This window comes from Sus scrofa, chromosome 17 (genome assembly GCF_000003025.6).
Source record: "Sus scrofa isolate TJ Tabasco breed Duroc chromosome 17, Sscrofa11.1, whole genome shotgun sequence".
NCBI lineage: Eukaryota > Metazoa > Chordata > Mammalia > Artiodactyla > Suidae > Sus > Sus scrofa.
Window position 1 is genome coordinate 46,186,597 of NC_010459.5, and position 123,153 is coordinate 46,309,749.

Consider the following 123,153-nt stretch of genomic DNA (forward strand, 5'->3'; position numbering starts at 1 on the left):
AGCAGCAACTCGAGCCATACCAGCCAGATCCTTAACCCACTGAGCCACCAGGGAACTCGGGAGAAGCTTTCACTTTTTATCTCAAGTTCTTTAGCATGTTGGAAGTCTTCAATAGTTTATGCAATACCACTATGTGGAGGTTTGGTTTTTTGTTTGTTTGTTTGTTTTTAAACCAGCTTCAGGTCTGTAGGGGAGGAGGAGCAGCTCAGCTCAGGAAAGGGGCAAGACCTGGGGCTCTGTCCTGATTTGCTTGGTGCTCTTGGGCCAGCGGCTGCCCCTCTCTGGGCGGGAGTGGATACCTGTGTGTTGGTGGAGGTGGAGGGGGGGCAGGCAGGGCTCCTTCAGCACATTAGAGCAGCCAGTTTCTAAGGCACAAGGATGACTAGGAAGTTGTTAACATTATACTGAAAAGGAAGCATCACATCTTGGGCCACAAATCAAGCCTTGGTCCATTTAAGAAAATTGAAGTCATATCAAGCATATTTTCTGACCATAAGCTATGAGATTAGAAATCAATTACAGGAAAAAAAAAAACTGTAAAAAACAAAACACGTGGAGGCTAAACCATATGCTACTAAATCATGAAAAGGCAGCGAAGGAAGTCAGACTCTGAGTTGCCCCCTCAGAGGGGGACACTGGGCAGAGGTTTTTTTTCCTGTCCAGCAGGCCGTGCCCCACCCCTGCCTGGAATTAGAATCCTCCATCTGAGCAGCTGCAGATTAAGCAGGAGAAAGCCTGGGGCAAGCTGAGCCCTGGTTGTTGAGTCTCAGCCAATAAAAAGAGAGAGAGAGTGAGCCAGAAATATGGGGTGATGAGGCTGCCTCAGGAGGAAAGGCGCTGCCCCTCCTGGGATGTGTCTATGACTGGACTAATCACAGAGGCTGGTGGTCCCCATCAGGGGATTTGTGCAAAACAAGCCCTTTCCAGAGTTCCCTGGTGGCTCAGCAGTGTAAGGATCTGGCATTGTCACTGCTGCGGCTCGAGTTGCTGCTGTGGCTTGGGTTCAATCCCTGGACTGTGAACTTCCAGGTGCTACAGACACAGCCAAAAAAAAAAAAAAGCCTTTTTTTTTTTTTTTTTTTATGGTCACATCTGCAGCATAAGGAAGTTTCCCAGCCAGGGGTTGAGTCAGAGCTGCAGCTACCAGCCTACACCACAACCTGCAGTGCCAGATCCTTAATCCACTGCTTAGGGCAGGGATCAAACCCACATCCTCATGGAGACTAGGTTGGGTTCTCACCCGGCTGAGCCGCAGTGGAACACCATGCCCTTTTCATGGTCAGTTCTCCAGGCTCTAAGTGAAAGGGGGCGTGATCTACTGGCAGCCTTGTGGGAGAGTCAGCATTTGCGCTGGACTTGGAGGTGGGGTCGGGGGTCAGGGCAGGCGGGGAGGATTTCAGAGAATGAAATGTGCTATTATGAAAGGGACTTCAGAGCCCCTCCCTGTAAAGGCAGAACACACACCATCATCACCAATTCACAGGAGGCCCCGGGGAGCTGGAGTCACCTGCCCAAGATCACACTACTGAAGTTGTGCTGCAGCTTTTTAGTAAAGGGTCCCCGGGGCAGGGCCAGTGGGTGCAGCCAGCATCGTAATTCAGTTCCTGCGGTTAATTAGTAACAGGAAGGCCCTGTAGTCTGTTCCCAGCCAGCAGGGCTGGGAGGTTGAACTTCAGCTGGCTTGGGAGGCTGAGCGAGTGGGTGACAGGTCGCTCCTGACTGGGAAGGTTGTTTGCAAGTCAGGATTGGGTTGCAGGTCAGAGGGACTCATGCGGAGAATCAGGAAGGCAGAGCTGTGCACAGGGCTGCTCCCTAGGACCTGAGCTGGAACCAGAGCTTTCAGGTGAGAGGCTGTACTGTGAGCAGGACACCTGCCCGCCCGCCTGTGCGTCTGCCAAGCCGAGGAACTAGTCACCTACTAGTTTTTTTTTTAACACCCAAGCAACTTCTTTTTCTTCCTAATTCCCTTTTTTCTCCCTATCTCTGCCCTCCCTTCCTCCCCCACTTCTTTCCCCATTTCCTTCCTTCTCTCTCAATTACCTCTCTGCCTTCACAGCTGCCTGATTTTTTTTCTTCCTTCCTAACTAACCATTTTAATCTTCACTTTCTGCCCACTAACTTGATCCCTTCTTTTTCTCAATTCCCAACGTCTTCCTGAAACTCCAGGCCATGGGCTTTGGCATCAGAGTGGGTTTAAATCCCAGTTCTATCATCTATCACCTGGATGTCTCAGGCAGGTCCCTTCACGTCTCTGAGCTTCTGTTTCCTCCTCCTTAAAACAGGGAGGCTGATCATTCCTGAGCCATGGCTCTGTGGGAACAGGATAAGATCAGCTGGCCCTTGGTGCCCTGGTCCCTGGTGTGTATTGGGTGAGCGCTGGGCAGGCAGGCTTGTAAGTGAGTAAATAGAGTAGAGGGAAGACCCGTGTCATGCCAGAAGTGAGCCCAAGGAAGGGAGCCAAGGGTTTGTGGGGTCGGGCGTGGTCTGGCGAGGCTTCTGGGATTGGCAAGTGAGGGCAGATGGGAATGATCAGCAGAATGTTTCAAGAAGAGGGGGAACTGTATGGACCCCCCCCCCCCGACACACACACACACACTGCATTCAGCAGGTCCGGGGAGATGGCAACTCCACGTAGTGATGGGCTGAGGGATGCAAGCCCAGGCTGGGGCAAGTCAGGGGAGGAACAGGCTTGAAGGCTCACAGAGGAGCTTGGATCCCCCGCTTTGGTCCGAAGCATCTGCCTATAGGTCTGAAGAGTCGGGAGAAAATATCAATATGCAGCCTCTGGCTAGAAAACTAGAGGGTGGTAGTGCAGGAAAGATGCCTTAGGAACTGAGCATTGCTCAGTTGCTGGAGTCACAGCCAAGGTGATGGGAGCAGGTGCTGATCGGCAATGAGCATATCAGAGTTCCCACTAGGACTCAGTACCTGAGTATTATGTGAACAGCAACACCTTGAGAATTTTTTTTTTTTTTTTTTTGGTCTTTTTGCCATTTCTTGGGCCGCTCCCGTGGCATATGGAGGTTCCCAGGCTAGGGGTCGAATCAGAGCTGTAGCTGCTAGCCTACACCAGAGCCACAGCAACGCAGGATCCGAGCCACGTCTGCAACCTACACCACAGCTCACAGCAATGCTGGATCGTTAACCCACTGAGCAAGGGCAGGGATTGAACCCGCAACCTCATGGTTCCTAGTCGGATTCATTATCTACTGCGCCACGACAGGAACTCCAGGACTTTGGATTTTAATCCTAAATGTGATGGGCAGCAGCTAGAGTTTTTGAGCAACAGGGTCACATGATCTGTTTTGTTTCGTTTTGTTGTGTTTGTTTGCTTTTTAGGGCTGGACCTGTGACATATGGAAGGTCCCAGGCTAGGGGTCGAATCAGAGCTGCAGCTGCTGGCTTATACCACAGCCACAGCGACATGGGATCCAAGCACCGTGTCTGCAACCAGCAGCACAGCTCATGGCTGTGGTGGATCCTTAACCCACTGAGCAAGGCCAGGGATTGAACCAGCAACCTCATGGATACTAGCCAGATTCTTAATCCTCTGAGCCGCAACAGGAACTCCCTGATTTCCATTTTTAAAGAGTCACTCTGGCTTTTGGTCAAGAAAGATCGTAGAGGGTCAGTGCCATGAGCTGTGGTGTAGGTCACATACGTGGCTCGGATTCAGTGTTGCTGTGGCTGTGGCGTAGGGCAGCAGCTACAGCATGGATTTGACCCCTAGCCTGAGAACCTCCATATGCTGTGGGTGCAGCTGTAAAAAGGAAAAAAAGAATTCATCCCTGGCTCTGGCACACGGAGGTCACTGGTCCACTCTTTTGGTGGCATGTTGGGATGGCTGCCTCTATGGAATGTGTTCAAGAGATTAAAAGAGAAGGAGTGGGGACTAAGTCCAGACAACTCTTTCAAGGAGTTTAACTGAAAAGGGAACATAGCCATGGGACCATGTCTCAAGAGGGAGGTAATGTCCAGAGCAGGAGCTATTACAGCCGCACATAGAGCCATAGGGTGGGACATTGCGGTTATTTTTGATTTCACTATTGTTTTTCTATTCTAAGCAGTGCGGCTACACGAAGGCCACATTAGGGTCTTATTATTGACAAGAAATGTCCTTGTCCTGGGCACTTATTTTGTCAGCATGCTGTCCTGCTCATCTGTGTGTTGGTTCAACGTTTCTGTTTCCTTGGAAGATGGAAGGCTCTGATACTGGTACTTGGATTTTCTTTGTATGACATGCCCACTTCGGGGCCCGCAGAGATCACCCGAGGCCCCTGGGCTCAGACCCCTCCCTGACCAACTCCCTCAGCCCCGGCCCCTCAGATTCCCCCCACTGTGGGGAATTATAGAGGTCTGGGTGTGACATGTGGTAGCCACACAGAAAGTTCCAGAAGGGCACTGTGTCAGGCCTGCCAACTCCTTCATTCCTCTGAACACCCCACATAACCCCTGGGAGAGTGGAAGGTACCCTGCGAAGACCTAATTATTGCACCAGGCAGCAAGGCCATCTTGCCCAGGGTACAGTCAGGACCCTGCTTCCTGGGTCTTGCAAAGCCAAGCCCACCCCCACCCCCCACCCTGGAGACGGAGGCCAGCAGGGAAAGGCCCAAGGGGCCCAGTGTTCAGCAAAGACCAAGGCCAGACAGAGCGATCCAGACCCCCAGGCTCTGAATCACCTGCAGGTTCTGGGGAAGCAAAATGCCCTTCAGCCCCAAATGGTCTACACCAGGCCTGGTAGGCCCGGGGACATGTCTTCTCACAGACGGGCTTCCTACACATGCGCGCGCACACAAACACACACACACACTCACATACACACACACTCCTGATCTACACCAACATGAACACAGACCCACAACGACCACTGTCCCACACTCACATATTCATGACACTTACATGCAGACTCACACTCATAGACATACACACATGTTAACACGTATAGAGATACACACTGACGTGTCCACACACTACATACACTGAAGCACGTACACACATACACACCTGCAGTGAGAATACACATAGATGCCCAGACACACCAACAAAATTATACAAACGTGGTCACACTGATGCACAAATACCTTGATTACAGGGACACACATACACCAGACAGACAGACATGGACACACATCTTTGCACAAGACACCTGCACACACACACCCCAGCCCCACACACTCTCGCCCGCCTTCTAACAAGCCCCAGCGTCTCCAGGGCTCTCCTGCAGCTGTCACTCACCCCCTGCCATCCACACCCCTCCCTGGGGGAGGCGATGTCCCCGAGGGAACAGAGGTCTTCGGTCCCATCTTAAGCCCTGCTGGCTCCCGCGTGACATCAGCAGCCCCCTCGCTGCCACCCTCCTGCCGGGAGTTCCGAGCTGGGTGCTGGGCCCGGGCTGGCGCCAGGCACAGACACTTCGGCCCTTGTTGGGAGAACAGAGAGGCTCTCTTGTCCACTGCCCATCCTCCGGCTCCAACTGCTCGTTCTCCCAGCGGCGTTCTCCCAGGCTGTGCAGGTACGCGGGGCCGGGGAGGCCAGGGCCTGGCAGAGGGGCGATCAGGGCCAGGCCAGGAGAGGGTGTGGGCTGTCTGTGGGGGCTCGGACACGGGGCACTGGCAGAGGCCAGGCTGCACTCCCTATGGGGTGCTTCTGTGGCTCACTCCCTCGGGGCTCCACAGTGCTGGGCCTCCCAGAACAGCCAGCTTTGCTTCCTCTGTAGTCACTTTCTCAGCTCCCAAAAAGGCCATGGGGTGGTTGCTCCAGGACCCCCTGATAACGATGGGTGGTCTCCACTATAGCTCAGACCCCACAGCAGCCCCCAAGAGCAACTGGGTTCTCAGGCGAGATCTCAGTGGGGCTATGGGTTCCTGGGCACCCTGAGCTGGAGCCCGGACATATCAGCCTCCTCCACCCTGCAGGCTGGGGGCAGGGAGGACGTAGGCTCCTGACTGCATAGACAGCTGGTCAGATTCTCCATGGTTTCATCTCAAATAGACACAAGCTGGTGGGTCTGTCTATGGCTCTGGCCCAAAGTCCCCAGGCCAGTTGCCCTTCCAGGAGCATTAGGCGGAAGTCCTTGGGGCAGAGAGTTAACAGGTAACACAGAGCCCAGCCCAGGGCCGTCCATAGGGATCCAGGGTTGCAACATGCCTGTGTGGGGTCCCGGGGAGACCAGCCTGCCCCTCGCAAGCTGTGGGACCCTAGGCAGGTCTCAGGCTCCCCACATGTGAAATGGGAGGAAGGGTTCAGACTTCATGCTCTGTGAGAGACATCCAAGCTGCCCTGGCCGTCCCCGACCCTTGAACAGAGAGCCTGAGAGGGACTGACCATCCTCCTTCTCTCCCTCCTTAGATGTTTGATTGGAGACACTGGGCCCAGGGGATATCATTTCTCGTCCCATGCAGGGGTTGGCCTCATATAGGGGACGCTCAGGCTATGGCAGGTGCCAGAGGTTGAGGAGGGGTGGAGAGGGCAGCGGTGCCTAATGCCCTAGACAGGTGACACTAATTCCCCGACAATTGTTGTCTCATCCTGCTCCTCCTTGTGCCACCACAGCCCACCTGATCACTGTTACAAGATGGACTCCAGCCCAGCTGGAACCCCAAGTCCACAGGTGAGTGGGTGTCTGTTTCCCCACCCACCACCAGAGGGCGCACTTCCTCCCAAGGCTGAGGAAATCCAGGGAAGTGCGAAGTCAGTGGGGTGGGCTGTCCCACACCAGGGCTGGGGGGCCTACAGGGATCCCTGTGAGCTCACAGACCCCGGGCCAATTGCAGGGTAAAGAGAGAAGAGACCTGGGCCAGGGCTTCAAGAAGTAAATGGGGTGGAAAAATCGTGGGACTGGCGCTGAGGGTGCCTGCGTTCTAATGCAGGTAGGCCTGCCTTAGCTCTTCTCCAGGCCTCAGCTTCCCCACTCTCACATTTGGTACAACAGCCAGTAGCCTCCCAAGGCTGTCGTGAGAAGCAGGTGAGATGGTGGATGGGTGGGTGTGCTGGTAGGTGGGAAGAAAGAAGGAGGGAAGGAAGGAAGGAAGGAAGGGGGAGGGGAGGAAGGCAGGAGGGAGGGAAATAAAGAAAACCTATAGAAATGTGGCAACTGGGTTTGGATTGGGCACAGGGAGTGCATCAAGGAATAGGGACCCTTTGATCTTTTATTATTATTCTTATTATAGGTGGTTTGGGGCCCCTCTGATCTTAATCACCTCTTTCTTTAAATGTCTCTAGCCCCCGAGGGCCAACAGGAATATCAACCTCGGGCCTTCTGCCAACCCAAAGTGAGTTCTGCTCTCTCAAAGAACTTTCCTCCCTGGCTCGCCTCATATAGGGCTCCCCTCCACTTGGGAAGATAATCTGATTTCTGGTCTGAGACCATCAAGACGCTCTGCCATCTGGGCCCAGGACCAAGCCCCCAGCTTTATCCCTCACTAATTCCCCAGCCCCTGCCCATGCTGAGTCCTGGGGCTGGCACATCCCCCCAGCTGTCTTCAGAGTGCCTCACCCTCCTGGCCCTCTCAGTCTTTGGAGGGCAGATTCCTCACCTTCTTGCAGTTGTAGCTGGCTTTCTCCCCACCTCGCCTGTTGTTTACTCAATTGGGAGATCCCCAGGAACAGCGGCCAGTCTTTTTTTTTTTTTTTGTCTTTTCCAGGACTGCACCTGCACCATATGGAGGTTCCCAGGCTAGGGGTCCAATGGAGCTGTAGCCACCGGCCTCCACCAGAACCACAGCAACGCCAGATCCGAGCCGTGTCTGCCACCTACACCACAGCTCATGGCAACGCTGGATCCTTAACCCACTGAGCAAGGCCAGGGATCAAACCTGCAACCTCATGGTTCCTAGTTGGGTTCGTTAACCACTGACCCACGACGGGAACTCCACAGGGGCCAGTCTTAAAGGCCCCTTTTGGCTAGGAGAACATGGCATCCTTTGAAAGCTCCCTGCCTTCTCCAGCTTCAAAGTTGAAAAGAAGCTCTGATTGGAACCAAGGCACCCGGTTTCCCAAGCTTGCAAATGCTGACCCATGTTCCTCCCTCATCCCCCAGTGCCCGGCCCACCGACTTCGACTTCCTCAAAGTCATTGGCAAAGGAAACTATGGAAAGGTGAGTGACCAGTGAACGGGGGAGGCTTGGGTCTCGCCTTCTCTGGCCTCCTCCAGCCCCTGCTGTTCCTTGTATGTGCAAAGAGGGAGCTTACAACCTGCAGAATCATGGGCACAGGGCGGGGCTGGAAGCCCGCATGGCCGTGGAGAAATCCAAAGCCCAGAGGAGTAGGGACCTTGGGCTCTGCATTTGTCCTTCTGCTCAGGTCCTACTGGCCAAGCACAAGTCAGACGGGATGTTCTACGCGGTGAAGGTGCTGCAGAAAAAGTCCATCCTAAAGAAGAAAGAGGTACCAGAGCTTGGACCCAGGCATCTTCTTTCCTGCTTCTCAACCTCCAGCCTTGGGTGGCTTCCAAGATGGGCCAGAGGTGGTCCAGCAGGGGGCGCTGGGTGATTTAGAGGATGCTGATCCTTCTCCGAGAAGGCAGGCTAAGTGACCCATCCAAAGGGCCTGGCCCTCCGCCTTCCCCTAAGGCTTCAGGGCTCAACAGTGGACAAGTCCTCTGCCCTTCTAGGTGCCAGCCTCCCCGTCTGTGCAGTGAGGGGGTCACACTTTAGACTCTCCAAAAGCCCTTCCAGCCACCGGCATCCTGGAATTCTAGATGCTTCTGCTGACTTGAATCTCCTTAACACCTGCTTCATGAGGAGGACAGAGCAGGCCCAGAGAGAGGATCGAATGTCTAATCATTCAGGAGAGGGAATTAATGTTAAGAAGGACATGAAAGGGCAGGTCTTTCCGAAGGAGGTGGCCTTGCAGCTGGCCTTGGACATAGGATTTTTTTTTTTCTTTTTAAGGCCCCACCTGCAGCATGTGGAAGTTCCCAGGCGAGGGGTCAAATCAGAGGTGCAGCTGCCAGCCTACACCACAGCCATGGCAACACCATATCTGAGCCATATCTGTGACCTATGCTGCAGCTTGCAGCAACACCGGATCCATAACCCACTGAAGGAGGCCAGGGATCAAACCCGCATCCTCATGGACACTATGTCAATTTCTTAACCTATGGAGCCACAACGGGAACTCCAAAGACAGGATTGTGATGGTCTGAAAAGAGGGTGTCCAGGCAGGAGACCAGCAACAAAGGCCTGAAGGTGGACAGTGGACAGCTTCTTCCGAGAGATTGTCCTCGGAACTCTTTTGTGCAGTAATCATGTATGCTTTTCTTACCACCCTGGGGTGGGACTCAGGGGATTTGGATCCAGGGTAGGCGCTGTACCCATGTGGACTGGCAGGGGATGTAGTGGACCAGGTAGAGTCCTGAATATGAGGCAGGGGGGCCAAGCCTGGCTCTGAGGGCAAGGAGGAGCCCCAGTGGGTGCTTGAGCAGGGGCAGGAGAAGGTCCTGGGCAGAGCGGCCCTGTGGGCTGTGGTGGCTGTGACACGGCCCATCTGTGTGACTCCGCAGCAGGGCCACATCATGGCCGAGCGCAGCGTGCTGCTGAAGAACGTGCGGCACCCCTTCCTCGTGGGCCTGCGCTACTCCTTCCAGACGCCTGAGAAGCTCTACTTCGTGCTCGACTATGTCAACGGGGGAGAGGTGGGTGGGCCCGCAGGGCGGCTCCCCTGACTCTCTCTCACCGTGCATGCCATTGCCTGTGCCCGACCGTTCCAGGTGTGGGATGATCTCCCCTCATCCTTACAACAGACCCACTTTACAGCTGAAGAAACTGAGGCTCGGGGAGGTAACTCGCTTGCTCAAGGCCACCCAGCCTGTCCCTGGCAGAGCTAGGCTTTGAAAGCAGATCTAACTCTCAGCCGTTATCATTTCCTGACTTCCCCATGCAAAGCTGCCCAGAATCCCTTCAGTGGCCCTGGGAAAGGTCAGTGTTGGAGAGGCTCTGTGGTCAATCCCGATGCTCCCACTTTATACCAGAGGCCACTGTGTGGGGGGTGACCAGTCCTGTGGTAAACAAAGACCTGAGGCCTCCTGGCGACCCAGAAGCACAGTTGAGATAAGCTGGGCTCCCTCCTCTGTCTCTCTGGGCAAAAGGTGACAAAATACAGGGGGCCCTTCTCAGGGACCCCAGATTTAATCTGTGTGACCTCATGCTACTTAACCTAATGCCAAAGGGGAATTTGTATCCTGCATTCCTAAATTCCCTGGTGGAGGTGAAGGGCTTTCTGGGCCAGCAAAATAGACCAAGCAATCGGCCCAGGGCAGATCTAACCTGGGCTCCGTTTGACCATCATAATCATTTTATCACCTGGGCTGGAGGAAAAGCACATCTTTGACCTACCCAGGTTCAAATCAGTTCTGCCGATTATAGTGACGTGACCTTGGGCGAGTCACCTGGCTGCTCTGACTCTCCTAGTTTTCTTTTCCTGGGAAGCTGGCCTCCTACTTGACACCTGCAAGGTAGTCTGGGGGATTAAAGGAGATAAGAGACAGGTCAGGGTTTCCATCCCTGCTAATTCATCTCTCCTGCTAACACTGCCAGCTCTGCGGGGTGGAGGCTGGCATGCCCTTCCCTGTATGAGGACATTGCAGCTTGCGGGGGGGGGGGGAACGACACTTGTCTAGCCACCCCACACCCCTCCCTTAAGGAAATGGAGCTCCCCAGGAATCTGCTCACATGCCTCCCTCCCCCCCTCACCCCTGCCCCCGCCAGCTCTTCTTCCACCTGCAGCGGGAGCGCCGGTTCCTGGAGCCCCGGGCCCGGTTTTACGCTGCCGAGGTGGCCAGTGCCATTGGCTACCTGCACTCCCTCCACATCATTTACAGGTGAGGCCTTCTTGGCCCTTTTGCCCTGACAGCCAGGGGTGGTATAGACCCCTAGATCCTGGTGAGATCCCAATGGGCTTGATCCTTTGTCCGAGGCAGAGGGTCCACCAGCAGGTGGGAGCCTGCTCCTTCCTCGGCTCAAGGGCCCGCCCTCCTTGGGTGCCCCTGTACCTCTCTGGGCGCCTCCATCAACAGTCCTCCTGTAGGACCCCCGTCCCAGCTCTCCTCTCTAAGCGGCTAAGACATTACAGTGCCCTTTTCTCTCATTTTCTGCAGGGACCTGAAGCCAGAGAACATTCTCTTGGACTGCCAGGTTGGTGGGTGTGTGCGTGCGTGTGTGAATGCATATGCATTGCACATGCGTGCATATGAGTAGAGATGCATTCAAATGTGTGCTCGCATGTGTGCCCATGCTCGTATACATGCATGTAAATATACCTTGTATGCTGGAGTCCCTGTTGTAGCTCAGCAGGTTAAGAACTCAACTAGTATCCATGAGGGTTCAATCCCTGGCCTCACTCAGTGGGTTAAAGAATCTGGCATGGAGGAGTTCCCGTTGTGGCTCAGCAGGTAGCAAACCCGACTAGCATCCATGAGGATCCTTAACCCACCGAGCAAGGCCAGGGATCGAACCTGTGTCCTCGTGATGCTAGTCAGATTTGTCTCTGCTGAGGATGGCCTTTTTAAACAAATTTTTTTTGGAGTTCCCATCATGGCGCAGTGGTTAACGAATCCAACTAGTAACCACGAGGTTGCGGGTTCGATCCCTGGCCTTGCTCAGGAGGTTAAGGATCTGGCGTTGCCGTGAACTGTGGCGTAGGTCACAGACATGGCTTGGATCTCATGTTGCTGTGGCTCTGGCGTAGGCCGGTGGCTACAGCTCCAATTCAACCCCTAGCCTGGGAACCTCCATATGCAGCAGGAGCGGCCCAAGAAAAGGCAAAAAGACAAAAAAATATATATATATATATTTTTAATTGAAGTGTAATTGATTTACTGTGTTGATTTCTGCTGTACAGCAAAGTGACTCAGTTATACACATATATTCATTTTAAAAATATTCTTTTCCATTATGGTATATCCCAGGATACTGAATATAGTTCCCTGGGCTATTCAGTAGGACCTTGTCATTGGGGTGGCACTTTAGAAGTGTTCCAAGCTGAGGCAAGAAGCCTGGGTGTCTATGTCCCTGCACTGACAGGCCGTTGGAGAGGGTATAATTTCAGATGAGGGCAATGGCCCAGGAGGGGGGATGGGCAGAACCCCGCAGCATCCATTCACTCTACAACCTCTACCAGCCACCCTTTGCCCCAGCTGCCCCAAGGCGTGGTTGCTTTCGGGGTCCCCAGCCCTCTCCTAAGGAGGCTGCTGCCACCAGGCCCCTCCAGCGAGGACGTTCTGGAGCTGCCGCTGCTGTAGGGTCTGGATGTGAGTCTGTGATGAGCCGGGGGCAGGCAGTGGAATGCCATTCTCCCCACCTGGCTGCCTGTGCTGCTCGTGGCATCCAGGCTTGAAACGCCGAGCCTCCAGCCTGTGCCTGCACTGGGGGCATCAGACCCCAGGGCCGCTGGCCTGGATGTGGCATCTGGGCTTGGCAGTTAGGCCTGGCCATTCCTTTGGCTCAGACCACCCTCCCACCCCAGCCCTCCCTCCTCTCCAGGGACACGTGGTGCTGACAGATTTTGGCCTCTGCAAGGAAGGTGTGGAGCCGGAGGAGACTACATCCACGTTTTGTGGCACCCCCGAGGTAAGCTTCGTCTCCCAGGAAGGGTGCAGCGGGGGGTGGGGGAGGCTGCTGATTAGAGCTAACAGGTCACACCTGAGGGGTTTGTCCCTTCAAGTACATCCCTGAGCTGGCAGGGCACTTGGCCTTGGTTTCCTCATCTGTGTCATGGGAACACCTGCTCCAGGGGCTACTGGGACCCAGCTGGTAAAATTCTGCAGCAGTTCTGTCCAGTAGAAGTAGAAACAGAAATGCAGACCATATCTGCAGTTTTAAAATTTCCAGGGGAGTTCCCATTGTGGCTCGGTGGGTTAAGAACCTAACACAGTGTCCGTGAGGATGCGGGTTCAATCCCCAGCCTTGCTCAGTGGGTTAAGAAAGCAGTGCTGCTGCAAGGTGCATTGTAGGTCATAGATGTGGCTTGGATTCAGTACTGCTGTGGCTGTGGTGTAAGCTGGCAGCTTCAGTTTCGATTTGACCCCTAGCAGCCTGGGAACTTTCATATGCTGCAGGTGCAGCTGCAAAAAATATATATAAAGATAAAAATAAAAATAGTATTTCCAAAGAATCCATGCTGTGGTACAGTGGGTTAAGGATCCAGCATTGCTGTAGCTGTAGTGTAGGTCATAGCTGTGGCTTGAATTTGATTCCTGGCCTGGGAACTTGCTTACACCACAGTGTGGCCATAAAAGAAAAAAAAATAATTTCCAGCATCTACACTTAAAAAGTAAAAAGAGGGAGTTCCTGTTGTGGCACAGCAGGAAGAATCCGCCTAGTATCCAGGAGGATGTAGGTTCGATCCCTGGCCTTGCTCAGTGGGTTAAGGATCTGGCATTGCTGTGAGCTGTGGTGTAGTTTTCAGACAGCCTCGGATCCCTAGTTGCTCTGACTGTGGTGTAGACCAGCGGCTACAGCTCCAGTTTGAACCCTAGCCTGGGAACTTCTATATGCTGTGAGTCAGGCCCTAAAAAGCAAAAAGTAAAAAAAAAAAAAAAAAAAAAAAAAAAAAGGTGAAATCAACTTTAATAATATATTTTATCTAGGGAGTTCCCTTGTGGCACAGTGGGTTAAGGATCCGATGTTGTCACTGCTGTGGCTTGGGTTCGATCTCTGGCCTGGGGACTTCCACATGCTGCGAGTGTAGCCAAAAAGAAAAAAACATACATTTTAAAAAACTTAATCCAATAGATACAAAATAGTATATCAACATACAATCAATACAAAACTGTTGAAATATTCTATTCTTTTTTTTTTTCTAAGTCTTTATAATCTGGTGTGTGTTTTACCCTTACAGTCCCTCTCAGCACAGATCAGCCACATTTCAAATGTTTAGTAGCCACATGTGTCTAGCAGCTACTGTAATAGACGGCACCGGCCTACAGGGTGAAGTCCATGTGTCACAGGAGGTTTGAGATCAAGGTTTGCAAAGGTGAAAACACTGGTCTAGGGAGTTCCTGTTGTGTGGCTCAGGGGTAGCAAACCCGACTAGTATCCATGAGGATGCAGGTTCGATCCCTGGCCTCACTCAGTGGGTTAAGGATCTGGCATTGCCTCAAGCTGTGGTGTAGGTCACAGACATGGCTTGGATCTGGCATTGCTGTGGCTGTGGTGTCAACTGCAGCTCTAATGCAACTTGTAGCTGGGGAACTTCCATGTGCTGCAGGTATGACCCTTAAAAAAAAAAAAAAAAAAGGCAATCCCTCGTGACCTTTTCCTCCAAGTGTCTGGTTTACAAATGCGGAGACTGCAGCCGAGGGTCTTTCAGATAAGTGTGTTTCCCCCTCAACAGTACTTGGCTCCAGAAGTACTTCGGAAAGAGCCTTATGATCGGGCAGTGGATTGGTGGTGCTTGGGGGCGGTTCTCTACGAGATGCTGCACGGCCTGGTGAGTGGGGTATAGCTGGCTCTGGAAAGGACGGGGGAGCGGCTCTCTCCCTTGCGTGGGCTGCTCAGGCTCCTCAGGAACCCAGTGAACCATCTCTCCTCTCCAAGCTGAAAAAGATGATGCCAAAGTGAATGCGTGGATTAGATTTTCTTTTTCACCATATTATTTTCAATAACAGTATTTCTAATAATATTTTTTCCATAATATTTTCTTTTCTTTTTTGCTTTTTAGGGCCACACCTGTGGCATATGGAGGTTCCCAGGCTAGGGGTCCAATGGAGCTGTAGCCACAGGCCTACACCACAGCCACAGCAACATCAGATCTGAGCTGTGTCTGCAACCTACACCACAGCTCATGGCAACGCCGGACCCTTAACCCACTGAGTTCGAACTCGGGGATCGAACCTGCAACTCATGGTTCCTAGTCGGATTTGTTTCTGCTGTGCCACTACGGGAACTCCCAATAATGTTTTCAATAAATAATATTAGTTCAGCCCTTTATAATATACTGCCTCACATTTACCCCTTTGGTGCCTCAAAACAGCCTTTGGAGGCTGGTACTGCAGGACGTGGAGTTATTTTACCAAGGGGGAAACTGAGGCCCAGAAATGTCACAGCGCTGGGAGGTTGTGGAGCCAGGCCCTGGACCAAATCCCAGGCTGCCTGCTCTTCTCATCTGAAAAATCCCAACCTGTCTCAAAGGAATAAAATGATAATGGGAGAACATTAACTCTGCAAAGTGCAAACAAAATTGGTGCATGAGCTGGATTAAGACACATGGGCTTGGGAGTTCCCGTCATGGCGCAGTGGTTAATGAATCCGACTAGGAACCACGAGGTTGCGGGTTCGATCCCTGCCCTTGCTCAGTGGGTTAAGGATCCAGCATTGCCGTGAGCTGTGGTGTAGGTTGCAGACGCGGCTCGGATCCTGTGTTACTGTGGCTCTGGTGTAGGCCGGTGGCTACAGCTCCGAATCGACTCCTAGCCTGGGAACCTCCATATGCCTCGGGAGCAGCCCAAGAAATGGCAAAAAGACCAAAAAAAAAAAAAAAAAAAAAAAAAGGCACATGGGCTTGGAGTTCCCGTCTTGGCTCAGGGGTACCGAACCTGACTGGGATCCATGAGGATGAAGGTTCGATCCCTGGTCTCGCTCACTGGGTTAAGGCTCCAGTGTTACTTCGAGCTGTTGCATAGGTTGCAGATGCAGCTCACTTCCCACGTTACTGTGGCTGTGGTGTAGGCCAGATGCTACAGCTCCAATTCCACCCCTAGCCTGGGAACTTTCATATGCTACAGTGGCGGGCCTAAAAAGACACACACAAAGGAAAGAGAGAGAGAGAGAGACATGGACTAGAGGAGGTGCTTGGGGTGTCCACAAGCTTCACATTGCTGGAGAGAGACTTCTTGGCATTCCCAGCACCTCTTGGCTGTGCCAGACGCCTGGAGCTCTCTGTCTCTCTGCAATCTGCCCCATGAGCCATTGAGCCATTGCCCAAGACTCGGGTCTGGCGGAATCCTTCCAGCTGCCCAGCTTTGTCCCTGAGAACTGTGCCCACTTTAGCGTGGATGATCCTTCTGTCTCTCTCTCTCCGCACTCTCTATAGCCACCCTTCTACAACCAAGATGTGTCGCAGATGTATGAGAACATCCTGCATCAGCCACTACGGATCCCCGGGGGCCGGACCGTGGCCGCCTGTGACCTCCTGCAAGCTCTTCTCCACAAGGACCAGAGGCAGCGGCTGGGCTCCAAAACAGACTTTGTAGGTGACCCGCCAGTGGAGGACTGGGCCCTCGTGGGGCTCTCAGAGGCAGCTCAGAGGCCAGAAGCAGTGACATGCACCCAGCTGTTCCCTAAAACCAGGCTCTGCTAATTCGCTCACTTGGAGATTCTCAGCTGCTTCTGCTTCTTTCTTTCCTTCTGTCAGATGCTTTTATTCAGTACTGAGCACCTACTATGTGTCAGGCATCGAGCTAATTGTTAGGGATTCATTAGACTGGGTCTCTGCCCTTATTAACTTTATCGGAGGAAGGCAGACCAACAAACGTACAATATTACAGAGTGTGACAAGTAGCAGGAAAGGGAGTTCCCATGGTGGTGCAGCAGACACAAATCCCACTAGTATCCATGTGGATTCGGGTTCGATCCCTGGCCTCGCTACGTGGGTCGGGGATCCATGTTGCTGTGAGCTGCAGGTCACAGACTCAGCTCGGATCCTACATTGCTGTGGCTGTGGTGTAGGATGGAAGCTGTACCTCTGATTCCACCCCAAACCTGGGATCTTCCATGTGCCTCCCTAAAAAGGTGCGGCCCTGAAAAAAAAAAAAAAAAGTATCAGGAAAGATAGGAACTATGAGCTGAGACAGACAAATGGGAGGAGGGCCTGACAGCCAAATGAGAGTTGGAGCCCTAAGTAATGTGCGGGGTAGGGGGGTGGTGGGAGCGCCTATGGAGAGGGCTAGTTTTCTTTTCTTTTTTTTTTTTTAGGACCGCACCCTTGGCATATGGACATTCCCAGGCTAGGAGTGGAATGGGGGCTGTAGCCACTGGCCTACGCCACAGCCACAGCAACTCGGGATCCAAGCCGTGTCTGCGACCTACACCACAGCTCATGGCAACGCTGGATCCTTAACCTGCTGAGCAATGCTGAGGATCAAAACCGTGTCCACACGGATCCTGGTTGGGTTCGTTACCACTGAGCCATGATGGGAACTCCAGGCGGGGCTACTTCTGATCAGCACCTTCTTCCTGCAGCTTGAGATAAAGAACCATGTATTCTTCAGCCCCATAAACTGGGATGACTTATACCACAAGAGGCTGACTCCACCCTTCAACCCAAATGTGGTAAGAGGTCATTATGTTCTAGATTCTGATTCCCAGGGCTGGTGGAAGTTTGGAGGGTATCTGGAGGGCCAGGTCTCTTCTACAGATGGGAGAACCAAGGGTCCAAGAGGCAAAATGACTTGCCCAAGGCCATCGTGTAAGTTAGCAGCAGGACTGGGCCTAGAACCCAGAAGGTCTGGCTGCCAGTTCATCTCTGTGTAGCCAGGATGCCACTCCTTTACTTTTAGCACCAATAACCCTCATTCCAGGGCCCTTTACAGTTTGTAAAGGGCTCTGTGTCATGGAGCACATGCAGACAGGGCCTAGCCCTGTACAGATATTTCTCCATGTTTAGCTTTTTTCCTGATAATAAAAATGACATGTGGTCCTTGTACAAAGTGTGTAAAACAGAGATGTTTAAAGCATCAGGGAGGACAATCTTATTATCTCAGCACCCAAGGGAAAGCACTACTGACATTTCTCCTTCAGTCTTTTTTTTTTTTTTTTTTTTTTGCCTTTTCTAGGGCCACTCCTGCGGCATATGGAGGTTTCCAGGCTAGGGGTCGAATCAGAGCTGTAGCCGCCAGCCTACGCCAGAGCCACAGCAACGCTGGATCCTAGCCACATCTGCAACCTACACCACAGCTCACAGTGACCCTGAATCCTTAATCCCCTGAGCAAGGCCAGGGATTGAACCCGCAACCTCACGGTTCCTAGCCAGATTTGTCAACCACTGCGCCACGATGGGAACTCCAAGACTTTTTTTCTTATGTGTTTTTTACACAGGTCACACTTTATAGGTGTCATCTTCCCTTTCTTTTTGCTAAAAATGATGTCATTATTTCCCTAAGTCATATAAGACTTGATAAGTATGATTTCAAGTGCCTATATAATATTTCCACCCTATGTTGGTAACATAATTTATTCAGCTATATTCCTAATGGTGAACTTGAGGTTATTACCACTTTTTCTTTATTGTAATGGACTGATGAATATCATTAAGTGTATATTTTGCCCACGGTTCTGATTCTGGATGGGGAATTACCAAGTCAAAGAGTGTGAATGTATTTTATTATTTTTTCAGTTTATTATTTATTTTTATTTTTTTTTAAATTATTGAGGTATAGTTGGCTTATGGCATTATATTAGTTTCAGGTGTACAATATAGTGATTTGTTATTTTTCATAGATTACTCTATACAAAGTTATTATATAATATTGGTTATATTCCCTGTGCTGTATATTACATCCTTGTAACTTACTTTATACCTAGTGGTTTGCACCCCTTAAGCCCCTTCATCTACTTGCTCCCCCTCCCATCTCTCTTTGTTCTCTGTATCTGTTGTGCACGTCTCTTTAGGGTTTAGCTTCATCCTGCCTTCACTGCGTGTGAGGGAGTATAATCTACTTCTAACCAGCAGCGTCTGGAGGGTTGGTGTGGAGCAGGCAGGGTGCCAGGGGGGTGGAGGAATTGACGGGTGGTTATTGGACCTCATGGAATACAGTGACTAAAGTAAATGCATGGGTAAGTGACAGTTAAGGGCCCCCATGGGGCACTCAGAGGGGAGCCCTGATATCTCCCTCAGGACTGTGGGCGTCTTTGGCAGCTCTGCCCCCCGTGTTCCCTTCTCATCGTTGGCTCATATTCACAGGCAGGCCCTGCTGACCTGAAACACTTTGACCCAGAGTTCACCCAAGAAGCCGTGTCAAAGTCCATTGGCTGCACTCCCGACACGATGGCCAGCAGCTCTGGGGCCTCAAGTGCCTTCCTGGGATTTTCCTACGCGCCGGAGGACGAGGCCATCTTGGATTGTTAGACGAGAAGCACCTGAGAAACCACGGAGCCAGCTGGTATCTGTAAGGAATTACCTTCAGCTGCTAGTCACCGAGACCCAGCGTTACCATAGCTTGAATAAGATCTTTTCTAGGATTTCCCATTGTGGCCCAGCAGGTTAAGGCCCCAATATTGTCTCTATGAGGATGTGGGTTCTGAGCCCTGGCTTCGCTCAACGGTTTAAGGGTCTAGTGTTGCCACAAGCTGCAGTGTAGGTCGCAGATGCAGCTTGGATCCAGCGTTTCCCTGGCTGTGGCTGGGGGTGCAGCTCTGATTTGGCCCCTGGCCTGGGAATTTCCATATGCCGCAGGTGTAGCGGTGAAAAGAGAAAAAAAAAGATTTTTTTCTTTTCCAGTACATAAACGAAGGATGTGTTAGGTGGATGCAGGGCTGGTACAACAGGTCATCAGATACTCAGCGGCTTTCTGTATTTCTGCTCTGCCATCCTTGACAAGTGGGTTCTGCTATTAGGATTATTATACTATCGTAGAGTGATAGTGGAGCTCTAGCCACTGCTTCCGTATCCTGGGCAGGGAAAAAGGAGGAAAGAGCAAAAGATCACCTTTATAGAGCTTCCCCAGAAGCCCCACCGGATGACTCCTGCTTACATCTTATGAGGCATCCACCCTACCTGTAGTGGAGGCCAGGATATATGTCTATTTAGTGGGGCACATTACTCTCCTATAACACAGGGGTTCTGACACGAAGGGAGAAGGGGAAAATGTTGGGTAGGCAACAGGACCCCTGTACCACCAGAGTCTCTTGGTGTTTGGATTTCGATCTCAGTGTGTAAAATGACAGAGATGTCACAAGCCTATAGGGTACCACCCAACACCCTGTTTTCCCATGCTGATGATGTCTTTCTTTGGGTGGGTGGTATCGGACATTTGCTATTAGGTTGGGCCGCCTGGCATCTGAACCCCTTCTTCTCTTCAGGGAATCTCCTACTTAATGGGCTATGATGAGAGGCAGTAACTACCTCCACTTACAGTAGCTGTAAATGCTAGATAGATACCTACCCCCCTCCCCCACCACCAGCCTCCCCTGCAGCCTGGACCAGGCATGTGACCCCAGGATGCACCTGTGGTAGATTTTTGACTCAAGGAAGGAACAGGGAGCTCTCTTTCATGTGGTAGCTGTGGTCACAAAACCCACAAAACAGAGTTCCTGGTGTAGATGTGGCAACAATGCAAATGGTAGCGATTGGTAGTTGCTGGCAGCATCTATTTCCCAATCAGGTCAGTGGTGCACATCGTTCCTGGGAAGCCTTGAGTCTCCTTCTCCAGTATTCTCAATGATTTTGAGAGCTTCTGATCCCGTTAACCACTCCTTTTTTGCTTTACTGGTCAGAGTCAGCTTCAGAACACCTGCCTATGCTGAACCAGCTTCGATGCTAGACGCTTTCAATTCTATTATCAGTTTCCATCCAAACAACCTTAAGGGAGGAACTATTTCTATCTATCCTCTTTTTACCAATGATGAAATAGGATCAGAGAAGTTGTACCCTGCCTGGAGGTCACATAGATAATAAGGGCCAGAGCTGGGATTGGAGCCCTATGACTCCTCTGGGTGTGCCCTTCACCCTGCCTGTTAGGTCCAAGCGATCAACTGTCAAAATCTCTAAGGAGAGCCCAGCCAGGATGGCTGGAACAAGCCAAGTGATGGGAAATGGGGTCTCAAAGAGGAAGCATTCAACTGGATGCTTTGCTCCACCTTGCATGCCCCTGTATACTTGGCACATCTAGGGCCATAGTGAGCCCAGGCCTTGGACAGAGGTGGGGGCTGGTACAGGCCTGGTGAATAGCCACTTCTAAAAGTAATTCTTACTGGAATAAATGAGAGCATATAAAACCTCATGAGTGCAAGACACTCTGCACTTGTCTGATGGATCATGCTGCTTTATTTCAGTGAAAAAATCTTTTTGACAAACCTGTGGTTCATCACCTACTTCTTCAGGATGGTCTTATTAGCTTTTTGGTTTGTGGACATGAAGGAAACTTTTTTTTGCCTTACTTGCAGCATGTAGAAATTCCCAGGCCAGGGATCAAACCCATGCCACAGCAGCAACCTAAGCTGCTACAGTGATGCCAGATCCTTAGCCCACTTCACCACAAGGGAACTCCCAAGGGGAACTTTTTTTTTTTTTTTTTGCTTTTTAGGCCCACACTTATGGCATATGGAAGTTCCCAGGCTAGGGGTCAAATCGGAGTGTAGCCACTGGCCTACACCACAGCCACAGCAACACCAGATCTGAGCTGTGTCTGCAACCTACACAACAGCTCACGGCAACACCAGATCCTTAACTCACTGAGCAAGGCCAGAGATCAAACCCGAACCTCATGGTTCCTAGTTGGTCGGATTCATTTCTTTTTTTTTTTTTTTTTTTTTTGTCGTTGTTGTTATTGTTGCTATTTCTTGGGCTGCTCCCGCAGCATATGGAGGTTCCCAGGCTAGGGGTTGAATCAGAGCTGTAGCCACGGCCTACACCAGAGCCACAGCAATCTGGATCCGAGCCGCGTCTGCAACCTACACCACAGCTCACGGCAACGCCGGATCGTTAACCCACTGAGCAAGGGCATGGACCGAACCCGCAACCTCATGGTTCCTAGTCGGATTTGTTAACCATTGCGCCACGACGGGAACTCTGACAGGGGAACTTTCTTAACACCAGTGTGTGCTGGTGATTTTATAGGCTTTTCTCTTAACTCATTCTTACTCTTTGCCTTACCTTTTTGTCTACCCAGCCCACTGCCCCAGGAATTATGGAAGATGAAGTTAGAAGCCCATGGAAAACACACCAATGACAGTGACATTGACCTACTGGGAATCAAAAACCAGGTCACGAAGAGCTACTGTTACGTTGACCTGTAATTCTGAAACACTCTGATTTGATTTCCACCTTCATAGCGTCTGCCAATAGACAAATGTGGAACGTGGTGAGGGAGAAGCCAAAATTCACCCAACTTTCCAAAGCCAAAAGCAAGAGCGTGTAATTGTCAGAAATGTGATAGTACTGTCAAAAGTATACAACCCACTATGGGCTGTGAAACACATAATTGCTCTATCTGTTCTAGGACTGTAAAATCACAAAATTTTCACCAGGATAGAAAATAAAAATGAAAAATGACGGTATTGATCTGTTGAATATCAGAACAGACACGTTCACACCTGTTTATTAAACACATTTTAAGCTTCATAGGTATTATCTACAAAACTCACAATAAACCAGCATTTAGAAATTAACCTCACTTTACAGATAAGAAATATTCACTCAGAGACAGTAAGCAACTTGCCCAAAGTCAGCCAGCTGGTACAAGACACAAACAGGAACTGAACTTGGTGGCAGCTGATGCTAAGGTGCTTGCTTTTTCTACAGCCTTCAAAAGTGGAAGAGGTGCTCTGGGCAGGCCCTCTTTCCGTCTTCTAGCAAACACTGACTGCAAACTGTACTCACCCAATTTTGCACCAAAAGACAGCATCCTCAGGAAGGGAAATCACAATCACTCTGTTTCCACTTAACTTTGCAGTGACAGTAGGTGTGAAAAGGAAACAGGAGTCTTGTATTTTAAGACCCTAAAACTCCGACTACTCTGTACATGCTGCAGACTGCAACAAACATCAATCACAAAGACTGCTTTTATCGTTTGAGCTAGCCAGGTAGCGGGCTTAGTACACACATCCACGTTCGCTCAGGGCAGGCACTGAGCAGTCCGCTGGGGAGAAGAGTGCCCTATTTGTGGAAACTACTGTCTGGTTTCTCATTTTCACAGCGACTGCAGGGCAACCCATACGTGGCTCTTCCGCATAAGCAGTTCTTTCTGCCCCAACGCCCTTCCCCAATCCTTGCTTTATTGAACCATTCTTCTTTCAGTGGGGGTCCCCGGTCGGCCCAGCTCCCGCCCCTCACAGATCCCTTAAACAGTTTATATTTTTACTTTTTGGTAGGATCTGGCCAGGTGTAACTCCCCGCCTGGGGATGCGCAGAGGGCGGGTTCACTGATTCATCCGAGGCCTGGCATTTTGGCAATGAACAACAGGGGTATTCAAACACAAAGAACCACCTCGTTTTACCTCCCACTCTCCCACTAAACCTGTCCACCATCCTCTCGGTGGGCTTCCCCAGCCTCCCAGGGGACTGAAACCCTCCCATTACGCAAGCGAACTCGAGGCACGCATTCCTGACGCAGGATACGCGCCGCCGCATGGCTGCACCCCGCCTCGCGTATCTCTGCGCCTGCGCTCTTGGGATCAAGGCTGGGTCTCCCGCACTGCTGCGGGAAGCCTTCACTAGTCTTTCTCGGAGTGGAGCGAAATTTGGGCGCTCGGGGCCTGTCGTTTTTATCAGATTTTAATAAGAGTTGATATTAAAGGAGAAAATAAAATGAGCTTATCTTTGGTCTGAAGTTAAACAAGTTCTATTTGGATTTACCCCTCATCCAAAATAATAGTACAGTCCGAGGTTAGCCCCGCCCCCTCTCTCACTGGTCCCTCCCCCTCCTAGGCGAGCTAGGTGTACCGGCTTCTTCAGTTCTGTCGTCATCACGTAGCTCCGGAGGTAGATCCACGCCGCGGTCCCCGCCTACCAAGCGCGCAGCTTCGCCTCCGCTGTTGCTAAGCGGCCTTGGATACCTGGCCGCGGGACGCTGGGTGGTGTCAAGTGGAGATGGTGGTCACTGGGCCTCAGGTAAGCGGAATTTCGACCGTGGTGGACCGGCCCGGGCGTTGGGGAGGCCTAGGAGTTGGCGAGGGCCTTTGGGCCCGTCTTCGGAATTGGGGTCTGCTAGGGTTTAGTAAAAGTGGGGCACAGATAATAGGCCCGGATCCCGGACCTCAGACTGGGCTCACGTTTAGCTCGCCTCTGACTGGGAGATTTTTAGTCATCCTGCTGAAGATGAAAGATCATTGGACAAGAAACCATAACAAAATATCCTAGTCTCATCCCCTTTTTCTAGGAATCCTGCTCTTAGGAATTTGTCCTTCGACAAAAAATAATTAATGGCAGAAGCAGAAATATGTAAATTTCAGTAGTGTCTATGTTGGCAAAAAATGGAAAAGATGCCCTCGAAGGCGGTGATTGAGTTTATTATGGCGTAATTACGCAACCACTAACCTAATCAGAAGGCAGAATACAGTGTTGTATTATACAGTGTGAAAATAAGCATGGGCATGGATGCAACAGAACATGAAAGATAGTTGCAGTGGAACATGGGGGTATTTTTTTTTTTTAACCTGACAAAGTGATTTTAAAGTTCGCCCTGAAGAATAAAAATATGGGAATAACAGTATTAGGAAAATTCTAAAAATTAAGAGTAATAAGAGGCGTTAGCTCTTATCAACACTCCTAAATATTATAATATATATATTATAAAGCTGTAATAATTTAAAAAGTATGGAATGGAGCAGGAACTTATGGCCAAATAGAGTATAAAAAATTAATAGTAAAATTAGGAGTTCCCTTTGTGGCTCAGTGGTTGCCAAAACCGGCTAGTATCCATGAGGATGCAGGTTTGATCCTTGGTCTTGCTCAGTGGGTTAAGGGTCTGGCGTTGCTGTGAGCTGTGGTGTAGGTCGAAGATGTAGCTCAAATTCCTGCATTTCTGTGGCTGTGGCGTAGGCAGATAGCTTCAGCTCTGATTGGACCCCTAGCCTGGGAACTTTCATATGCTGTGAGTGTGGCCTTAAAAAGCAAAAAACAAAAAAACAAAAAAAAAAAAAAAAACCCAAAAAACAAAAAAAATTAATAAAATTCAGTTTATAGGGATTTACTATATAAAGCAATTTTTTTTTTTTTAAATGGTCACACCCGTGGCATATGGAAGTTACAGGGCCAGGGATTGAATCTGAGCTGCCGCTGTGATCTACACTGGATCCTTTAACCCACTGTGCCAGGCCGCTGGGCTGTGGATGAAACCTGCATCTCTGCAGCAACCTGAGCTGCTGTGGTTGCATTCTTAACTCACTGTGCCACAGTAGGAACTCTGGCAGTGTGGTATTTTAAAGATGGATTGGTGTCAGACAGCTTTCTAGTAATTTTAAAAAAAAGAACAATTAACAATGAATTTTAAGCACCAAAATCAATTTTAAATGGACTAAAAATTAAATCTTAAAAATTATTAAATCATGAAATACTAGAAGTAAGCATTGTGGATGTATTTATAGTCATAGCATGGTAAAAACGCTGCTAAATATGTCATGCAATCTAGGAGTTCCAGTCGTGGCTCAGTGGTTAACGAATCCGACAAAGAACCATGAGGTTGCGGGTTCGATCCCTGCCTTGCTCAGTGGGTTGAGGATCCGGCATTGCCGTGAGCTGTAGTGTAGGTGCAGACTCGGCTCAGATCCCGCGTTGCTGTGGCTCTGGCGTAGGCCAGTGGCTACAGCTCTGATACAACCTCTAGCCTGGGAACCTCCATATGCTGCAGGAGCGGCCCAAGAAATGGCAAAAAGACAAAAAGACAAAAAAAAAAAAAAAAGAAAGACAGTTATACAATCCAGAAGTGAGAAAAGAAAATATTAATACTCTTGACTCTATAACGTTTAAAACCTGTGTATGGCCAGCAAAATTCAACCAAAATAACCTCCCCCAAAAGAAGAAAACTACCAATAGCTAAGTTTAAAGACAAATAAACTTATGAAAGTATTTGTTTAAAGATCAATTAGAAAAATATTAAACCTAACAGAAAAATGAGCAGAGTATATGAACAAGAAAATTAGAAGAATACAAGCGGCCAATACACACTGTGGAAGATGACCATCTCACTAATTTCAAAGTGCAAGTTAAAACAATAAGGATTTTTTTGCCTATCTTATTATTTAGCAAGGATGAAAAATTAAAAGTAGATTGGATTGTGTGGAAACAAACATATTAGTGGAAGTAAAACTTAGTACAATTTTTTTGGAGGGCAATTTGGAAATAATTTACTTAGCCATTCAACAGATAAGCCTCTATTCCATAGATATGCACAGTACAGAAAAACATGTCAAAGATGATGTTGTAGTAGTATTTTACCAGCAAAAATTTGGGGGAATAACATGTCATTATATGATGGGTTGCATAAATTATGTTGCATCCATAAAATGGAATACTGTACGGCAGTTTCTAAAAGAGTGGGAGATCCACATAGGGTGACATGGAAAGATGTGAAAGATAACAGGTTGGGTGAAAAGAAGTGCGTTGCAGAGTAGCACATATGGTCCTGTTTTGTAAATAAAACTAAGTTAACATGTATAAAAAGAACTTGGAAAACTATACCCCATGTTTAAGGGTAGTAAACTGAAAAATCAGATTGGAAACATGGTGATGGCAGAACAGGGCCTTGGGAGTGGGCCAGTGGGAAGGCCAAGGTTTGCCTTGATTTTTTGGCAGCAGCTGTGATTATTCATTTTACTCTCAGCCTTTGGAATTGTAGGGAAATTGTAGCTAAGCTGCAGTTCCAACTGTATGCTTTTTTTTGGCTGCCTCCTCAGCATATGAAAGTTCCTGGTCCAAGGATGGAACCCATACCACAGTAGTGACAACGCTGGGTCCTTAACTGCTAGACCACGAGGGAACTCCTGTATGCCTTTTCTTAATGATTTAGAGGAAATAGACGGTTTAGTCTTTTTAGGGTCTTTATTTTGGAGTACTGTTTATTGTTTCCTTTTCCTGATCCTTTTTTCCATAAGGCGATCATGGAGAAAGAGCTCCGGAGCACCATTCTTTTCAATGCATACAAAAAGGAGGTATTTACCACCAGCAATGGCTATAAATCCATGCAGAAAAAACTTCGGGGTAATTGGAAAATTCAGAGGTGAGTGGGTATATCCGTTCTAAGTGATGATAACAGCCTGCTGTTAACACTGAAAAGTCTTTATTTTCTTATGTAAGATAGATTGTTTAGGTGGGAGGAATTCCATTTAAAGATCATTCCGAGGAGTTCCCGTCATGGCGCAGTGGTTAATGAATCCAACTAGGAACCATGAGCTTGCGGGTTCGGTCCCTGCCCTTGCTCAGTGGGTTAACGATCTGGCGTTGCCGTGAGCTGTGGTGTAGGTTGCAGACGCGGCTTGGATCCCGCGTTGCTGTGGCTCTGGCGTGGGCCGGTGGCTACAGCTCTGATACAACCCCTAGCCTGGGAACCTCCATATGCCCCAGGTGCGGCCCAAGAAATAGCAAAAAAAAGACAATAAATAAATAAATAAATAAATAAATAAATAAATAAATAAAATAAAGATCATTCCGAAATAAATTACTATTAAAACATCTCTTTTGAAAATTGGCAGCTAGCATATTATTACATTTTCCTCCAAATCACAAATCAGAGAATTATTCTCATTATACGTATGCAAGTTTTTAAGAGGTTACAGGCTTTCTCCATATTTTAACTTGGGTCAAAACTTCAGTTTAGGGAAAGGAAAAATGAAAGTCTGTGTGTGTGTGTGTGTGTGCTTTTTTTTAATGGGTAAAGATATGTAATCATGTAAGCAAATGGAAGAGCTGATTGAATTAGCATTTGGAGGATTTCTTTATGCCCTAGTGTGGTTTAGTTTGGACACCTTGGCTTTCGGTAGTATTTGAGTGGAAGCCGATGACTCTGTGGCAGGTCTGTTAGAGGGGATTCACTTTGGGAGAGAGACTGGACCAGGTCCCTCTAAATCCCTTCGTCTCTGGGCCTCTGTAGCCTCTGATTCCATAGTCTAGATGCTAAAGTAGCTCATAAATTGGTATAAATAGTGGATCTGACGCTTGCTTTTAAAATCGCATTTCTAGCTTAAAAGATGAAATCACATCTGAGAAGCTAATTGGGGTGAAACTGTGGATTACAGCGGGGCCAAGGGAAAAATTTACTGCAGCTGAGGTAAGAAATATCCATAAGGGGAGTTCCCTTTGTGGCTCAGCAGTTAATGAACCTGACTAGGATCCATGAGGATGTGGGTTCAATTCCTGGCCTCCATCCTGGTTGAGGATCTGGCATTGCCATGAGCTGTGGCGTAGGTCGAAGATGCGGCTCGGATTTGGCATTGCTGTGGCTGTGGCGTAGGCCGGCAGCTGTAGCTCCGATTGGACCCCTACCTGGGAACATCCATATGCTGCGGGTGCAGCCCTGAAAGGACAAAAGACCAAAAAAAAAAAAAAAAAAAGTTAATGTCTTAACTATAATGTAAAGAAATTAAAGGGAGATGATTTATAAAAAGAATGTGTACATTTCAGCTGCAAATATGTGGGCACATATACTCTAGAAGAACATGTATGTCTGTTTTTGTTTGTTAATGCTTCAGCATACATACACTAGAACACTTCTTTTTTGTTTGTTTTTGGTTTTTGGCCACCCTGCAGCATATGGAGTTCCCAGGCCAGGGATCAGATCAGGGCCGCTGTTGCGACCTGCGCTGTAGCTGCAGCAATATCGGATCTTTAACCTTCTGCGCTGGGCTGGGGATCAGGCTTTGGTCCCAGCCCTCTGTTGTGCCACAGCGAGAACTCCTAGAACACTTCTTTTCATTGACGTTTTGAAACAAAGACTAAATATAAGTGTGAGTATATAGACTCACCACAGATGGGTCAGCCTATTGTGTGGAGCCCCGAATCTGTGAAGTTATGTCTCATTTGGGAGGAAAGCCCCAGGGAGATGTTAATTGTGGCACTGTATTTTCTATATTTAGGGAGCTGGGGGAGAAAAGGAAATCCAGGTTGCAAACAAGAGCAAGAGGGCTCTGCTGTAGCAGCGCTGGTCTGAGCCATTGTTTCCAGAGGGGGATGCGTGCAATGAACCACTTCGATGCCAGAAGGAAATTGTGTCTATTATCCATATATTTAGTACCCTTAAAAAATGTCCTTTTGGGAGTGTGTTTTATTTTTTATTTTTATTTTTTGTCTTTTTTGCCATTTCTTGGGCCACTCCTGTGGCATATGGAGGTTCCCAGGCTAGGGGTCGAGTCAGAGCTATAGCCGCTGGCCTACGCCAGAGCCACCGCAACGCAGGATCCGAGCTGAGTCTGCAACCTACACCACAGCTCACGGCAACGCCGGATCCTTAACCTCCTGAGCAAGGGCAGGGATCGAACCCGCAACCTCATGGTTCCTAGTCAGATTCGTTAACCACTGAGCCACGATGGGAACTCCTGGGAGTGTGTTTCATAATTAGCTAAATATATGTATTTTCTATGCTTATGGGAGTGCCCATTCATATTTTTTTCTGATGGAGTGCTTGAAGACAGTTGAGAGACTATGGGTCTATGTTACCTACCCCAGGTGTTCTTGGGCTAAGTCAACAAAATCAGCCCTCGATTTCCTTCCCTCCCCAGCTTTGTGAAAGCCAAAGAGCTTTCCAGAGATAAGCATGCATTTCTCACGTGGTTTGATCAGTCAGTGGTTTGATCAGTCAGTGACTTGAACAGAGATCCTCCTTGCGGTTGGTGTGAAATGACTTCATCCTGATATCCTTGGCTGGCAGTGAAGAAAGGTTGTGACCAACCAGGGGTGTTTTTGCTCACTCTTCACCCCCTTCCCCACCCCCAGGGACATTTCGCAACATCCGGAGACAGTTTTGGCTGTCAGGAGAAGGTAGGAACAGCTAGCATGTATTGGGTCAAGACCAAGGATGCTGATTGGAGGAGACCTGTGACCTTCCTTTAGCTGTAGTTTTCCACTCTTGGTTTGCTGTCCTGATAGTCAACTTGGAAAATGTCATTTCAACTTGAGTGTTTTGCAGCTTTATGCTTAAAGCCAAGTGTGGAGGTCCTATGTAGAGAGTAAGTTTTTTATTGTCTTAAATACATGTACATTTAAGTGCGTGATAGATTTGAAGTGTTTATTTTTCAGCTAGTTAAGGTCTTATTCGTAGTATTTTGGACAGAAGTCTTTGGAGTATATTCATAATTTTTTTTTTCCTTTGTGTAGTTTGAAGTCCTGAAGAAGTACCTTGATGGAGGTGGAGATATTCTTGTGATGCTGGGAGAGGGTGGGGAATCCAGATTTGATACCAATATTAACTTTCTCCTAGAAGAGTATGGAATCATGGTTAATAACGGTAATCATTCTTCTTTTAATAGAGGCAGTAATTTTCTATTTGTTATTTATATTATGGTCCTTTGGCCTGGTTGTACATTGGAAAAAGCCCTGGGCTGTAAGGGTGCATGGTCCAGCATTCCAGCCTCACTTGCAACCTGCATTTTCTAGTTCTAGGAGTCTTCCATTTATAAAATGAGAGATTGGAATATAGTTCCAGGGTTCCTTTCAGGTTAAAATTGGTACATGTCTGTAATATCAAGCTTACCTCTCATCTAAGATGTACTCTCCTCTCTTTTCCCTTTAAAGATGCCGTGGTTAGAAATGTGTATTATAAGTATTTCCATCCTAAAGAAGCCCTGGTTTCCGATGGAGTTTTGAATAGGTAAGCATACTGAAAGCAGAAATGACTTGGCCAGTGGCTCTCCTCTTGCCTGCATGGCTCTTCCCTTCTCTCTTCTCATACATCCTTTTCTCTGGCCCTCTTTCCTTTCTTGCCTTTTTGTTTTATTCTATTATAGTTTATTCTATTACTTCTCATCCATCAATTTATACCTCCCATCCTTTGAAACCTTACTCCACATGACGTTTTTGCCAGTTAGAATGCATGCAGTTGAAAGTGACAGAAAACACTTCAAATGGGATTAACACGAAAGAGACTCCATTGATTCACACGCTTGAAAGCCAGGAAATAGGGCAGACTTTGAATATGGCTTGAAAGATTCATGATGTCATCAGGGCTCCAGTTCCATTTCTCTGTCATTCTCTTGGCTCTACTCTCCTATGTGGGGGCCGAATAGTTTTAACAGTCTCCAAAATTCATGTCCTCGTGCCACACCATTTCTGCAAGAGCGCATGCCTTGGTCCCAGCATGCCCAGCCAGAGCAGATATGAGGTTTGCTCTTTGAGCTGGCTGAGGCCACATGCCCATCACGCACTGGTTGCTGTGGCAGAGGGTAGAGCATGCCCTGATGGCACTGCTGGGTCGTATTCTCCACCCCTGGAGCCTGGGATGAAGTCAGTTTTTTTCTGATCCACTGGATCCTAAAACATAAAGTAGGGACTTTGAGAATGTGGGAAATTAACGCGTGAGGGGGCAACATAAGGGGCCCTCTGAGAGCTTTTCCCTATATTCAAAAAGGTTTATTCCGCACTTGAACTTGCTGTATGTCTAGCACTCTGCTGGGTTTGAAGATGCAGAGCCTAGAACACAGGACTAGGATGTGGGTCTGGTGTGCATATGGACCTTTCCCTCAGGACTCAAGAAGGAGGAACTGATTCTTCTATTTTTATATTAACTTTGGCCAGCTTCCCAAAAGATGTGTAGCTGTGTAGGTGTACCTTTATTTAATTTTTAAGAATTGTATTTTGAATAAATCTACAAAGTCCTTGTATCTAGTTCATACTTAATGAAGGGAGCATGAAATTCCTGCATGTTTTTGTTTACCAGATTTTCATTTTTTTCTTCAAGGGAAATTAGCCGAGCTGCAGGGAAGGCAGTGCCTGGAATCATTGACGAGGAGAGCAGTGGAAACAATGCCCAGTAAGTGTGTTTTCTCAGCCCACCTGAAGGGAATGTATTTGTCATTTGAAGAATTTTCTTTTTCGGAGTTCCCGTCGTGGCTCAGTGGTTAACGAATCCGACTAGGAACCATGAGGTTGCAGGTTCAACCCCTGGCCTTGCTCAGTGGGTTAAGGATCTGGCGTTGCCGTGAGCTGTGGTGTAGGTTGCAGGTGTCACTCGGATCCCGCATTGCTGTGGCTCTGGCGTAGGCCGGTGGCTACAGCTCCGATTGGACCCCTAGCCTGGGAACCTCCATATGCCACAGGAGCGGCTCTAGAAAAGACCAAAAAAAAGAATTTTCTTTTTCAAAATGAAGAGTTTTCTTTCTTTCTTTTTTTTTTTTTTTTGCCATTTCTTGGGCCATTCCCACGGCATACGGAGGTTCTCAGGCTAGGGATCGAATCAGAGCTGTAGCCACTGGCCTATGCCAGAGCCACAGCAACATGGGATCCGAGCTGCATCTGTGACCTACACCACAGCTCACGGCAACGCCGGATCTTTAACCCACTGAGCAAGGGCAGGGACCGAACCCGCAACCTCATGGTTCCTAGTCAGATTCGTTAACCACTGAGCCATGACGGAAACTCCAAGAGTTTTCATTTCTGATTACACAAGTAACTCTCACCAAAAAAACAGTGTCAGCAGTTCAAAAGGAAGAAAATAGAACACCTCCGCTCTCAATCCATGCCCCTCTCCCTAAAGCTAATCCTTCTAAACATATTTAGATTTTCTTCATTTTTTAACAGATAAAAATAGAAAAAAGTGTCTTATCCTTTTAATGACTAGATTAAATTGGATGTATCCTAATCTAACCAATCTCCTATTATTGAACATTTAGGTAGTTTATAATATTTTGCTTTAATAACAGCACCTAACATTTATTGAGCACTTACTATGTCACAGCATGTGTTATTATTTCATTTATTGAGCACTTACTATGTCACAGCATGTGTTATTATTTCATTTAATCCTCACAGCAGTTCATCAGTTGAGATAACAGAGAGGTTGATGCCTAAGCTCACTTGATCTAGCAAGTGTCAGAACTGTTTCAAACCCAGACAGTCTGCTCCAGGGCCTGTATATACTCTTAACTTCTGTTCCATACTGTTATTATAAACAGTTTAATATTTATCATAAATAACAAAGCACAGAGTGAATATCTTTATACGTTCCATTTTTGTACACTTAGCTAATATCTTTGTAGGCCAGATTCTTAGCATTCAGGTTTCTAAATCAGAGATCTTCCAGGTGATGCATTGCCAAATAAAATATATTAGTAAGTCACCCTCCAGGCATTTGTAACATTTGCAGTCCCTACATACATGCTCCCTTCTCTCTTGCCAGTGTGGAATATTCTATTGAAAGTGTTACCACTTTTGGAGTTCCTTGGTGGCCTTGTGGTTAAGATCCAGCATTGTCATTACTGTGGTTCAGGTTCAGTCGACCTCTGTCCCAATCCCTGTCCCGAAAACTTCTGCATGCTGTAGGTGTGGCAAAAAAAAAGAAAGAAAAAAAGAAAAGAAAGTGGTCCCACTTTAACTTGCAGTTCTTTGATTATTACTTAGTGGGTGGCTTTTAAAGTCATTGGCTGATTGTATTTCTTCTGTGAGTCTCCTGTTCACTGCTTTTTGCTTGTTTTTCTATCAGTGGTTTGTCTTTTCTTACTCATTTATAAAACCTCCATGTGTTGCAAATATTTTTCCCAGTTTACCTTTTTACTTTGCAGTATTTTGCCCCATAAAAGTTGAATTTTTTTAATAATTAAAACTTATTACAAAGTTCTAATCAGATCCAATATATATATGTGGAGGGTAGGGGTTGTTAGTTTACAGTAAAAGTGACATTTCAAATTATTAGGGAATGGATGATATAATTTTGGCTAAATTTCCATTTTCATGCCACATCCCAAAATAGATTTCAGATGGATTAGATTTTTTTTTTTTGTCTTTTTGGCTGGCCTCCAGCATGTGGGAGTTACCAGGCCAGGGATTGAACCTATGCCATTGCAGCAACCTAAGCCACTGCAGTGACAAGGCCAGATCCTTAACCTGCTGCACCTCAGGAGAACTCCTTAGATAAATTTTTAAATATTAAAAATGAAACCATAGAAACTATAGGTGAATGTTTTATAATCTTAGAGTAGGAAAGACCTTTCTTAGTATGAAACCAAGTTTATATCCTAAAGGGGGAAAATATATAGTAACATATATCATAAGTTAACTTTTTTTTTCTTTCTTGGCCACACCTATAGCATGTGGAAGTTCCCAGGCCAGGGACTGAACCTGTGCCATAGCAGTGACCAGAGCCACAGCAGTGACAACACTGGGTCCTTAACCTGCTGAGCCACCAGGAAACTCCATAAGTTAACGCATTTGACATTCAAGAATCACAACCTAATTCTTGGTTAATAAATGAAAGAACTGTGGACTTGAAGTTAGAGGGATTTAGAAATTCCTGATTTTTTTTTTTTTTTTTTTCCTTTTTAGGGCCGCACCTGTGGCACATGGAGGTTCCCAGGCTAGGGGTCAAATTGGTGCTATAGCCACTGGCCTACGCCACACAGCCCTAGCAATGTCAGATCTGAGCCTTGTCTGCGACCTACACCACAGCTCATGGCAATGCCGGATCCTCAACCCACTGAGCGAGACAGGGATTGAACTGGCAACCTCATGGTTCCTAGTCAGATTTGTTAACCATTTCACCACGACAGGAACTCACTCCAGAAATTCCTGATTTCTTGCCTTACATGCAGGGTGACCCTAGGCAAAGTCACTCTTACTTCAGTTGCTGTGTCTGTGTAATGGGGACAGTATTAATCTTACAAAGTTGTGGGGAAGCTCTAATGAGGCAGTGCTGTGAAAGTGCTCTATACAGTGCAAGGCATCATTTCTTACTTGCTATTGAATTATTACTTCCTCAGTAGTTGGAGTGAAGGGCAAATGGCTGTTTCTGGGTCATTCAGAAATAGCACATGTCTTGGGAGGCTTTGAGGTGTGGCTAAGCAGTTCTGCTTTGAGCTTTGAAATAGCTTGACTTGTTGGAGCCTCATAGTGTCATTTAGCCTCATTTTTTATCTTGTCCCTTTTACCTTCTCCGTCTCTATTGTAGCTACACTGACTTTGAATTCCTTAAACATGCTAAGCTCCTTCTCACTTTAGGGCCTTTACGTAACTGCTTCCTCTTCCAGGAATACACTCTTCCAAACTTTTCACCCAACTAATCTTTTTTTAAGATTTTTATTTTTTCTATTATAGTTGATTTACAATGTTCTGTCACCCAACTAATCTTACTCATTCACATGTGGTTAAGAAGAGTCCTGTGTTGGTTTGGGGGTGCACGTTTAGCGTTATGCTTAAAGTCTTATCAAAATATCTGTCTGATTAACTTCTTAGTAATAAGAGCAAAAAGAAATAGAGGAATGTAATGATAAAAGCTGACAGTTTTCATCATATAACTCAAGTGTCCACTTTCCTTTCTTTTTTTTTTTTCGGTCTCTTTAGGGCTGTACCTGCAGCATATGGAAGTTCCCAGGGTGGAATTGGAGCTGTAGCTGCTGGCCTACGCCCACAGCCACAGCAACATGGGATCTGAGCCGAATCTGCGGCCTACACCACAGCTCACGGCAGCGCCAGATCCTTAATGCACTGAGCGCAGCCAGGGATCGAACCTGCATCCTCATGGATACTAGTAGGATTCTTAACTTGCTGAGCCACAGTGGGAACTCCTGGTGTCCATTCTTGAGAATCACCTTGCTCGAGTGCATTTGCGGCAAGAGTGAGGAAGGATGTCCCCTGACATCTGCATAACTGTTTCTCCCATTCCCTTTTTCCTCCTCTTTGTCAGTTGCCCATTTCTTTCTGCTCCTGCCCTGGAAACCATGGGCTGCAGCTCCCTCTACTGGGGTGCTGCTGGGGCAGGGGTGCAAAGGGGAGAATGGGGAACATGAGGCAGGTACTTCTCAACCACCATGTGACATGGAAGTCATAGGTATAGTTAAGACTTTGCTGGAGGGACAGGGGAAACTAACCCTGGAAGGAAATAATTTTAAACTTAAGCTAAAAAGAATGGTCTAGGGAGTTCTCATTGTGGCCTAGTAGGCTAAGAATCTGACATAGTCTCCACGAGGTTGGGGGTTCAATCTTTCAATCTCTGGCCTCACTCAGTGGGTTAAGGATCTGGCATTGCCATGAGCTGTGGTGTAGGTCACAGATGTGGCTCAGATCTAGCATAGCTGTGGCTGTGGTGTAGGCTGGCAGCTGCAGCTCCGATTGGACCCCTAGCCTGGGAACTTCCATATGCTGCAGGTGTGGCTATAAAAAGGGGGAAAAAAAAGAATGGTCTAAAAGAAAGGAAAATTAGAATCATATAGGAAACTCTATATAGGTATTCCCTCTGCCTGTCCCCATCCCCACCCCACCCCCAGTTTCTAATTTTATACTTTGGTTTTAAGATTATGGTTTCTTTCCATTCTGAGGACACTTCTTTCAAACAACAGCCTTTATAGAGCTCCATTTTTCTTTCAGTAACACCACAGACCCTCTTGCAGGGGTTGACCTCACCCAGGTCTGCACCCCCCCATCCCCACTCTGCCCAACACCCTTTCCAGGGGTACATTTCCCCAAGTCGTGATTCATTCTAGATACTCGAAGTCTTTGCCAGGATAGTGGGGTGTGGAGGAGGGACTCCACAGCAGGTCTGTGTAGAAGTATCCAGTGTGGGATAGATACATGCTGCTATTCACATACATGTTCCACAGGTAGCATACCCTTCTAATAACAGGCATTTTTTTTTTTTTTTTTTTGTCTTTTTAGGGCCTCACCTGTGGCATATGGAGGTTCCCAGGCTAGGAGGTCTAATCAGAGCTGTAGCTGCCGGCCTACGCCACATCCACAGCCACGCCAGATCTGAGCCGAATCTTTGACCTATACCACAGCTCATGGCAACGCCAGATCCTTAACCCACTGAGCTAGGCCAGGGATCGAACCCGCAACCTCATGGTTCCTAGTTGGGTTCGTTAACCACTGTGCCCTGATGGGAACTCCAAGATTCACATTTCTTAAAATGCTTTATCAAACTTGTAGCTAGATACCATTTGATCCAGCAATCCCACTCCTCCACATCTAGCCAGAAAAAACCATGACTGGAAAAGATACATGTACTCCAGTGTTCATTGCAGCACCATATACAATAGCCAAGACATGGGAACAGCCTAAATGCCCATCAACAGAGCGGTAAAGATGTGGTATATATACATGGTGGAATATTACTCAGCCATTAAAAGGAAAGAAATAATGGCATTTGCAGCAACATAGATGGACCTAGTAATTATCATGCTAAATGAAGTTAGACAGTGAGACAGCAATGCCATATGCTATCACTTACATGTGGAATCTAAAAAAAGGACACAGTGAACTTCTTTGGATAACAGATGCTGACTCACAGACTTTGAAAAACTTACGGTTTCCAAAGAAGACAGGTTGGGAGTCGGGGGATGGGCTGGGGGTGGGATGGAAAGGCTATAAAATTGGGTTGTGATGATCATTGTACAACTGTAAATGTAATAAAATTTACTGAGTTTAAAAACAAAACAAGCTTTTAGCTAGAGTTATACTAATAATTGAGTTAACAGCCAAAGCTTATAAAAAATTTTATGTTTGATCATGAATTACTCAAGAAACACTGAGATTATCTTCAAAAACTTTTTTATTCATTAAAAACCATGAGCATTTCTTTATTTCTTTCAGGGCTCTCACCTTTGTCTATCCTTTTGGTGCCACATTGAATGTCATGAAACCAGCAGTGGCTGTTCTGTCCACAGGCTCTGTCTGTTTCCCACTTAACAGACCCATCCTGGCTTTTTATCACTCGAAGGTACAGTCTTTCTTAGATGTGGGTGGATATGTTTTTTTTTTTGTTACCGAAATGATGAAAACTGATTTTCTGTGTCCGTAGGGGTTTTGTGTATGTTCTCATTGGTCTTCACAACAGTTCTGTAAAGTAGGGTTTCAGTTAACTACATTTTACTGATGGGGAAACAGTAGATTGTCCAGTAGTTGACGGAGTCAAGACCTAAACCTGGGGAGTTCCCTTTATGGCTCAGTGGTTCATGAACCCGACTAGGAACCATGAGGGTGTGGGTTTGATCCCTGGCCTTGCTCAATAGGTTAAGGATCCGGCGTTGCTGTAAGCTGTGGTGTAGGACACAGACGAGGCTTGTATCCTGTGTTGCTGTAGTTGTGGCGTAGGCCAGCAGCTGTAGCTCCGATTCAATCCGTAGCCTGGGTAGCCTGGGAACTTCCATATGCCTCAGTGCAGCCCTAAAAAGCAAAAAAAAAAGACCTAAACCTAACTCTTCTTCTAAATTCACAGCTTTTCCACTGTAGCCTGAGGCTGCCTGTGTTATAACCATCTCTGACAACCTGCTCTCAATGCAGGAGAATCCATGCAGGGAAAGGTTGAGTTAACACACTGCACCACAATGCATAGAATCATGCTGCTGGTATCTTAGTTTAGCCCAGGAAAACATTTCTTTGGAAGACTATTTGCTCAGTTCTCATCCTGGAGAACCCCCAAGTGTGGGAGTGGGTGGCCCCAGAGAACACAGCCCTCCTTGTTATCGCCGCATTTTTTTTTTTTTTTTTTTTTTTTTTGGTCTTTTTCTCAGGCCACACTTGTGGCATATGGAGGTTCCTAGGCTAGGGGTCTAATCAGAGCTGTAGCTGCTGGCCTACACCATAGCCACAGCAATGCTGGATCTGAGCCTCATCTGCGACCTACACCATAGCTCACTGCCACGCTGGATCCTTAACCCACTGAGCGAGGCCAAAGATGGAACCTGAAACCTCATGGTTCCTAGACGAATTCGTTTCTGCTGTGCCACGACGGGAATGCCTCCACTGCCTTTTAATTTGTGTTTGCTGAATTCACCTTCATCTGTCTACCAAGACTTAGAATTCACCAGCTGACCTCTCAATTTTTGTCCAGAGATGTGCATGTCTCTAGCTCTACATGGTCCTTTTTTCTTCGAAGGGCCTAGGTAAGACTTTTCCCTCTCCTACTTAAAAGCTCTGGCATCACTTTATTAGGAAGTAAATAAATGTCTGTGCTGAGTTTGGAAGCTGGTATTTAGACAAAATTCATATAGGTGTCATGATAGTTGGTCTCTCCTAAATAGCTGGAAATAGTGTTTTAAAATTAAAGTGTTATTGGAGTTTCCTGGTGGCGCAGCAGGTTGAAGATCATCATTGTTGCTACTGTGGCTCAGGTCACAAGTGTGGCTTGGGTTGGATCCCTGGCCCCAGAACTTCTGAATGCCATGGGCGTGGCTGAAAAGAGAAAAATTCGCTTGTAAATGGACCCGTTCAGTTCAAACCCGTCTTGCTCAAGGGTCAACTGTGTATTATTAAAGAAAATATAAGTCTGTGAGTAGAGAGGGTTTGAATTTACTTACCTACAGGGTTTCAAGTCACAGCCCAGTTCTTTCTGTAGATACTACCCAAATCACTTACTGTTTTCAGCAACTGACATATTTGTAGTGGTTATGGTATAGTAATGGTATGTTTTCTCTCTGAAGTATTTGCTTTTAGTGTGGGACAAGTCAGAGTTTGTTTTGCAAATATTGTTTTATTTACAGCATTTGTGTGTTTGTATCTCAACATCTCTGGCGTAGGTGTCATTCTTTCCCAGTGCCCTTATAACTGTGCCTGTTCCCTATATGCGATGATGCTAGAAAATTTGATTTCATTTTGTATTTTTAATATTGCACTGTTTTTTTTCTCATTACAAAATAATATATGCTCATGGTAGAAAATTTTTAAAATACAGAGATGGAGGGAAAAAAGAACGCCACCCATTGTACCACTGCGAGGAAGCCCTGGCTGACATTTTGATCATTTTCTCCCACGTTTGCTTGTGCCTCATCTTTGTTTATTTGCCTCACAGGCTTTAAACTCCAGTAGTTGCACAATTGATAGCACACTTTTTTTTGACCTAATATTATGACAGAAGCACTTTCCCATGTTATGGAATACCCTTTCTAATCTTTAACAACTAGAGTGAGTTCCACTATTCTTTTTTTTTTTTTCATTTTTTTAATAATTATAGTTGATTTACAATGTTGTGCCACATTATTCTTAGCTATTTTCTGTGGTTGAACATTTGGATTTATTTATTTATTTATTTTTGTCTTTTTGCTATTTCTTGGGCCGCTCCCACGGCATATGGAGGTTCCCAGGCTAGGGGTCGAATTGGAGCTGTAGCCACCGGCCTACGCCAGAGCCACAGCAACACGGGATCCGAGCCGCGTCTGCAACCTACACCACAGCTCACGGCAACGCTGGATCGTTAACCCACTGAGCAAGGGCAGGGACCGAACCCGCAACCTCATGGTTCCTAGTTGGATTCGTTAACCACTGCGCCACGATGGGAACTCCTGGATTTATTTCTTTTTTTTTTTTTTTTTTTTTTTTGTCTTTTTGTCTTTTTTGTTGTTGTTGTTGCTATTTCTTGGGCCGCTCCCACGGCATATGGAGGTTCCCAGGCTAGGGGTCGGATCGGAGCTGTAGCCACCGGCCTACGCCAGAGCCACAGCAACGCGGGATCCAAGCCACGTCTGCAACCTACACCACAGCTCAGGGCAACGCCGGATCGTTAACCCACTGAGCAAGGGCAGGAATCAAACCCGCAACCTCATGGTTCCTAGTCGGATTCGTTAACCACTGCGCCACGACGGGAACTCCTGGATTTATTTCTAATCTTTTGTGATTATGACTATAAAATTGTACAGAGTTTTTGGTATATTTCAGATTGCTTTGTTGCATATGTTGACGGTTTCAGCAACAATGTATAAAAGAACTTACTTCATTAAAACTTGACCAACACTGTTTGTAGTTATTTTTTCTTGCTTTATTACACTGATAGGAAAAAATACTTTGTTTTGATTTTTTAAAATTACTAATAATAGAATTTTTTTGTCATTAACCAGTCATTACTTTTGTGAATTTTTCATGCTCGTGGCTTAGTTTTCTGTTTGAATCTTAGTTAACATTCCTTTGTTAGTACTCATAAAATGTCTGAAGCTTTATAGATTGTCTTTGGATTTTTCTTTTTTTTTTCCTTTAAGATGATGATTTTCATTTATAATTTGACTAACAATGGGAACATGCTGTTGAACCACTTCACACTGCTTTTTGTTGAAGTCAAATGGAGGGGTATGGAAGTATCTAAACTATGGTAGTTGATATCATAATTGACATTTCTAGACCATTAAAATACTCATGTGTGGAGTTCCTGCTATGGTACAGTGGGTTAAGGATCTGGCATTGTCTGTGGCAGCGAGGGTTCGATGCCCAGCCCAGCCCAGTAGGTTAAGGATCCTGCATTGCTGCAGCTCTGGTGTAGGTTGAAGCTGTGACTCAGATTCAGTCCCTGGCCTGGGAACTTCCATGTGCTGCCAGTGCTGTCAAAAAAAAAAAAAAAAACTCATGTGAATTGGGCTTTCTTAGTATATAAGACTATGTCCACGTGATTCTGATGATAAATGTATGGGAACTAGGATGCGCTTGGTACATTTTGGGATCTGAACATCTGACACTGCTTTGTCATCGACAGGACCAAGGTGGGAAACTAGCTGTGCTTGGCTCATGTCACATGTTCAGTGACCAATATTTGGATAAAGAAGAAAACAGCAAAATCATGGTAAGCTCTTCTCTTTTATCACACTATGAATGATGTGTGTGATTTTCATGTTATTTTAAAAAAATTCTGCTGAGCTCATCTATTAATTTAAAACCAGCTATTCAGAGCCCATCATATGCCAGACACTAAGGTTACAAAGTTGAGTCAGCCATAGTCTCTGCTCTGAAAAAGTTTTTAGGACATCAAGAGAGTGCGTGGGAGACAGAGAATTAAATTCAGAAGGATGTGGTGGGCATATCTAAGCATGCCACCTTGTGGTGGGAGCCACCCTGGGGAAGTGGGGAGGAGTAAGCCCAACCAGGGCCTCACATATAAACCCTAGGAACTTGAACCTTCTCCAGAAAGCCCTGGTAGAGTGTCCAGCAGCCTTGGGCATAGTCAGATCTCTGTTTTGGGGTTTTTTTTTTAATTGAAGTATAGTTAACTTACAATGTTGTGTTAGTTTCAGGTGTACAGCAGTGATGCAGATGTGCATGTGTTTATACACGCACACACATAGTCTTTTTCAGATTCTTTTCCATTATATATTGTTGGGATAGTTCTCTGTGCTGTACGGTAGGACTTGTTGTTTATCTGTTTTCTATATAATAATGTGTATATGCAAATCCCAAACTTCTAATTCATCCCTCCCCAGCTTTCCCCTTTGGTGACCATGGGTTCGTTTTCTTTATCTGTGAGTCTGCTTGCTTTGTAAGTTCATTTGTTTTGCATTTTTAGATTTAAGTGTAAGTGATAGTAAATGATATTTGTCTTTCTCTGACCACTTCACTTAGTTTGATAATCTCTAGGTCCATCCAAATGGCTGCAAATGGCACTATTTCATGTCAGATCTGTGTTTTAGAAAGACCTCTCTTTTAGTCGTGTGGAAGATGGAAGGGAGAGGGCACTCTGGAGCCATTTAGGAGGCTGGCAGAGTCGGCCGGGCAAGAAGGGACAATGACCTGACTGAAGGCAGTGAATGTGTGAGTGGGGGGCGGGGGAGCTGGACAGCACTAGTGGGATTTAGGTGGGGTCCTGACAAGACTGGTCACCGACTGAGCTGGGCAATGAGAGAAAGGCAGTGCAGTTGCTTGTTGGACTAGTGTGAGGGAAGCATGTCCTGTGAAGGATGAAAGTGCGGGCCAGAGCTGGACATTGGCCTCATGTCTGTGACTCACTCACCCCAGGGAGAAGGGCCCACTGGGCTTTTTCATTAACGAGATAAGTTCCTTCAGCTTTAAGGACTATTGTTATATTGAGAGATTAATTTAATGTCTTGTTTTCTGGGAATTCCCTGGTAGCTCAGTGACTAAGGAGCTGGTGTAGTCGCTGTGGCAGCTCAGGTTCCTGCTGTGGCGCAGGTTCAATCCCTGGCCCAGGAACTTTCGCATGCTATGGGTTTGGCTAAAAAAAAAAAAAAAAAAAAAAAAATGAAAAGGGGAAAAAAAAATAGATCTTGTTTCTGGAGTCTGTATGAAGTTCTACTGTCTGTAGACATATTCTGGGGGAATCTGGATATATTCTACTCTTTAAGTGCAGACTGTCATCAGCACAATAAAGAGGATTGTTCTGGGACTATGAACAGATTTTTATAAATTTTGGCTGTGGTTAGAGGTTAGAGGGCCCTAGGATAAATGATAAATTTCCAGTGATAAAAGTGGCGTTAGGGTGATGACAACTTTTATTTTTCATGTAATTTTACCAAGAGAGAAGAATGGCTCCCCTTTTTCAAATCACTGGTGTAGTCTCTTTCCCTTTATCATATTTTCTTCGTTGATTTAATTCTCTAGTCCTGCCCTTAGCTTTCTCAAATAACCCATGTCTAATTCTATGTTGTTGTTGTTGTTTTAAATCCAGGATGTTGTTTTCCAGTGGCTCACGGCAGGAGACATCCAACTAAACCAGATTGATGCTGAGGACCCAGAGGTAGGAAGTTGTGAATCATTAAAAAACTTTGAAATGAAAAATGGGTCCAGCTTCTCAGCACCCCTTCTAACAGTTCCAAAGGAATATCTCTGTCTTACTTTATCTCCCTGGAAGGCAGATGGAAGGAAGTGATGCTTTTTGGCAAGATGGAGGCCATGTTGTAAAAAATAATAAATCAGTAAGTTATATAATTAGTTGTAGAATTCAGTAGGGTGGGCACCTCTCTCTATGTATATAAAATAATTGGAATTTAATATATGTTCTCTGGCACAAACTTTCAGAGTACGTGTCTATAGAGAAATACTTCTTTCAAAAATATGAACGATATGAAAAGAATTTTTTCATAAACAAAGATCATCAGAATTTAAATTTTAAGCTCTAATTTTGTTGCCTTTATGATAATACTTACCAGACGGGAGAGTGGTGAGACCAGTGCTGAGATAGGAGCCAATCACCGCATTTTAGGTCCTGTTCCAGCATGAGCCCTGGGACCTTGAGCAGATTGTTTTTGACCTTTTTTTCTTCACCTTAGTTCTCTAATACCTGTGTCCTCTGTTTCACAGGGTAATTGTGAGGCCTAAATTAATAGGTGTAAATTTACTCATTAAACTATAGGGTGTAAAAAGTGCTATGTATCTGTTGTATCTATCAAGACTTTTTTTTTTTTTTTAACTCTTGTAGTTATTATATACCAGGTACTGTATATCACATACCTCCTCATTGATTGTCTTGTTTGAACCTCACCACAGCCCTGGGAGGTAGATGGTCTTATTTTCATTTTATAAATGAGGAAACTGAAATTCTGCAAGATTGCACTATGCTCAAAGAGCAAGTAGCTGCAGAGCTGAAACCCAAACCCAGGTCTCCTGATTCAGTCTATTCATTCATCAATTACTTTTCTCAAACTCTGAAATGTCAGGAAGATGGTTTCTTGGCTCTGGGTAGCAGGCGATGGGCAAGAAGCAATCAGAAGTGATTGTCCACTGACTACCTTCACTCTCGCTGAGGACAGGCTTGGCTGGGAAACCCAGAGATTGACTTGGGTTAGGAAACAGGAGATCCCTTTGTCTAAAATATTCTCCTGGAGTTCCTGTTGTGGCGCAGTGGAAACGCATCTGACTAGTATCCATGAGGATGCGGGTTCGATCCCTGGCCTTGCTCAGTGGGTTAAGGATCCTGCGTTGCAGAATTCCTGTCGTGGTGCAGCAGAAACGAATCCGACTAGGAACCATGGGGTTTCTGGTTGGATCCCTGGTGGTTTAGGATCAGTGGGTTAAGGATCTGGCGTTGCCGTGAGCTGTGGTGTAGGTCGCAGGCACGGCTTGGATCTGGCCTTGCTGTGGCGTAGGCCAGCAGCAGCAACTCCAATTAGACCCCAAGCCTGGGAACCTCCATATGCCACGGGAGTGGCCCTAAAAAGACAAAAAAAAAAAAAAAGAAAAGGGATCCTGCGTGGTATAGGTTGCAGATGAGGCTTAGATCTGGTGTTGCTGTGGCTGCTGGCAGCTGCAGCTCCGATTAGACCCCTAGCCTAGGAACTTTCATATGCTGTGAGTACTGCCTAGAAAGCAAAAATAAATAAAATATTTCCTACATGGAAACATGAAGTGTGTGGCTCTTTTGCATAAATTCCTCCTGAGAAGTGACGTAAGACCCCAAAACAGAAGAGCTGGGGCGCAGCCAGGAATTCGCTTTGTAGATCTCAGAGGACCCAGCTCTGAGTGGGCGGCGTCTCTGGCAGAGGCCAGTCCTAGTTAGTGTCGAGGGTCAAGGCAAGCAGCACTAAGAGGGGCTGCGTCTGCTCCTGTTCTGTGTGGCCGCCTTGCCCCTGCTAAGTCTCTGTAATCCCTGTCCTCTAGCTGAGGAGACTGAAGTACATTCTTCAAGGTTCCCACTTAGATTAACAGCAGCCAAGCTGTTAGCGCCGACTTCAGGCGGATTCTGGAGCCTGTGCCTTCTCTGTTGCTCTGTTGGTCACTCTCCACCACAAGTGACGCCAGCCTGGTTTAGTAGAAAGCCAGAGGAGGGAGTGTTGTTAAGGCCTTTCTCCAAAACCGGACGGTTTCATACACCTTCCAGATGTGAGACCTGGTGAGAAATGTCCTTTGTATTGTAAGGCCTTGGATTAAATCTTGTTATGTTGGAATGGGATTCGAATCCAGACAACAGCTCAGTTTCACATGGTGGTTGATAAAATGATAGCTCGATAAAGGGCTGGAGGAACTGATATAACGCGTTTTTACCTCACAATCTACCAGGAAGTCATGAGAACCAGCGGTCCTGGGAGTGTTCTTTAATGTTTCTGTCTGGACATCTAAGGCCCTGAGAGTTGTCTGAACCGGGATTTTTGTAGCCTGCTTCTGACAGAGCTGAGAAGCAGCCACAGGACCTTCGGGATTGCTGGGCCCATTACTGATGTCTGTGCCATGTCCCGGGTGTGTGTCTTGCCACAGCCAGTGCCCTTGTTACTGCGCTCACCTCATGCCTTCCTGTTAGAGGCTTGAGGCCTCTACAGCAGCCAGATGTTGCTAGGAAGGGCATTTATTTGTTGATGCTTTGACTTTGTTTCTTGTCCCGCCGTGACGGGAACTCCAATATAATAAAAAAATTTTTAAAAGGAGATAAACAAACTTCTTGTTGCCAGCATACATTTATTTAAATGTAAATTTCTTGCTTGCCTAGGTAATGCATTCACGTAGTTTGGAATTCAAAAGCCCTCACAGTGAACAGTCTTCCTCCTGTCTCTGTCCAGCCACTTGGTTCCCTTCCCCAGTGACAGCCATGTGAGCAGTTTCTTGTATGTTCTTCCAGAGATATTTTATACAGAGATAAGCAAATGTGCAAATGTGCAAATGTGCATGAGTGTGTGTACTTCCCTTCCTCCTTGTTTTACCCAAATGGTGTTATGTACCCTGTCTAGTACCTTCCTTTTTAAAATTACCAGTATGTGAGTCCCCGTTGTGGCACAGCGGGAACAAATCCAGTTAGTATCCGTGAGGATGCTGGTTTGATCTCTGGCCTTGCTCGGTGCATTAAGGGTCTGGCGTTGCTGTGAGCTGTGGTGTAGGTCACAGATGTGGCTTGGATCTGGTGTTGCTGTGGCTGTGGTGTAGACCAGCAGCTGCAGCTCTGATTTGACCGCTTGCCTGGGAACTTCTATATGCCACAGGTGCAGCCTAAAAATTAAAAAAAAAAAAAAATTACCAGTATGTCTTGGAGGTTTTTCCATATTTATTCATGAAGAGCTTTCTTTTGATTTTTTTTTTTTTTTTTTTTTTTGGCGGGGGCATGCCTGTGGTATGTGGAATTCATGGGGCCAGGGAAGGAACCCAACCCAAACTGCTGCAGTGACAATGCTGGATCCTTACCCTGCTAGGCCGTAAGAGAACTCCTGATTGTTTTTTGTTTTGTTTTTTGAAAACTGAATTAACCATCATTTGTACTGTGATATATTTAACCAGTCTCTTATTGACAGACATTTAGGGTTTTCCTGATCTTTTACTGTTACCAACAACACAACACAAGTCATCATTAAGGCTTCTCAGCAGTGTTGCAAGCATGTCCTCAACTAGGTGAGAAGGGCTGGGGTGTAGTGTCCACAGAGGGTCGTCATTGCTGGGTCACAGGCACTTCATGCATAGGACAAGAGAGAAAGCAGAGTGTGCGGCCCAGATGCTGGTAGCTGGACAGAGGTCAGACGTTAAAATGGGAGCTTGTGGACTTTCTTTTACGATTGCTTCCGTTTTCTCACTGAGCTAGAAAAATAAGGTCATCAGCTCAGATTAAGAAAGGGAAAGTCATTTACATGTTCGAAGTGACAGAGGAAGGTATTGCCTAAAAGAAGGGGAGACAGGAATGAACTTGGGACTCTAGCTGATGGCCGAGCTCCAAGATCGTTGATCATGAAATGAAAAGGAGACCAGTCCGCAGGGTTGTGTGGCACGAATCATTGCAGAGCTGGGTTTTGCCAGCGTTGGGGTTTTCCCAGGTGACCTTTGCCCTTCTTTCCACCAAAAGTGGCTTGTTGATGGTTTAGTTGTCAATGATCATGAACAGTAAGGTCTCTTAGCAAGATTTAGACCTGAGACGCTGGAGACCAGACTGAGTAAATTCTTGCCCCTGCTCTGCTGAAGGGAGTCCTCTTGTGGCTTTCAGATTTCCGACTACATGATGGTGCCTGACACGGCCACCCTGTCCGAGCGGCTGCGAGTGTGTCTCCAGGAGGGTGATGAGAACCCGAGGGACTTCACCACCCTCTTCGACCTGTCCATTTACCAGCTGGATACCACTTCCCTCCCCAAGGTCATCAAGTCAGTACCGCGGCTCTCTCTGCTGCTCCACGCTCCATTCCGAGTGATTGGTTTGAAGACACGAGCCCGGGGATGGGAGTGAAGGTCATGGCGAGCATGATGTGCAAACTGTGTCCTGGGATCTGGATGAGGTCGGCCTGATGAGGTCGGTTGAAATAGTTGGGAGATTGGGAGGGGGCTTGATGCCAAGGCAACTGCCAGCAGTTACCAGCCCCTGCTGTGTTCCAGGCTCCCTCTTGGGCATTTAGAGAAACCAGCTTGTTCGGGTTTGCCCAGGACTTTCCTGGTCTTAGCACAGAGAGTCCCATGTCCCAGGAACCCCCTCAGGAAATCAAGAAGGCTAGTCGCCCTCTGAGCACTCCATGTTGTTCTGTCATTTAATGCTTTCAGTAGTCCTCTGAGTTACCTGCCTCATTTCCAGCTGAGTGTAGAGAGGGTTGGACTCTCCCAAGGTGGAGGCAGGGATTTTAGGCCAGGCCTGAGTGACTTTCAGGCCAGTGCTTGACCCCGTTTCATTGCCTGCTTTGTTGTTGTTGGTTTCCATCCCTAATGACAGGGGCAGGGACTGACATTTTTGAGCATCTTTAGCCTGGCCAGCATCTGCATCTGGATAAACCAAAAGCTCAGGGCATGGCTACAGATGATGCTCTCACGTCCTGCCCCTGTATTTACGTTCAGGGTCAACAGGGACTTAGAGAGCTCTGTGCTGAGCACCACACCCAAAGTTCATGGTCTTATGGAGGAGACAGAGAAAAGCTGTGATGCAGGGTTATTGTACTAATGCTAAATGTGAAATAAGACTGGAGGCCATAGGGAGTTCCCGCTGTGGCACAGTGGGTTAAGAATCCAGCTGCAACGGCTTTGCTCACAGCTGTGGCTTGGATTCAGGCCCGGAACTTCCATATGCTGTGGGTGTGGCCATAGAACAAATAAACAAAAAACAATGGAGGCCATGGGCATAATGAGGAAAGAGGATTCAATTTTGACTGGGGTGAGCAGGGAAGGCTTTCTGAAAGAGGGGCTCCAACCAGGCATCAGTTATTTCTCAAACATTTCTTGGTGGCCTGTGTCTGCTTGGCGCTCTGCTGGGTCCTGCAGTTTAAAAGGTGAGGAAAATCCCAGGAGGTGGGTGTATTGGGAGAGAGCTTTCTGCAGGGAGGTGGCTTTATGAGCAAAGATAGGGTGTGTCTAGATAAGGAAGTTTATGCCTTTTTTTTTTTTTTTTTTTGGCTTTTTAGGGCCACACCCATGGCATATGGAAGTTCCCAGGCTAGGGATTGAATTGGAACTGCAGCTGCCAGCCTGCGCCACAGCCATAGCAACACAGGATCCAAGCCAGGTCTGTGACCTATACCACAGCTCACAGCAGCACCAGATCCTTAACCCATTGAGTGAGGCCAGGGATTGAACCCTCAACCTTATGGTTACTAGTCAAGATTTGTTTCCGCTGGCCACCACGGGAACTCCAGAAGTTTATTCCTAATTGCCATTTGAACTGCATTTAGCCCTGACTTCTAACAAGTGTCATGTAAGTTTTTTATGTACATTGCTTTATCATGTAATAATCATATCAGAACACTGAAGCACACACAGCTAGCTTTTGGTGGGGTCTAAATTTGAATCCGGCCAACCTTAACCCTGAATCTGGTACATGTTGGTTACTAGTAGGAGGGAGGTGGTGAGCTGAGGGGAGAAAGAGAAGACTTATGGCGTTTGTTTTATTGTTAAATATACAGTCAGGGAGTTCCCGACGTGGCTTAGTGGTTAACAAACCCAACTACAATCCATGAGGATGCAGCTTGGTGGGTTGAGGATCTGGTGTGGCCATGAGCTGTGGTGTAGGTCGCAGATGTGGCTGGGATCTGGCATTGCTATGGCTGTGGCATTTGTCCAGCAGCTGCAGCTCCGATTGGACTCCTAGCCTGGGAACCTCCATATGCTGCGGGTGCGGCCTTAAAAAGCAAAAAATAAATAAATAAATACACAGTTCTATCGAGGGACAGAAAGCAGAACATTATGGCTAGATGACCAAGGCTAGGACTTGGCAGCAGGGTTCTTTGCAGGAGGGCCTTGCGCTTAGAACTACCTCTGACATCGCTCTGCCTTCTGGGTGGACTGAGTTGCGGTGCTTCTGGCTGGCAGGGATTGGCCAGGTCTGAGTTCTGATTTTGCCTTTGTCACTTCCTAATCACATGACCTTGGGAAGCTACATCATCTCTATACGTTTTCCTTAAGAGTTTACACCCAGTGTTACACCCACTGTTTCCTTTTCCTTAAGAGTTTACACCCACTGTCCAGGATTGTTTTGAGGAGTTAAGGAAATGGGTGCCTAGCACTGGGTTAGGCGCTGTGCATGGCATGTAGCAGATGCTCCAGAAAAGTCCTTTCTCTTCTCTTCATGGAGATCTTCTGCTCATTGCTAGGAAGGGTGCTCTGCTCCCCATGCACCTGGGAAGAGTGGAGGAGGTGACCAGCAATGAGCTCAGCTAACTGCCCTCCCGCAGTCCAAGACCTCTCTCCTATTTGAAAGCACCCGTGCAAAGGCCAGGGGTGAACTCTGTCTATACCCCTTGGCATTTGCTTGTTTAGATGAGTTTTGAAAGGCCACAAATGAGCATTCAGTTTAAATTGGTTGAGTGTATTTTAATTTTCCTAATTCAGAGTTCCTGTTGTGGCTCAGCGGAAACGAATCCGACTAGTATCCATGAGGGTTTGATCCCTGGCCTTGCTCAGTGGGTCAAGGATCCGGTGTTGCCATGAGCTGTGGTGTAGATTGCAGATGCAGCTCAGATCTGGCATTGCTGTGGCTGTGGTGTAGGCTGGCAACTGCAGCTCCAATTTGGCCCCTAGCCTGGGAACTTGCATATGGCACACCTACCTGTGGCCCTGAAGGAAAAAAAAAGGTAATTTTCCTCAATCCCAGAGAAGGTCAGCCAGCTTGCACGATTTGCACCACACAATACATGTGGAGAGGGTGTGGAGAAAAGGGAACCCTGTTACATTATTGGTGGGAATGCAAATTGGTGCAACCACTGTGGAAAACAGTGTGGAGATTCCTCAGAAAACCGAAAGTAGAATTGCCATTTGATCCAGGAATCCCTCTCCTGGGCATCTGTCCAGAGAAAACCATGAATTGAAGAGACACATGTACTCCAGTGTTCATTGCAGCACTCTGTAATATCCAAGACATGCAAACAACCTAAATGTCCATCGACAGAGGAGTGGATCAAGAAGGTATGGTACATATACACATGGAATGTTACTCAGCCATTAAAAGGAAGGAAATAATGGCATTTGCAGCCACATGGTTGGACCTAGAAATTCTCATGCTACGTGAAGTTGAAGTGAGACACCATCATTGCCATCACATACATGTGAATCTAAAATAAAGGACACAATAAGCTGCCGCTTTTTTTTTTTTTTTTTTTTTTTGGCTTTTTTAGGGACGTACCCACAGCATATGGAAGTTCCCAGGCTAGGGGTCAAATTGGAGCTGCAGCTGCTGGCCTACACCACAGCACAGGGATCTGAGCCTTGTTTGCACCCTATACCACAGACCACAGCAATGCCAGATCCTTAACCCACTGAGCAAGGCCAGGAATTGAACCTGCTACCTCATGGATCTTAGTCGGGTTCATTAAGTGCTGAGCCATGAAAGGAACTCTACAATGAACTTCTTTGCAGAACAGATACTGACTCACAGATTTTGAAAACTTTATGGTTTCCAAAGGAGACAGGTTGGGAGGTGGAGGTAAGGGCTGGGGCTTTGGGATGGAAATGCTATAAAATTGGGTTGTGATGATCGTTGTACAACTATAAATGTAATAAAATTCATGAAGTTAAAAAAAAAAAAGACAATTTGCACCATAGTGCAAAAGGTCAAATGAATGTTTGGGAGAATAGAGGCAAAGGGGAAGCTGTAGTAAAAAAACTACCACAGGTGAGTTCCCTGGTGGCTCAGAAGGTTAAGGATCCAGTCTTGTCACTGCAACAGCTTGAGTTGCTGCTGTGTGGCACAGATTTGCTCCCTGACCCGGAACTTTACATGCTGAAGACACAGACAAAAAAAAAAAAAAAAAGGATACCGAAGGGGAAGGTCAGAACTTGACTCTGTAAACTCATTCCCATGGTGCTCTCCTCTGGCTGTCCTGCTATTCTGGCACAAGTGCCTGGCACCCTTTTCCTTGTTCTCCTTGCTCTTGCCTCTGTCTGGGACACCTCCGAGGATGACCATATGATCTGTTCCTCCCTTTGCTCAGGGCTGCTCTGACAGGCCACACTCTCTGCCCCTCCCCCGTCTCTGTCCCTCTCTCCTGATCTGCTTCTTGTAATGCTTATTAATACCTGGCATCTTGGCTTTTGTTTATGGGTGTCTCTCTTCTCCTGGAATGTCACTTCTATGAGGGCCTGCCTTGTCTCTCTTTTCCCCTGCTGCTCTACTCCTGGTGCCTAAAACTGCCTGGTACTTAGTAGCTGCAGTAAATCTTTGTGGAGTGAACGAGCACACAGAAATGTATATCTTACAGATCTGTTCAGTTGCCAGCAGCAGACTTCAGGTTTGACTCCTGTCTGTTGATGGTGAAACAAATAAGGAGGCACAGTGAGTTGCCAGATTCACAGCGTCTACTAGGTCAAAATTAAAAGCCTGTTTAGGAGTTCCCACTGTGGCTCAGTGGTAGTGAACCGGACTAGTAACCATGAGGATGAGGGTTCAATCCCTGGCCTCGCTCAGTGGGTCAAGGATCCAGCTTTGCTGTGAGCAGTGGTGTAGGCCACAGATGCAGCTCAGATCCTGAGTTGCTGTGGCTGTGGTGTAGGCCGGCAGCTGCAGCACCGATTTGACCCCTAGTCTGGGAATTTCCTGGGTGTGGGCCTAAAGAAAAAAAAAGCCTATTTAGGAGAACCTTAATATGAAACTTGAAAGCAAGAACTTTCCCTTTCAGTTGTCAATAAAGTCACGATGTCTGCTACTGGAGAGAAGAGTCCCCAGAGGATCGTTGCATTGTGTCTAACAACACATCGTGTGTGCGTTTATGCTGAACCTCCTGATTTGGTGAAGAGCACGATGTGGTCAATTAAACGTGCTTTGCCACAGGGTCTCATCTTGATTCCTGTTTTTTTAATCTTCTTACTAACACAGGGCTCACGAACAGCTCAACGTGAAGCATGAACCTCTCCAGCTCATCCAACCTCAGTTTGAGACGCCGCTGCCCACCCTTCAGCCCGCAGTGAGTAGCTGTATGTGGGGCATCCCACCGCAGGGCCGGGCTGTTTGCCCTTCCCCTGCCAGCTGACCTTGCTTGGTTTCTCTGGCTCTGAACGTGCACAGAGACCATTAGCATTCTATAGGGCCTCCCGATTGCTCTAGTTCCCAGGTGAGAAGTCAAGGGCATAAACCTTTCTGGCCCTTCAGCATTTCCCATCTCGTGGGCTTGGAGGGTATCTGTGAGAACTGGGTAAAAAAGGAGGAAGAGCTTTGAGCTTTCCAGGCAGGGGCATCGAGATTCACAGCGCAATTCTAACAGCCCAAGGGCAGTCTATAGGTTATTTTTCAACATTCTAGTTCCGCATGGATTCCACTTGCCTTCAAAATTGTCATATCCCACCTCATTCTGGAATGTCATGAGCCAGTTGGCTTCATCTTGGTAGCTTGAAAATTGGCTATGCCGAAAGTATTTACAAAACAGGAAATGACAAATGCTACAGATCAGGCCTTTTGTTTTCTTTTGTTTCTCTTTGTTTTTTGCTTTTTAGGGCCACATGTGTGGCATATGGAAGTTCCCAGGCTAGTTGTAAAATTGGAGCTGCAGCCACTGGCCTATGTCATCCACAGCAACACAGCATCCAAGCAGCATCTGCAACCCACACCACAGCTGGCAGCAACGCTGGATCCTTAACCCAATGAGTGGAATCTGGGATCGAACCCATATCCTCACAGTTACTAGTTGGGTCCATTACTGCTGAGTCACAGTGGAACTCCTCAGGCCTTTTGTTGTGAATGATAGTTCAACATTTATGAGAATGCCACTGGTTCATACCTGCAAATTCTGGCTCCAAGTTCAGCACGTGGTACATTAATCTACATTTGTTTCCCCAGTTTCTGTCCCTAGAGAACTCGGGATTAGATGAGAAACAACTCGTACAATCAAATATTCAACACAAATAAACCCTATAAGCCCCAAGCCTTGTGTCCTTGCACGAGTTAATGGGCCCTGGCACAGTGTGGCCAGTTCGGGGTGGTGGGGCTGGTTCTGCTGAGTTGCTTATAGTGGGCTGTCGTCTTGCTTGCTGTGTTCTCATGGGTCAGGGCAGAAGGAGGTGCGGGGCGCTGGGTGGGTCTCCCAGGAAGGGCTGAGTTGGCCTCTCCTCCTTTTCCCTGCGTCGCATCACTGTCAGTTATGGCTTTGGTTGTGCTCTTTCATGAAAGACCTTACTGCCTCTTAGGTTTTCCCGCCAAGTTTCAGGGAACTACCACCTCCTCCACTGGAGCTGTTTGACTTAGACGAGACGTTCTCCTCCGAGAAGGCCCGGCTTGCTCAGATTACCAATAAGTGTGAGTTGGGTCAAATTTTTGTTTGTTTTCCTTTGTGAGTTTTATTACATTGTGAATTTCTGAGATTTTACCATGGGAGAAAGCTTAGAGTTTGTTTAGGGAGAATGCAATATGGATGGGAATATAAAATTACAATTTTTGTTTATTTCATGTAAATGATGTAGATTGTTTCTCTAGAGGCCAGTTAGCTCAGTGAGTTAGCACATGGTACCAAGCAAGCCACAGACTCAGCTTTGATTCCTGTGGGTCTTTAGTTCTGTCCTGAGTGACGCCAGGATGAAATCTGACCCTGGCCACCACTCAGCAAATCTAGGCCATTGGTTGTGGGAGCAGTTGAATGAGAAAATTCAGGCGTTCCCGTTCTGGCTCAGCAATAACAAACCTGACTCATATCCATGAGGACACGGGTTTGATTCCTGGCCTCAATAAGTGAGTTAAGGATCCAGTGTTGCTGCAAGCTGCGTCGTAGGTCGCAGATGTGGCTCAGATCTAGCATTACTTTGGCTGTGGCTGCAGCTCTGATTCAACCCCTAGACTGGGAACTTCTATATGCCTCAAGTGCGGCCCTAAAAAGACCAAAAAATCTTTTTTTTTAAGTAAAAATTTTTAAAAACTTGAATTTGTAATAGCCTTAGTGTTCCCTTTTGGGGCAACAAGGGTAAGTTGTGCCACATTCAATCAACGGGACGATACGTAGTCATTATAAGAGAGGTTTACAGAGGCTAGGGAGGGGGTGACACTAAGAGAATGTCAGTGAGATTCCTCAGTGGAGAAAGCAGAATATAAAACTGTACTTATAGTAGGATCCCAACTATGTGAACATCTGTATGTGCTCAGAGACCAGAAAGGAGTATGCAAAAATGAAAATAGTTCAGTGTTGGACACCTTCACTGCATCTCTGTTCTGTGCCAGGCATTGTGGTAGGTGCTGGGCAGTCAGAAATTTGTAAGACTCAGTAAGTAGTCCAATAGGGATATTAGACCTGTGATGGATCGGTTGCTTTGATCCAGCATTTCTGTTTCTAGTAATATATCCTACAGAAATCCTTGTAGAAATGCAAAACAAAAAAGATATAGCTATAGAGATATTAATTGTAGTGTTCAAAAAATTGACAGCCATCTAATGGTCCATCAGTAGGAGGGTTAGTTAAAAAAAAAAATGAAACATGATGGAGTTCCCGTCATGGCTCAGCGGTAACACACTCGACTAGTATTGATGAGGATGCGGGTTCGATCCCTGGCCTTGCTCAGTGGGTTAAGGATCTGGTGTTGCTGTGAGCTGTGTAGGTTGCAGATACAGCTCAGATCCTGTGTTGCTGTGGCTGTGGTGTAGGCCAGCAGCTGTAGCTCCGATTCAATCCCTAGCCTGGGAACTTCCATATGCTACAGGTGTGGCCCTAAAAAGGAAAAAAAAAAAAAAAAATGAAACAGGAGTTTCTGTTGTGGCTCAGCAGGTTAAGAACATATACTATCCGTAGGATGCAGGTTCAATCGCTGGCCTTGCTCAGGGGGTTAAGGGTCCAGTGTGGCTCCAACCTACAGCATAGGTCACAGATGTGGTTCGGATCCTGTGTTGCTGTGGCTGTTGTGTAGGTGGCAGCTGCAGCTCCCATTTGACTCCTAGTCAGAGAACTTCCATATGTCACAGGAGCAGCCCTAAAAAGTAAAAAGAAAAAAATTGGAATATACGTCTCTTAAAAGAAAGATATGGACCAAAGTTTTGACATGGAATGTCCGTGTTACATCATTAAATGATGAAGGCAAATTACAGAACTATTATAGTTTTGGTTTTTTTTTTTTTTTTTCTCTTTAGAGCCACACCCACGGCATATGGAGGTTCCCAGGCTAGGGGTTGAATTGGAGCTACAGCTGCAGGTCTACACCACAGCCACCGCAACACAGGATCCAAGCCTCATCTGTGACCTGCACCACAAATCACAGCAATGCCAGATCCTTAACCCACTGAGCAAGGCAAGAGATCAAACCTGCGTCCTCATAGATGCTAGTCAGATTCGTTAACCACTGAGCCATGACGGAAACTCCCAGAACTACTATAGTTTGAGTCCATTTTGTACACATATGTATAAGTGCACAGGTATACATGGCAGTAATTACCCTAGGTAATATTGGTGGGAATAGAGCTGAGAGATCATTTCTATCATAACTTTAAAAATGCAAATCAGGCTTTTCTGACCCTAACTCCCCCTGATGATAAAACTGTACCCACCTGATCCTGGGGGCAGAGCCTCCTAGCCTGTCAGCTTACATCTCTCATGAGTGTCCTATCTTAATAAATCTACTTCTTGCCTATAAAATAAATAAATAAATAAATGAAAATAAAAGTGCAAATCAGGAGTTCCCGTCGTGGCTCAGCATAAACGAATCCAACTAGGAACCATTAGGTTGTGGGTTCGATCCCTGGCCTCGTTCAGTGGGTTAAGAATCTGGTGTTGCTGTAAGCAGTGGTGTAGGTTGCAGACGTGGCTCAGGTCTGGCATCTCTGTGGCTGTGGTGCAGGCAGGCAGCTGTAGCTCCGATTAGACCCCTTGCCTGGGAACCTTCATATGCTGCAGGTGTGGCCCTAAAAAGCAAAAATAAATAAATAAATACAACATTTTTTTTTTTTTTTTGTCTTTTTGCTATTTCTTGGGCTGCTCCCGCAGCATATGGAGGTTCCCAGGCTAGGGGTCGAATCGGAGCTGTAGCCCCCAGCCTACGCTAGAGCCACAGCAACATGGGATCCAAGCCATGTCTGCGACCTACACCACAGCTCACAGCAACGCTGGATCATCAACCCATTGAGCAAGGGCAGGGACCAAACCCGCAACCTCATGGTTCCTAGTCGGATTCGTTAACCACTGTGCCACGACGGGAACTCCAGTATTTTTTTTAAAGTTGTAATTCTCACTTAAAATTAAAAAAAAAAAATGCAAATCAGGGGGAAAAAAGAAATAACGTATAGTGGGGGTTCCCGTTGTGGTGCACTAGAAACTAATCTGACTAGTCTCCTTGAGGATGCGGGTTCAATCCCTGGCCTGTCAGTGGATCGGGGATCCAGTGTTGCTGTGAGCTGCAGTGTAGGTCACAGACATGGCTTGGATTCCCTGTTGCTGTGGCTGTGGTGTAGGCCAGCAGCTGTCGCTCCGATTTGACCCCTAGCCTAGGAAGTTCCTTATGCCTCTGGTATGGCCCTAAAAAGAAAAAAAAAAAAAAACACCCAGAAATTACAGTATAGTGTAAGAAGGGCAGTAATGGCTGTCCATCCTTGATAAAGGGCTGGGGGTAATTTCACTGAGATATGTTGTTGGTAGGATTATGGGTAATTTTTTTCCTTTCTTTCCTTTCCTATAACATTGCTATAGTAAATGCTATTCGAAATAGCCTTGTCCTTCTCATAATGGTCCTGTGGCATTCAGAGAATGATAATTTGATGCCCTACTAGTTGCTCCTGTTCTTTGTAATATAGGAATGTGGGATCTGGGAAGAGCAAGTCAGAACCAGTCCAGCTTTATTCTAATTACGAGTGTCACACTTTTGTTCTAATTTACAAAAGCAGCACATCAGAGATCTCCGGTTTGTTCCCGTTTAAGTCCTTTGGTCACATTACTTTAGGATGAGGTCAGTGATCTTGAGAGATGTGGGAACCTGACAGGGACACCCAAGTATCAACTGAGTCCTTGTAGGGTCAAGGGTGAATCTAACTGCCCCAACTGTGCTTAGGTACTGAAGACGACCTGGAATTCTACATCAGGAAGTGTGGTGACATTCTTGGAGTCACTAATAAACTACCAAAGGACCAACAAGATGCCAAACATATCCTTGAGCATATCTTCTTCCAAGTGGTGGAGTTCAAGAAATTGAACCAGGTACAGAGCCCAGAAGGCCCACTGAAGTGGGGGCCCTGCTACTGGTAGTATCATCCGTAAACTGGACTTCTCATGTTCCATTCCGTTCACTCATTCCGCAGATATTTCAGTATCAGGGAACAAGACAGGTGATGATCCCTGCTCTTATTGAGCATATATTCTAGCTGGAGGAGGTAGTAAACAATAAACATAATATATAAGTAAGTCATGTAGGATGCTCGGAGATAAGTGCTATGAAGAAGTAGAGCAGGGTCCGAGGGATGAGTGTGTGGAGAGTGGCAGTATTAGATATGGTAGTCAGGGTAGAGCTGATGTGGGAGCAAAGACTTGAAGGCATGCAGGGATTGGCCATGGCGATGCTGGAGGATGAATGTCCCAGGCAGAGAGAAGACCTGTGCAGAGTCCCTAAGGCTGGGCTCTGTCTGGTTTGTTTGAGGGACAGCAGTGATACCTGTGTGGCTGGAGAACTGAGCCAAGGATGGAGCAGCAGGATGTGAGGTCAGCACCTTATGTTAGAAATCATCTTATCCTGGACTGAGGACCAAGAGTTTAAAAGTTATGCCTGGCGGAGTTCCCGTCATGGCCCAGTGGTAAGGAACCTGACTGGTATCCATGAGGATGAGATACCAGTCCCTGGCCTTGCTCAGTGGGTTAAGGATCTGGAGTTGCTGTGAACTGTGATGTAGGAAGCAGACGTGGCTTGGATCTGGTGTTGCTGTGGCTGTGGTGTAGGCTGGCAGCTACAGCTCTGATTTGACCCCTAGCCTGGGAACCTCCATATGCCTTGGGTGTGGCCCTAAAAAGATAGAAAAAAATTATACCTGGCCTTCATCTTGTCTATCCCTGGACAAGATTTCTAAAATTAAATGTCCAACCACAGTTGGTAAATGGGCATTTATTTATATACTACTGATGGGGGAATAGGCTGGTCCTGGTTTTCTGGAGATGTTTTTATAGTATCATTCAGAAACCCTAAAAATACACACACACACCCCTCTTGACCAAGCAATTCTAATCCTCAGAACATAATCTTGAATGTGTGTAGATTTACTAGTCAGGACGATCAGTGCAGCAATGTTTTAATAGAAGAAAAATCTTCATCAGTAGAGAACTGGTTAGATGCCTAGGGTGCATCCATAAGACTAAGAATGTTTAAGGACTTGGGAAGACATTCATGGTACAGTAAATGGGATGAGTAATGGGCTATAAAACAGTATTAAAGAGAGTTCATTTTTCTTTAATATATGTATGTATGCCAAGTGGGAAGACGAATTCGGATCTGAGCCACTATTGGCAGGGGGGTGGTTCTACTGGGTAGAATGCATGCCTCACATGTACCACATGGTGCTACATGTCTGAGCTATGGCAGGGAACAAGATGAACGCAGTCCCTGCTGCCTGTGAGCTCCATACAGTCAGGGAGACAGGAATGTGTGTGCAATTACACTGCTCTGAGATAAATGCCAGCAAGGGAACTCTGAGGCCAGATATTGATATATTTGCTCAGCACCGAAATGTGAGATGGCACTCAGGTCAACTCCCAACAGTCCTGACCCTGGTGGCAAGGCAGTACAGGCCCCCAAGGCCAAGGTAAGAAGTCTGGTGTGGTATTTGCTTCAGTACCTTCACCTGTATCTGCTCTCCACGTCATGGTGGCCAGTGAGTGGTGGGCTGTGGTCAGAGCCCTGTCCTGGTAGTGAAAACTTGATCCTTGGACTGGATTTAGCCTTAAAGCCAGAGATTACCTATGTGTCCCAAATAATGATTCAGAATCTCTAATGAAAGTCCAAGCAACAAAGAGTTCACATTTCAGGTTTTGTACTAAAATACTAAAATTCTCTTATATTCCTTCATTCAGGAACATGATATTGACACAAGTGAAACGGCATTCCAGAGCAACTTCTGAGGACCAAGGCTCTTGAAGCATTTTCTGCCTCCTGATTCTCTTTGTAAACTTTTTGAACTGTCCCTCAGTTCCTTAGCACAACTGTCAATACGGTCTTTCATCTGCCAGCTGTGGAAGGTCTGTGCATCTTCTGCAGGGTTCAGAGAGGGATGACATTTCTAACTTACAAGATCCTTATATAAGATACATTCTATTTTTTAAATTAAATCTGTTTGAATATGTATTTTTATAATTTATGCATCAGTCTTTCATTGAAGTCTTTTAACTCTAGTTCTAGATTTCAGTCTCTTTTACCAAAAGCATAAATAATTCTCAAGATAATACCATACAGCTTTTGGACTAGTTCATAAGGATAGAAAACAAACTTAGTCTGTTTGCCCCGCTGTCCCTAATGAAAGAGGTAAAATAGTAGATAGGTATCTCCCTAACATAGGCCACTCACCCCTTCTCCCAGCTACCCACAGGCACAATCATTTGGAGGCTGTTTTCTCCACCCATACTTTGTCCCCTGCCTCTGAGCTCCTGAACTACTCAATTCCTCAGAAATTATTTCAGGTTATAATGAAGGGCAAGGGGAGTTCCCATCGTGGCGCAGTGGTTAACGAATCCTACTAGGAACCATGAGGTTGCGGGTTCGATCCCTGGCCTCGTTCAGTGGGTTAAGGATCTGGTGTTGCCATGAGCTGTGGTGTAGGTCACAGACGCGGCTCGGATCCCGCGTTGCTGTGGCTCTGGCATAGGCTGGCAGCTACAGCTCTGATTCGACCCCTAGCCTGGGAACCTCCATATGCCGCGGGAGCAGCTCAAGAAATGACAAAAAAAAAAAAAAAAAAAAAAAGGGTCAAAATGTGATCATTTGTTCCAAGGACAGTGGGAGAGACTACCTGTTTGAATGGGGCATTGATCTGGAAATGCACAGCAGTGTACTGGTACCTTGGGAACCAGCCTTGAGGAAAGAAAGCCAGATAGAGGATTATAGAACCAAGTTCTTGGGGCTCAGCAGGTTAAGAACCTGACTAGTATCCATGAGAATGCAGGTTTGATCTCTGGCCTCAATCATTGTGTTAAAGGATCTGGCATTGCTGTGAGCTGAGGTGTAGGTCAGAGGTGGCTTGGATCCCTCATGCTGTGGCTGTGCAGTAAGCAGGTAGCTGCAGTTCTGATTCGACCCCTAGCCTGGGAACTTCCATATGCTGCAGATGCAGCCCTGAAAAAAAAAAAAGAAAGAAAGCAAAGACAAAAATTACAGAACTACTTCCAGTGTATAAGGGATGTGGTGCAATAGGACTAGCTTAGCTGGTGGGTTCAATAAAGATGGGAATTGTGGAAGGAAGGCCCTTTGGGAGAGTATATTTGTTGAACTCAAATACATCTCTAATCAGAGAAATGTTAGTGTCAAAATGAAAAGGAGAAAACAATGATAAAATGTTATGTGTGGGTGACAAAAGGTCTCTCCTCCAAGAGAAAATTTGTGGTATCTTAAGATAGATCATAGTCTACTGTGTGGCTTTTGCTAGGTTACTTCTTATTCATAAAACCATACATGAGAGGTTTTCAAACTCTCCCTTAAAAGGTCCTAGAGCGCTGCCTATGCCTTAAAAATTTTTTTATTTTTAAATAAAAAAAAAAATTTAGGTAATACTTAAGCACGGAATGTTAAAGAAAGAATTTCACCCTCTTCAACCATTCAGTTTCCCTTTCTTCAACTAACGTTATTAATTTCTTCCGCTGCCTTCAAGAGACAGGAAGAAATATATACTTTAAAAAGAATAATAAATCTTGCTCATACCAAATTTTAACAGGAAGCCTACTGTTTCATCTTAGGGCTGCACACAGCCCAGACCTCGTAAGAGTCGCAAACGGTGACAGATAGCATAAAGGAAACTTTCAGTGTCAGCAGCCTGTCCAGGGCTGACGATCCACACCAGGAGTCAGACCATTAGAAACCGAAGGGGGTCAACCGGGCTCCTGGCCGTGACAGCCACAGCGTCCCGACCCCCCGCGACTTACCCACCCTGCTCCCTCTTCTCCCCTGGGCCTTTCTTTCACCCGTCCTCCCACGACCCGAAGGTAAGCTCCCAGTGACCCTGGATGGCTCCAAGGACGAAGGATCGGAGGGCGAGGCCCGGGCGCTAGGAGAGGCCTCGGGAGTTCGAGAGTCCAGCAGCCGCGCCTTCTGGTGACGTCAAGAGGCGCGACTCCCGCAGTCACTCGCCTGGCGCCCGAGCCCGAGCGCGCGCCGGAAGTGGGCGCGCAGTGGGCAGAGACGCCCGCCTAGTGATTCGGGAACTTGGGGTTGTCACACTTTGTTTACTAGTTGAGGCGCCTCGAAACAGGTGATGCGCGAGGCGAGAAACTGCCAGGTGGACTGCAAGGCCTGACTTTTTTTCGCTCCTTCTTCGCAGAGGAAGGTGATGTTGCCTTCAAGTGCGGCCGTGGGGCCTGGCCGGGCTGGACTGTGCAGGTGGTTTCCACTGGCCTCTGAACAAAGCCCTGGCGTCCACCGGCTGTTCCCTCCCTGACTTTGTGCCCTGACTCCTTAATCCTTCCCTCCTTGGTTCTGAACTGCAAGTGGCCACATTACAAAAGGAGGAACTAAGTGTTTGCGAAAGCTGATGCCCCGGAAAGCCCAGGGTAAGAAGTCAGAGGCGTGGGCGTGGGGGGACGTGGTGTGCGTGTATAAAGCATTTAAAGCACCCCAGGGTCCTGGCACTAGTCTCCAAGTCTCATCTCCTTTATCAGGAATGCAAGAGGTTTGGATTCGATGGTGTCTTTTTTTGCTTTTTTGCTTTCTTAGGGCCGTACCCACGGTATGTGGAAGTTACAAGGCTAGGGCCGCGGCAACACCGGATCCTGATCCAAGCAGCCACTGCAACCTACACAGCACCTTTTGGCAAGATCGGATCCACTGAGAGAGTATAATGATCGAACTTGCATCCTCATGGATACTAGTCGGGTTCTTAACCCACTGAGCCACAACTGGAACTCCTGGATTAGATGGTTTCTAAGAGACCAAATTCTTACCCTTTGCAGTTGTATAAAGGAGGACTTGGGGCCGGCCTGAGCCTGGACAAACCGAGGCAGGGTTGGTTGCCCTGTGCTGTAGTCAGTAACCCCACACTTCTCCCAGTGATCGAGGAGAGACCCGTAAAGGAATGCAAATGCAAATCCCTCCAGGCGTCTTCATGTCCCTTTGTAATCCCTTTCCTACAACAACTGTCACTTTAGATTGGTTCTGTCACTGTTGATTGATTTGCAGTTTCTAGAGTTGTCTATTAATGGTATCACAGTGTGTACATGTTGGCTTCTTTCAGCATAATTATTTTGAGGTTCATATTGTATAAATAATTCCTTTTTATTGTTAGAGCAGTATTCCACCCTGTGGAAATAGTTGTTTTATGTCTGTAATTCTTGTTTTTCCAGTTACCTGTTGATAGACATTTGAGTTGTTTCCAATTTGGGGCTATTGCAAATAAAGCTATGTAAAAGTCTCAGTGTGGACATGTGCATTCATTTTTCTTGGCTCCATATGGCTGGGTCCATGTAAGGTGTGTGCTTATAAAAAATTGGTGAATTATTCCCATACTGATTGTAGAGTTTCACATTCCCACCAGCAGTATTTGACAAATCTGATTACTCCCCCTCTTCACTAACATTTGATATGATTAATCTTTTTAGTCAGCCATTCTAATAGGTGTATCAATCTTACTCTGGTTTTAATTTGCATTTCCCTAATGACATGGTATTGAGCATTTTTTCGTGTGCTTTGCCTCTGGATATATATGTGTTTGTGTGTGTGTGTATAATATATAATGTGTGAGATATATATAGTTTATGGCTGTACCTGTGGCATACGGAAGTTCCTGGCCAGGGATTGAAACCAAGCTGCAGCTACAACTGCGGCAACACTGGATCCTTTAATCCACTACACTGGGCCAGGTATTGAAGCCTAGCCAACCTAGCAACTGGAGCCACTGCAGTCAGATTCTTAACCCACTGAGACACAGTGAGCACTCCACCACTGGATATATTTTGAAGGTAGAGTTTGAGTGTGGAGCCAGTAGAATTTGCAGTCAGATCATATAAGTGATGTGAAAGAAACATCAGAAATGTGTTCAACTCTAAGGAGTCGCCCTAGTGGCTCAGCAGGTTAAGTATCTGGCATTGTCACTGCAGCAGCCTGGGTCACTGAACTGGCAAGGGTTTGATCCCTGGCCGGGAAACTTTCACATGCCATGGGCATGGCCAAAAAAAAAAAAAAAAAGCCTTAAACTCTGGTCAGTCCCTGAGTACTTCCTGGTATTTCTGTCCTTGACATGTACTAGCTGTTCTTTCTGGCCACTTCGCAAATTGCTGAATCACCCAGCTCTGAAGAGCCTGATTCAGTGACCCCTTTGGTTGGTACCCATAGCCCCTACCTTTGTCTTCACTTTTATCAGTCTGATTTTCTGTTTACTCATTGTCTCCTCTATGAGCTGATGAGCTTCTGGAGGGTATGGTTGGTTGGATTGTTTTCTATGGTTGCCCTTGGTGTACCCCAGCCTCAATCATTTCAGCATATTTTCATAAACAGAACTCTTCAGATTTACATTTCAAAGTATGTGTGCTTTGCTTCATGTTGCCTGCTCACTAGCTGTATGATCATAGCAGCTGAACATCTGTGTGCCTTAGTTTCCTTATCTTTAAAATGGGGAGCCTATTGATTGATACCTGCCTCCCACGTGATAAGCATTAAATGGAAAATGAATGCAAAGTTCTTGGTATGGTGCTGATCTTTTCTTTCTTTCCTTTTTTTGGTCTTTTGAGTGCCTCACTCGAAGCACATGGAGGTTCCTAGGCTAGGGGTGGAACTGGAGCTGTAGCTGCCTGTCTACACCACAGCCACAGCAACGCGGGATCCGAGCTGCGTCTGCAACCTATACCACAGCTCACAGCAATGCTGGATTCTTAACTCACTGAGCAAAGTCAGGGATTGAACCTGTGTCCTCATGGATGCTAATCAGATTGGTTTCCGCTGAGCTAGGACGGGAAACCCCCCCCCAGCTAGTATTTTCTGACCTAACTAGTTTGCTGGTCATTTGCTGGAACTCAAATACAGGTGCTTTGTAAACAGTTAATAATAAAATGTTAATCTTTTGAGAAGTGTGTGGGAAATTTCTCTGTTGGGGTCTGGGTGGTTTTTTTTTTTTTTTTTCCTTTGGTCTTTGTTTTCTTTTTTTAAAGGCTGCACCTGTGGCATACGGAAGTTCCCAGCCTAGATGTTGAATCAGAGCTACCGATACCGGCCTATACCACAGCCACAGCAATGCCGGATCTGAGCCGCATCTGCCACCTATACTGCAGCTTGTGGCATTGCTGGATTCTTAACCCACTGAGCGAGGCCAGGGGTTGAACCCACATCCTCATGGACACTATGCAGGTTCATAACCCGCTGGTTTCTTGAATCAGATACCTGAATTACTTCCCTACACTGGGGTCCACCCTGTTGTTGAGAGTGTCTCATTTCCAGTCCTATAACAGCAGGAGGTACAAAGGAACTTTACCTGCTGGCCGCTTACCTGCTCCCCGGGGAATCTGTCCCCTACACCGGTGCCCTTGGGCGTGAGGCCGAAGTATCTGAAAAACAGTCCTTTTTATCAAAATCTTTTTTGATGATCCTTATCTTAGAAGACACAATTCAGGGAGTTCCCGTCGTGGCGCAGTGGTTAACGAATCCGACTAGGAACCATGAGGTTGCGGGTTCGGTCCCTGCCCTTGCTCAGTGGGTTAACGATCCGGCGTTGCCGTGAGCTGTGGTGTAGGTTGCAGACGCGGCTCGGATCCCGTGTTGCTGTGGCTCTGGCGTAGGCCCGGTGGCTACAGCTCCGATTCAACCCCTAGCCTGGGAACCTCCATATGCCGCGGGAGCGGCCCAAGAAATAGCAACAACAACAACAACAAAAAAAAAAGAAGACACAATTCAAATGCTAGCATTCCAAGTTCTCTCAGTTCTATTCTGTGCCTTCCTAACAACTCTTCAGCCCAAATGTTAGCTTTAACATTCATTCATTCAGTTAAAAATGTGTGGAAGTTCCTGGCACAGCTCAGCGGAAATGAATCCGAATAGTATCCATGAGAATGCAGGTTCGATCCCTGGCTTTGCTCAGTGGGTTAAGGATCTGATGTTGTCATGAGCTGTGGTGCAGGTTGCAGATGCCACTTGGGATTCCGCATCTGGCGTTGCCATGACTGTGACATAGGCTGGCAGCTATAGCTCTGATTCGACCCCTAGCCTGGGAACTTCCATATGCTGTGGGTTCGGCCCTAAAAAGCAAAAAAATAAAAATGAAAATGTGTAAAATCCCTTTTGTGAGTACCTGCCAGGAGCCAAATATCATGGTCAATATCTGAAGCTAAAAATGTAAATGTAGGGCTGTCCTTGCTGTTGAGAAAGCGGTGAAATTATGAGCAGAGGAAGTGTCGTGGGAAAACAAGGATGATGAAGGTGCTCAGTAGGTAGAGGGGAAGAAGTCAGGCTGAGTGACATGTGATCCTACTTACCATTTACTTGTTATCAATCGGTTTGTTTTGTGTCCAGCCTGATGCTGCACACCAAACATTTAGAAAATTGATTTGATGCCTGTCTTCCCAAGATGGGGACGGGCCTTGGGTCTGGAGCCTGGGTGGGGCAGATTGTGGAACAAATGACTGGAGTCTCCCTGTCCAAGGAGGGCATGTGCAGAAAAGGTACCCAGTGGAGTGCAGTCTGCATATTATCAGTCCTGGGCCCAGGGACCACTCCCAGCTGTGGCTGCACCCAGGATGCTTGGAGTCCTCTCTCCAGGGGTGTCTGTTTCTGTGATGATAACTGGAGAAGACACACTTGTGCGATAACCAGATTCCATCTGGTTCCAGGGTTATTCCCTGCTCCCTGACTTGCAGCACTGACTCCAGTTTCTTCCACTCTAGTGTGGACAAAGAATGTTGAAGCCAGTAAGCCATCAGTCACTGCAACTGCCCCTGGGATGCCGAAAAGCAGGATACTGGTCCTAGAGAGTTAAAGATGCATGTCAAAGCAATAATTTCAATAAGCCAGGACTCTTTTCCCGTACATAGAAAAGTGCTAAATGCAGTAACTTGAGGTGTCTGATTTTCGTACTTTTTTCTGGCCATGCCCATGTCATGCAGAAGGTCCTGGGCCAAGGATGGAAACTGTGCCACAGCTGCTGTGACCTGATCTATAACAATGACAACACCGGATCCTTAACCCACTGTGCCACCAACGGGACTCCTAATTAGCAGTAATTGTTTGATGTTCTGACTACCTGTTTGTTTTACTTGATTTGTCTTTTTTTTTTTTCCCCCAAAACACCTGTCTCCACCCTTACGTTTTGGAAAGTCTCTCAGAGCTTTTTGAGAGGCTGTATCCCAGGCTTAAATCCTCAGTGAGTCTGCTTTTAGATTGTGCTTTTTTTTTTCCCCCAGTCAACAAGTGTGTTGGTCAGCTGGTCCCAGCAACTGGAGACAGCTGCTTCCAGTCTCTTGCTTTGGGCAAACACCTTGCTGCCAGATCCTGTGTTTCTCTTGAAATGGAACTAATAATCAATGTCAGAGTGTGTGCTTTGTGCAAAGCAGCTTCCTAGACCTCAAAGGACAAGCATGAGAGCAGCTGCAGAGTTAAAATAATGATGATGGATAATAATGATAATAACTAAAAGTAATGTAGTATTTATTATGTGCCAAGGATTGTTCTCATTGGTTTACATGTATTAATTTATTGAATCCTACAACCACCCCCACAAAGTCAGTACCAATGTAGTGATTAAGGGCATAGACTGTAGGACTTGACAGGCCAGGTTTGAATCTCTGCTTTGCCATTTACTAGCAATGTGACCTGGGGGAGGTCTGTCTCAGTGTCCCCATCTCCCAAAAGAAGATCAGACTAATACTACCTCATAGGGTTGTTATGAGGATTAAATGAATAAAAATTTATAAAGCATGCCGAATAGTGGGTGGCACATAGTAAAAGTTATCTAAGTTTTTGATAAATCTCATTAAAAAAAAATTTTTGGCCATGTTTGCAACACGCACAAGTTCCCAGGCCAGGGATCAAAACTTCAACACAGTGGTGACTTGAACCACAGCAGTAAAAACCCCAGGTCCTTAACCTGCTGAGCCACCAGGGAACTCTGATAAATCTCATTCTTATAGGTGAGGAAACTGAGGCACAGAGGAGTTGAATGATTTGCCTATAGGTGTTCCCGTCGTGGTGCAGCAGAAACAAATGTGACGAGGAACCATGAGGTTTAGGGTTCGATCCCTGGCCTCCCTCAGTGGGTTAAGGATCCGGCATTGCCATGAGCTGTGGTGTAGGTCACAGATGAGGCTCGGATCTGGCGTGGCTGTGGCTGTGGCAGAGGCCGGCAGCTACAGCTCGGATTCGACCCCTAGCCTGGGACCCTCATATGCCGTGGGTGCAGCCCTAAAAAGACCGGAAAAAAAAAATTGCCTATGATCACACAACCAGTAAATGATGGAGCTGGGAATCAAACCCTAGGAAACCTGGCTATAGAGTCTGTACTCTTAATTATTATGCTCTAGCAATGAAGAGGGGGTGTCTACCTGAATTACTTTATGGGGGGGAAGCCCTGAATTAATTGATATGGAAGCTTCTAACATGTAAGATGTCAGTGTTCCTCTGTGGTAAATGAGGTTTGCAGCAGCTGGCTGGACTGTCCCTAAGTGGCCAGAAGTTTCTGGAAGAGAGATCTGAGGCATAAGCCATGGCTAAGAGGCTGAGGGTCAGCAAGATCCCCCAAGGCTCCTGGCTCATACTTCATTTACCTTCCTCTCGGCACTCCTTCATAATGTGCCGTGAAACTCAGGAGGTAAACTGTAAGTGGCAACTTAAAATGGAAAATCCTGGCTAAGCCTCTAGGAGTTTAAGCATGTGGTAAAGGGAATTCAATACAACAGCTAAATTCTGGGCACTGGGGATACTGTTGTGAGTTGAGGGACCACTTGGATCTTGGCAAGCCCATAGTTCAAACTGGGAAACACAGAAGCCAACAAGCAGATTGTAACCAAGGACCTAAGGATAAACAGGAACTAGTCAGGTGAGAGGAGTGGGAAGTGTTCCTGGCCCAAGCAAAGGCCAGGAGGCTAGCAAGTTTTCTTTGGTTTGGGGCAGGGTGGTGATCTGGTGGAATTCTATAAGCCTGATTATGGAGTGTTTTACCCTGAGGGAGAGGACTGAATTTATACATTCTGGAGAGGCAAGATCAGGTTTGGGAGGCTCTCTTTGAGCTGCCAGGAGTCCAGGTGAGGAGCTGGAACCATTGAATTCGAAGCCGGATTGGAAGCAGGGAGATGGTTCCACGGTGCAGCCTTGGTCTTGGTGGGGTGAGGGGCCTCTTTGGGGTGGGGGCTGTAGGGATGCAGGACAGGCTTGGATTAACGCTGGGGTTTTCCTACAGGCCATCTCCCTCGCCTCACTCTCCCATCCTTGGGGCTCACTTCTCAGTCTTTCCTCCAGGGTCTCCGGGATCACTCTGGTCTCAGGCCAGGCCTCAAATCATCTGACTGCGGGTTCAGAGCCTAACCCACACCCTCCCTGTCCTGGGGCTTCCGTGATCTGCCTAGAGCACTGTCCTCCCGCCCTCGGCCCCGCCCCTGAGCAGCCCCCGCCCTCAGCCCCGCCCCACGCGCAACCCGCGGCCCCGCCCTCCCGTCCGCTGGCCCCGCCCACGCGCACGCCAGCCCGCCCGCGCGCCAGGCCCGGGCGGCGCCGACGCGCTTGGCGGGAGATAGAAAAGTTCTTCTGTGCGCGCCGGCGGCGGCGGCGGCGGTCGCAGCCACTTCGAGCCGCAGCGGGACCTCCGGCCACGCTGACGCATCGCATCACGGCCTCGGGGCCAGGAGCGGCCGGAGCAGCTCGTACATTGACCCCGGCCCGGCTCCCGCTCCGGGCTCAGCCGGCGGGCGGGCGAGCGCGGCGCGGCCCGGGCCGGGGGGATGTCTCGGCGGACGCGCGGGTGAGCGGAGCCGGGCTGCTGAGGGCCCCTCCCCCCTCCCCAGACCCCATCTCCCTTCACCCCGACCTCTGTCCCCACCCCCACCTTCGTCGTGGCCCTTCTGGGCTGGTCCGCGGTAGGGTTGGCAGGAAACGCAGCGTTCTGGGTCGCCTGACGCGAGGGCGCGCGTGAAGCCGAGGGTCTCTCCGCGGCCCCTCACTCTGCCACCCGGGCCTGCTGGGCCTCGGAGCCGGGGCGGGCAGGTCTCCTGGGACCCGGGCCAAGCCTTGCATGATGTCATTTTGTCTCCCGCCTAATTGCGGGATGGGGGTGGGACGGCGGTGTCAGCCGGCCTTTACCGAGGAGAGAGGCGACCTGTGGAGAAGTGATTCTCCAAGTGGAAGCGAGCGGGAGGCCAAAGGTTGAAAGACACTTGTCGTTCCAGCCTTTGGGGGTTCGGATCTGCCGGTGGGCATTTCTTAATGTTCTGGGAAGCACAGAGCGCCTCGAGCTCTCTCCCTCGACCTGGGAAGGATGCTGGGGTGGGGAGGGACTCTTTTGTCCTCCGCCACCTGGGTTCCGGGCCCCAACTCGGTTTAGTTTCGGAGACCTGCCTTCCAGTTACACATGAGTTTGGGGCCGCTGGGGTTGAGAGCGAGGGTAAAAGAGACTGATGTGTGTGGAGCCCGCTCTGAGCCAGCAGCCCCCAGAGCCGAGGCAAGAACTGCGGTCTCCATTTTACGTATCCCTCCAAGAGATTGAGTGGCAGAGGCAAGCCAGGATCCACGTCTGGGGGCTCCAGGTCCCTGTCGTACACCTCTGCGCCCGGTGCCTGGGCTCTGGGCTTCTCACCCAGTCTGGGAGTCGTGGAAGACCACGGGGTTCTGCCCTGCTCCCTCCCTGGATTCGTGCAGCCCAAATAACCATACCCCCCCCACCCCCACCCCCACCCCAACCCCCGCAGATGGTGTTGGCCTCTCAGGCCCAGCCCATAGAGAAGTAATGGTTACTGGCTTTCCCCAGAGTTCCTCTCAGCGAGGAAGCATCTGGTCCCTGGGCAGTGGTCAGGCTCCGGGTGTGTCTTCCTCAGGCCACGATTTCCCAGGGCAGCTCTAATTCCCAGGAGTTGTTGTTTTATGGGCAGGTACTTGTGTCAGGCCCTGTCCTGATTTCTGGTTCAGGAAGTGTTACTCCAGGCAACAGCAAAGCCCTGGACAGCCCCACCTCAGTCCTCTGCCACTTCTCCCTTGGGGCTCAGTGGAGGATCCCCCCCTCTCCCAGGTGAGGGATGGATTCTGCACCCTGGAACCCCACAGCATTCAGTTTGATTCCCGGCCACTCGCCGTAACCCTCCAATGCACCAGTGCTCTACTTCCTGCTCAGCTTCTGACTCACCCCACCTGGAGCAGAGCCCAGCACATGGAAGGGAGGGCACAGAGAGGCTGTGTTGGACCGACCCGTGCTTGCCCCCACTGACTTAGCCTCTGCTTTTCCGACTGGGGTTGCAACACGAGGACATGAAGGTGCGGGGTTTGGAGCCTGGCTCTGTGGACTTGGCAAGGGGCATAATCCCTGCGAGCCTCAGTTTTCACATCTATTAAATGGGGATAGTGAGAATGTGTGTGAAGGAGACTGTTAGCACCGTGTTGGTGATAGAAGTACATTACCTCACAGAATTCTCCCAGCCGTCCCATTAAATACACTCTTGGGGCACCAGAGTGTCCACACAGAAAGCCTTTCATCCTCCAAGGAACATTTGCTGAGCTTCTATTAGAAGCTAGGTGCTGGAGAACCACAGATTGTTTCTGTCAGAATGGAGTCTGGGGCAGTTGCTTTTCAAGCCAGCCTCCTCCCGTTATTAGTATCTTGTGGAATTTTTGCCTCTTTGTTGTTTCTGTCAGAATGGAGTCTGGGGCAGTTGCTTTTCAAGCCAGGCTCCTCCTGTTATTAGTATCTTATAGAATTTTTGCCTCTTACTTTGCTGTGGATTTGCCCCTGAGTTGGGTTGGGAATGACAAGACAAGGCTGAATTCCAGCTCCTTTTGTGACTGGTGTATTGCTGGATTCCTTTGCTACTTCTAAAAAATTTACTTATATTAGCATTTCTTATCCACTGAAAGGCAGCAGCTTTGCTTGTTTAGTCATTCATTCCTGAATCCAGCTGTTATGGAGCTAACATTTCTTTTTTTTTTTTTTTTTTTTTTTTGTCTTTTGTCTTTTGTTGTTGTTGTTGCTATTTCTTGGGCCGCTCCCACGGCATATGGAGGTTCCCAGGCTAGGGGATGAATCGGAGCTGTAGCCACCGGCCTACGCCAGAGCCACAGCAACGCGGGATCCGAGCCGCGTCTGCAACCTTCACCACAGCTCACGGCAACGCCGGATCGTTAACCCACTGAGCAAGGGCAGGGACCGAACCCGCGACCTCATGGTTCCTAGTCGGATTCGTTAACCACTGCGCCACGACGGGAACTCCGGAGCTAACATTTCTTAAGACTTTTGTTGCCCCCTCCCAAAGGCCCTACAGGTACAGCTGTGGAGGAGGTGGAGCCGACCTCTGTCCAGGTTGTCAAGGAGACAGGGAGTTGCAGATTAGGAGCCTAAGTTCTCAGACAGGATTTCCGAGGTGCCATGGGGAGGGTAGGAGTGACTAGGAAGAGGCTGAAAGGGGGAAAGGAACGTGGACACAGAGGAAAGTCCTCTTCCTGGTGTTCCCGTCGTGGCGCAGTGGTTAACGAATCCGACTAGGAACCATGAGGTTGCGGGTTCGGTCCCTGCCCTTGCTCAGTGGGTTAACGATCCGGCGTTGCCGTGAGCTGTGGTGTAGGTTGCAGACGTGGCTCGGATCCCGCGTTGCTGTGGCTCTGGCGTAGGCCGGTGGCTACAGTTCCGATTCAACCCCTAGCCTGGGAACCTCCATATGATATGCCGCGGGAGCGGCCCAAGAAATAGCAACAACAACAACAACAAAAAGACAAAAAAAAAAAGTCCTCTTCTTTTCTGCTCCTTGCTTGTTGGGAGACTGTAGGCTCTTCCCACTTACCGATGCCTGGCTTAGGAATGCACCTGACCAAGGTGACGTGATGGAGTTGGGAGTGTGCTCCTGTGAACACCAGGCATCCCTAGGGTGGATAGCATCATCTCCATTTTTGTAACCTTTACACCTGATGAAGTAGGAAGCTTTGGGAGCAACTTGGGAAATTACCTGTTAGAAAATAAAAACATCCAGAACTCAAAGCTGTTTGTCCTCTGATTTTTCTTTCTATGAACTAGGCCTCTGCATAGGCAAAGATTGAGGGGGGTGTGCAAAAGTGGACACAATTACTGAGATAATGTATTTAAAATGGTTTTCCCAAATAACCAATATTTCTTAAAATCCTGGTGTTTGATGATTACATACATCATCGGCTTTTATCCTTAAAATACCCATGCAAGTTTAAAAAGTTTCCTTATGGAAAAGAAAATATTAAATGGGTATCTGGTATTGAATATCATAATATTCTTGATGAAATATTTTTTTTTAATATACACTCTTTTTTAAAAAATTCTTTTTCATTATGGTTTATCTTAGAGCATTGACTATAGTTCTTTGTGCTATACAGTGGGACCTTGCTCTTTATCCCCTTCATGTATAGTAGCTTACATCTGCTAACCCCAACTTCCCAGTCCACTTCTCTCTCAACCCCCTGCCTCTGGGCAATCACAAGTCTTCTTCTTGTCCATGAGTCTGTTTCTATTTAGTAGATAGGTTTGTTTGTGTTATATTTTATTTTTTAATTTAATTTTTTTTTGTGTGTGTGTCTTTTTAGGGCCAAATCCATGGCCTATGGAAGTTCCCAGGCTAGGGGTTGAATCAGAGCCACGGCTGCCGGCCTATGCCACAGCCACAGCAATGCCATATCCTTAACCTGCCAGGCAGGACCAGGGATCGAACCTGCATCCTGGATACTAGTGGGGTTTGTTAACACTGAGCCACAACAGGAACTCCATTCGTGTTATATTTTAGATTCCACATATAAGTCATATGGTATTTGTCTTTCTCTTTCCAATTTACTTCATTTAATAGAATAATCTCTTGTGTTGCTGCGAATGGCATTTCATTTTTATGGCTGAGTAATATTCGTGTGTGTGTGTGTGTGTACAGATACATACATACATACATATATATATACTACATCTTTTTCTGTTCATCTGTCAATGGACATTTAGGTTGTTTCCCTGGCTTGGCTGTTGTGAATAGTGCTGCACTAAACATAGGGGTGCATGTGTCTTTTTGAATTATAGTTTACATGATATATGCCCAGTGGGATTGCTAAGGTAACTCTATCCTTAGTTTTTTGTTTTTGTTTTTTTTTAAGGGCTGCACCTGCGGCATATGGAGGTTCCCAGGCTAGGGGTCGAATCGGAGCTAGAGCTGCTAGCCTACGCCACAGCCACAGCAACATAGGATCCGAGCCACATCTGCGACCTATACCAGAGCTCATGGCAATGCCAGATCCTAACCTACTGAGCAAGGCCAGGGATCAAACCTGCAACCTCATGGTTCCTAGTTGGATTCGTTTCCGCTGTGCCACAACGGGAACTCCACTATCCTTAGTGTTCTGAGGAACCTCCTTACTGTTTTCCATTCTGGCTGCTTGGTGAAGTCCTAACTTCTTTTTTCTTGTAGCTTTTGATATTATTAGGATTTTACTGAAAGTAAAAGAATAAAGGAAGAAAAAAATCCCATAACCCCATTTCATTAAAAAATTTAAAAAAAGAGGAGGGTGGAAGTACTTACATTTTATCTACAGTAAAAGCCTGCCTCCCCAGAACTTTTCCCCAGAGGTCCCTGGCCACTGCCCACACTGTCCATGATGTAGCAGCAGATGGAGGCACATGTCCTTGACCTTCAGCTTACTTGCCCTGCAGGGAGGAGCTGGATGAGCTGCACTACCAGGACACAGATTCAGACGTGCCAGAGCAGCGAGACAGCAAATGCAAGGTCAAATGGACTCAGGAGGAGGTGAGTGACATTGAGAGGCAATTGTGGGGGCGAGCGGGGTGGGGGATGAAGGAGGTAATGGCAGTTGAGGGGTTGGACCGAAAACTGAGCCTGGGGTGTGTCTGCCTGACACCCCAACTGGTGCAAAGAAGAGGAGGAGCCAACGAAAGAAGAGGATGGGCCCTCTGGTTCTCCTCGATGCTTCTCAGAGCATTCCCAGGTACTCTTCAGTACTTAGGACTTTTGGGGGCATGTGCCTCTCAGACCTCAGGGCCAGCAATTGCTATTGTGTCTCTCAGAAGCTGGCGTATTCTGCATTGTGGACATTAATTGTGTTTTTTCTCTTTTAACTGCTAGGAGGTTTAGCCATATCGGCAACACCCCTCTTTATTGTTATTTTATTTTATTTTACTTATTTTTTTTTTTTGCCATTTCTTGGGCCATTCCCATGGCATATGGAGGTTCTCAGGCTAGGGGTCGAATCAGAGCTGTAGCTGCAGACCTATGCCAGAGCCACAGCAACGTGGGATCCGAGCCGCGTTTGCGACCTACACCAGAGTTCATGGCAATGCCAGATCTTTAACCCACTGAGGGAGGCCAGGGATCGAACCCGCAACCTCATGGTTCCTAGTCGGATTCGTTAACCACTGAGCCATGACGAGAACTCCTCTTTATTGTTATTTAAAAAAATTGTATTGTGTCTATGATACCAAGCTCTGGATTAATTTTCTTTTTATTCTTTAATCAAGTTTATGGAAGTATAACTTAGATACAGTCAAATGCACCTTTTGTTTTTTCAGCCGCACCCACAGCATATGGAAGTTTCAAGGGCCAGGGATCAAATCCATGCTACAGCAGTGACGATGCCAGATCCTTTAACCGCTAGGCCACCAGGAATTTTTCAGATGCACCTTCTTACCTTCTTTTTTTTTTTTTTTTTTTTTTTTTTGCTATTTCTTGGGCCGCTCCTGTGGCATATGGAGGTTCCCAGGCTAGGGGTTAAATCGGAGCTGTAGCCACCGGCCTACGCCAGAGCCACAGCAACGCGGGATCCGAGCCGCGTCTGCAGCCTACACCACAGCTCACGGCAATGCCGGATCATTAACCCACTGAGCAAGGGCAGGGACCGAACCTGCAACCTCATGGTTCCTAGTCGGATTCGTTAACCACTGCGCCACGATGGGAACTCCAGATGCACCTTCTTAAAGTAAATTGTTCCAACAGTTTTGACAAATGTATATTACCCACCTAAGCAATGCCCTGATTATCCCAGGACTTCCCTTTGTGATCCATCTTTCCCAGCTCCAGGTAGTCACCCATCCAATGTTACCAATGCATTTTACCTTTTTTCTTGAATGTCCTATAAATGAAATCATACAGTCATACTCTTTTCTATCTGGCTTTTGTTTGGCACGATGTGGTATGATTCAGCTATTTGTTCATTTTTTATTGCTGAATAATATTCCCTTGTGTGACTAGTCTATAGTATGTTTCACTAGCTGATGGGCATTTGGGCTGTTAAGTTTTTGGCTATTGTGGGTAGAGCTACTGCGAAAATTCTTGCTTATGTCTTTTGAGAATTATGTTATCACTTTTTTTTTTTTTTTTTTTTTTTTTTGTATTTTCGCCTTTTCTAGGGGCACTCCCGTGGCATATGGAGGTTCCCAGGCTGGGGGTCTAATCGGAGCTGTAGCTTCTGGCCTACACCAGAGCCACAGCAATGCGGGATCCGAGCTATGTCTGCGACCTACACCACAGCTCATGGCAACGCCAGATCCTTAACCCACTGAGCAAGGCCAGAGATCGAACCTACAACCTCATGATTTCTAGTCTGATTCGTTAACCACTGAGCCACGATGGGAACTCTTGTTTTCACTTTTCTAAAGAGAATATTTAGGTACACTCATGGGGTAGGTATATATGTTTAGTTTTAGAGAAACTGCCAGATCTTTTCTAACTTGGTTGTACCATTTTGAACTCCTACTGGCCTTATCTTTTATTCTACCTCTCTTTCCTTGGATGTGTTTTTATTTATTTATTTATTTATTTATTTATCTATCTATCTTTTTAGGGCTATACCAGCATATACAGGTTCCCAGGCTTGGAGTCAAATCAAAGCTGCAGCTGCTGACCTATGTCACAGCTATAGCAACTCAGGATCTGAGCCGTGTCTGCGACCTACACCACAGCTCTTGGCAATGCCAGGTCCTTAACCCACTGAGTGTGGCCAGGGGTTGAACTCGTGTCCTTATGAATACTAGCTGCATTCATTACCACTGCACCACAATGGATGTGTTTAAAGTAATTTTTGTTTCCTCTTAACCTGCTCTGTGAGTTGTAAAACCCTCTTAAATCATCATAGATGTTTCTGCAGAGGAGTGCTAAACCAGCCTTTTCTGTTCATCCTATTGTGGACCAGGGCTGCATTCTGCTCTTGAGGCTTGGAAGAGTAAGATAGGTCCCTACGCCAGAGCATCTCTGCCTGGGATGGAGAGAGAAGACTATGCCCAGGCTTGTGGATATGCCGTGGTCTTCATGGTGCTGGCAGGACCAGTGTCCTTTGCGCTCCCCGTGGGATCTCTTCTCTCTTACACTAAGCCTCGTAGATGTAGGAGGCACCTGTGATTGTTGAAATGCCTTTAGAAGTCGAGGTTGCTGTTGTCTGAGAGATTAGGAAAAGTTTCATTCATGAGTAAGGATTTGGAAAGTCAGTTCGGGAGGTGTGCAACATGGTAGCTGGTAAGTCAGACTAGGAAGTGGGTTTTAGGTGAAGAACAACTAGTAGAGGAGCCCTTATTTGCCTGGAGGGAAGTATCTTTGAAGAGGAGGAGTGATTGATTTAGATGGAAAGATCCGAATGGCGTCCAATCCTGAAAGGCCCTGAGAAGCTCAGAGATGTAGGATTATTTGGCTGGCAGCATGGAGCCATCAGAGGTTTTGTTTTTGTTTTTCTTTTCAGGGCCATACCTGCTGCATATGGAGGTTCCCAGGCTGGGGGTCAAATCGGAGCTATAGCTGCCGGCCTACACCACAGCTACAGCAACGCAGGATCTGAGCCGCATCTGCGACCTACACCACAGCTCACAGCAATGCCAAATCCTTAATCCACTGAGCGAGGCCAGGGATCAAACCCTCGTCCTCATGGATACTAGCCGGGTTTGTTAACCACTGAGCCACGATGGGAGCTCCAGCATCTGCTTCCCTTTTGCCTGGATGTCCCACCAGAGCGGGCAGCTCTTTTGCTAGTGGCTGGCTCCCATGCCTGGTGCATAGTAGGCGATCATTTCATGGCCTGAATGGACGAGTGAGGCTGTTGCCTTTGGAGAGGGCTCTGTTGTGAGCACCTGCTTTCTGCCTGTGTGTGAGCTGAGCCCTCTGTCTTTCTGGCTTTGGCAGGACGAGCAGCTGAGGGCCCTGGTGAAGCAATTTGGGCAGCAAGACTGGAAGTTCCTGGCCAGCCACTTTCCCGTGAGTGCAGCCTCTCCACGCCCCTTCGCCCAGGACAGTGGGCCTGGGACAGACTTTTTGTCAAGGAGAAGAAAAGGGAGTTCCTCACCAAGCCCGCCTAGATCCCCCAACAAAATGATCTTGTAGCTTTCCTAGGCCCTTTCTTCCCAAACGGGCATCCAAGGCACCCTGCTATGGGCCTTTGCACACGGAACCCGGGGGCCTTAGGCCCCATGATCATTCAGTCAGATCAGTGGCATATTTGCATTGTCTTCCTGCAAGTCAGGAGTGAGTTGTTGCTTGGTTTCTCAACCGTGAGACTGAAACTGAAGGGAAACCAACTTGCACAGGCTTCATGGTGAGGCCCCCGAAGAGCTGGCTAGTGCCACCACATCCAGTGTCCGGAGGCTTCCAGTCCCCTTGAGGTCCCCCAGCCCCAGCACTGCAGGCGTGTGGCGGGGAGGGGATGCGGCAGGAGCTGCTGCCTAGCTTATTTCCTGGGTCACTCGGGCAGCTCGGGGACTAAGTCACCAGACCCTTCTGCCCCTTTCCTCACTGTCCCGCCTCCCATAAACTTCAGGGAAATAGCGCCTTCCCAGAAGCAAGCAAGGATCCCTGACGTGTCTCGCAGGCTGGTGTGGGGCTGTGGCTTCCCACGGGGTTCTGGGTTTGCCTGGTTCTATTGGACCCTCCGGTAACAAAGGGAAGCCACGTGTGTTCTGATCCATGGGCGTGTGGTGTGTGGTGATGCAGGGAGTAAGACAGAACCCCTCCCCCAAGTGCAGCCCGGAGCCACCCTCCCAGGAGTTCTCACGGGTGCCTGTGCTCTTCCAGAACCGCACTGACCAGCAGTGCCAGTACCGGTGGCTGAGGGTCTTGAATCCAGACCTCGTCAAGGGGCCATGGACCAAAGAGGAGGACCAGAAGGTAACTCCCAGGACAGGGCCTTCTACCCGGGGCGGGGGGGGGGTGTGTGTGGGCTTCACCCACACCAGGGGGTCAAGGGTCTGAGGCTGCCCTCCAGGTTGGCTGACCTTGGGTGTGTGACAGCCCCTTGGACGGTGCTGAGGTGGGGGAGGGCGGGGCCCGTGGGCCTCATGGCAGTTTTCCCCCAAGGTCATCGAGCTGGTCAAGAAGTACGGCACGAAGCAGTGGACACTGATCGCCAAGCACCTAAAGGGCCGGCTGGGGAAGCAGTGCCGCGAGCGCTGGCACAACCACCTCAACCCCGAGGTGAAAAAGTCCTGCTGGACGGAGGAGGAGGACCGCATCATCTGCGAGGCCCACAAGGTGCTGGGCAACCGCTGGGCTGAGATTGCCAAGATGCTTCCAGGGAGGTGAGCTGCGGCCGGGGCGGGCAGGGCAGGGCACCCACTGCCTTTGGGGGGTGTCCCAAGGTCTAGTCTGATTCCTCTGGAGTTGTTCACGTTTCCCAGGAGCAAATGCTTCCTTCTGATTCTTGGCGGGGGTGGTGGGGAGGAGGGGGCTGCTGCGCCTGGCTACAGGGAGTCTGGAGCAGAGGAGGGCAGGGCCCTGGGGGCTCCTACTCACTGTGGAGGTTCTCATCTGGTTTCCCTCCAGGCTCTGTGCCATCTCTGCCCTGTGGTATGGCCAGGGTTGCCTGGGCATTTTTCCTAGAGATTAAGCCTCTTTCCCTCCTGCCTGTGAGGTCAGGACCAGGATCTAGATGCCTGAAGCCCTGCTCCTCACTGGGCCTGGTCCCTCCAAGCCCTGGGCCTCTTGGAATTCTGTTCTGCAGGGAGCAACATGATGACTTGGCTCCATTTTTGTCAGAATCTTCCAGGGTCAACTTCCAGTCTCTTAGATGCTTACTGCTCCTCCAATGGCTTTCCATCTTCTGGAAACTTACAAAAATTTCTGACTTGCTGCTGTCTTCTACCCTGCTCTCTGTCTGTGTGCATTTTTACCTTATTTTAGTTTTAACCCTTTCTTGGCTATGGCAATTTGGTCCTGGGAGGGAGAGGAGAGAAAATGCCAGTCTAATTCCCCTGGAGTCTGGAGTCATCTGTGTCCAAAACTCAAACCCCCATATGTTATCCTTTTGGCGCTTCTTCTAACACTCGGGTCAAGGACTCAGGCCTCTTTCCCGATGCCTTCACCTTCACTCACCCGTTGGGCCTTAGCTGCTCTGCCCTCCTTCCTCCCTCAGATGCCGTGAGCTCGCTTCTGAGAAGGATGCGTTGTGCTCCTGGCAGCCTGAATGCCACCTGCCTTGTGCCCGTCCTGTCGTGTGGCCAGCATGCTCTCACCATTCAGTTCCTGCTGGGAGTGTTATTTCCTCAGGGAAGGTGGCTCTGTCCTTCCTTCCTGTGGTCGGTTCCTGGCCACCTTCCCATAGTGCCCAGACCTCTGCCTGGTCAGCGCCATGCCATGACGGCCTGCAGCAGGAGTGGTCAGAGATCCAGACCCTGCTCTGAGACTGGTGGCTCTGTCCACCGTTATCCTCCGTTCACACTGCAGGGGAAAAGCATCCCAGAGAAGGAGCTGTGTCGGCACTTCTGCGGTGCTATAGGTCTGTGCCCCTGCACAGCTGTCCCAGTTCACACCGCTGTCCTGCTACTCTGCTCCTCTGTCCTGTTGTCCCCATCTGCGTCTCCCCATCCACGCTTCCCTGCGCCGAGCTACCGCTGTGCTGCTCTGCTTCTGTAGGGTGGGACTGCTCTGATTTATATGACTATATATGTTTCCTTGTTTATATTTCAGCAAGTAATGGAAGTTGATGTAGTTTTCTGATTCTCCAGGTAAAAAAGAGACCCAGCAGGTTAAGACCCCAACTAGTATCCATGAGGATGTGGGTTCCATCCCTGGCCTCACTTAGTGGGTTAAGGATCCGGCATTCCTTGAGCTGTGGTGTAGGTCACAGATTCTGCTCAGATCCGGTGTTGCTGTGGCTGTGGTGTAGGCTGGCAGCTGCGGCTCTGATCGACCCCTAGCCTGGGAACCTCCATATGCTGCAGGTGCAGCCCGAAAAAAATTAAAAGGAAAAAAGAGCCGAGGCTCAACGTGGTTGGCAGTGGACCCTCTCTCCTCTAGCTTTGCCCTCTTTGGCCATTTTTCCCTCTGTGGAAGGTGAGAGGGCTTGTGTTCCAGGTCACTGAGCCTCAGCACCAGGGCCCTTAACCAGGTGCTTGCTGATGGTCCCTGCAGGTGCCCAGTGAGCAGGAAAGGGAATGAGAGTTCCCCAGAACATTTCAGCATGTCAGGATTTTTACCCTGTCGGCTGAACGAGACCTTTGCCTGTCTCGCTAAGGTGTGTGGAGATGCTCCATGGATCATTACAGGCTGGAGCACGTTAACTTCGTCTTAGAGCTAAAAGCCCTTAGAACTCCTCAAGCCAAATCCTTGTTTACAGAAGTGGGAACTCAGCTCAGGGAGCTTAGTGATGTGCCTGGTGGTGCATGGGCCCCAGGGCTGGGGTCAAAGGTCCTCGGTTGGCCCCTGCAGGACAGACAATGCTGTGAAGAATCACTGGAACTCCACCATCAAGAGGAAAGTGGACACGGGAGGCTTCCTGAGTGAGTCCAGAGACTGCAAACCCCCCATGTACTTGCTGCTGGAGCTGGAGGACAAGGACCGCCAGAGTGCGCCCCCCTCGGAAGGCCAGGTGAGCCGGGGCCCCGGATGGCTTGGCCAGAGGGCTGACGTTGGTTAGTTGGTTTTCGTGTGTATCTGATGTCATCTCATCCACTCCTGCTTCTCCCTCTTTTCCTGTTCCATGGCTGTTTCGTAAGCCTCCACAGGATCCCCGTGTGGCCGCATGTCTCTCACCAGGGCTTTCCCTTTGGCACCTGTGCCCACGCCCTGCACTCATCTGCCCCTGGGTGAAGGATGCCAAGCAGATCTCAGATGGAGGGTTAGGTGGGGATGTCCAGAGTCTCTTCCTGTCCTTTGTCAACAGCTTCCTTCCTACTCTTTCCAGGCTTTTCATAAAAAAGTATGTGTGCAATTAAAAAAGAAAATCAGATTTATTGACGTACAGTTCGTATACAGTAAAATGCATGGTGTTTCGTGTATAGGTCTGAGTCATGACAGAAACAGACTTGTAACCACCACCGCAATCAAGACAGAACGTCTCCGTCACTTCCCAAATTCTCTTGTGCGCCTTTCAGTCCTTCTCCCATCTTTAGCCCCTTTCATTTGTTTTCTGTCCCTTTAATTTTCCAGAAAGTCATATCATATGGTGTTACACTTGGACTCATTAACCCCAGAGCATACTTTTAAAAATTGAAGTGTAGTTGATTTACAGCGTTGTAATAGTTTCAGGTGTTTGTTGCTATTTTTAAACTATCTCTTACGATTTTTTTTTTTGGCTTTTCGACTTTTCTAGGGCCACTCCTTTGGCATGTAGAGGTCCCCAGGCTAGGGGTCTAATCGGTGCTGTAGCCACCGGCCTACGCCACAGCCACAGCAACACGGGATCCAAGCCGCGTCTGTGACCTACACCACAGCTCACGGCAACCCGGGATCCTTAACCCACTGAGCAGGGATCGAATCCCAAACTTCATGGTTCCTAGTCGGATTCGTTAACCACTGGAACTCCAAGTAATCGTGAACTATTGAATAATCCTTTTTAACACTCCCCCTACCTTTTTGGTACCAGCTAGATAAGCTAATAACTTGTTCACTGCTCCAGTTCTGCTGAACTGTAACAACACTCTGCTGAAGCACTGTATCATGTTTTTGCCTCTATTTCTGGATTTTTAAGCTTCAGAGACTCCCTTGTTTCCCAAATAGGAAAGCACCTAAGGGGTAATAGCCAAGAAAGGTGTAAATTGAAAAGTAAAAGGACCCGCCCCTTTGGCTCCCCTTGCATTGTTCAACCAGAGGAATTCACTTCTTAGTAATGTGTCTTCCAGGTTTATATTTCTGTTTAAAGAAAAAGCATCCTTGCCACAAAGGGAAGCAAAGCACATCAGCAAACACAGAGGGGTCATCTTTCAGGATAGGGCAGAGCGGACAGTATCAGAAAGTCCTCCCTGGCTGGGAATCAGTTTTCTTGACTTTGTTTTTACCCGCCAGACTTCTGCGGTGGGGAGAGTTGGCTCTGCTGAAACGGGAGGAACCCCAGCCCTTGATCTGAGCCCTCTGCTTCAGGTTTCAGCCTCTCCACTCTCATTTTAATGGTTCTATTGTGCTGCTAATTTATTTAATTACAGTTACCTCCCACTTTCTGTTAGAAACAAAACCTGAATGACCGTCTTTGTAGCTAAATCACTGCTCCCTGGCTCAGTTGTTTCTTGAGAAATTCCTGCAGGTGGATGGGCACATTTTTAAAAAACTTTAATACATTCTGCTAGATCATGTGCCCAGCCTGTAAATCTCAACTTCCAGAGAGGATGTATTGTTCAATGTATTTGCCAACATTATTATTGAGGGTACTAAGTTTAAAATGAGATTATGTCTACTGTCTTACAAAATCTACTTAAATCTTTCGACCTTGTATGCATACAGACCTTTACACCATTATATCTCATCATTTTGTCTATTGATACTGGAAAGATGATACCGGGAGTCCGGGATCTTTTTGATGGCAATCGAAGAATGAACTCCGAGGAACACACAGGCAGCAAGCAAGCAAAGTCTTTATTACAGGAAAGCAAATAGCTCCCAAGACTGCTGGGAAGGGGAAGAAGAGCCCCCTTTCTCTATTGTCCTATAGGGGTTTTTATCCTTTAAACATGGGGGAGTACCAACGTGGGGTCCAGAAAGATGTGGCTTTCTCCCATTGGCCTTATTGGCCTTGTTCAATTACTGATAGCAGTCCTTATCCAATAGGGTCTTAGGGGTGGAAATGTCCCGTAAGTCTCATAGTCTTTGCCCTTTTCTTCTGTAAACTGAGTCATAGGGGATTATGGATTAATGTCCATCTGGGCGTAGGTACCCTCCCTATAGTAAATAAGCCCTGTGGGGCTGTTCCTCCTGGAGCCCTTAAGCCACAAATGTTAATCAATGGCCATATCAAAGAATGCATCAAAGCGCATGCATCCACGTGACTACCTGCCTCAGTATTTCCTGTTGATGAACATTTGTCACCGTACATCTGTCACCATATATGCTTCAGTGAACATCACTGTTTTAATTCTTTGTCCACATGCCTATTTACGTATGCGGAATGCTTGGTCAAACAGCGTGGACATATAAAATTTTCATAAGCATCACCAAATTGCCACCCTGGGGGCTGTGCCGTTCTCCACACTGTAGTCCCTACTGGTTATGATTGTACAAAATATCTTTGCCAGTTTTATGAGCAACAGGGGAGTGTCATTGCTTGATTTCGATTTCTTTTACTAGTTGACTGTTTTCCCTTAATGTATTAGTTTGTCTTTGTCTTTTTCTCAGTCATTTGTGAACTTTTATTTCTACGTTAAGTATTTTACTCCTTCATCATATAATAACTGCTTTTCCACCTTTTATTGATAGCTTCCTCCTTATTTTATAAAGGTGTAATTTTCAGACAGTAAAATTCACCGCTTTCAGGAGACAGTTCTTTTGACATGTAAACATTACCACAGTCAAGATTTAGGGCATTTCCATCACCCCCTACAGTTCTTAAGTGTAGTTGCCACCTGCTGGCAACTGCTTACCTGTTTTCTGTCTCTGTAGGTTTGTCTTTGCAAGAGTGTCTTGTAAATGTAGTCATATAATTGGTACTCTTGCACGTCTGGTTTCATTCACTTGGTGTAACGCATTTAAGATTCATCCTTCTGCTGTGTGTATTAATGATTTGTTCCATTTTGTGGCCAAGTGATATTCTTTCGTGTGGACTTACTACACTTTATCTCTTTACCAGCTGAAGGACATTCATGGGTGCCAGCTAGTGTTTAACAATGAAGCTGCAGGAGTTCCCTTTGTGGCTCAGCAGAAACGAACCAATTAGTATCCATGAGGATGTGAGCTTGATCCCTGGCTCTGCTCAGTGGGTTAAGGCTCTGGCGTTGCTGTGAGCTATGGTGTAGGTCGCAGACAGCTTGGATCCAGAGTTGCTATGGCTGTGGTGTAGGCCGGCAGCTGCATCTCTGATATGGCCCCTGGCCTTTAAACATGCGTATGCCACAGGTGCGGCCCTAAAAAAAAATAAAAATAAAACTGAAGCTGCTATAAACATGTACAGGTTTTTGTGTGAACCTAAGTTTTCGTTTCCCTTGGGTAAATATCGAGGATTGAGATTGTCGGATCATATGATAAGTATATGCTGACCTTTATTAGAAATTGCTGAAGTGTGTTTTCAAAGTGGTTGTTTTCTGAAGTAGGAATCCTGTTGGTAGCTTTTAAATAGTATTCATGACATTCTTCTGGCCTGTTATAGCACTTAAAAGTTTTTAAATCAGATCAGCTCCTATCTCTCTCTTTTTTTGTCCTTTTTAGGGCTGCACCTGTGACATATGGAGGTTCCCAAGCTAGGGCTCAGAGCTACAGCTGCCAGCCTACACCACAGCCACAACAACTTGGGGTCCAAGTTGCATTCTCGACCTACATCACCGCTCACGGCAACGCCAGATCCTTTAACCCACTGATCAAGGCCAGGGATCGAACCTGTATCCTCATGGATACTAGTTGGGTTCGTTACTTCTGAGCCACAACAGGAACTCCCTGTCTCTTTTTCTTCCTTTGCTTATCTCACAAACCTTTTCCATTCTGTTCCCTTGACGATGATGGCAGTGATAGCAACTAGTACAGCTGAGTGGTTTTCACACAGTTGTTGATCTATGAGACCTTCCTGCTTAGTAAACCTCAGTGTCCTCATTTTATCGGCAAGGAAACTGACCCTCATCTCACAGCCTGCCTGGGCTGGGAAATGGCAAAGCCCTGTCTGCGTCCAGAGCTCATGTTCTCCCCCTGATTTCCACGGTGCCCACCGCCTCGCCGATCACACGGGACCCTGCTCCTCACTCTGGCTCAGGCCCTTGTTAATCACATGTGCTGTTTATAAGGATCCTCAGGGACTGTCAGGTTAACGTGTCAAGTTAACCCTATTGCTGCAGATGATTTCAATCATTTTTCAAACTTTCATTTTGAAATAATGTTAAACATACTGAAAAGCTATAAGAAGAGTGTTCCCATATACCCTTTACTGATTTTAATAATTTTTAACATTTGCCAGATTAGCTTTATCTCTCCGTGTATACATTTTTTTTCTTTTTGGCCAGCCCTTGGCATGTGGAAGTTCCTGGGCCAGAGATCTAACCTGTGCTGCATCAGTGACAGCACTGGATCCCTTAAATATATATGTAGAGAGATATATATATATATATGGTCTTTTTTGCTATTTCTTGGGCCGCTCCCGTGGCATATGGAGGTTCCCAGGCTAGGGGTTGAATTGGAGCTGTAGCCACCGGCCTACGCCAGAGCCACAGCAACATGGGATCCGAGCCATGTCTGCGACCTACACCACAGCTCACAGCAACGCTGGATCGTTAACCCACTGAGCAAGGGCAGGGACCGAACCCGCAACTTCATGGTTCCTAGTCGGATTTGTTAACCACTGCGCCACGACGGGAACTCCTATATGTATTTTTTAAATCGAATTATTTGAGAATTAGTTCCTCACATGGTGCCGTTTATGCCTTAATGCTTGAGTGCATGGTCCCTAAAAATAAGGACATTCACCTGTGTAACCACAGTACGTATTTGGAACTTAACATTGGTTCAGGGCTTTGAACTAGTCTGCCGTCCATATTCCATTTTCTTCCTGTCCACAGTACAATCCAGGATTAGACACTGTTTTGTTGTCATACCTCTTTCATCCACTTCTTCAGCCTTTCTTAGCCTTTCACAATGCTGATATTTCTGAAGCATAAGGTGAGGCTGGTTATGTTACAGTTTGAGTTCACTTGAGTTTCCTTGTTACTAGAATCAGGTTGTGCATTTTTAGCTGGAATATGGCATAGTTTATATCTTATAACAGAGATGCAAACTGCGTGCCCTGTGTCCACCAGGGGAGTCTTGTGACCAGCTGGCCCCCAGCGTTCCCTGCCCTGAAGGAGGAGGAGAGCAGTGAGGAGGAGGCCACAGCAGCCGCCCCCTCCCAGGAGCAGGAGCCTGTCCCCGCAGAGCCGGACGGGGTGCGGACACCAGAGCCCCTGGAGGACTTCCCCAAGCGTGAGGACCAGGAGGGCTCCCCGCCGGAAACCAGCCTACCCTACAAGTGGGTGGTGGAGGCCGCAAACCTCCTCATCCCTGCTGTGGGGTCCAGCCTCTCCGAAGCCCTGGACTTGATCGAGTCGGTAATGTTGGTCACAGCGCTTCACAGTGGGGGGGCCCAGGGCACCCCCAGCAGAGAGTGCTTCTCTCCTAGGCAGATGTCTTCCATCCATGCATTGTCTCGCTGACATGGCCGAGTGGATGCTGAGTGCCCAGCCCAGCGCCAGGTCCTGGTGACACCAGGACCGTGGCTGTGCAGTCCTTGCCCTGGGACGCTCCTGATGCTCCTGTGTAGCACTGGGTGGAGGTGGGAGGGCTCCCCAGCGGGAGTGGTGGACAGAGTTCTTGAGGGGTGGGGAAGGGTGTTTGAGGCCATGATGCAGCACGGGAGGGTGGGGTGTTTATGGCAGCACAGATGTTTGGGTGTCCCTGGGGAGGCCCCTGGAGGGGCCAGGGTTTGGGGCTGGAGTGGTGAGTGGGTCTTGATGACTCAGGTAGAGCAGCTTCTGAAAAGCACCCCACTGTGGGACGTACCTCTTGATGTGACCTCCCGGCTTCATCAGGAATAGGTTTCAGGAGGGTGGACAAGAAGCTGGTGACCAGGGGGCAGAGGGCTTCAGTGGGCGGTGCCCACACTCGCCTTCCCACTTGAGTTTCCCCCTCGATGGCTGAGAATAATGACACATTTATTAGATATCTGCTGAATGCTAGGCTGCGAGATTACTGTATGGTCCTCATGGTATCCTGTGAGGGGTGTCCTTTCTGTGCTTTGTAGATGAGACTGAGGTTCAGAGAGATCAAGTAGTATACCCAAGGTCACACAGCGAGTGAGGTACCACGGTGCTGTGCTCCACTGTCCTGCCCAGGGAGGGGTTGGACAGTGAGCTTGGTTTCTTGTGGGCGCTCTGCTCAGACCCTCGTGCCTGCAGTGGCTGGGACTGTGGCTCCCCTCCACTCCAGGGGATTTCAGAGTAGTGATGTGTTTGTCAGTCTGTTCAGCACATGGTCCCGGGGCCACCACAGACTGTCCCTCCTTCGGTCTCTGAGGGGAGGGTTGAGCAGAGTGGGCCCACTCTGTGTCCTGCACTTCTGGTATTTTAACAGTGTAGCCTCCCTGCACACCCAGACTGTTCTTTTGAGCACCTGCTGTGTGCCAGACCCCAAGGCTTCTTCAGCAATGATAGTATCTAACATTTGCGTGCCTACCATGTGCCAGGCTTGTTACTTGCTACCTCTATATGCTGCCAGTCCTTTAACAGCCTGGGAAGTGGCTTGTGGCCTCAGCTCAAGTTCAGAGAGGTTAAGAGAGGTCTGTCTAGCATCACACAGCTGGTGAGGGCCAGGGCCAGGAGTCAGGCTTCTGGCTCTAAGCTCAGGCTCTCTCTGTGATGACCTTCGGCAGCTGATGGGGAGTTTCAGTATTTACAGAAACACTGCTGTCAGTCCTTCCAGGCAGTCCTCATAGCATGTGCTCTGGTCTATTAGATGCCACCAATTCCAGGGCCTCCACAAAGTTGAGGTTGGCTGCTGGGAGGTGGGCCTAGAGTCAGCACCGCCCTGATGGCCTCCACCTTCAGGAATGAACCTGCCAGGCTCCTATAAGCCCCAAGAACCAAAAATCCCTGCTGGCGGGGGGTTCTGTTGTGGCCCAGCGGGTTAAGAACCTGATATCTCTGTGAGGATGTGGGTTTGATCCCTGGCCTCATTTGGTGGGTTAAGGAACTGGCGTTCCATAAGCCACGGTGTAGGTTGCAGGTGTGGCTCAGATCCGGTGTGGCTGTGGCGCAGGTCAACAGCTACAGCTCCAGTTCAGCCCCTAGCCTGGGAACTTCCATAAGCCGTATGTGCAGCCCTAAAATGAAATTGACAAAAAAAATCATTGCTAGGGTCTTGGCCTATTCAGGGCCAGACCTCCAAGAACCAAAGTGGAAAATTCTGTCTCCAGAAGTTCTTGGGCTGGGTTGTAATTTATTCGGTACAGGCAGAAAGACTTGAGCAATTCTAGGAATTGCTCTTAAAACCTAGTGACCTCAGGCTGATCACATCCTTTCTGGCCTGGTTTTCTCGGTGTGAGAGGGGAAAGTAATGCTTCTCTAGCAGGGTGGCTGTGGGATTGGAAGCAGCTTGGGTGAAGGAGTTACCAGCAGTGCCCCCTTTAGGAACAGGGCTGTTGAATCAAGATCCTTCAACCTGCTCACAGCCTTGGGCCCACGACTTAACTTCCAGCCTTCTGTTAATGGCTGTCAACGCAGGAGAGGATTTATATCCGAGATGTTCACAGAGGTACTCTTTTTTTGTTGTTTTGTTTTTTGTTTTGTCTTTTGAGGGCCGCGCCCGTGGCACATGGCAGTTCCCAGGCTGGAGGTTGGATCAGAGCTGCAGCTGCCAGCCTACACCACAGTCATGGCAACTTGGAATCTGAGCCGCGTCTTTGACCTACACCACAGTTCAGGGCAATGCCGGAACCTTAACCCACTGAGTGAGGCCAGGAATTGAACCTCATGGATACTAGTCAGGTTCCTAACCTGCTGAGCCACTATGGGAACTCCTAGAGATACTGTTTTTAATTTTTAAGAATGAGGGGAGGAATCTAATATCCTTCAGAAGAAGAATAATTAAGTAACAGTATTCTAATGATGGAATATTTTATAGCTATTAAAATAGTTAAAAGTTGACCTTTTTTCCACATGTAATAACTAATTTGCTGATAGTAAACATTAAACTCATAGGTCATAGAATGAGGTGCTATCATTATTCCTGCTTTATAGAAATTTCGAATGGAAAAAACTGATATAGAAATGATTTGTACTGAGGATAAAAACACTGAAAACATGAAGTATTTAGGGACACGCTTAAGTGGTCCTTAATAAAGAAGTGAATTGGGATGGTCAGTAGCAAGTTCAGGCAGTGGTTTCCTGTGTGGCAGGCGGAGGATGTGCCAAGTGGACCTCGAGCTTTAGCAATGAGATTTCATTTCTTAGGCTTATTGATGGGTATGTGAGTTTTCTCTGTAGTTTTCTTTATGCTTCTTGTTTATCTTAAAAACGCACAGAACATTTTTGTAAATAACAGCAAGCAGCCACATGCACAACCTGACCAGTTATGTTAACAAACGCAGACACAGACCTAGAAGAATCTCCGAGGAAAGGCAAGAAAATGTTTATTTGTTTATTATTTTTTATTTTTAATGATTTTTATTTTTTCCATCATAGCTGGTTTACAGTGTTCTGTCAAGTTTCTTCTGTACAGCAAGGTGACCCAGTCACACATACATGTATACATTCTTTTTTCTCACATGATCATGCTCCATCATACGTGACTAGGTACAGTTCCCAGTGCGATACAGCAGGAGGAAAGGCAAGAAAGTGTTAATGATAATTGTTCCTGGGCTGTGGGATCGCACTTGGCCCTTGTGTTTTTTCCTTTAATGAATCAGTCCTGTGGTATCAGCTGGTAGAGAAGCAGAGATTCCTAACCCCCCTCTCTGGGCAGGACCCTGACGCCTGGTGTGACCTGAGTAAATTTGACCTCCCCGAGGAGCCGTCTGCAGAGGGCAGCGTGGACAGCAGCCCAGGGCAGCCACAACCATTGCAGCAGGAGCAGCAGGCCCCAGCGCCCCGCCAGGCTGCTGCCGCCACCATCATGGTGCCCAGTGTGACCGAGTACCGCCTGGATGGCCACACCATCTCGGACCTGAGCCGGAGCAGCCGGGGCGAGCTGATCCCCATCTCCCCCAGCACTGACGTGGGGGGCTCGGGCCTTGGCACGCCGCCCTCAGTGCTCAAGCGGCAGAAGAAGAGGCGTGTCGCCCTGTCCCCCGTCACCGAGAACAGCGCCAGCCTGTCCTTCCTGGACTCCTGCAACAGCCTCACCCCGAAGAGCACACCCGTCAAGACCCTGCCCTTCTCGCCCTCCCAGGTGTGTGGACCCTACCCCAACTGTTCACTGGGCGCCGGTGACAGTGCCCCAGGGCCCCTACGTGCTGGTTTAGAGTCTGCTCTGTGTGAGGCCCTGGGCCCAGTGCTGCAGACGCAGGAGAGGAAAAACAGGCCTGGCCCTGCCCTTATGCAGCTTACCTGCTGATAGGAAGATGAGTTAGGAAAAAAGGATCCACATGAACATGACAAAGGGAGTGAAGGAGGCTTGTGGTACATTAGCTGCATCTGGGGGGGGGGGTGTGTCCCCGGGAGTGTGTCAGCCAGGATGTGTGTCCACAGGAGTGTGTCAGCCAGGATGTGTGTCCACAGGAGTGTGTCAGCCAGGAAGGGCCCTGTGAGCAGGAGGGGGTGCTGGCGCCAGGGGCGGGGGATAACTGGGCCAGAAGGGAGGAGGACGGCGCATGTGTAAGAATGGGTTGCTGAGCACCGATATCATAGCCCATATGCCAGCCCCGCGGAACGAAGGGCCCGTGGCCCAGCCCTGCCCTGGAGAGGATGGCTGGTTCGGGGAACGTGGCAGGTGGGAAAGCAGTTACTGCCTTGAGAGCGCCTTGTGTTGAGTACTACCCAGGCGCTGCTTGTGGTAGACACAGTGTTGAGGGGACCCCGTCTTTCCTAGAGTGGGGAGGCACTCAGTGGTGTCTCAGCTGGGGGTTGTTGGTCCATTGATGGACTTGAATAAAGGCATAGAGTCAGGGGAGAGTAGAGTGTGGTGTGAAGTCCAGAGCTAGGAGTGATGGGTGGGGGGACTGGGGGAGCAGGGCTAGGGTCAGGATGGGGGCCAGGAGGAATGATGGATCGGGAGGCCGGGGGCGGTGGGGGGGGGATGGACCAGGGGCCTTGGAGGGTCTTAGATACAGCCTGGGCAAGTAGAATGCACTGCACTGCGGGCCATAGGGGCGGTTGGACTGGAGGAATGGCTCTCCCTCCTCTGAGGACAGGAGAAAGTGAGGCCCAGGAGTTCCCTGGTGGCTCAGCAAGTTAAGGACTTGTCACAACTGTGGCTTGGGTTCGATCCCTAGCCCAGGAACTTCCATGTACTACAGGCGTGGCCAGAAAACAAAGAGAAAGTGAGGCCCAGAGGTGGCACGTTTCCAGGGGCCACCCCTCATCTGCTGTTGAGGGACTGAGGCCAGGCCCACGTGTCAGGCTGTCTGTCTGTGGTGTGTCTGTAAGGGCCCTGCATTAGTTTGCTAGGGCTGCCGTGACAAAGTATGATACACAGGGTGGCTGAAACAATGGACTTATTTTCCTAATTCCAGAGGCTGGAAGCCCAAGATGGAGGTGTGGTCAGGGAGGGTTCTTCTCCTGCCTCTCGGGCTTCTCCATGGTGGTCTCCTTGCTGTGTCTTCCCACGGTCTTCCCACAGGGTCTGCATTCCTGACCTCTTGCTCTTATAATCTCTCGCCTTCTTTGATCAGCTTCTAAGGACACCAGTCTTCCTGGGTCAGGGCCCACCCATGTGACCTCGTTTTACCGTGATCACCTCTCTAAAGGCCCCACCTCCAAATATGGGCACAGCCTGAGGTACCGGGGGTTAGGGTGTCAGCATGTGACTTTGGGAAGAGCACACTTCAGCCCACAGTGGGCCTCATGGGAGGGCTGCTATCTGGAGAGAGAAGAAAGCCAGGTCAGAGCTGCCCAGACAGCAGCCCAGGGTGTGGGAGTGCAGCTGCCCTGCTCAGGAAGCCCATCAAGGGCATTGGGCCTGAGGGCTGCAGGTGGCCCCGCGCGTCCAAGGGCACTTTCAGGGCAGAGGTGGTCCTCAGACTTGGCTCAGAGCTGGGTTGGAGTCCCTCCTCTAGCATCCAGGGCCAGAATCCAAACCTTACAGAATCCAAATCTGTAAAAGGGGAATCATAATAGTATGGACATCTCAGAGGATCTGTGAAAACTACGTGAGATTCTCACTGTGCATTGCTTTGCTCTGGCGTGAGAAGGTGTGTCTGTTAATGTCACCGCCTCCATCATCATCAACCCCTGTCTGTCACGGATCACATAAGAGCTATTTTTTTCCTTCTGAAAAGGAGCTGGTCTCAACCAGCCGTCTTTGCCTTAAGTACGTCTGTCAGTAGCACGTGGGGGTGGGAGGTGGACTTCCTGCAAAGGGAGGATGGTGATGCCAGGCCCGGGGTCTACTCAGCCCTGCTGCTGGACTGTCCTGGCCTTTGCTCTCTAGTGCCTGCTGGCTGGGAGTTCTTAGGTCATCACGTTGTCTTGTTTCCTGTTTTCCTGGCAGTTTCTGAACTTCTGGAACAAACAGGACACACTGGAGCTGGAAAGCCCGTCGCTGACGTCCACCCCCGTGTGCAGCCAGAAAGTGGTAGTCACTACACCGCTGCACCGGGACAAGACACCCCTGCACCAGAAACACGCCGCGTGAGTGCCGGGCCGGCCCCTCCCCCAGCGTGGCCAGCCTGGGGGAGACTCTGGGGAGGGACACCTTGGAAAAACACCTGCGACTGTCTCAAGAAGGCAGCCTCCTCCTGGTCCCCATTCCTCTTCACTTTTGTCAGCATCGGCTGATGCTTCACCTTTGTTTGTTTTTTTGTTTGTTTGTTTTTGGCCACCTAGTGCAGCGGTTTCATGTGGGATCTCAGTTCCCAGACCAGGGATTGAACCTCAGGGGTGAAAGTGCTGAGTCCTAACCACTAGACCACCAGGGAATTTCCCCATTTTTATTTCTTTAATTTGATGGTTTTCTGATCTCAGAAAGGGAGGGTTGACCTTGCCATGAAAGATGTGATTTCTGCATCCTTTATAAGTTTCATGTGCAGAGCCACTGTGTTCGAGGGGCCCATGTGAAGGACACAAGGGCCCCTGGTTCTCTCTGTCTCTGGTGCTTCATCAGGAGGGATGGTCGTGCCCCTGGCTTTTGAGCTTAGGAAGCACACACTTCACCTTCAAGCCTGTGCAGGTTGCTCACCTGTGAGCTTCTGTGGAGGTGCTTTCACAATAAGTTGACTTCTTGTGTCATATGACTCTTGAATTCCAGGGTAGAGGGAGTTGCTTAACTGCTCTTCTGCTTGTTACATCTGCTGGGGAGAAGCACTGCTATTTCTGTTTCACCAGTTAAGTTGTAACTCAGGAATCAGTTTAGGAATGTCTTTTTTTTTTTTTTTTTTTTTCCTGTCTTTTATAGAGCCACACCTGTGGCACATAGAAGTTCCCAGGCTAGGGGTCAAATCAGAGCTGTAGCTGCTGGCCTGCACCACAGCTCACAGCAGTGCCGGATCCTTAACCCACTGAGTGAGGCCAGAGATCGAACCTGCATCCTTATGGATGCTAGTCAGATTCATTTCTACTGAGCCACGACAGGAACTCCTCAGCTCAGGAATTATAGTCTTTGTAATGATTTACATGATTTCAGAAAAAAATGTCAGAATCCTTTCATCAGAAATCAGCCTCTTGGAGTTCCCGTGATGGCACAGTGGAAACGAATCTGACTAGGAACCATGAGGTTGCGGGTTTGATCCCTGGCCTCGCTCAGTGGGTTAAGGATCCAGTGTTACCTTGAGCTGTGGTGTAGGTTGCAGACGAGGCTCGGATCTGGCGTTTGCTGTGGCTGTGGTGTAGGCCGGCAGCAACAGCTCCGATTAGACCCCTAGCCTGGGAACCTCCATATGCCATGGGTGCGGCCCTAGAAAAAGACCAAAAAAAAAAAAAAAAAAAAAAAAGAAATCAGCCTCTCAATGGTTGGTCTAAAATTTACCATAAGTAGGTTTCATGAGAAATGATTCTCTATTCAAGCCAAAATCCTGGACGTTAAATCTAAGCTCTTAAAGAGTTAAAACCACAAAAGGAGTGAATACCTCTCTTTCCCCTACCTTCTCCTCCATATTCCTAATCCGCTGCTGCTGCATCAGCCTCTGTGGGTTCTCCCACACTAAGAAGCAGTCCCAGTGCTCTTTGTTCCTCTGTAGATGCACATCGTTCCTTCTGTCTGAAGATCACGCTTTTACATTGTAGTGTGGGCCTGCTGGTGGTGAGTTTTTCCAGCTTTTCTGTATCGGAAAAGTTGCCTTAATTTTTGAGAGAGATTTTGCTGGGTATCAAATTCTAGGTCGGCAATATTTCTCCTTGCTTTAAAGATGATGCTCTCCTGTCTTGGGGCTTTTGTACTATTTTATCGTCAGTTTTGAACAGTTTGATTCGGAAGCACTGTGATGCATTTTTCTTTTTTTCTTATCTTTGGTGTTCATAGAGCTGCTTGGATCTGTGGGTCTGTAGTTTTGTTGAGGGTATGGGAATCATGGGCAGCCTGAGGCCGGGCAGCTGGTCTTTCTCCCCAACCCTGTCCCTAAGCCTCCTTGTCTGTCCCTGGCAGGTTTGTAACCCCAGATCAGAAGTACTCCGTAGACAACACTCCCCACACGCCAACGCCATTCAAGAACGCTCTGGAGAAGTACGGACCACTGAAGCCCCTGGTATGTGCTGTGGTCAGCCTGGTCCTCCAGCCATTTGTGGTTCACAGCACCCCTGTCCCTCCGAGACCTCACTGGAGTCTCCCAGCAGGCCTGGGAAGTGACACATATCCTAGTTTATAACTGGGGCCCCTCAGGCTGCGTTACCAGTTCATCAGCATTGCCTGAGCGCCTGCTGGGTGGTGCTGGCCGGTGCTGGTCCTGGAGGAGCTCGAGGTGGTGGAGACCAACTTAGAGGCATAAATGTGTAACCAACAGGCCCATAATGGAGAAGGACTTGCTGGGTGCTGGGGCTGGTTCAGGGAAGTGGCGAATTGCTCTTCAAACTTCAGAGGCCGACTGCCCGTTCTTTACAAGATGCTCCCTGCTGGCTAGGCTGGAGCTGCCAGCCGGTGAGGGGACGCCTCCTGGGGCTCTTCCCCTGCAGTGTGAGAGCTGCCCTTCTTCCACCAGCTCCTCCAGTTCGTGAGAAGGTCCTGCTTACCCCACTGGAAAAAGAGAGCTGGTTCCCCTGGGCTTTCTGAGACGGACAGTGTCTTAGAAACCAGCCGAAAGTGGGAGAAAGGCGGGTCTATGTGGACAAAGCCTGCAGCGAACTCCCCACCCTGCTCACTGCTGGGGTCTGGCCTGTGGGGCCGTGATTCCCCGTCTTGTGACGCAGCTGCCTGAGTCACACAGGCCCTAGGCCAGGCACCATCAGCACTGCCCTTAACTGCCCGAGTGGGGTTCGGCTCCGGGATAATAAGAGGTCTGGCTTCTCTCCGGCCACGTCTGAGAGGGTAATCTGACCTTGGCAGTGATAAAGTGGGTGGGGGCTTTTAGAGTGACTTCTTAGGTGTCGTCGTGTCACCTTCTGCTCAGTGGCTCTCTCCCTCCCCTGGTCTTTGCTGCCTAAACCCCCAGGCCTGAGAAAGGGCAGTGGACTCAAGGTCCCCATTAGTGCGAGACGGAGGAGTGAGGGGTGTGGACTTAGGGTGCGTCCAGGTTCTGACCTCATAGCTGTGTGGCCTTGGGCCTGGCTCTCACTCTCTCTGAGCCTCCATTTCTGCCTGTGGAAGTTGACAGCTGTTGCCCGGGCCTGTGTGAGGGTTGCTGTGGTGAAGGGGGGACCCTCCTGGCCCAGGCGGCCCTCGGTGCGTGGATGTCAGTGTCTGCTTGTCCAGGCAGGACGGTTAACGGCCATGGCTGGTGTGTGGGAGGCCCTGGGCCCCTTCTAGCATCGCCTGGGGCAGCCGCGGTGTCGCCCAGGGCAGCCAGGGTGCGGAACCTCACCTGGGCCATCCCCGCCCCTGCCCGTAGCCCCAGACCCCACACCTGGAGGAGGACTTGAAGGAGGTGCTGCGCTCCGAGGCCGGCATTGAGCTCACCATCGAGGATGAAGCCAGGCCCGAGAAGCAGAAGAGGAAGTCTGGGGTGAGTGGCCTGCGGGGTAGGGTGCCCTTGCTGCCAGCCTGGGAGGCTTGGCCAGGGGCACGTGGAGCCAGGTGGAGGCCATCGGTGGCAGGGAGGGAATGGGTCTGGGGCAGCTGGTGAACGGAAGGCTCAGAAGGAGGGGGCGTGGAGCTGCAGCCCCGGCTTTTGTCCCCCAGAGCAGTTGTCCATGCAGCCAACCAAGGTGGGGCCCTGGCGCCTGGGACCCTGCCTCTTGCCCTTTGAACTGAAGCCTTAGCTGTTCAGCATCGTTTCCACTCTTCTGATGTGGGCTCCGCATCAGTGCGGATAGAGGGAGATTGAGACCCAGAGGCGGTTGCTCCCTCCTGGAGTCCATGTGCGGATACGGCAACGCCCAGGGGCATGAAGGGGGTAGAAAGGGCAAGAGGATTTCAAGGGAAATCCTTTAAATGGAGCCGGCAGGCATCTAGGCCACATGAACAAGTGGGGGCAGCGGGCTCAGGTGAGGTGGAGAGCTGGCAGGGACACCTGAGCGCAGAGGGCAGGACAGGGCCGCGCTGGGCACTCCCTCCCACTGCCCAGCCTGTGTCATTTCCTGACAGCAGGTGGATTTGTGTTGTCTTCTCTTTGTGCCCCTTTCTCCCAGGGAGAGGGGAAGAGGGAGTGTGTACGGGTGGCAGGCGGGGGAGAAGGTGGGCAGCCAGGCTGGGAGGGACCCACTGGGCTGGGCCTGGGGGTGTGTAGGTAGAAAGTGTGACCGGGATCGCCCCACCCCCCCGCCCCGGCTTCTCTGTCGGCAGGTGGTTCTGCGCCTTGTGTTTGGGGCACAGTGCTGGGTCGGGGGGAAAGTTCTAGTCTCAGAGCCCCTCTCAGGTATTGGCGCCGACCCCTGACTTGCTTTTAGGCGGCGTGGGGATGAGGCAGGGCATTCCTGTCACAGCCTGTGTCTGAGGTTTTAGTCTCCATGTCACTCACCGGCAGTGGTGTTTTAGTTGTAACTGGGCCGTGTAGGAGCGTGTTTAGGGTGGTAGAGATTTGTGACTGTGCTTGTTCCCTTTGGGACGGGGTTGGGGGGTGTTGGTGTCCTCGCTCCCTGCCGGCACATCTGACAGAACAGTCTGCCCTGTGTGCAGTCTGCGACGGGGCCAAAGTGTCCCCCAGGCCTCCCCCAGAAAATCCTCACCAGCCGGGCCTGCTCAGGGCTCCCCCGCCCCAGGGCCCACTTCTGTGACCAGGGCAGCTGGGGCAGGCGTCATCAGACACTGGCGGTGACCCAGGGATCCTAACGTCTGCCCTCACCATCTCCTCCCCCTCAGCTGCGGCGGAGCCCCATCAAGAAAGTCCGCAAGTCCCTGGCTCTGGACATCGTGGATGAGGACGTGAAGCTGATGATGTCCACACTGCCAAAGCCTCTGTCCTTGGTAAGGGGTCTGGGAGAGAAGCGACCTGGGGGGGCCGCCCCTACTCCCCCGCAGATGCAGAGGGCTGCACGGATGGCGTCTCTCAGGCCTTCTGCCTCTGGAGCCCTGGAGTGTGAGGACCTGGAGGTGGAGTCGTGTGCCAGGCTCAGCAGGAAGGGGGCTGGAGGGGAAGGGGGAGTGGGGCACCCACCCCGGCTTCAGTCCAGGCAGCCCTGCTGTGTCTTTCACAGAAGGGTTTATTTGGCAGGAGGTGATTGCTAGAATATGCTTGACAACTGGTTTCTGGATCCCCAGAGCCTTCCTTTGTATTCTTGTAGGGGTGACCCCATATGTCTCAGGTGATCAGGGCACCTTAGCCCTGGTGTGGGTACTGCCACTTCCCAACCGACATCAGGAAGGGGGCTGCTGCTTTCACGGGGCCCGGGCCCCAGGAACAGTGCCACACTGTTGATCCTTGCAGCGGACCCTGTGGGCCCTTCTTTCACTGGCTCCAGGTAGAGATAGGGCTGTGGTGATGCTCAGGAGGCAAAGGGTTGCCTGACCAGAGCCTGTCTGGTCCACCTGCCGGTACGCCTCCTGCTCTTGCAGGCCTTGCAGAGAAGCCTCGCTCTGGCCAGGCATCCAGGCCATGCTGGAGACCTAGTGCCTTCCAGCCAGACCTGCAGCCTGCATCTCCTCGAGCGAGTTACATAATTAGCAGAAGGAAAACTAGGGCAAGTGCTTAAGAGCACAGGAGGTGGAGTGGGGCCGGGACAAGTCCTGACACTGCACCTGGTCCCTGGGATCTCAGGCACCTGAGCCTCAGGATCTTGCCTGTAATAAGGGCACCGGGCCCAGCAGACTATGAGGAGGGTAAAGCTGAGCAGAGGGGGAGGTTGGACGGACCTGGGGCTGCTTTGTGCAGTTCCCTGTGAGTGCTGTTGACGAAGGTGCCTCTGGGTATTTCTGGTCCTAGGATGAAGCACCCTCATCTCATCAGCATGGGATGAGGAACCAGCATTGTTGGGCATTTACTAAGATTCAGGCTCCGAAGCAGGCACTTTACAGCTATTTTCCTGCTTAATCTTTACATGAACTCCCATCTGGAGGAGGAAACTGGCTTAGCACGAAGTTAATGTCCTGCCCAAGATCTTGACAGCCTGCAGGTGGTGGTGCTGGGACGTGCCTGTGGGTTCCTTTTCTCCTTCCCACGAAGAGCTCATGGCAGAATGATGAGCTTTTGACTTGATTTTGGTTTCAGCCGACCAACATCCCACCAAGCTCCTCTGGCTTCACCCCAGACAGCAGCCTGCTCAACGAGGGCTTCCTGCAAGCCAAGCCCGAGAAGCCGGCAGCGCAGAAGTCCCGCGGCCACTTTCCAGCTCCTGCCCCTGTGAGTGCATCCGCCTCGGGGCCTTGCTCTGTGCCTGTGGGTCTTTGCACAGGCTCTGCCTCGCCTGAGGCTCTTCTGTGGCTTTGCTGCCTGATTAACGCAGGCCTCACATCTCTGTCCAGACGCCCCCGCTCGGGGAACCTGTGTACTGGAGGCCTTCCGTCCACAAAGCCCTCCTTCATGATGTGGCCTCACTCATAATTGAGTCGTTGTCTCTGTGACTTTGGTCCTTGAAGGGGGGTTGGGGGGGATGCCCTGCCTGCTCCTCTCAGCACCTGCAGGTGTCAACCCCTCTGCTTCTCGCCAGCCTGCGTGGCTGTAGCTTTTCCTCAAGTAGAAGCTGGTGCCGCCTGGCACCAGCTCTGCCTCTGTGTGACTTCCCCAGGTCCACCAGAAAGGGGGAGGCGAGCACAGAAAGACTTTTGGCTTCTATGGAGTTCCTGTTGTGGCTCAGGGGGTTAAGAGCCTGATATGGTGTCTGTGAAGATGTGAGTTCAATCTCTAGCCTCGCTCAGTGGGTTAAGGATCCAACATTGCTACCAATTGTGGTGTAGGTGGCAGACATGGCTCAGACCCGTGTGGCTGTGGCTGTGGTGTAGGCCGGCAGCTGCAACTCCTGTTCAACCCCTAGCCTGGGAACCTCCATGTGCTGCAGGTGCAGCCCTAAAAAAAAAAAAAAAAAGACTTGTGGCTTCTAGAGGAAGGGAGGGTCATAGAAATGTCCCTACCTCTCCCTGGCCAGGTCGCCAGGCTCCCCTGGGAGTGTCCACTGCCCCTACCTGGAGGTAACCTTCTTGCCTCCTCCCAGATGACCAGCGCCTGGAAGACGGTGGCCTGCGGGGGGACCAGGGACCAGCTCTTCATGCAGGAGAAAGCCCGGCAGCTCCTGGGTCGTGTGAAGCCCAGCCACACCTCTCGGACCCTCATCTTGTCCTAGGGACTTGGCCGTCACAAGCCTGTTCTCATGTTTACAGGGGGCTGGGGGGCCAAGGCAGGGCCGTGAATTTGAGACTCACTCAGATGACCGCCTGCAGGGAGCCTTCTGCCGCCAGCCCCTCCCCAGACTGCTCAGGTGGAGACAGAGCAGGGCCGCCCCCTGTCCTGTCTCCGAGTCCGGCTGCAGCTGCGGGCGGTTCCTGGTGCTAACAGAACAAAGCCCCACCTCTGAGCTGGCCTGTCCTCCCCACCAGTGCACAGGGAGCCTCGTTAGCTTCACTCCAGCCCTGGTCAGGCCTGACCTCATCTCAGACCTCTGCTTAGGACAGGGGACGTGGCCAGCATTTCCTTCAACCTGTTGGTACATTTATTTTCTTGAAAGAATAAAATTGCCTTTCTCTTGTGCTCTGGACCCCACCTTCCTCCTCAAACAGTTGAGCCTGGTTTGATCCTGGCTGTGTCCTGGTTCCTCTCCTCTTTCCACCTCCCTCCTGCAGCCCATGTGGCCGAGCTGGACGCTCCAGGCTGTCCCATGGCTGGGCCGTGCCTCCTTCATACCCCGTGCCTTTGCTGATCTTTCGGCCTGGATCCCCCCTCCCCACTTCCCTCCCCTGCTGACCTGCAGGGACCCAGGCACTGTCACTGACTGCTCCCCGCAGGGCTGCCAGCACTGATAGGGGATCATGCCCTGTGGTGAGGGTGAGGGCCAGGTGCCTTTATCTCTAGGGGTGGTACCATGACTCTGTACCCATATCAGATTCAGATGGGGGTGCCCTGGGACCACTTGTGCACCCCCCACCCCCTATTCCCAACAGAGTTCATCACAAGTTCCTGGGGGTGATTTGAAGTGAACAGTCCTGCAACCCACCAGGGCTTCTGCCCAGCGCCCTGCTCCCCAGGTCCTACCCACCCACCTTGAGGGCTTATTTCTGGGGCTCTTCCATGCTGCCCCCCCACCCCCACCCCAAGGGTTGGTTGCAGTTGCAGTAACCGCAGACCCACTAGCTTGCCCTGGAGCTGTTCTCTGCTTTGTGCATGAGGTGAACACACACCCAGGGGCCCTCCAGTTCCTTCGCCTTCCTGGGTGAGGCGTGGATCTGGTGCTGAGGGTATAAGAGCCAAAAAAAGGAAAACTCCGCCAACCTACCTCACCTTCAGACAACCTTGCTCTCATGGAGCTTAGACTCTAAAGAGGGGAGGTGGACCGTACACCAACCAATCTATTCAGAAGATGCCAAAGGTAGTAGGGCATTGAGGGAAGACAAGGGAGTAATAGCACGAGGGCTGGCCATCTACTAGGAGGTAGGAGGAGGTTTGAGAAGATTTGTTGTGGACGGAGAGGGAAGAGCCCACTTGGGAGGGGTTACTGGTGCTACTGCATCAGTGCTGAGGGTCCTGCTGTGGTTTGACCATGAGTTTGGGGCCCCAGTGCCCCAGCGGGGCCTGCAGCCTTGGGCAACTTGGCATCTGCACTGATCCAGAGCCTGGTGTTTTCCAGGACAGTGCGATAAGCGAGAGGGAATTAGCAAGCAAGGGGCTGAGGTGCCCCGGCGAGGAACGGATGGATAGTATGATATTCCTACTTTTAATTTGAGCTGTTTATGTTTTTCCGTTAGGTTTCTGGTACTTTCAGGAAAAAGTCTGGGCTAGTAAATAAAGCCTTTGTAATGATGGTGCAACCCTATCACCACCTGGTGGCCACAAGTGTGTTTGCTGCTACAGGTAAAGTGGGCCCTAGACGTTTCTTGAAGGTCTTGGTAGGTGCTTGAAGCATTTTTTCTGATTTTCAGGCTCTTTCTTCAGCATTCACATCAAGCAGTTGTCTGGCCTTTGAACACCCCCGCTGATGGGGAGGAGTGACTGCTATTCAGTAACCAGGTCCACCGTTGGGCAGCAATTGTGAGGACGCAATACTTTATCCAGAGAAAGACATGCCCCCCTTGTACTGAGCCAAAGAAAGCTGATTGGCGGGAGAAAGATGCTCAGGGACAGGAGGTTAGGCCAGGGTTATCTCAGAGTGTGGTTCCCTGAATGAACCCCTTTCTCCACAGACCCCCGTGTGCGTCAGTTCCGTGTTCCAGCTATTTCCAGAGAACACCAAGGCTCTGATTCAGCAATGACGGTGATTTAAGCCCCTCTAAGATGGATTTTATGTTTCTACACTTGGTCAGATGTGTTTAAAAGCAGTTAAAGCTGAGTTTTGCTATAAGTTGGGAATCAGACTTCACTGATGCAGGCCCGTGGGCTCAGCTGGTCAGGATGAAGGTGTTTTACCTGTATATTGTCTGGAGCTGACCTGGAGGTATGTAGGTTACAGCACATAATGAACAAAACAGTCTGGCAAGGGCAGGTGCCCAAGCCTGAGTCTCAGATGCCCTTCAGAGAGGCGTGGTTGGGGCATGTCTTCCCCTCCCTGGGAGCAGCAGGCCTGGTACCCAGCAGGTGCTAATTAGTGTCCCATCCTGCTTTGATATGATGTGGCAGAAAGGCTTGGGGCAGCTTGGACAGGGGGGTGGGGAGGCTTTTTAGTGTTGGTTCCTAGCTTAATTCTTTGGTCAGGAAGCATAACCTGTGTGGTTTCATATTTTTGAAATTTGTCGAAACTTGCTTTTATTTTTATGGTAAAGCATATGATCAATTCTGTCAGTGTTTCTTTTTCTTTTTTTTTTTTTTTTTTTTTTTGTCTTTTTGTCTTTTTGCCTTTTCTTGGGCTGCTCCCACGGCACATGGAGGTTCCCAGGCTAGGGCTGGAATCGGAGCTGCAGCCACCAGCCTATACTAGAGCCACAGCCATGTGGGACCCGAGCCGCATCTGCGACCCACACCACAGCTCATGGCAATGCCGGATCATTAACCCACTGAGCAAGGGGAGGGATTGAACCCGCAACCTCATGGTTCCTAGTCGGTTCGTTAACCACTGTGCCACAGTAGGAACTCCCAGTGTTGCTTATAGATCAAAAAAGAGTGTGAGGTCTGTAGGCGTTGGAGGCAGTGTCCCATTTTTGTCCTCTATTAATCCTGTTGTCCAAATATCCAATATCCTGGGTTTGTTTTGTGTGTGTGTATGTGTGTTAGGGCCACACCCATGGCATATGGAAGTTCCCAGGCTAGGGGTCAAATCAGAGCTGCAGCTATCAGCCTGCGCCACAACCACAGCCACAGCAACACCAGTCTGAGCTGGGTCTGCAACCTATACCACAGCTCATGGCAATGCCAGATCCTTAACCCACTGAGGGAGGCTAGGAATCAAACCCATATCCACATGGATCCTAGTCAGGTTTATTACCTCTGAGGCATGACGGGAACTATGTGTGTGTGGTTTTTTTTTTTTTTTTTTTTTTCTTGGTTCGCTTTTTTCTGGACCCAGAGTAGCCAACCCCCAAACAACACATGTTAAGAATCTTGGGGGAAAAAAAAAAAGAACCTTGTTTGAAGCCGTTAAGTATTGGAGTGGTTTGTTACACAGCATTAACATGGCCATAACCACTGGCTGATGAGAAAGGTAGGCTTGTGTTAGCTGGAGAAGAAAATGAACAATTACCATGGGCTCAACAGGGTGGAGGAGGAACTTCAGAGACTCAGAACTTTGTTGGAAATGAGAGGGAGGAAGGATTCTAGAACCCAGGGTCTTTGTGACAATGTCTGTATCTTGACTGTTGCCTAGAACATCTGGCAAGCTTTCTGGGGCTCTCCTGGCAGCCGTGACTTTGGATCAGGAACACCTGGATGTGAATCCCAGCCTGGCTCGCTCCTGCTCTGAGCCTTGAAGTCCTGGGCGATAAAATGGGGGAAGCCTTCACCTTCCAGAGCTGTGGAAGGCTTGGAGGGAACACTGGCACACGCTGGGGGCTCAGAAAACATGGGGTCTTAGGATGTTATTACAAAATGCTTCCTTGTTTCTTTCTTATGCACAATAACCCTGCAAAGGAGAAGTCTGTGTCCACGTTTCAGTGGATTGCTCTGAGCAGAAGTTACTAGAAAGTGGGCAAATCAGAACTTAAGCCCAATCAAGACAGGCACTTCAGTGCCCTGTTCTCTGTAGTCGTCTGTTTCATAATGATCAGCCAGGGCAGCAGTGGGGTGCAGTAGAGGAAGCATCTACCTGAGGTACAGGTTCAGTTTCTAAAGACTTTGCCTGGAAATTCAACATGGGACAGTACACAGATCCCAAGTGAATAGCTGGATGAATTTCAGGTGGACACATTCGGGTAGCCAGTACTCAGATCCAGAAATAGTCCATGACCAGTACCACCATCCTGACCTCAAACACCATCAATGGGTTGCCTTTTTTTTTTCCCCCTGCTTTTTAAGGCCACATCCGAAGCATGTGGAAGTTCTGGGCTAGGGGTCAAATCGGAGCACTACAGCCACAGCATCGTGGAACCCGAGCCCATCTGTGACTTACACCACAGCTCACGGCAACACTGGGTCCTTAACCCACTGAGCAAGGCTGGGGATCAAACCCACGTCCTCACGGATCCTAGCTGGGCTCATTACCCCTGAGCCATGATGGGAACTCCCTTGCCATTTTCAAAAGTGTTGTGTGAACTGAATTTCGCTTTATGTGAGATTTACCTTGGTTTGACTGGGTAGTTAGGGTTCATTCTCATGACTGTGTCCCGTTGAGGGACTTTTCTGTACTGTAACTGGTTCTCCTGAAGGACACGAGGAGTGTTTCCAGACTGGTGTTACAGAGTGCTGTTGTGGATAGCTCCCCTCGTTGAACTTGTGTACGTTTCTGGTTTATGCAAATTCAGGACTGGAATTAGGCCACTTACCACTTACTAGCCTTGTGAACCAAGGCTAGTTATTTAGCTTCTCTGAGACTCACTTTTCCTAGCTGTATATTGGAAATAAAAATACTGTCCCCTCAGGGTTGTGGCTGGGACTTAGTATCTGTACGGCACCCGGCCCCGGGGGCAGTCATACCCATTCTCCCCCCAACCCTGGATCTTTCCTCCTTTGCTGTGCCAGAGCCCCTCTGCCTGAGCACAGGGCTTTTCTGCCAGGCTCCCCCTTTGCCAGAAATCCTCCAAATGAACTTGGAAAGTTCACCTGCTGCCCAGGGCCAGTGGGGCTGCCAGTCCCTCGCTCCCAGCCCAGCGTTAGCTTGCTGTGGTCACTGTCACTGCTAACAAGGGCTTTCATGATGGTCCCTGCTAGAATCTGGCTTGCTGCAGATGTTCTCCTGGAGACAGGCCCAGCGGGGGCACGGAATGAGGAGGAGAGGGGAACAGCTGGCTGAGATCCAGGAATTCAGAGCAGCATTCCTCTCTTGCCTGGTCTTTCCTCCAAATCTCCAGGTAGGACTTTTTCTTGTGTTTCTTTACTCTTCCTGGAACATGTTGAGTTGGGATGTGACAGTGAGAGTGGGGCAAATGGGGAGCTGGCTCAGGGGTGAACTCTGTTAAGACAGAGCTGATCTCTCTGTAATAATAACCTGGAGCTGTGTGTTGAGAAGGATGCTGAAGGTATTGTCCAGGCTCAGGAAAGAATGCTACGATTGATTGGTTATGTCTGTTACAGGCATGGGAGGTGGTGGCAGTAGCTTACATGTCATGAACTTCCCATTATCTCTGACTGAAAAGTATTGGTTACTGTTGATTAGAATGGACATGAATCTGATTTAGAAATATGGCGAGTTAAATCCTTTCACATTTCTATGATTATTGATATATTTGGATTGATTTCTTACCATTTAGTTTTGTGTTTTCTCTCTCTTATTCCTTTCTTCCCCTCTTTGTTAAATTTATAGTTTTTTTGTAATCTCTAGGTCTCTCTTCTCTTGGCTTGTTTATTTCTCATTTTTGTTATTCATGTTTCTTTTCCTTCTGAACAATGGCCTCTACCAGCCTATTTTTATTTATTTATTTATTTTTATTTTTTGCTCTTTAGGGCCACACCTGTGGCCTGTCGAGCTTCCCAGGCTAGGAGTCAAATCACAGCTGCAGCTGCTGACCTATACCACAGCCACAGCAACATGGGATCTGAGCCACATCTGCAACCTACACGCAGCTCACAGCAATGACAGATCCTTAACCCACTGAGGGAGGCCAGGGATCAAACCCGCATCCTCATGGATCCTAGTCTACAGAGGGAACTCTCACCCTGGCTTATCTTTATCAGAAGTTCCTTTTTTAGCATTTTATATGCAACATTGATGATTCTCTCAGTTGATGACATTTGTTTATATATTTTGTAAATTTGCTTGCTCATTGTTTTTTCTCTTACGACCATACATTTTCTCTTGGCTGGATGCCCCTGCTGTTGCTATACTAGTAGTTAACGTTACTCAAGGGCTTCCTTTATTCTAGACAGTCCTACGTGTGTTAAATCCCGTAATTCTTCAGCCCATCCTGTGACCTCACTCACACTTACTCTGTGAGTGAGGACACAATGCCGGGCGGGTTAGCCAGCTGCCCCAGGTCCGTAGACAGTTGATGACAAGCCATCCTTGTGTCCGTCATGTGGCTCTTTGCTCTGTGAGTGTATAAATTTTTTGTCTTGAAATAATTGAAATTTATTAAAAAATTGCAAAGATAGCACCAAGAGTTCCCCTCTACCCTCCACCCGGCTCTCCCTAATGTTAACATCTTACAAGACCATGGTGCACTCAGCAAATCCAAGAAATACACATCAGTACACTACTAACAGCCACACAGGCTTTATTTGTATTTTACCAGTTTTTCCACCAATATCTTTTTCTATTCCAGGGTCTAAATTTGAAATCTTCCATAATATATATTTAAAATATTTATTGCGGAGTTCCCGTCGTGGCGCAGTGGTTAACGAATCCGACTAGGAACCATGAGGTTGCGGGTTCGGTCCCTGCCCTTGCTCAGTGGGTTAAGGATCTGGTGTTGCTGTGAGCTGTGGTGTGGGTCGCAGATGTGGCTCGGATCCCACGTTGCTGTGGCTCTGGCGTAGGCTGGTGGCTACAGCTCCAATTCGACCCCTAGCCTGGGAACCTCCATATGCTGCGGGAGCGGCCCTAGAAATGGCAAAAAGACACACAAAAAAAAACCAAAAAACATTTAATGCATATAAATGTATAGTTATATATTTAAGACTGTTTTCATTAAAATGTATAATATATATATTTTAAATTTAAAAAGTATAGTTGGTATACAGTGTTGTTTTTTGGTATACAGCAAAGTGATTCATTGACTGTACATACATTTTTTTGGGAGGGCATGCCCTGTGGCAAGTTAAAGGGCCAGGGATAAAACCCACACCACAGCAGCCACCTGAGCCACAGCAGTGACAATGATGGGTCCTTAACCCACTGAGCCATCAGGGAACTCCTAAAAACTTTATTACATATTATATGTAATGTATGTAGTTTAGATAAAATATGTAATATTGTAGGATATATAAAATATACTTTTAGCTTAAAATATAAGATATATTAATACATTTGAAATTATTTTTATTATGTAAGATTTCAGATTTTTATAAAAAGGGAATAGTAAAATAAATTTATGTAAAATGGAGAGAATCGTAAAATTTATACCTCACTCACCTTCAGTAATGACTAACTCATAACCGCTTGGTTGCATTCATACCTCAAACCAAATTTCTTTTTTTTCCTGGTCCTGTTGGCCTGTAGTTTGCAGATATATGCCCTAGACATCACTTTCTTATTTCACCTGCTCCCTATATGGCAACACTCTAGTCCATGCATTTTATTAACCATGGGGTTCTAAGGCCAATACCCAAAGCTTCTCCTTCTTTTTCCAAGGAGAAATCTGCGGGGCTCTTTTTTTTTTGTTTTTTTTGCCTTTTCAGGGCCACACCCTCGGCATATGGAGGTTCCCAGACCAGGGGTCGAATTGGAGCTGTAGCCGCCAGCCTACATCACAGCCAAAGCAACATGGGATCCGACCCGTGTCTGCGACCTACACCACAGTTCACAGTAACTCTGGATCCTGAACCCACTGAGCGAGGCCAGGAATCGAACCCACATCCACATGGATCCTAGTCGGATTGGATCCCTGAGCCACGACGGGAATTCCAAGAAGTCTATGTAACACTGTAGAAAGTGTTGAAGGGGTCAGGACTGACAACATTACAAGAACTTGAAAAAAAACTTAGCAGTTAAGCTTTCTTCCTGAGAAACTTTCAAAAGTTTTGTTTGCTGTTTTTAAAAAATAGGTATTTTAATTTTTTTACCAGATAATGCATTCATGTGTATTTATCTATAAAAGGTACTGTGGGTAAAATTTCTCTCTTCCCTGTCTGGCAGTCACTTAGGAAAGAGGGCCGCAAACATTTCTGCAAGGGATTAGACCATCAACACTGGGCTTTGTGGGCAGCCGCCTGTGCTGGTGAATCCTTGCAGAGAAACTGCGCATGCAGGCACATCCATGTTCTCATCCTCTCCCAGAAATCTACAAAAATGGTGGCATGGACTTGGCTTTGATCAGTTAAGCCAGGCTTTGGCATATTATACCCTGCAGGCCAAATCCAGCCCGTTATTGGTTTCTGTAGATAGTTTCGTTGAAACCTATGTTCATTGTCTACATATTGCCTATGGCTGCTGTCATGTTACCAGGGCAGAGCTGAGTAATTGTGACAGAGATCATATGTCTTGCAAAGCCTGAAATACTCCCTGGCCCTTTAGAGAAAAAAATGTGCTGGCCTCTGACTTAAACAACATGTCTTAGCCTGTCCATGCATTACAGAAACAGTGTCCTCACTTTTTCAGGGCAGCATACTATTTCATTACATGACTGCACCATAATTTCATCAAATGCTCCTAATGGATATTTAGATATTTCTGACCTTTTGCTGCTACAAATAATGCTGCAGTGAGTGTCCTTGTACTTACCTCGTTGTCCGTGTGTATGACTATATTAACAGGATGAATTCCTAGAAGTGGAATTACCCCATTACATTGATAATTTTTATAGCTATTGTCAAATTAATCTCCAACTTACATTCTCACCAATGTTATAAAAGTGCCCATTTTGTCCCACTTTTGCCAGCATAGTGTTGTTAAACCCATCTGTTAGGTGCGGGGAGGGGGCCGGGGGGGAAGCATCCTGGTGCAGTTTGCTTGTTACACCTTTTATTCTGGTGAGTTGCATCTCCTTTCATGAACTTAAGAGGCCTGTATCTCCCTTCTGTCGATGGCGGTTTACTCTCCTGATCTGATGATCTTCTGGGGGGGTGGTCAGGGACAGGGTGTGGTCTCTCTCTGACTCTCTTGTGTCGCTTTCACAGACAAGCTTTTGGGGAACAAAGGTCTTAAGGACAAACATGGGGTGGCAGTTTGTGCTATCGACATTCCAGCCATCCAGGTTGGGGAGCCAGGGGGACACTGCAGGGGCGTTTCTGTTCTGCTCTGAGCTTGGAAGGCTGACTTTCAGAGGCCTCAGGCTGTCCTCTTCCTCTGCCCTGCTTCTGTTGGCACAGGCAGCCTCGTGCTCCTCCAGCTTCTTGATGGGGACCACGTGGCAGGCATTGTATTTGCAGCTGGCCATCTTTTTGGCTTTTTTGGGGTTCTTTCTCCTGCATGAAGCCAAGTGGTACTGAAATCTGCTAAGTGGGATTCGGTGGTGAGGGTTGTAGGGGCAAATTTCTAAGGCTTCTGGCTCCATGGGAAATAGTTCTTGAAGCAGAGTAGTTCGCTACTCTACTCTTAGAGTCAGAATGAAATGCCCTTCATGGAAAAGCTCCTTGGTAAGAAGGACGGAGCAGTCGTCTGTGTCAGCACTGGCCCTTGGAACTCTGCAGGAGGTCTGAACAGCTCGTGCTCCCCCTACTCTTGAAGGAAGGACAAGGGGCTGTTAGGGGCAGCCGCCGGGAGGACAGTCATCAAATGGCACACGAGCTGGGAGGATGTAGTTCTCTCCACAAAGCAGATGCGAGAGACAGAAACCTCACTAGCCCCTCAGGGAGGTAAAGAAGGTGTGTGCCAGCCCGCCCCTGACTCTGAGTCACGCTGTGTGATGTCACCGACGGTCACAATGGTCAGAGTGAGTCATCAGCAAAAAAAGGCTGCTGGTTGTCTATCACTTTCAACTAGGGGCACTCCATTCAAAGCTGTTGGTGGTGTGTCTATGGTCATTTACCTGTCTTTAAACTTACACATTTAATATAAATTCTGATTTATTTGGATTGACATCCACCATCTTATTTTTGGTTCTTTTTTTTTGTTTGTTTCTCTCCTTTTTTTAAATAAACATTAAAAAAAAAAAAAAAAACTTTTGCAGTTCCCATTGTGGCTCAGTGAGTTAAGAACCCCACGTAGTGTCTGTGAGGATTTGGCTTTGATCCCTGGTGCTGCTCAGTGGGTTAAGGATCCAGTGTTGCCACGAGCTGCAGTATAAGTCACAGATGTGCCTCAGACCCAGCGTTGTTGTGGCTGTGGTGTAGGCCAGCAGCTGCAGCTCCAATTCTACCACTAGCCTGGGAAGTCCTATATGCCACAGGAGGGGCGGTAAAAAGAAAATAAATACATAAAAATTAAACGTTTTTTTAAATTAAAAAAATCGTTGCTATTTCTTTCACCATTTTGTAAGTTATGCACTGTAGAACTAATTGTTTAGTAGTTTATAAATTAGAACATTTATAGATAACTTTTCAAGGTTTAAAGTTAATAGTAATATCTTTTTCCTTGATGACACAGGGCTTTTTCTTCCTTTACTCCCCTCCTGACTTATTGTTCCCTATATATGAAGCCTAACTTTAAAAAAACTTCACAAAACCGTATTGCTATTGTATATTACTGAGGTTTGCTTGCACTTGTGCTCACATTTGCTTTTCTCTGCTTCTGCATCTCAGACTTACCACGTGGGATCACTTTGTTTCCACCGGAAGTTTAACTCTTAGAATTTCCTCCTGACAAACTGTTTTAGTTCCCTTTGTCTGAAAATGTCATTTCACTCTCATCCTTGAAATGCATTTTTTTTTTTTTTTTTTTTTTTTTTTTTGGCTGTACCCGTGGCGTTTGGAAGTGTCCGGGCCAGGGATCGAATCTGAGCCACAGCTGCTACCATGCTGGATCCTTAACCCACTGCATGGGGGGAGGGGAGGATGGGGGAGGGAATTGAACCCGTGCCTCAGCAGCCACCTGAGCTGCTGCACAGACAAACCCTAGGTCCTTAACCTGATGCAATGCACCACAGTGGGAATTCCTTGAGTGGTATTTTTGCTGAGGGTAGTTGTGCTATTTTCTTTCTTCACATTAAAGAAGAGTCTAGTTTCTTCTGTGGTGGAGAATTCAGAATTCCACAGTTACTCTTTTGAAGCTTATTCATCTCTTCATAGGTCTGTTTCAAAGAATCTATCTTTGGTCTTCCTACACTTTCACTATGTTGTCGACATATGGATTTCTTTTTACTTTTTTATTTATTTATTTTTTTTGTTGGACCTCTGGAATCTATGGATTAGTGTCTTTCATTCATTTTAGAACATGCTCAGCCATTGTCTCTCCAAATATCAATTCTCCTTCATTCTTTTTTCCCCTACCTTATTCTTTTACATCTGCTGAAATGGTAAATGTACATTCCACTGGCATTTCATGGTCCCCAGTGAGTCTCATGGCCACACCTAACTTTGCGGGTCAAGGACATATAGGCCTGTCCTGTGTACAGAAGGAAGAGACTAGGAACTTTGTCAAAATCCTAAGAACGTCCCACGTCTGCACTTCTTGTCGCCAGTAATTCTTTCCCCTTCCCCACACATACAGAGCACACTGCCCCCTCCTCAAGGAAGGAAACCCGAAGTCCAGCACAGCGTGGGGGAAAAACGCTCAGCCAGTGCTCACTGCACGCTTCCCTGGGTTCTGGCAGGGTTCTGGCAGGACCTTACTCTGCACCGGTGGGAATCCTAGTGTCTCCAACCAAGCTGTCCCCTGTGAGCAATGTGAGGCCCACAGAGTCGTACTCGCTGCACCCCACCCCTCGCTGTGTGCCCTGTAGGGTGGCTTCTGGTACACTTTGCAGAGAAGGGTCCTTGCTAAATTGGTAAATTATAACTTTCTTACGATTTATGCGGCAGAGAGCCCATTTCTTCTAAGCCTGCAACCCGGTATTGAAGGAACTATTGACCTTATTGGGAGTAAACAGGTGGTTCAGCATCTGCTCTTATGTGTCCCCAAAGCCCAGTGTGATGTTGGCTGATAACGCTGACAATGTTTTGGGGGGTTTTTTGGCCATACCATGACATGTAGAAATTCTGGGCCAGGGATCTAACCTGTGTCTCAGCAGCAACCCAAGCCACTGCAGTGACAACGCAGGATCCTTAACCTGCTGCACCATAAGAGAAGTCCTCACGATAATATTTTGTTCCCAGACCCATGGCCTCATGTATGCTCATGACCAGGGGTGGCCTAGGCTCGAGTGATCCAAGCATCTGTAAGTCTGCAAATGGAGATTATAATGAAAGCACTTCTTCTGTCACTGAAATCCACATAATAGCAAACAAGGCATTAGCTGCTGTAGGTTTCTTTATGGCCAAGCACCCATTAGTGGGGCAGGCCACCATTTAGTCCATTATGGAGAAAGGGAAGGCCGGGCTCGCTAATGCCTCTAATGGACGTCTTGAATGGTCCTGCAGCCTTCTCCCAGCATCTGCTTCCAGCCTGGGACCTGACAGGTTGCTCACCATGGCAACAGGAGGGGAGAGAGGGATGCAGACACACCTGTCTGAGGGGCATGTCTCAGTCCTCCGTATGTCGGAGACTGATAATGCGAACCAGGTCAGATCTGCTCTCTGCTCCCTGCCTTCCTACTCTGAGCATCTGAGAGATGCTGCCGACAGCTGGAGATGCAGGCGAGGAGAAGAAGGCACAGAGGGCAGCAACGTTTCCTGCAAATGAAAAATCATGTGCCCTGGCCAGCTGAGTCAGCAATGATCACTCTGGGGTGGGATGGAGGATCAGATCACTGTGAATCCGAATCCTGCAGGCTCGGAGAGACTTTGGGTGACATTCAGGCCAGCTTCTCTCCCAATGCTGGCAGCCCCTTGAGCATCCTTGGAGAATGGTCATATAATGACAGGGAGCTCCCTCCCCACCAACCCCAGAACATTCTCATTAGGTTTACACTATAGTCCAATAAGTGTGCAGTAGTCATGCTATTATGTTGGAAACAACAATCTACATCCTTTTTTTTTTTTTTTATTTTTGGCTGCACCCACTGTTGACACAAATTCCCAAGCCAGGGACTGAACTCGAGCCATGGCAGTGACAATGCTGGATCCTTAACTGCTAGGCTTCCAGGCAACTCCTGATCCACATACTTTAAAAATATTTTATGGGAGGAGTTCCTGATGTGGCTAAGCAGAAACGAGTCTGACTAGTATCCATGAGGACACAGGTTCTACCCCTGTCAAGCAGGCGACACTGAGGGAAGTCAGGGTTCATGGTGGTTCTGCCTCAGCACTTTCTGGGTCCATGCTGCTGGCACTGGATCCTCAGAGCTACTTGCAGGACCTGTATGCCAAGCAATGTCAGCTTGGAAAAAGTAAGTTCCGTGTTATAAATAAATACAAACAAAAGACATTTCACTGAAGCGTCCGTCTCTAAGGGAATGCAGAAACAGATGCTGTTCTAGGCCACCAAGAAAACCTCTGAGGTACAAACAAGCAGTCTTTTTAAGGTCATATTATCTGACCACAAAGCAGAAATGAGAAACAAAAGGATAAATAGGAAAACAAATTTAAACGATTGGAAATGTATTCCTAAATAACTCATTGAAGGGAACAAAACTGCAATTATACACCATTCAGAACATGATGACAATAGGAACTCCGCATAGCAAAGCTCACGGAACGTGACAAAGTACTCTTGTGGCTCTAAATGTTTGTGTTATTAAATGGGGAAGACTGAAAGTCAATGAAGCAGCCAACTCAGGAAGCTAGAAAATAAGCAACATGATAAATCTAGGGAGAGAATTAAAAGCAAAGGTAAAAATTAATGAGAAAACATCAAGATCAGTAAAACTGATAAATGTTAAGACTCACCTACTTGTAAATCACTATGAGACACTTATAAAAGCTCACTAAAGGGAGGGGCAGGAATCAAGAGAGAGAAAAGGAAAGGAAAGAAGGAGGGAGAGAAGGAGGAAGGAAAGAAAGCCAAGGAAATTTAACCGAAGATGCAGAGAAGTGTTTTCACATTAAAAGAGAATACTGAATACATATGGTACACAGGTTAATTTGGAGTGTTCAATGGAGAATGCATTTCAACTCAGGCTGCTCTATTAAAGCCCCACAGACTGGGCAGCTGAAACAACAGAAATTCATTTTCTCATAATGCTGAAGGCTGGAAGTCCAAGATCAAGGATCTGTGCCTAAGGGTCTCTCTGTTTGCTCCAGCAGCCTGAAGTTAGCCAGACCCCCTTTCCACACCTGGCCACAGGACCAGCTCAGACCTCATTCCAGTATGACATGGGGCCATGTGCCCAAGGTGCCAGGAGTCAGCCCTCTTGCATCTGCCCAGAGGTCACTCCAACACTGAGTGTTGGGCCCCTACAGCTGCCCCTTGGGTCTGCTGCTTTGCTCCCTGTGCTTGGAACTCATCAGTTTCATGGTGTCCCACAAGGGACACCTAACGTTTTTCCAGAAGCAGAGCCCAGGTGAAGGATTCAGGTGCCAGTGGTTTATTCAGGAAGTTCAGGTAAGCTTGGGGACGTGAGATACAGTTGTATACACCTTCACACACAGGTACTCAGAAAGAATGAGGCAAAAATTGTAATGGATGGACTGGGAGTTTGGGGTTAGCAAATGCACACTATTACATTTAGAATGGATAAGCAATAAGACCCTACTGGACAGCACAGGGAGCTATATCCAATCTCTTGGGATAGAACATAATGGAAAATAATAGGAGGAAAAGAATGCATATATGTGTACACCTGGGTCACTGCTGTACAGCAGAAATTGGCACAATTATTTATTTATTTATTTATTTATTGGCACAAGTATAGTAAATCAACTATACTTCAATAACAAAATTAAAAACAAAAAACAAGTTCCGTGTGGCAGTGTAACGAATCGACTAGAACCATGAGGCGGTTCATCCTGTTGCTCAGTGGTAACGATCGGGTGCGTGAGCTGTGGTGGTGCAGACACGGCTGGATCCTCATTGTGTGCTTGGTGTAGGCGGTGGTACAGCTCTGATTAGACCTAGCTGGAACTCCATATGCGGAGCGCCAAAAATAAACAACAAAAAAAAAAAAAAAAAAAAAAAAAAAAAAAAAAAAAAATAAAAAAAACAAACAAAACAATAGCAGGTTGGCTAGCATCTAAAAGACAAGACGTAAGCAAAAATTATAATGGTATATTTTCTATACTTTGTAAAATTTCCATTGAACATGTTTTCCCATAACAAGACGAACCAAGCAAAAATCACACTTAGAAAAACATTTATGGAAATGAAGACTTATGAAGGTTAAAGCATGAGGGATCAAGCCAGATGCCTCATTGGGCATCTGAAGGCTTTGGGGAAACTATGGGAATGGTGCAAAACAACTCAGAATTACCCCAGCCAGGGGGTGAGGAAGCTGGGGCAGGGACCCACCAACTTCCAAGAGACTCACCTGCTGAGAGCTCTTGAGGGAGGCGTTATAAGTTCCTTGGCGCTCCCACCCTGCCAAGCACGGGCAGTTCTGAGAATAAGAGCACCCCCCAGCTCCCATGCAGAGACTGGAGGTGGAAGCTGGCCAGAATACCAGAAGGTCCCAAGGGTACGGGGTATGGTTGGAGGGGACCAGCCACTTCCAACACAGGGTCTCTTTAACTTAGATTTATCTCTCGTTTGCTGACCTGAGGTGCTATCAGTCTAACAACCAGCCCTCATTTTTTTTTCCTTTTTTCTTTTTGATAAGGCAGCACCTGTGGCATATGTAAATTCCCAGGCTAGGGGTGAATTGGAACTGTAGCTGCCAGCCTACGTCACAGTCACAGCCGTAGGCACTCGGGATCTGAGCTGCCATCTGCGACCTATACCACTGCTCCCGGCAGCATCAGATCCTTAACCCACTGAGCAAGGCCAGAGATCGAACCCGTGTCCTCACGGATACTAGTCGGGTTCTCAACCCACTGAGTCACAACGGGAACTCTTTTTATCCCCCCCCCCCCCGATTTGTAGCATCTGTCAACTTCCCTGGTGGAAACACTCCTGCCATGGTCAGCTTCCAGCTACCAGTGGCTTAAAAACCGGCTTCTGAATTTCTGCTCTGTGAGTCAGTATGAGCTCTACCCAGCACCCCAACAGTCAGTCTTCCCCCCAGTTACTGCATTTCACCCCCAGGTTGCAAGCATGTGTTCTGGGTTCCTTCCTGCTTTACAAGCTCATGTCGATTTTCCTGTTTTTCCTTTGACCGTTTTAGCCATCATCTGTCTTCCACCACCAGACATCTGGGAAGCTCTTCACTTTTAACCTTTACGTGGTATTTTACTATGTGGGCTTTTCACAAACAGCATTGATTTGAGGATGGGGAGGGAAAGCTGCTGCCCTTGGCTCAGTCCATCTTCTTCCCAGGAGGAGTTGCTGATGTCACAGGCCAGACTGCAGATTGGTGAGTCCTCTTTCACTGGTGGAAGGTCACCTGCTCTTCCACATCCCCCCACACATGGCTGGCTAGTGCCATCTCCTTCTTTCTTGGATCTTTTCTTTCTTTCTTTTTTCTTTTTTTTTTTTTTTTTGATTTTTAGGGCTGCACTTGTGGCACATGGACGTTCCCAGGTTAGGGGTCAAATTGGAGCTACAGGCCTACACCACAGCCACAGCAACATGGGATCCCAGCTGCATCTATGACCTACACCACAGCTCACAGCAATGCTGGATCCTTAACCTACTGAGCAATGCCAGGGATCGAACCTGCATCCTCATGGATACTAGTGGGGTTCTTTACGGCTCAGCCACAGTGGGAACTGTAGGGTCATATTTTCTAATACACCTGCTATGGTGTGGTGGGTCGCTACATAACATACAGGAGACCCAATTAAACTTGAATTTCAAATAAAATAATGATATGTTACTTTCTGAAGCTCGAGTATGTCCCAAACATTGCACGGGGCGCACTTATGCTGAAAATAAACTTAAGTATCCAAACCGGATCACATTTCCATATACGGTGACTGCATTTTCCCCATGTTAGAAAGATCCTAATGAAAGCACATATTGTTTTTTTGAGTTCCTAGAAGTCTAGTTCAGAATCCCAAGGATAGAAGTTTATTTCCTTATGGGAATGGAATCTTAACCTCAGTCGCATTGCAGGGGCCGGAGTAGCTGCAGAATTTTCTTAGGGCCCCAAGCTTCAAAAAACAAGTAGTTCAAACTGGGGAAAGAGCAGATTAAAATAATAAAATTAATTTTGTATATTCATTAATAAATGCTGTGCCTGGAGGTGATCAGTCACATAACACGTCAGTTTTATTTTGTCTTTTTGTCATTTATTGTGTGATTTATATTTCTCCAAAGCCTAGTAAATATTAAACAAAATATTTTTTATTAAAAATTACTTGGGGTTTATCTGAAATTCAAATGTTAGTGGGCATCCTGAGTTTTTACTTGCTATACCTGGCAACCCATGAACGGTGACCTTGTCCTAGAGGTCCCCTAGGACTGCTGGCTAGCAAATCTGGATTTAGGTTTCCAGGGAGCCTCTGGTTAGGTCTCAAGCCTGATTATAATAATATGGAAACTTGTTTTCTATTTTCTTTTGGTTTTGGACCGTTTTGTCCATGAGGGACAAGAGTAAGCCGCTCAAGATCTAAACGCCCTGCTGAGTGCGAGTTCATGAGTCCACTTTGTTCATTGGTGCCCCCCTCGCATGTCTCATGGGACCCTCAAAACTCACCTGCCCTAAGCCATCTAAAAACAACCTTCCTGTCCTACCTGGTCCTGTGTCAGAGTGTCTGTCTCAGTGGAAGATGCCACCACCTGTCCACTTCCATCTGCTCCTGCCGAACAGGGGTCCTGGTCCTTTTTTTCCTTCACTCCCAACCCCCTGTTGAATCCTTCACCACGTCCTGCCACTCTGAACTTCAGAGCAACTTTTGAATCTATCCAGTTTTCTTCATCCCATCACTCTGCACTAATCCTGGGACTGTTGTTTCTGGTCTGGTCTAAGGTCTCCTGATTAGTCTCCCCACGTCCCCTCTGTCCTCTGTCTAGACCAGACCCAGAGGGAACATCTAGAAATCCAGATATACTGCCCGCCTCTGCTTCCCACTTCTCTTAAGACCTGGGGTGGAGGGGCAAGATAGGATAAAGGATTAAGGGGGTACAAACTGCTATGTAGAAAATAAGTAAGCTTTACAAGGATGTATTGTACATAGGGAATATGGCCAACATTTTATATTAACTATTTATTTACTTTTGGCTGTACCCATGGCATGTGGAAGTTCCCGGGCCAGGGACTGAATCCATGTCACAGCAGTGACAATGCTGGATCCTTATCCCACTGTGTCATGAGGGAACTCCCTATACTAAATTTATGTTTATTAAAAACATTTTTTTTTTTTGTCTTTTTGCCATTTCTTTGGGCCGCTCCCGCGGCATATGGAGGTTCCCAGGCTAGGGGTCGAATCGAAGCTGTAGCCACTGGCCTATGCCAGAGCCACAGCAACGCGGGATCCGAGCCGCGTCTGCAACCTACACCACAGCTCACGGCAACGCCGGATCGTTAACCCACCGAGCAAGGGCAGGGACCGAACCCGCAACCTCATGGTTCCTAGTTGGATTCGTTAACCACTGCGCCACGACGAGAACTCCCTTAAAAACATTTTTATGGTTGCACCTGTAGCATATGGAAGTTCCTGGTCCAGGGACTGAATCCAGGCCTCAGCTTTGACCTATGCTGCAGCTGCAGCAACACCGAATCCTTAAGCCACTGCACTGAGCCAGGGCTTGAACCCATGCCTCCCCGGGGATCCGAGCCATTGCAGTTGGATTCTTAACCCACTGCACCACATTGGGAACTCCACTAATTTTAAGTGGAGAATGATCTATAGAAATTTTGAATCACTATGTTGTATTCCTGAAACTAAAATTGTAAACCAACTACATATGCTTTTTAATAATAATTTTGAAAGCTACAGTCAGGATTCTTCAAGGGTGCACAAGACCCCACACACCTTCCAGGCCTGGTCGTGTCTCGGCTTCTTCGTTCCTCTCAGCTTCTCACGGGCTCTGGACTCTCTGCCACCGCAGGTCCTTGGCATCGCCTGCTTTTTTTTTTTTTTTTTTCTCGGTCTTTTTAGGGCTGCACCCACGGCATATGAGGTTCCCAGGCTAGGGGTCGAATCCGAGCTGTAGCTGCCGGCCTCTGCCACAGCCACAGCCACGCCAGATCCGAGCCTCATCTGTGACCTACACCACAGCTCACAGCAATGCCAGATCCTTAACCCACTGAACAAGGCCAGGGATCGAATCCGAAACCATGGTTCCTAGTCAGATTCGTTAACCACTGTATCATGACAGGAACTCCTGGCATCTCCTGCTTTGGACCTCTGGTTTTCTCTCTTTGTGTGGTTCAGCTTCAGAGCTCCCCCTCCCCCGAGCTCCCCACTGGGTTAAATTCCTCTGTTCTTTGCTCCAGTAGCCCGGTGCCTTGCCTTCACAGCTCTTTCTGATGCTGTCACCTTACATTCGTTACTGTCCCTTTTCTATGAGCTCTCGCCCCTCCCCCTTGGAGATCTCAAGCTCCCCAAAGGCTTGGCTCATGTCTGTTTCAATTCCCTGCTGTATCCCAGTGCCCAGCAGAGCACCTGGTGCCTAGCGGTGCCCAAGAAATACTTGTTAACTGAATGATTCGGAGCTGGTCGCAGCTAGAAGTGACACTGAAGATCCTCTTCCTCACAGTGGACCTTGAGGCTGAGACCTGGGGTGGGAGCATCCCTGAGAAGCCTGGGGGATGGAGATTCTAATTGCAGACTTTTGAGTTCCAAAGTGCTCTTGAAACTTATGACGTTTGATGGTAAGAGCCAGGTGCAGGAGAGAGAAAAACGCTGCTGTTTGCTTGGGTGGTTTTTTGGTTGGTTTGTTTGTTTGTTTTTTCAGTTCTCAAAGCTGGGCTTGGCATATCGCACACAAAGCCAAGGGGGCCCAGAGCACACATAAACCACACCATAAACCACAGGGTGGGGAAGAATGGGGGACAATGAAGACATTCTCTTGCCCTAAAGGAGATGAGGGCAGGGAGTTCCTGTCGTGGCTCAGTGATTAACGAATCCAACTAGAAACCATGAGGTTGAGGGTTCGATCCCTGGCCTTGCTCAGGGGGTTAAGGATCTGGTGTTGCTGTGAGCTGTGATGTAGGTTGCAGATGTGGCTTGGATCCTGCGTTGCTGTGGCTCTGGCACAGGCCGGAGGCTACAGCTCTGATTCACCTGCTAGCCTGGGAACCTCTATATGCCGTGGGAGCAGCCCAAGAAATGGCAAAAAGACAAAAAAATAAAATAAAATAAAACAAATAAAAATAAAAAATAAAGGAGATGAGGGCAATTCGTGAAGATAGAAGGACCAGATGGGGTGGGGGCTGTGGTTAGGGTTCAGAGTTACTGGGTTCCCAACAATGTGTCCAGCACCCCATCCTCCAGGGTGATAGCAGCTGCAGTCACGGTTGTAGGGATCCCAGAAAAGGCCCCAGAAAGAAGCCTAATATGGCTCCCGACTGGTGGAAGAGAGTGGCCAACAGAGGTGTCCAAGTGGGGTGGCCTGAGGATGGCATCGGTGAGGCTAAGGACCCCAGCACAGCAGAGAGGAGCAGGCCAGAGCCCCCAATCCCCCGGAGAGGGCGTGCATGGTGGCTGAGAGAGGACTCTGTCCTGAGTGGGCTTCAGGGTCCCAGGAGCCATGGCTGAACTGTCCTTACCTCTGCAGCAGCAGCAGGAATCCAGGTGACCCAGACTCTGAGGCCAGTGAGGGCTGAGGACCACTCCCAGCCGGACGACTCTCCCACATGCTGGTGTGATGTGTAAGCCGCGCCTCCTCTCCCTGCTCAGCTGGGCTCACCTCTGGTTGTCACGCACGCACACACGCACGCACGCACGCACGTGATCTCTGAAGCCAAGAGGAATTTACTGCAAGAAGAGATGCGAGCCGTGGCTGTCTGTTTAAGGTTTGCACTCTGTTTCCCCACTTTCTGTGGGAATGGGAGCTTACAAGCTAGACTGAATTTAAATATGAAGAAACAGGGAAATTAATAGGTTTTCAGTCCCTGAGGATGCAGTCTGGGAGATTTATACTTGCTACATTGATTACTTGAGGTTCCAGCAGGGAGCAGAATCCAACTCAGGTGCATTTAATGAGGGGACTAATAGTAGGGAGTGTGGGGGGGTAAAGGGACCCAACCTAGGCGTCAAGATCCCAGGGAAGAGCAACAGTGGGAAGAGGGGGGGCAGGCAGGGGACAGGGACTGTACTATGGGAGTCCACTGAGAATTGGACTCATAAAGCAGCCCCCCCCCCCAGGAGCTGCAGTTGTGGAGGGGCTGAGCTACTGCAGAAATGAGACCCCTATGTGACAAGTGGCACAGGACTCAGCCAATCAGAACGGCCCGTGCAGCAAATAACCCGAGAATGTCTCTGGTTGCCCATAAACGAACCAGGCAGCCTGAGATTATCCCCATCAGTCTGGTGACTGGGGTGTTCAGTGTCCCTGTGTTCATCTGGCTCCAAGACCTTCTGACAGCAGCCCTGACTCCCACAGACACACTCTAAGCTTTGAGCTTTTTTTTTTTTTTTTTTTTTTTTTTTGGCTGTGCCTATGGCATATGGAAGTTTCTGGGCCAGGGATTGAATCCACGCCACAGTAGCAATCGATTCAAGCCACTGCAGTGAAAATGCCAGATCCTTAACCCCCTGAGCCACAAGAGGATTCCTAAGCTTTGAGGTGTGTGTGTGTGTGTGTGTCTTTTTAGGGCCGTACCCACAGCATATGGAGGTTCCCAGGCTAGAGGCCAGATCAGAGCTGCAGCTGCCAGCCTACACTCCAGCCATCACATGGGATCTGAGCCACATCTGGGACCAACACCACAGCTCATGGCAATGCCAGATCCTTAACCCACTGAGCGAGGTCAGGAATTGAACCCGGATCCTCCTGGATCCTAGTCGGGTTCATTACCATTGAGCTACGACAGGAGCTCCCTAAGCTTTGAGCTTTAATCATGCCCTTCGGCCGCTGGGGAGGATGGTTGGAAGGATAAGGGGTTGAGATGTGGTGAGGAGGCAGACCACCTGGGAGAGCCTTTGTTGGTCAGCCTGTTT

The 123,153-nt window shown here is 48.3% G+C and overlaps 4 protein-coding genes across 23 annotated transcripts; 3 read left to right on the forward strand and 1 right to left on the reverse strand.

Annotated features, from left to right (window-relative positions):
* SGK2 (SGK2, serine/threonine kinase 2) lies at positions 1,564-22,211 on the forward strand. Of its 18 annotated transcripts, none has more exons than XM_021078161.1 (16): positions 1,574-1,843; positions 4,068-4,215; positions 5,212-5,512; positions 6,553-6,610; positions 7,222-7,271; positions 8,039-8,096; positions 8,302-8,385; positions 9,503-9,634; positions 10,707-10,819; positions 11,096-11,132; positions 12,480-12,566; positions 14,332-14,427; positions 16,030-16,185; positions 17,178-17,267; positions 18,898-19,096; positions 21,824-22,211. In XM_021078161.1, exons 2-15 carry the CDS (start codon positions 4,113-4,115, stop codon positions 19,060-19,062), a joined length of 1,530 nt encoding a protein of 509 aa, XP_020933820.1. In that variant the 5' UTR covers positions 1,574-1,843; positions 4,068-4,112; the 3' UTR covers positions 19,063-19,096; positions 21,824-22,211. The 18 variants fall into 18 exon arrangements, with proteins under 18 accessions (XP_020933825.1, XP_020933826.1, XP_020933820.1 ...); XM_021078162.1 differs by having other exon boundaries at positions 1,575-1,843; positions 9,506-9,634; positions 18,898-19,102; XM_021078170.1 differs by having other exon boundaries at positions 1,585-1,843; positions 5,490-5,512; positions 18,898-19,102.
* On the forward strand, positions 23,360-60,100 carry IFT52 (intraflagellar transport 52). Of its 3 annotated transcripts, XM_005657667.3 has the most exons (14): positions 23,377-23,763; positions 26,745-26,869; positions 27,829-27,916; positions 29,959-30,088; positions 30,376-30,451; positions 31,538-31,609; positions 37,375-37,501; positions 41,240-41,326; positions 43,163-43,231; positions 47,387-47,541; positions 52,682-52,769; positions 53,986-54,094; positions 57,814-57,959; positions 59,817-60,100. In XM_005657667.3, exons 1-14 carry the CDS (start codon positions 23,743-23,745, stop codon positions 59,862-59,864), a joined length of 1,341 nt encoding a protein of 446 aa, XP_005657724.1. In that variant the 5' UTR covers positions 23,377-23,742; the 3' UTR covers positions 59,865-60,100. The 3 variants fall into 3 exon arrangements, with proteins under 3 accessions (XP_020933837.1, XP_013846162.1, XP_005657724.1); XM_021078178.1 differs by lacking the exon at positions 27,829-27,916 and having other exon boundaries at positions 23,360-23,763; XM_013990708.2 differs by lacking the exon at positions 31,538-31,609 and having other exon boundaries at positions 23,366-23,763.
* MYBL2 (MYB proto-oncogene like 2) lies at positions 69,649-101,333 on the forward strand. Its single transcript, NM_001244469.1, is given in 14 exon segments — positions 69,649-69,877; positions 74,765-74,858; positions 78,234-78,305; positions 79,119-79,211; positions 79,401-79,621; positions 81,750-81,909; positions 87,242-87,529; positions 90,939-91,364; positions 93,624-93,763; positions 95,712-95,811; positions 97,108-97,221; positions 98,517-98,621; positions 99,862-99,993; positions 100,802-101,333. Coding segments are annotated over 14 exon segments (2,094 nt in total). The 5' UTR covers positions 69,649-69,857; the 3' UTR covers positions 100,931-101,333.
* Positions 109,981-110,865, reverse strand: GTSF1L (gametocyte specific factor 1 like). Its single transcript, NM_001258404.2, has one exon. The coding sequence runs from the start codon at positions 110,529-110,531 to the stop codon at positions 110,025-110,027; it is 507 nt and encodes a 168-aa protein (NP_001245333.2). The 5' UTR covers positions 110,532-110,865; the 3' UTR covers positions 109,981-110,024.

Excerpts from the sequence above, each read along its gene's own strand:
- SGK2 (XM_021078161.1), top strand. The coding sequence starts at position 4,113 with ATGTCCTTGTCCTGGGCACTTATTTTGTCAGCATGCTGTCCTGCTCAT. Across the intron at positions 4,216-5,211 it reads GATGGAAGGCTCTGATACTG|GGCTCTCCTGCAGCTGTCAC; the intron begins GTACTTGGATTT and ends CAGCGTCTCCAG. Across the intron at positions 12,567-14,331 it reads CGTTTTGTGGCACCCCCGAG|TACTTGGCTCCAGAAGTACT; the intron begins GTAAGCTTCGTC and ends CCCCCTCAACAG.
- IFT52 (XM_005657667.3), top strand. The coding sequence starts at position 23,743 with ATGGTGGTCACTGGGCCTCAG. Across the intron at positions 30,089-30,375 it reads TGGAATCATGGTTAATAACG|ATGCCGTGGTTAGAAATGTG; the intron begins GTAATCATTCTT and ends TTCCCTTTAAAG. Across the intron at positions 57,960-59,816 it reads AGTTCAAGAAATTGAACCAG|GAACATGATATTGACACAAG; the intron begins GTACAGAGCCCA and ends TCCTTCATTCAG.
- GTSF1L (NM_001258404.2), bottom strand. The coding sequence starts at position 110,531 with ATGGAGCCAGAAGCCTTAGAAATTTGCCCCTACAACCCTCACCACCGA.